At 49.4% G+C, this 144,179-nt stretch overlaps 2 protein-coding genes across 5 annotated transcripts in view; one reads left to right on the top strand and one right to left on the bottom strand.

The window, feature by feature from the left end:
* Window positions 1–32,657: 32,657 nt before the first annotated feature.
* Window positions 32,658–119,693, top strand: lonp1 (lon peptidase 1, mitochondrial). Its single transcript, XM_072482666.1, has 18 exons — window positions 32,658–33,154; window positions 37,521–37,609; window positions 38,849–38,968; window positions 40,044–40,281; window positions 40,885–40,946; window positions 42,241–42,370; window positions 45,643–45,726; window positions 46,165–46,385; window positions 50,160–50,298; window positions 51,242–51,420; window positions 67,473–67,560; window positions 67,827–67,949; window positions 70,320–70,436; window positions 71,012–71,152; window positions 90,335–90,500; window positions 106,774–106,982; window positions 117,616–117,780; window positions 118,452–119,693. Exons 1-18 carry the CDS (start codon window positions 32,675–32,677, stop codon window positions 118,599–118,601), a joined length of 2,901 nt encoding a protein of 966 aa, XP_072338767.1. The 5' UTR covers window positions 32,658–32,674; the 3' UTR covers window positions 118,602–119,693.
* A 15,647-nt stretch (window positions 119,694–135,340) lies between these two features.
* The window catches only part of rpl36 (ribosomal protein L36), a 65,648-nt gene continuing 56,809 nt past the window's right edge, over window positions 135,341–144,179 (bottom strand). For 3 of the 4 annotated variants that reach the window (XM_072482662.1, XM_072482664.1, XM_072482663.1), the window contains exons 2-4: window positions 142,872–142,966; window positions 136,857–136,991; window positions 135,341–135,470 (exon numbers count right to left, since the gene is read on the bottom strand). In XM_072482662.1, coding sequence (XP_072338763.1) covers window positions 135,381–135,470; window positions 136,857–136,991; window positions 142,872–142,966 — 320 coding nt within the window. In that variant the 3' untranslated portion in view covers window positions 135,341–135,380. Of the gene's footprint in view, window positions 135,471–136,856; window positions 136,992–142,871; window positions 142,967–143,534; window positions 143,650–144,179 lie in introns of those variants that run through there. The other variant, XM_072482665.1, reaches the window with a different exon arrangement.

The raw sequence follows: 144,179 nt of genomic DNA, 5'->3' as shown, positions 1-144,179 counted from the left end.
CTCCCACAGGGACCTCGCCGTCGTCATTGACCTCCAGATATCTCTCAATACACCCCTGCACTCTTGCACACACTCCCTCATCCGCCATCAGTCCCACATCTAATCGCCAGAGTGTTCTCTGCTCCCTTTCCTCTCCTAATTCCAGGTCCACCCAATGTGGGGCATGATCCGAAACCGCTATGGCTGAGTACTCAGCTTCTTCCACCCTAGAGATCAACGACCTTCCCAAAACAAAAAAATCTATCCGGGAGTACACTTTATGGACATGGGAGAAGAAGGAAAACTCCCTAGCCCTAGGTCTAAGAAATCGCCATGGATCCACTCCCCCCATTTGGTCCATAAACCCCTTAAGTACCTTGGCCGCTGCCGGCCTTCTTCCGGTCCTTGAGCTGGATCTATCTAGCCCCGGGTCCAGCACCGTATTAAAGTCCCCTCCTAAAATCAAGTTTCCTACCTCCAGGTCCGGTATACGCCCCAGCATCCGTCTCATAAATCCCGCATCGTCCCAGTTTGGGGCATACACGTTAACCAACACGACCTCCATTCCCTCCAGCCTGCCACTCACCATTACATATCTACCTCCGCTATCTGCTACGATGTTCTTTGCTTCAAATGCGACCTGTTTCCCCACCAAAATGGCCACCCCTCTATTCTTTGCGTCCAGTCCTGAGTGGAACACCTGTCCCACCCATCCTTTCCTTAGCCTAACTTGGTCTGCCACCTTTAGATGCGTCTCTTGGAGCATAACCACGTCTGCCCTTAGTCCTTTCAAATGCGCGAGCACTCTGGCCCTTTTTATCGGTCCGTTCAGGCCTCTCACGTTCCACGTGATCAGCCTCACTAGGGGGCTACCTGCCCCCCTCCCGTGTCGACTAGCCATTACCTTCTCTAGGCCAGTCCCATATCCCGCCTCCGCGCTCCCGCTCGCTCCCCCAGCGTCGCACACCATCCCCGCCCACCCACTCTTTAGCCATTTCCTTTTGGATTTCCGCAGCAGCAACCCAGTTGTCCCCCACCCGCCCCCCCTCCCTCCCCCCTCCCCGCTAGATCTCTTTCTAGCATGATTGCTCCCCCCATATTACTTCCGTAAGTCAGCTGACTTCAACTGACCCCGGCTACTCCTGCTCACTCCTCGACCCCCCCCATGTGGGGAACTCCCATCCGCCTTGCGCCTGTCTTCCCGCCTTATTCTTTCTGGTGCGGGAACATCCCTTTACCTGACCCGCCTCTTATGGCGCAGCTCCCTTCCCCTCCCCCTCCCCTTCCCCATTCTCCAACTATGTCCCGTCTTTCCCCCCTCACCGGCGCCCACATTTCCCCAATGTCTCCCCCTTCCCTGTTTACTTCTCAATTAACTTCCACCGTAACATTAACAATAACATTTCCTGCAGCATCAGTCCCTCAGTTCCGATCCAATTTCTCTTCTTTGATGAAGGTCCATGCTTCCTCCGCCGTCTCGAAATAATGGTGTCTCTCCTGATACGTGACCCATAGTCTTGCCGGCTGCAGCATCCCGAACTTCACCTTCCTTTTATGCAACACCTCTTTGGCTCGGTTGAAGCTCGCCCTCCTTCTCGCCACCTCCGCACTCCAATCCTGGTATACCCGTACCACTGCATTCTCCCATCTGCTACTCCGCACCTTTTTAGCCCATCTCAGGACCTCGTCTCTATCCTTAAGGCGATAAAATCGCACGATTGTCGCCCTGGGTGGTTCTCCCGCTTTTGGTCTTCTCGCCGGAATCCGATTTGCCCACTCCACCTCCAAGGGGCCCGTAGGGGCCTCAGCACCCATCAGTGAGCTCAGCATCGTACTTGCGTACGCTCCACAGTCCACTCCTTCCACACCCTCAGGGAGACCCAGTATCCGAAGGTTCTTCCTTCGCGCTCCATTTTCTAGGGCTTCGATCCTTTCAGTACACTTTTTATGAAGTGCCTCGTGCGTCTGTGTCTTAACCGCCAGGCCCAGGATCTCGTCCTCAATATCTGTCACCTTCTGCTCCACCACGCGGAGCTCTGTCTCCTGGGTCTTTAATGTCTCCTTGAGCCCCTCAATTGCCTGTAGCAACGGGGTCAGCACCTCCCTCTTCAGCAGCTCCACGCACCGTCTCACAATTTCATGCTCAGGCCCCCATGTCGCCTGCGCTTTCTCCGCCGCCATCTTGTACTTCTCTCTTTCTGACCCTTTGGTCGACGATTCCTCGCGCTGCAGCCGCCGCCGCCGGTTTTTTCCTCCTTCGTTTGGGGGGGGACTCCCTTCTCACACGCCCCACACCGGGTTGCGTCGTCGAAAAATTCCCCGTTGGGGCTCTTAAAAGAGCCCGAAGGTCCGTCGGAGCTGGAGCCGCCGAAGCGTGCGGCTAGCTAGGCATCACCGCAACCGGAAGTCCCTTCAGTGGCCTTGATGAGGTCTTTTCACAGTTGTTCCCTCTGCTGCTAGAATTCACTTTTGATACAGGCCCTCAAGTCAGCTTGCAGCTTTAAGCTTGCCCTTCCCCCGCCTGCATGCTGGAAGAGGCCCTGTTTATCCTGCAGTTGCAGCCAAATCTTTTACTGTTTCTGCGTGTGTCTGGCAACCAAGAGACATACCCTTCCTGGGGGACACTGTCGGGGGAATATTGCAGCCTTCTTTCCACACCGGGAAATGTCAAACAAATGCCGTGGGGGCCCTGTAAAAGAGCCCAAAAGTCTGTTCCAAGCAGGAGCTGCCGAATATGCGACCTAGCTCTGCATAGCCGCACCCGGAAGTACTCAGGACACATTCATAACCACGTAGGCACATAATCTTGTAAAAAAAGGGGGGATGTCATGATATTCAAACATACACATCATGATAGACAGACCAACAGACAAATCAGCACACATAACACGACAGCCAATCACAGACAAGGACAGAGACAGTATAAGAGAAGAAACACGACACCTGGTGGCCAGTAGATCTGGAGACCAGGACAAGGACAAGACCTGATTACCATCACACAGAGGGAGTCAACACGTGCAGAGTATCAAGACAGAACTGTAAATAGCAAGTTGAAATAAAACAGCATTGTACCAAATACAACCATGTTGGTTCATCTGCACCTCAGAACACCCAATACCACAAGCAGCAGCAGTCATACGAGGACCTGCCGGACCAGACATGCTATTGAAGACTCCAGCTGAGCAGGGAGGCAGTGCAACTTTTCTGCCAGATGATGGCGCACCTGGCACGGCGGGGGAATGGGGAGGGACACCCAATCCCGATGGCCTTCTGGGTGACGGTCACCCTGAACATTTATGCCACGGGGTCCTTTCAGGTGCCAAGTGGGGACCTGTCCGGATTCTCATAGATCTCGGTGCATTGGTGCATTTACGCCGTCACGGAGGCCCTGTATGCCCAGTCGGCACAATACATCCATTTCAATGTGGACCGGGTTCGCTGCCATCAACGGGATGCCCTGGGTCCAGGGGTGACCGATGGGATGCATGTCCGCCAACAAGCACCTGCAGATGACAGGCCACTCTACACAAACCGAAAGGGGTTCCACAGGATGAACGTTGCAGCTGATATGTGACCATCAGATGCATCTTGCACGTCTGCGTCCAATACCCAGGCAGTGTGCACAATCCCTTCATCCTGGCATACTCGACAATTCCGGACATGTTTGAGATGCCCCCCCCCCCCCCACTCCCTTAGCTGGGGCATGGCCCCCCCCCCACTCCCTTAGCTGGGGCATGGCTCCCGGGTGACAGGGGTTTCTCACTACACTGTGGTCGTGGCTGATGACCCCTATCCGGAACCCACAGACCAAAGGCGTGACCCGTTACAACATCACCCATGCAGCAACCAGGAGCATGATAGAGCGGTGCTTCAGCCTCCTGAAGATGTGGTTCAGGTGCCTGGACCACTCTGGAGGGGCCTCCAGTATGACACTGAGAGGGTCACCCACATTGTGGCAGCCTGCTGCATCCTCCACAACATCAATGAAGCGGAGGGATGACATGCTGGAGGAGGAGGATGAACGCCAGTCCGCGTCCGACAAGTGGATGCAGGGGAGGGGGAGGATGGGCAGGACATGGGGTTCAGTCAGGCATGGAGGCCACACAAGGTGTGCTCCAAGAACAACGAGCACGGGACCCTCTGATCATCTCCAGATTCACCGATTAGGGGGACGGGGAAACTGGCCAGGGGCCCGGACACGGCCTCTCACCCCCACACACCCCCATTCCAGCCACCCTCCTGCCTGCAACCCCCTCCGTGATAGTTACCTGCCACACTACAGGGAGCAAGCCCTGGGTTGGCCTTAACAGTGGGTCTGGTCCATGGATGGAGGATGGTGACAACCCGCTCGTCTGACTCCTGCCCACAGTAGCACTTTCCACCATCCACCTGGGTGATCCCTACATGCAAGCTGGCCATTCCATCACACAGTCCCATCGGATCCCTGGGGTGACAATGGTGGGGATGATCGGTGGGGGCCAGGCCACCCACAACGTCTGCCTATTCCCCCCTCCCCCCCACCCATCCTCCGCAGCCCCTCTCTGGCCATCCCAGACAAGGCCACCCTCACACGCATCAGACAGAGCATCAAGGCAGGTTGTAAGAGTTTTTTGGGTTTTTTTTTCAGAAAATATTTTATTGAAGCATTTGTAATTTTCAGTTTTAACATTTCTTAAACAACCAAGCGGGCCGGCATACGCAAAAAACATTTTTAAAATAACATCCCCTACTACCCCGCCCTATTTCCTAATTACCCGTACACAAAGTTCCCTCTCCTCGTCTTACACTACCATGCCTCCCATTTTCCAACCCCCCCCCCTCGCTGCGGACGTTCAATTTTCTTTGAAGTAGTCGATGAACAGCTGCCACCTCTGGGCGAACCCCTGAATTGAACCTCTCAAGGCGAACTTAATCTTTACCAGCCTGAGAAACCCTACCATGTCGCTTTCCCACACTCCTGACTTTGGAGGCTCTGAGTCCCTCCATCCCAGCAAAATCTCCGGGCCACAAGGGAGGAGAGGACCAGAACATCGGTCTCCCTCCCCTCCCAGATCTTCCGATGCCCCAAATATTGCCAATTCTGGACTCGGAGTCACCCTCCCTTCCAGGACCTTTGACATGACGTCCGCAAATCCCTGACAGAATCCCCTCAACTTCGGACACGCCCAAAACATATGTACATGATTTGCCGGGCTTCCCCCACAGCGTCTGCACCTATCCTCCTCTTCCTCAAAAAACCTACTCATCCAGGCTACAGTCATATGAGCCCTATGAACTGGTTCAGGCTAAGCCTGGCACAGTGTCTGCATCACGTCAGCCAATGCCTGGGCATGTCGCCAATGTTCTTGGCCATGACCCACTGTGACTGGGCCACACAGAGGAGCATCACTGTAATTTCTAGGAATTGACGCATGTGTCATGGGGAAATGCAACTCAGTGGGGTCTCACATCCTGACACGCGGCCGATATCCACCTCGATGACCTCCCTTCCCTCCAGGCCGCCAACCGCCTCCAGGGCCCTCTGCTCAGCCACATTCACCCGTTTAAAAAAGAGTCCGGCGGGGGTGGTGGCTTGATACTACAAAAATGGCAACGTGGTAGAATTAGTTATGGAGGTACCGTAATACTTCAGTACAGTGTTTTGTAACTATTTACAATTCTAGTAACTATTTACAATTTATGATTTAAATTTACAATTTAAAATGAAGCAATCAGTCGATCGGGGGCCCTGGCCGTCCTCTTGTGATCGTCGGAACTTCGGTGGTGACTCTGGTGGAGGCTCGGGCGTCTGTGACTCCGGGAGCGTGGCCTCGATTTCTGTGGCAGCTTCGACACCACTAGACAGCGCTGGTGGGGAAAATGGTTAACCTGGGAAGGGAGCACCTGCGGGGTGCATCGGTGGGTGGGGGGGGCCTAGACGGGGCCGGCGGAAGGACCGATCCCCCTGTAAGGTTCCCTGGTGGAGGGGAGGGTGGGACTGGTGGCTGGGGTGTGCATGGGGCTCCAGCGGGCGCCAGGTCTCGTAGGGAGACCGTATCTTGTCGGCCATCGGGGTACGCCACGTAGCCATACTGGGGGTTAGCGTGGAGAAGATGGACCCTCTCGACCAACGGGTCCGACTTGTGCGCCCGCTCATGTTTTTGGAGTAGGATGGGTCCGGGAGCTGCCAGCCAGGTCGGGAGCGAGGTCCCAGCGGAGGACTTCTTGGGGAAGACAAGGAGACGTTCGTGAGGTGTCTGGTTGGTTGTGGTACAAAGAAGTGACCGGGTGGAGTGGAGGGCATCCGGGAGGATCTCCTGCCAGCGGGAGACTGGGAGATTCCTGGACCATAAAGCCAGTAGGACGGTCTTCCAGACCTTTCCTTTCTCCCTCTCTACCTGTCCATTACCCCGGGGGTTGTAACTGGTCGTCCTGCTCGAGGCGATGCCCTTGCTGAGCAGGAATTGACGCAGTTCGTCGCTCATAAAGGAGGACCCCCTATCACTATGTATGTAGGCGGGGAACCCAAACAGTGCAAGATGCTATGGAGGGCCTTGATGACGGTGGTTGCGGTCATGTCGGGGCAGGGGATGGCGAATGGGAACCGGGAGTACTCGTCAATCAGGTTCAGGAAGTACGTGTTGCGGTCGGTGGAGGGGAGGGGGCCTTTGAAGTCCATGCTGAGGCGTTCAAAGGGACGGTGCGCCTTTATCAGGTGCGCTTTCTCTGGCCGGTAGAAGTGCGGTTTGCACTCCGCGCAGATTTGGCAGACCCTGGTGGCTGTCCTGACCTCCTCGATGGAGTAGGGCAGGTTGCGGGTCTTGATAAAGTGGAAAAAGCGAGTGACCCCCGGGTGGCAGAGGTCCTCGTGGAGGGCTCGGAGGTAGCCCACTTGTGCGGTGGCACTTGTGCCACGGGACAGGGCATCAGGAGGCTCGTTTAGCTTCCCGGGACGATACAAGATCTCGTAGTTGTAGGTGGAGAGTTTGATCCTCCACCGCAAGACCTTATCGTTTTTTATCTTGCCCCGCTGTGCATTATCGAACATGAAAGCAACCGACCGTTGGTCAGTGAGGAGAGTGAATCTCCTGCCGTCCAGGTAATGCCTCCAATGTCGCACAGCTTCTACTATGGCCTGGGCCTCCTTTCCGACTGAGGAGTTGCGGATTTCGGAAGCATGGAGGGTACGTGAGAAGAAGGCCACGGGCCTGCCCACTTGGTTGAGGGTGGCCGCCAGAGCTACGTCAGGCGCGTCGCTCTCGACCTGGAAGGGGAGGGACTCGTCGATGGCGTGCATCGTGGCCTTTGCAATGTCCGTTTTGAAGCAGCTGAAGACCGGTCGAGCCTCGACCGACAGGAGAAAAGCTGTGGATTGGATCAGGGGACAGGCCTTGTCCGCATAGTTGGGGACCCACTGGGCATAGTAACTGAAAAACCCTAGGCAGCGCTTCAGGGCCTTGGAGCAGTGAGGGAGGGGGAACTCCATAAGGGGGTGCATGCGCTCAGGGTCGGGGCCTATAACTCCATTTCGCACTACGTAGCCGAAGATGGCTAGGCAGTCGGTGCTAAACACGCATTTGAATGTAAGGTTAAGGATCTTTGCGGTCTGGAGGAATTTTCGGAGGTTGGTGTCGTGGTCTTGCTGGTCATGGCCGCAGATGGTGACATTATCGAGATACGGGAATGTTGCCCGTAAACCGTAACGGTCAACCATTCGGACAATCTCGCGCTGGAAGACCGAGACCCCGTTGGTGACACCGAAGGGAACCCTTAAGAAGTGATAGAGCCGCCCATCTACCTCGAAGGCAGTGTATTTGCGGTCACTAGTGCGGATGGGAAGCTGGTGGTAGGCGGACTTAAGATCCACCGTGGAGAAGACTTTGTAATGCGCGATCCTGTTTACCAGGTCGGATATGCGGGGGAGAGCGTACGCGTTCAGCTGCGTAAACCTGTTGATGGTCTGACTGTAGTCGATGACCATCCTATGCTTCTCCCCGGTTTTTACCACTACTTGAGCTCTCCAGGGACTGTTGCTAGCTTCAATGACTCCTTCCCTCAGTAGCCTTTGGACCTCTGACCTAATAAAGATCCGATCCTGGGCACTGTACCGTCTGCTCCTGGTGGCGACGGTTTTGCAATCCGGGGTGAGGTTCGCAAACAGGGAAGGCGGGTCGACCTTAAGGGTCGCGAGGCCGCAGACAGTGAGGGGGGGGGTATAGGGCCGACGAATTTGAAAGTTAGACTTTGGAGATTACACTGGAAGTCTAAACCTAGGAATGTGGCCGCGCAGAGGTGGGGAAGGACGTAGAGCCGGTAATTTTTAAACTCCCTTCGCTGGACTGTGAGGTTTGCTACACAAAACCCCTTTATCTCTACTGAGTGGGAACCGGAGGCCAGGGAGATTTTTTGATTAACGGGGTCGACGAGGAGAGAACAGCGCCTTACCGTGTCAGGGTGTATGAAGCTCTCCGTGCTCTCAGAGTCGATTAGGCAGCACGTCTCATGCCCGTTGATAAATACAATCGTTGTAGCAGTTGAGAGTGTTCGAGGCCGGGACTGATCCAGAGTCACCGAGGCAAATCGCAGCAGTTGAGTGTTCTCTTCGGGCAGTGTGTGGTCAGCCGAGCTGGGGTCCTGTGGGTCCATCCAAGATGGCGGCTCCCATTGGTCGCACATGGCTGGGGGTGCACAAAATGGCGGCGCCCATCCATCTAACGTGGCATCCGCGGGAAAAGATGGCGGCGCCCGGGGGCCGCCGGTGGCCCTGGAGTAGGAAGATGGCGGCACCCGCTGGCCGCACGGGGACCGTGGAGAGGTTTGTGGTGGCGGTCCGCATTCGCCGCCGGAGACCGCGGCAACCGCACGGGCCTGGCATACCACCACGAAGTGGCCCTTTTTACCGCATCCCTTGCAGGTGGATGCACAGGACGGGCAGCGCTGGTGGGGGTGCTTGGCCTGCCCGCAGAAGTAGCGGCAGGGCCCCCCGGAGTTGCCAGGCCGCCTTGCAGCACAAGCTTGTGGGGAGATGGGGGATGTCTCGGGGTCGGCTGTGGAGGGGTTCCACGCTGCCCAGGGGTCTGCCGCGCGGTCAGGAACGTAAGCGCGGGCGTTTCTGGAGGCCACATCCAGGGAGCCTGCCAGGGGCCTTGCCTCCTTGAGACCTAGAGTGTCTCTTTCCAGCAATCGCTGGCGGATTTGGGAAGACAGCATACCAGCCACGAAAGCGTCCCGGACCAAGAGTTCAGTGTGTTCGCTCGCCGAAACTTGCGGGCAGCTGCAGTTTCTCCCCACCACCAGGAGTGCACGGTAGAATTCTTCCAGCGATTCCCCAGGAATTTGTCGCCTCGTTGCTAGCAGATGTTGGGCGTAGACCTGGTTTACCGGGCGAATATAATGTCCTTTTAGCAGCTCTATTGCTGCATTGAAGTCTTCCGCTTCCTCGATGAGGGTGTAAATCTCTGGGCTGACCATAGAGTGCAGAACTTGCATTTTCTGTTCTCCCGTGGGTGTGTTTTCGGCCGTGCCGAGATATCCTTTAAAACACGCCAGCCAGTGCTTGAAGATTTCCACTGAGTTCGCCGCGTGGGGGCTGAGTTGCAGACACTCCGGCTTGATTCCGAGCTCCATCCTTTTAAATCTAGCTTATTAAATTGAAGCACGATCAATGACCACTAAAGCGAGGTTGTAGTCCAACTGAAGGCTTTAATAAGCTAGATGTTTACCCCAGCAGCTTAGGTACAGAATGAAGGATGCTGGGGCTGCACGGGCTCTTATACCCCACCTAGCAGGGCGGAGCTACCATACAGCTTGGCCAATAGGAAGCATACAATTTCTACCAATGGTGTTCCAGCATTACCAGGTACCGTAATACCTCTACTACCACAAGGGGCTGCAAGTCCGTCGGTCCCCCTCCAGTTTTCTCCCGCATCCGGCGCTTATGCGTTTCCTTCTCGTGGGAGGGGTGAGAGAAACAGAAAATGACAGCATTAGGCAGTCCGACACATGCAGCCCAGAGGGTCGGTAACTGGTGGCCTCAGTGGCCAGAGCATCTGACCATGGTGACCGGTATGATTGTCGACATGTGGCGCAGGGTGGGGATTCGGCCGCCCTCCTGGTGGAGGGGGTGGGGTTACAGGTATGTGGGATGAGGGTTAGTGCCAAGGGCACAGTGCTGCCTACTTACCCTGACCTTTCTGAGGAGGTTGTGCAGTTTATCCTGCACTGCCAGCCAGTCCAAACGATGTTGCTGGTGGCACACACCGCCTCTGTCACCTGTGTCCAGGCAAGGCGGGCAGCAGATGGCAGCCTCCTTCCTGAGCCGGGGTACCCATCTCTCCTCCACCGTGTCCAGGAGGGTCTCCAGCTCGGTGTCTGTAAATCGTGGTGCTGTTCTCCTCACTACCATCTTGTTGGCTGGGACAGAGTGTGTGTGAAGTGCAGCGTGTGTATGCGGCTGCAGCTTCTCAGCTTCCCGAGTGTCAATCGAGAATCCAGCGAATCCCGCACCGCTTGTCATCGGAATTGATTGTGTTCCACGTGGCACCAATACAAGACCCTCAATAGTCACGGAATTAGTCCAGGTGCAATGCCAGTTTTGCTGTCGTGGAATTCCAAGAATCCTATGCCCACGTCAACACTTAAGTCTCAGGAATGGAGAATCCAGATATTTTTCCATCTTGGTAAATTTCACAATTGTGCTCCCTCCATCCATGTACAGAGAGAACGTAAGTAGTCCAGCACTGACCCTTGGGAGGCATAATTTGTTGACTTTTCTAATATGATGGAATACTTCTATCCTAATACCTGAAAGCAAGTGTCAATTATTAAAAGGAAAACAAGTGTCAATTATTAAAAGGAAAACAGCCATCCGTGCAATAAAAAGTGCGCATGTTAGTGACCAGCCATTATCGTCCTTCATAGTATGGGGCCGGTATGATCGTCTTCTGGTGAGAAATAACGTGATAAAATAGGGAGATCTGAGGATCTAACGTCGGGGTGCTTTCCCAGTAACATTTCAAAAATATATCGCAGCATTTACCTGCAGTCATCCGCTAAAGTGAAATAAATAAAACACATCTCGGAAAAAAACACAAGAGTTGTTGAGGCCATCCGCCCTCCGTTCAATAATTTCCACACAAACTTGCGTGCGCTTTTATTCGAATCGCCTTCCCCAGGTCCACTGGGAACCTCCTCTGTCCGAAGCCCCGATTGGTCGCCCCGTTACAACCCTCCTGTTGTCATTGGACAGAGCAGCCACCGTCCGAAAGTAGCGTACCCGCTGGACGGACTGCTCTCGAGCTGAACCGCTTCTTCCAACTGCCTGCGCTCGCGCTGACCGGGGTCGGGGGCGTGGGGGGTCGGGGGGAAACCGTCAAGCGAATAAAGAATCGAATCATATAATCCCTACAATGCAGAATGAGGCCATTCGACCCGTCGAGCTTGCAGAGTACCTTACCCCCATAACCCCTTTCAGTCACTATGGGGCAATTTAGTCTGGCCAGTCCATCCAACCACGCATTTTCCTTGTGACTATGGGAGGAAACCGAAGCGGATACGGGTAGACTGTGCAAACTCCACGCAGGCAGTGAGCCAAGGTCGAAATTGAACCCTGGTCTCTGGCGCTGTGAGGTACCAGTGCTAACTACTGCACCACCATAGTGACTCTGTCATGGTTTTGAAAATTCCGATCAAATCTCCTCTCAGCCTTTTCTCCAAGGAAATGAGTCCCAACTTCTCCAATCTATCTTCATAACAGAAGTTTCCCATCCCTGGAACAATTCTAATAAACTTCTTTTGCGCTCTCCAATTCTTCACATTCTTCTTAAAATGTGGTTGCTCACAACTGTGCACAATACTCCAGCTGAGATCTCACTGGTAGTGTCTTATACAAGTTCAATATAACCTCCTTGTTCTTCTGCGCTATGCCTCTATTAAAGATGTGGCGATACCAGCGTTGGACTGGGGTGAGCACAGTAAGAAGTCTTACAACACCAGGTTAAAGTCCAACAGGTTTGTTTTGAATCACTAGCTTTCGGAGCACTGCTCCTTCCTCAGGTGAGTCATAATTCTTCAGTGCCTCGATAGTGGTGACAGCATGTGACAGACAGTGTTCCCCCATGTGACCGGGCCGTCCAAACACGGACCGCCATTGCCACGGCCTACAAGGCAGCCATATTGCTGCGCACCCCACAGATCATCTATAGTGGTCTGTGGTTCTGCAGAGTGCCACCAGCCATATTGCCCACCACCCCTCACACCCCAGCCACCACCCTCCGTCATACCACCCCCCTCAACTGGCCACCAGCCAACGGCGGGGCATCACATGGCCCACCCAAGGGCAACGTCCACAGTAGCCCCTACAGGGGGGGTGCCAGATGGGGAGCGTACCGCTGGCATGGGTAGAGCCAGGTAGTACCCCTAGCAGCAGGGACAGGTGCCAGGGCCAGAGGCCCTCAGTGTCGGGCACCGACAAAGCCAGGGTTGCGGAGAAGAGGGAGGAGGGGGTGGGACATGCGGATCTACAGTGCAAACATGGCCAACCATGCAGCCCGTTGTACCTGGTTGGGCACGAGGGCATGCACCATGCGAACATGTCGGTCTTTCACCCCCTGCAGACAATGGATATTGGAATTCAACCAGCAATGGTGGCTTTCCTCCTAGTCACGGCAGCCCTGAAGGATGCACTGCAGTTGTACGAGCTGGAGCTGCCCGAGGAAGAGGATCATGCAACAGCGGAACAGGAGGCAGCCGGTGAGGACGGATGGCCAACTGCCCAACAGGCCGTGGAGGACATGGGAAAGAAGCACCCATGAGGCCTCCTATGTACCTACCAGATCAGGCATGCCTTCTGTGGTCATATGCCTGTGAATACTATTGTACATAGTTAGCAATGCGACCTCCAACCAGCTGGTCATGTCAAACCTTGGTCACATGACATGGGAGACTCATCAGTTAGTAATAAGGCATACAACAGGACAATCGCACATCGGGTAGTTCCAGAGCAACCTAGTCTTTATAGTATTCTGTATGTTATCCTTCCACGGCTGCGTACTTGGCCCCCTACTCTACTCCCTATACACACACGACTGCGTGGCAAAATCTGGTTCCAACTCCATCTACAAGTTTGCTGACGATACGACCATAGCGGGCCGGATCTCGAATAACGATGAGTCAGAATACAAGAGGGAGATAGAGAACCGAGTGGAGTGGTGCAGCGACAACAATCTCTCCCTCAATGCCAGCAAAACTAAAGAGCTGGTCATTGACTACAGGAAGCTAAGTACTGTTCACACCCCTGTCAGCATCAACGTGGCCAAGGTGGAGATGGTTAGCAGTTTCAAATTCCTAGGGGTGCACATCTCCAAAAATCTGTCCTGGTCCACCCACGTCGACGCTACCACCAAGAAAGTACACCAGCGCCTATACTTCCTCAGGAAACTAGGGAAATTCGGCATGTCCACAATAACTCTCACCAACATTTACAGATTCACCATAGAAAGCATCCTTTCTGGCTGCATCACAGCCTGGGATGGCAACTGCTCGGCCCAGGACCGCAAGAAACTTCAGAGAGGCGTGAACACAGCCCAGTCCATCACACGAACCTGCCTCCCATCCATTGACTCCATCTACACCGCCCGCTGCCTGGGGAAAGCGGGCAGCATAATCAAAGACCCCTCCCACCCGGCTGACTGACTCTTCCAACTTCTTCCATCGGGCAGGAGATACAGATATCTGAAAATACGCACAAACAGATTCAAAAACAGCTTCTTCCCCACTGCTACCAGACTCCTAAATGACCCTCTTATGGACTGACCTCATTAACACTACACCCCTGTATGCTTCATCCGATGCCAATGCTTATGTAGTTATATTCTATATCTTGTGTTGCCCTATGATGTATTTTCTTTTATTCCCTTTTCTTTCCATGTACTTAATGATCTGTTGAGCTGCTCGCAGAAAAATACTTTTCACTGTACCTCGGTACACGTGACTATCAACAAATCCAACCCAACGTGTTCATCAATAAATCCTCATTCCAGTTAAGTCACCAGCAGTTCTGTGTGCATCATTGCAACAGCAAGACAACAGAACACAACACCGTCAAAGACTCTGATTGAGCAGGGGGACAGTGCAACATATCTGCCAGATCATGGCACACTTGGCACTGCGGGGGAATGGGGGAGGACACCCGCACCCGGTGGCCATTGTTATGGGTCAGGGTTTAGATAATCCCAAAGTGTATCATGGAGTTCACCTGACCCACAACTTTTAATAGATTGTGGTATGGGGAGCACACGGCTCCCTCTACAGGTATGGTATAGCAGAAAATGGACAAGTGGTTTTTAAAACAAAACAATGTTTATTCTATGAACTCAAGTTAACCTTTTTAAAACAAACAGTGAACATCTTAGCAACCAGTAAATCAAATACACCCCCCAAAGAATACAACACTAAGTAATCTGTATGCTGTTCTTTTAACATCCAAAAGATTTAACAAACCTCCAAACAGGAGCACATCAGAGTTTACATTCAAGACTGAAAACATTTATACTACTTCTGAATTCACCAAATGATCCATAGATAGTTTTTGGATGGCAGAGATCAACAGCAGTGCAGCTCACAGACACACCCAAGCTTTTCTCAAAATGAAACTAAAAAAACAGAAGTAGAGCTCAGCTCCACCCACACTCTGACATCACTCCAGTAACATGAGCAGCTCCATTTCTTAAAGATACATTTCTTAAACACCCATTTCTTAAAGGGTACTCTCACATGACACCTCCTCCCCAAGAAAAAAAAATAAACCATCAACTTCAAGATGGTTTCATTTTTCACCTTTTCACCATCCTTTAAGAAATGCACACAGTAAATATACTTTTTGTTTCAAAAAACAACACACGCAAACAGGTATAATAATATAGTCCATTTTTTCCTTCTTCTTCCTCCAACGGAAATTGCTTCCGTTCATCACATTCGTGACAAAGCATCAGATATCACGTTTTCTCGTCCTGCCACATGTACTATTTTTAAATGAAATGGCTGTAACAGTAAACTCCAGCGAAACAGCCTTGCATTGTTATTCCGGAACCGCTCCATAAATGTCAACGGATTATGATCAGTATAGATTATCATAGATTATCATAGAATTCACAGTGCAGAAGGAGGCCATTCGGCCCATCGAGTCTGCACCGGCTCTTGGAAAGAGCACCCTACCCAAGGTCAACACCGCCACCCTATCCCCATAACCCCACCCAATACTAAGGGTAATTTTGGACACTAAGGGCAATTTATCATGGTCAATCCACCTAACCTGCACATCTTTGGACTGTGGGAGGAAACCGGAGCACCCGGAGGAAACCCACGCACACACGGGGAGGATGTGCAGACTCCGCACAGACAGTGACCCAAGCCGGAATCGAACCTGGGACCCTGGAGCTGTGAAGCAATTGTGCTATCCACAAGGCTACCGTGCTGCCCCTGTTATATATAACGGTGTGAGACGGATTGCTGGTTACATAAGTGTGAAAATGTTGCAAAGCCAGCACCAAACTCAAAGTCTCCTTCTCAATCGTGGAATACTTTTTCTGGTGAGAATTCAATTTCTTTGAAAAATAACCAATAGGCTGCTCTAGCCCTTCATCGTTGTCCTGTAGAAGCACCGCACCTCCACCCACATCACTCGCATCGACCGCCACTTTGAATGGTTTGGTGTAATTTGGGATGGCTAACACAGGAGCAGTGGTTAACACAGCCTTCAGGCCATCAAATGCCTGTTGACACTCCGCTGTCCAATGGAATTTGTTACGCTTCTTGAGCAAGTTCGTCAGTGGAGCGACCACACTACCAAAATTGGGTACAAACTTTCTGTAAAATCCACTCATACCAAGAAATCGCATTATTTCCCGTCATGTCGAGGGTATTGGAAACTCCCCAATAACTTTAGTTTTCACATCCCATGGGACCATTCGACCCTGTCCGATTGTATGGCCAAGGAAAGTGACTTGGGCTTTTCCAAATTCACTTTTGGCTAGGTTTATCACCAAACCCGCCTCCTGAAGTCGATCGAATAACTCCATCAGATGTTTCAAATGTTCTGTCCATGTCTGGCTGAAAATTAACAGATCGTCGATGTATATCGCACAATTGGGTGATCCTGAAACGACTTTGTTAGTTAACCGTTGAAATGTAGCTAGTGCGTTTTTCATGTCAAATGGCTTAACTTTGAATTGGTATATTTCATCTGGAGTCACAAAAGCTGAAATCTCCTTCGCCCTTTCTGATAAAGGTACCTGCCAGTAACCTTTAAGTAAATCCAGTTTGGAAATAAAAACTGATTGACCCACTTTCTCAATGCAGTCCTCCAAACGTGGGATAGAATAAGAGTCCGTTCTTGTAACTGCATTAACCTTTCTATAGTCCACACACAACCGTTGGGTACTGTCTGGTTTTGGTACCATCACTATAGGTGAGCTCCATTGGCTGCAACCCACTTCAATTATGCCATTTTTAAGCATACTCTCAATCTCTTTGTTAAGCTGTGCCAATTTTAAAGGGTTAAGTCTATTTGGATGTTGTTTGATTGGAACAGCATTTCCCACATCTACATCATGTATAGCCATTTTAGTACTTCCCAATTTATCGCCCCAAACTTGCCCATGTGATATCAATAACCCTTTCAGGTCAGTTTGTTTTTCCTCTGGAAGATAACTCAACAATTTAGCCCAATTTTTAAGAACATACTCATTTTCCAATTTAATTTGAGGTATGTGAAATTCACAGTCATCTGGATTTGGTTCATCACTTTGAGTTAGAATCATTAAAACCTCCTCCTTTTTCTCTCCTTCCCTTTCAAAGCCTTTTAAGCATATTCACATGACACACTCGGTGAGTCTTCCTTCTTGATGCCACACTCGAAGACGCGTGGAGAAGTAAACCGTGGTTTTAATCAGCTTCGAACTGTGCCTGCCTGCGACCGGTACAATACTGAAGGCGGCCACGCAGGTCAGCTGCTCTTATACTTCCTTTAAAGGGGTGGAGCCATGGGCGGAGCCTGTACATGCCCCAACATATCCCCCTGTGGGTGAAGCCACTCAATGGCCCATAGGTGGAGCCCACGGGGTTAATAACATAACATAACATAATACAGTGCACTGGTGAATTATCAGTAATTATACATTCACCACATTCACCCCCTGTTTAAAAAATGAAGTCCGGCGGGGGTGACGGGCTCATAGATTCAGTTGATCCGGTGCCCGGATCATACGTTGCGACCGCCGAAGCACTGGTGTTGCAGCCGCTTCGGGTGGCTGTGGAAGTGGGTCCGGAGTGGGCAGAGGCGTGGACTCCGGGAGCGGCTCTTCCGGAGCTTCATTCCTGTGGACCGGTGCAGCGGGTGGGGGGAAGCACGGGAACCATATAGGGGTGGGGCCGCTGAACATGGGAGGTTGGACGGGACATAGTGTGGGGGATTCAGTAGTGATAGTGGTGGTGGAGCCTGCATGCGCCAGGTCCTGGATGGAGACGTGATCTTGCCGGCCATCGGGGTGTTTGACGTACGCATAGTGTGGGTTGGAGTGCAGGAGCTGGACCCTCTCTACCAGGGGGTCGGTCTTATGGCTCCGAACGTGTTTTCAGAGGAGGACTAGACCCGGTGTCATCAGCCAGGGTGGAAGCGAGGCCCCTGAGGTAGCTGCCCTAGAGAAGACAAACAAGCGGTCATGAGGAGTCTGGTTTATGGCCGTGCAAAGGAGGGACCTAATAGCGCGGGGCGCATCGGGGAGGACCACCTGCCAGTGAGAAACTGGGAGATTCCTGGACCGTAGGGTCAGTAGGACGGTCTTCCAGATCGTCGTGTTCTCCCTCTCCACCTGCCCGTTTCCCCTGGAGTTATAACTGGTAGTCCTGCTCGAGGCGATGCCCTTACTGAGCAGGTACTGGCGTAGTTTGTCGCTCATGAACGACGAGCCCCTGTCGCTGTGGACATAACTGGAGAAACCAAACAGGGTGAAGACACTATGCAGGGCTTTAATGACAGTGGGGGTGGTCATATCGGGGCAGGGGTTGGCAAACGGGAAGCGGGAGAACTCATCTATGATGTTAAGGAAGTATGTGTTGCGGTTATTGAAGGGGAGGGGCCCTTTGAAATCGATACTGAGGCGTTCAAAGGGCCGTGATGCCTTTACCAGGTGGGCCTTATCTGGTCGATAGAAGTGCGGTTTACACTCCGCACAGATTTGGCAGTCTCTGGTTATAGCTCTGACCTCCTCGGTGGAGTTGGACAAGTTGCGGGCCTTGATGTAATGGGCGAGCCGGGTGACCCCCGGGTGGCAGAGGTCATCGTGGATAGCCCGTAGTCGGTCATCTTGCGCGCTGGCGCATGTGCCGTGGGACAGGGCATCTGGGGGCTCGTTGAGCTTCCCAGGACAATATACTATATCGTAGTTATAGGTGGAGAGTTCGATCCTCCACCCCAAGACCTTATCATTCTTGATCTTGCCCCGCTGAATATTGTCAAACATGAAGGCAACCGATCGTTGGTCGGTGATGAGGGTACACCTCCTACCAGCGAGGTAGTGCCTCCAGTGCCGCACGGCTTCCACAATGGCTTGGGCTTCTTTTTCGACCGAGGAGTGTCGAATTTCAGAGGTGGTGAAGGTGCGTGAAAAGAACGCTACCGGTCTGCCTGCTTGGTTGAGGTGGCGGCGAGAGCAACCTCTGAGGCGTCGCTCTCCACCTGGAAGGGGACGGACTCATCCACCGCGTGCATCGCGGCTTTGGCGATGTCTGCCTTGATGCAGTTGAAGGCCTGGCGGGCCTCGGCTGCCAGTGGAAATAGGGTGACCTTAAATAGTGGGAGGGCTTTGTCCGCATACTGGGGGACCCACTGGGCGTAATAGGAGAAAAATCCAAGGCACCTCTTCAGGGCCTTGGGACAGTGAGGGAGAGGGAGTTGCAGGAGGGGGCGCATACAGTCAGGGTTGGGCCCTAGGACCCCGTTTTCCACGACGTAGCCGAGGATGGCTAGCCTGGTTGTGCGGAAAACGCATTTCTCCTTGTTGTAGGTGAGGTTGAGTTTTTGGGCGGTTTGGAGAAATCGGTGGAGGTTGGCGTCGTGGTCTGCTGATCATGGCCGCAGATGGTGACATTGTCCAAGTACGGAAACATGGCCCGCAGCCCATACTGGTCCCCCATCCGGTCCATCGCTCGTTGGAACACCGAAACCCCGTTTGTGACGCCAAAGGGGACCCGGAGGAAATAGAAAAGGCAGCGGTCTGCCTCAAACGCCGTGTGGTGGCGGCCCTCCGGGCAGATTGGGAGCTGGTGGTATGCAGACTTCAGATCCACCGTGGAGAACACGCGGTAGTGCGCGATCTGATTTACCATGTCTGCAATCCGGGGAAGGGGGTACGCATCGAGTTGCGTAAACCAGTTAATGGTCTGGCTGTAATCAACCACCATCCGGAACTTTTCCCCGGTCTTGACGACCACCATCTGAGCTCTCCAGGGGCTATTGCTGGCCTATATGACCCCCTCCTGCAAGAGACGCTGGACCTCGGACCTAATGAACGTCCTGTCCTGCATGCTATACCACCTGCTTCTGGTGGCTACTGGCTTGAAATCGGCGGTGAGGTTTGCGAAGAGGGGGAGGGGGTCGATTTTTAGGGTCGCGAGGCTGCATGTGGTGAGCGGGGGCAGGGGCCCCCCGAATTTAAGAGTTAGGCTCCTGAGGTTGCACTGGAAGTCGAGTCCCAAAAGGAGAGGAGCGCAGAGATCTGGGAGCACATATAGTTGAAAATTAGCGTACTCAGCGCCCTGTATCGCTAGGGTTGCCGTAGTGCACCCTTGGTGCACCCTTGGATTTGCACCGAGTGCGACCCAGAGGCGAGGGAGATGATTTGTTGCGTCGGGAATATTGGGAGCGAGCAGCGTCTTACCATGTCCGGGTGAATGAAGCTCTCTGTGCTCCCAGAGTCGAAGAGGCAAGGTGTCTCGTACCCGTTAACCCGGACGGCCATCATGGATCTCCGGAGGTGCTTAGGTCGTGACTGGTCCAGGGTGACTGCGCTGAGTTGTGGGTAGCCGGCGGCGTGATCGGAGGTGCTGGGGCGGCCCTGCGATGGCTGTCCGTGTAGGTCGTACGCGTCGAGCGACATAGCAGATGGCGGCCAAGATGGCGGCCCCAGTTGGTCGAGCGTGGCGGGCAGTGAGGAAGATGGCATCCAAGATGGCTGCCCCCATGAGTCGCACATGTTATGCGGAGGCGGAGTCGGCCAACACGCTGCCACCTTGCGGGGTCTGCGGGCCTGTGAGTCTGTGGGTCGAGTCTGTGAGTTCGAGTTCTTAGACCTGGCCGGGCAGACCTTGGCGAAGTGTCCTTTTCGCCCACAGCTGCTGCAGTTCGCGTTGCAGGCCGGGCAGTGCAGTCGGGGGTGTTGGGACTGGCCGCAAAAATAGCAGGGTAGCCCCCCACGATGGGCAGGTGGCCGCGCGGCACAGGCCTGGGGTAGTCTCTGGTCGGGGGCCCACAAGGGGGTCGCGTGGTCGGCCGGGAACGCAGTAAGGCTCTGAAAAGCGGCCTCCAGAGAGGTAGCCAGTTTTACCGTGTCGTCCAGGTCTTGGGCCCCTTTTTCGAGCAGGCGCTGTCTCACATAGTTTGATCGGACCCCGACCACGTAAACGTCTCGGTCGGCGAGCTCCATGTGCTGAGTGGCCGTAACGGCCTGGTAGTTACAGTTGCGCACGAGGGCTTTGAGGTTGCGTAGGCAATCATCTAGCGACTCCCCGGGGCGCTGGTGACGAGTGGTGAAGACGTGTCACGCGTAGACCTCGTTCACAGGCCGCACGTAGAGGCGTTCGAGTAGTGTGAGGGCCTCAGTATAGGAAGCGGCTTCGTCGAGCTGGACAGAAATGTGATGGCTCACCCGTGCGTGGAGGATGCTCAGCTTCTGTTCATCAGTGACGGATGGCATAGATATGATGGCGAGATAGGCCTTGAAGCATCAAAGCCAATGCAAAAAAATTTATTTCACCTCCGCGGCCTGTGGATCGAGTTCCAGTCTGTCAGGTTTGAGGGCTGATTCCATAGTAGTATTTTAAGCTGATTAAATTGATGCAACCATCAATTCACTCGAAGACACGTGGAGAAGTAAACCGTGGTTTTAATCAGCTTAGAACTGTGCCTGTCCGCGACAGGTACAATACTGAAGGCGGCCCCGCAGGTCAGCTGCTCTTATACTTCCTCTAAAGGGGTGGAGCCATGGGCGGAGCCCGTACATGCCCCAACATATCCCCCTGTGGGTGAAGCGACACAATGGCCCATAGGTGGAGCCCACAGAGTTAATAACATAACATAACATAATACAGTGCACGGGTGAATTATCAGTAATTATATATTCACCACACTTCTATCTGGTGTTTTTACCACATAATTCACATCACTTAATTTCGTTTCAATCTGATAAGGTCCACAAAACCTAGCTTTTAAAGGCTTACCTACCACTGGTAACAACACTAAAACTTTATCTCCACTGGCAAAACTACGAGCTTTGGATTTCTTGTCCGCTACCCGTTTCATCACATTTTGTGCAACTTTCAAATGTTGTTTAGCCAATTCACCTGCTCTATTTAATCGTTCCCTAAAATTTGACACGTAATCCAATAATGTAATTTCCGATTTCTCACCCACCAATTTTTCCTTATCAATTTAAGTGGTCCTCTTACCTCATGACCAAAAATTAGTTCAACAGGACTAAATTTGGTTGACTCATTAGGAGCATCCCTAATTACAAACAGAACAAATGGAATTCCTTTATCCCAATCCTCTGGATAATCTTGACAATAAGCCCTCTATATTGTCTTTAATATCTGATGCCACCTTTCTAATGCTCCCTGCGATTCTGGATGGTACACAGTTGACTTAAATTGTTTTATTCCTAAGCTATCCATAACTTCTTTGAATAACCTTGAGGTAAAATTTGATCCTTGAACCAATTGTATTTCTGTGGGTAGTCCATATCCAGTAAAGAATTGAAGTAATCCTCCACAATCTTTTTAGCTGTAATATTATGTACTGGAATGGATGGATGTAGGGTGGATGTAGGGAAGTTGTTTCCATTAGCAGGGGAGACTAGGACCCGGGGGCACAGCCTTAGAATAAAAGGGAGTCGCTTTAGAACAGAGATGAGGAGAAATTTCTTCAACCAGAGAGTGGTGGGTCTGTGGAATTCATTGCCACAGAGGGCGGTGGAGGCAGGGACATTGGGTGTCTTTAAGACAGAAGTTGATAAATTCTTGATTTCTCGAGGAATTAAGGGCTATGGAGAGAGAGCGGGTAAATGGAGTTGAAATCAGCCATGATTGAATGGTGGAGTGGACTTGATGGGCCGAATGGCCTTACTTCCGCTCCTATGTCTTATGGTCTTATGGAATAGCCTCTGGAAACCTAGTTGACACATCCATTATAGTCAAAAGATATTGATTCCCACTTTTCGTTTTAGGAAGCGGTCCTACGCAATCAATTAGGACCCTTGTAAAAGGTTCCTCAAATACTGGAATGGGTATTAAGCGGGCGCTGGTTTTATCACTGCTTGAGGTTTCCCTATCACTTGACACACGTGTGACATGATTAACAAAATTTAACTACATCTTTATGTAGTCCAGGCCAATAAAATGTTTCTGGATTTTAGCTTGAGTTTCCCTTATCCCCAAATGACCTCCCACTGGTACCTCATGTGCAACTCGCAACACCTGCTTTCTATACCCTATCGGCAATACTACTTCATGAACTTCTCCCCACTTTTCATCCGCTTGCATATGTAAAGGTCTCCATTTTCTCATCAAGACATCACTTTTACGGTAATATCACTCTGGTATACACTCAGATTCCTCTTCCGTATATGCTTTCTGATACATCCGTTTTATTTCTATATCTTCCTGTTGTAACACCGCCAATTTTCCTGAACGAAAAATATCCGTCACATCCTCCATCTGTTCTTGTTCTTTTTCAACCATCTAATCAAAAATCGTTTCTGACAATTGCACTTCAACGTCATCTTCACTCTTTGATTTCTCCTCTTGTCTTAACCTGTGACTTTGCGACCTTGTTACCACACAATCCGGAAAAATCCCAGGATATTCGTCCTTCAAAACGTCAGTTGTCTGATTTTTCACTGGCTTATCAACCACGGTCGGCATCACTCCCACCTGCGATCCAGCTATATCATTACCCAAGATAAACTGTATTCCTGGACAAGATAGTTTCTCTATTACTCCTACTACCACTTCACGACTCTTCACTGGACTTTCCAACCTTACCATATAGAATTGAGCACACCTCCTCTCACCCTGAATTCCACATATTACCACCTTTTCTGGCAACATTCCTCCCAAACTACATAACTCCTCATCTCTTACCATTGTTATGGGTCAGGGTTTAGAGAACCCCAAAGTATATCATGAAGTTCACCTGACCCAGAGAGTAGTGGGGGCATGGAATGCACTGCCTGTGGAAGTAGTTGAATCGGAAACATTAGGGACCTTCAAGCAGCTATTGGATAGGTACATGGATTACGGTAAAATGATATAGTGTAGATTTATTTGTTTTTAAGGGCAGCACGGTAGCATTGTGGATAGCACAATTGCTTCACAGCTCCAGGGTCCCAGGTTCGATTCCGGCTTGGGTCACTGTCTGTGTGGAGTCTGCACGTCCTCCCCGTGTCTGCGTGGGTTTCCTCCGGGTGCTCCGGTTTCCTCCCACAGTCCAAAGATGTGCAGGGTAGGTGGATTGGCCATGATAAATTGCCCTTAGTGTCCAAAATTGCCCTTGGTGTTGGGTGGAGGTGTTGAGTTTGGGTGGGGTGCTCTTTCCAAGAGCCGGTGCAGACTCAGGGGGCCGAATGGCCTCCTTCTGCACTGTAAATTCAATGATAATCTATGATTAATCTAGGACAAAGGTTTGGCACAACATCGTGGGCCGAAGGGCCTGTTCTGTGCTGTATTTTCTATGTTTTCTATGATATATTCGCCACCCAGTAATAATTGATAATGTTCTAGGGGCAGCACGGTGGCGCAGTGGTAGCACTGCATTCTCACGGTGCCGAGGTCCCAGGTTCGATCCCGGCTCTGGGTCACTGTCCGTGTGAAGTTTGCACATTCTCCCCGTGTTTACGTGGGTTTCGCCCCCACGACCCAAAGATGTGCAAGGTAGGTGGATTGAACATGCTAAATTGCCCCTTAATTGGAAAAAATGAATTGGGTATTCTAAAAAAAAATTTTTTAAGAATTAATAATGTTCGGAAGAGCCAGCCCACCTTCCACACGCCCCCGCTCCAGCAGCACCTTCCTGGCTCGCGGGATTTTGCTGGCCCAAATAAATCCCAAAATTACCACATTTATCTTCCTAAAAATCACCTTGGGGATAGAAATTGAGAGACACTGAAAAACAAACAACAACCTCGGGAGTACTGTCATTTTCACAGTCTCTCCGCCAGAGACAGCGGGAGCGGGAGTCCCCCTTCATCTGCTCTACAAGTCTCCCCGCCAGAGACAGCGGGAGCAGGAATCCCCCTTCATCTGCTCTATAAGTCTCCCCGCCATAGACAGCGGGAGCGGGAGTCCCCCTTCATCTGCTCTACAAGTCTCCCCGCCAGAGACAGCGGGAGCGGGAGTCCCCCTTCATCTGCTCTGCAAGTCTCCTCAGATTCAATTTGTGGAGCTGTCTTCATTCCCGTGCCACCTGGATACCCAGGTACCTAAAGCTCCCTCTCACCACCTTGAATAGCATCTCCCCCAATCTCCTCTCCTGCCCGCTTGCCTGGATCACAAAACCTCACTTTTGCCGATATTCAATTTATACCCTGAGAACCGGCCGAATTCCTCTCGCATCCCCATAATCCCTCCAATCACCCCCAAAGGGTCTGATATATATATATGAGCAAACCGTCTGCTTGGAGCGAGACCCTACCCTTCCAAAAATCACCTCATCCCCTCTTCTCCAGCTGGGGTTCCGATTTATACAGCTTGGTGTAGAAATCACGAAACACTCCATTCACCCCCGCTGGATCCAAGAACACGTTCCCTCACTTTCCCAATCTCTCTCGCCGCTTCCTGCTTCCTCAGCTGATGCACCAGCATCCTGCTCGCTTTTCCCCGTACTCATACAGCGCCCCTCTCACTCTCCTCAGCTGTCCCACTGCCTTGCCCGTGGATAGGAGACCAAATTCCATTTGTAGCCTCTGGCGTTCCTTCAAAAGCCCTTCATCTGAGGTCTCTGCGTATCTCCTGTCCACCTGTAGGATTTCTCCCACCAGCCTCTCAATCTCCACCCACTTCACATTCTCCTTGTATGCCCAAATAGAAATACATTCCCCTCTGATAACTGCCTTCAGTGCCTCCCAGACCGTACCCGCCAACACCTCCCCAATATTGTTAACCTTTATATACCCCGGATGACTTCCCTCACCCGCTCACACACCTCCTCCTCCGCTAACAGCCCTACATACAACCTCCATTGCGGGTACTGGGCCCTTCCTTTGCTCACTCACAGGTCCAGCCAATGCTGGGCATGGTCCGACGCCACTATTGTTGAATATTCAGAATCTATCACCTCTGCCGGCAGCGTTTTATCCAGCACAAAGAAATCTATTCGGGAGTACACATTGTGCTCATGGGAGTAGAACGAAAATTATTTCTCCCTCAACCTCGCCAAATCTCCACGGATCGACCCCCCCCCCACCCCCCCCCCCCCCCCCCACCCATGTGTTCCATAAACGTATTATAGTAACCATTCACCACTGTACTACATTGTATCACGCTGTTGCCCATGTGGGCTCCACCTATGGACCATTGTACTGTACTACACTGATTGTATCATGTTGGTGCCCTTGTGGGCTCCGCCCCCTTGAGGGGAGGTATAAAGAGCAGCTGCCCTGTAGGCGGCTCTCATAGCAGAGCAGTCGCAGGCAGGCACTGTTCTAGTTGATTAAAGCCTCTGTTCATTTCTATTCTCTGTCTCGAGTGAATTGATGGTCACATCACCCCCAAAGCTCCTTAGCCGTAGCTGATACCTTCCCCGACCTACGGCTCAACCGGTCCAGTCTTGGATCCAGGACCGTGTTGAAGTCTCCCCCCATAATCAGCCGATGAGAATCTAGGTCCTGAATCCTTCGCAGCACCCGCCTTATGAATTCCACATCATCGCAGTTCGGAGCATAAATATTCACCAGTACTACCGGCATTCCCTCCAGTTTACCACTAACCATGACATATCTCCACCCCCCCACCCCCCCGGGTCTGCTTCTATATTCCCCACCTTGAACGCCACACGCTTATTGACCAAAATCGACAACCCCTTCATTTTAAAGTCCAACCCCAAATGAAATACTTGCCCAACCCATCCCTTCCTCAACCTCATCTGGTCCCCCACCTTCAGGTGTGTCTCTTGCAGCATGGCTACATCCGCCTCAAGTGTGCAAACACACGAGCCCTCTTGACTGGCTCATTCAAATCTCAAATGTTCCACGTGACCATCCCCCCCCGCCGATTAGCCATAGCCCCTCTTGAGCCAGCCTCCGACCCGTGTCCCGCACCTCCCCTTGGCTCGCCCTTGGGTGCCAACATCATCAACCCTCCTCCTCCTCCATTTAAAAGGCCCCACCCCTGTCAGCAGTCATCACAGTATTAATGTAAGCCTATTTGTGACACTAAGAAAGATTATAAAACACATCTCTGATGACTTTCAGTGACACCTTGTTATATTTCCTATGATTCAGTGTTGTTTTTTAAAAGATCAGACTTTGTGTGAACTTCCTAGAGCTAAGTAACTACAGTAAAGGTGCAATATAATGCAAATTATGATTGTTATTCCTGGTGATTATCCGGTGGCTCCTGTTCCAATGTCACGTGAGGGCAACATCAGGAGTGGTTATGATCCTACTGCTAGTAATAATAACCCACAGACATTCACTGTGCATGCTTAAGCACAAAGAATTACCACTTGGATAAAGTGCTGCAGGGCATTTGATGACCAGAGACTGGAGAGTGCACTGAACACGGTTAGAATCATTATAATTTTTATTTTATTTGTACGATTTAGATTTTTCACTTGTGCTGCTGAAAAAAGGGGGCACTTTGGTTGTTTTGTGATGCTGTGTTTCTTTGTTTCAATTAAAAGGATAGAACTGTATAGCCAAGGTGGGTGTAATATCCATTGGCACCTCTGGGGTTTTCTGTGACCTGTGCGCACTACAGAGACTGGAGTACATTGAAGGCAATGTAAGAATATTCTTATTTTACAAGTTGTCTTGATTTTATAATGATATGTTTATTATTTGCATCCTTTAAAAATGGGGACTTTTGTTGAGATTAATTAATTTTATGCTAACACGGGGTGCAATCATCCATAACTGATTAACTTGTCTCTGAGCAAGCATGCGTACAACTGCCTGAAAGTTGTAGTGTGGATTTGAAAAGAGAATTACATAGTCTAAACAGGAAAAAAAATGTATGACGACAAGGGGACCGGTGGAAGGAATGAGGACGCGCTGATATAAAAGCAAATTAATGCGAAGGTGGAATCTGAAATAAAAACAGAAAATATTGGGCAACCTCAACAATGATGTGGAGGTGCCGGTGTTGGACTGGGGTGAGCACAGTAAGAAGTCTTACACCACCAGGTTAAAGTCCAACAGGTTTGTTTCAAACACTAGCTTTTGGAGCAGTGCTCCTTCACCTGAGGAAGGAGCAGTGCTCCGAAAGCTAGTGTTTAAAACAAACTGTTGGACTTTAACCTGGTGTTGTAAGACTTCTTACTCAACAATGCTGACAGCATCTGTGGAAAGAGAACGGAGCTGGCATTTGGAGTCTGGCTGACTCTTCATCAAAGCTAGAGATAACTGGAAATAGATTTATATTGTTGTGGGGAGTGGGGCGATGAGCAGTCTGGCTAGATGGCAGGCCAGCTACAGGTGGAGATTGTCAAAGATGTCACGCACAGAAAGACAAAGTGAATTGTGGTATTATCAGGTATTGTAGAACCCGAGAGGCTGAAGACCATTGGTTAAACCTAGGAGTTTACCATTGGCTGTTTGGTATGTAGCTCCGTCCCAGCAGCCCTCATTTCCGAAGCTGCTGGGGAACAGTTCTAGTCTATTAAAGCCTTCAGTTATGTTACTACCTCGTCTTTGACTGTAATTGATCGTGCATCAATTTAATAGACTACACTTAAGCTGAAAGGATGGATCTCCGAATCAAGCCGGAGTGTTTACAACTCAGCCCCCACGCGGAGAACTCAGCGGCGATATTTAAGCACTGACTGGCTACCTCGAGACGGCCGGAGGCACCCCCTCAGGAGAACAGAAACTGCATCTCCTGCACTCAAGGGTAAGCCCTGGGATCTACACCCTCATCGAGGAGGTGGAGGACTTCGATGCTGGGATCGAACTGTTAAAAGGACATTATATCCGCCCTGTAAACCAGGTCTACGCACGTCACCTGCTTGCAACTAGACGGCAAAGCCCCGGGGAATCGTTGGAGGAGTTCTACCGTGTGCTACTGGTGCTGGGCAGAAACTGTGGCTGCCTGCAAGTTTCGGGGAGCGAGCACACAGAACTCGTAATCCGGGATGCCTTCGTAACAGGTATGAGCTCCTCAGAGATCCGCCTAAGACTCTTAGAAAAAGACACCCTGGGACTTAGAGGCACGGGCCCTGGCAGAGTCCATGGATGTTGCCTCCAGAAACGCGCAGTCCTATGCGCCCGACGGCCCCCTGGGCTGCGTGGCATCCCGCAGCGGCAACCCCACAGACCTTCCCGTGTCCCCGCAGGCCTGCACTGTAAGACGGCCCACTAACTCCGTCGGGCCCCGCTGTTTCTTCTGCGGGCAGGCGAAGCACCCCCGCCAGCGCTGCCCGGCCCGCACCTCCACCTGCAAAGGGTGTGGCAAGAAGGGCCATTTTGTGGGGGTCTGCCAGGCACGAGCCGTGGCCGCGGTCTCCAGCAACTCCAGACTGGTGTGGCAACCTTCCCTTCGGGCCCCAGGCGGCCAGCACTCACCGCCACCCCCCTATCCTAGGGCCACGTGCGACCCATGGGCGCGGCCATCTTGTCCCTCGGACACCACTCTGGACTGATGGGCGGCGGCATTTTGTCCATCCCCACCGCCATTTTGTCCATCCCCGACCACCATGTGCGACCCATGGGAGACGCCATCTTGGATGGGGCCCCAGGCCCCCAGCACGGCCGACTACACGCTGCCCGATCAAAACCCGCAACTACTTCATCTGGCCTCGGTGACTCTGGACCAAAGTCGACCTCGGACACTCGCAACAGCAACGACGACGGTCTTCATCAACGGCCACGAATCGTCTTGCCTGATCGACTCTGGGAGCACGGAAAGCTTTATACACCCCGACACGGTAAGGCGCTGTTCACTTGTTACCCACCCTGTAAACCAAAGAATCTCCCTGGCCTCATTGATAAAGGGGTTCTGCCTAGGAAACCTCACTGTCCAAGGCAGGAAATTCAACAAGTTCCGCCTTTATGTCCTGCCGCACCTCTGCGCGGCTATACTCCTGGGGTTGGACTTCCAATGTAACTTGCAAAGCCTGACCTTCAAATTCGGCGGCCCTATACCCCCCTTACTGTCTGCGGCCTCGCAAACCTTAAGGTCAACTCGCCTTCCCTGTTTGCGAACCTCACCCCGGATTGCAAACCCATCGCCACGAGGAGCAGACAGTACAGTGCCCAGGACCGGACCTTCATCAGGTCAGAGGTCCAAAGGCTACTGAGGGAAGGGGTCACTGAAGCTAGCAACAGTCCCTGGAGAGCTCAAGTAGTGGTGGTAAAGACCGGGGAGAAACATAGGATGGTCATTGACTACAGTCAGACCATCAACAGGTTTACGCAGCCGGATGCGTACCCTCTCCCCCGCATATCCGACCTGGAAAACAGGATAGCGCAATACAAGGTCTTCTCCACAGTGGATCTCAAGTCCGCCTACCATCAGCTACCCCTCTGTACTAGTGACCGCAAATACACCGCCTTCGAAGCAGATGGGCGGCTCTATCAATTTTTAAGGATTCCCTTTGGTGTCACTAATAGGGTCTCGGTCTTCCAACGCAAGATGGACCGAAAGGTTGACCGGTACGGCTTATGCGCAACGTTCCCATATCTTGATAACGTCACCATCTGCGGCCATGACCAGCAGGACCACGACACCAACATCCGAAAATTTCTCCAGACCGCGAAAATCCTTAACTTAACATATAATAAGGATAAATGCATATTTAGCACCGACCGCCTAGCCATCCTCGGCTACGTGGTGCGAAATGGAGTTATAGGCCCTGACCCTGAACGCATGCGCCCCCTTATGGAATTCCCCCTCCCTCACTGCCCCAAGGCCCTGAAGCGCTGCCTCGGGCTTTTCAGTTATTACGCCCAGTGGGTCCCTAACTACGCAGACAAAGCCATACCCCTAATCCAGTCCACAACCTTCCCCCTGTTGACGGAGGCCCGCCAGGCCTTCAGCCACATAAAAGCAGACATTGTAAAGGCCACGATGCGCGCCATCAACGAGTCCCTCCCCTTCCAGGTCGAGAGCGATGCGTCCGACGTAGCTCTGGCCGCCACCCTCAACCAAGCGGGCAAACCCGTGGCCTTCTTCTCCCGGACCCTCCATGTTTCCGAAATTCGCCATTCCTCGGTCGAAAAAGAGGCACAAGCCATAGTAGAAGCTCTGCGACATTGGAGGCATTACCTGGCCGGCAGGAGATTCACTCTCCTCACTGACCAATGGTCGGTGGCGTTCATGTTCGATAATGCACAGCGGGGCAAGATAAAAAACGACAAGATCTTGCGGTGGAGGATAGAACTCTCCACCTACAACTAGGAGACCTTGTACCGTCCTGGGAAGCTAAACGAGCCTCCTGATGCCCTGGCCCGCAGGACATGTGCCACTGCACAAGTGAACCACCTCCGAACCCTCCACGAGGACCTCTGCCACCCGGGGGTCACTCGTTTTTTCACTTCATTAAGACCCGCAACCTGCTCTCCTCCATCGAGGAGGTCAGGACAGTCACCAGGGACTGCCAAATCTGCACGGAGTGCAAACCGCACTTCTACCGGCCAGAGAGGGCGCACCTGATAAAGGCTTCCCGTCCCTTTGAACACCTCAGCATGGACTTCAAAGGCCCCCTCCCCTCCACCGACCGCAACACGTATTTCCTGAACGTGATTGATGAGTACTCCTGGTTCCCATTCGCCATCCCCTGCCCAGGCATGACCGCAACCACCGTCATCAAGGCCCTCCAGGGTATCTTTACACTGTTTGGCTTCCCCGCGTACATACACAGTGATAGGGGGTCCTCCTTTATGAGCGACGAACTTCGTCAATTCTTGCTCAACAGGGGCATTGCCTCAAGCAGGACGACCAGTTACAATCCCTGGGGAAATGGGCAGGTAGAGAGGGAGAACGGAACGGTTTGGAAGACCGTTCTACTGGCCCTACGATCCAGGAAACTCCCAGTCTCCCGCTGGCAAGAAGTCCTCCCAGAGGCCCTCCACACCACCTGGTCTCTGCTCTGTACAACTACCAACCAGACACCTCATGAACGTCTCCTTGTCTTCCCCAGGAAGTCCTCCTCTGGGACCTCGCTCCCAACCTGGCTAGCAACACCCGGACCCATCCTGCTTCAGAAGCACGTGCGGGCGCACAAGTCTGACCCGTTGGTCGAGAGGGTCCACCTGCTGCACGCTAACCCCCAGTATGCCTACGTGGCTTTCCCTGACGGTTGGCAAGATACAGTCTCCCTTCGGGACCTGCCGCCCGCCGGAACCCCACGTGCACCCAAACTATTACCCCCCCCCCTCCACAGCACCTCACAGGAGGGTCAGTCCTCCCACCGCTCCTGCCTAGGCCCTCCCACCCACCGACGCCCCCTACAGGCGCCCCCCTCTCATGTCAACCGTTTGCCCCACCAGCACTGTCTGGGGTGACAAAGCTGCCATGGAGGCCGAAGCCACGCTCCCGGAGTCGCAGACGCCCGGACCCCCACCAGAATCACCACCGATGCCCAGACGATCCGGGAGGACGACCAGGCCACCCGACCGACTGATTGCTTCACTGTAACTGTAAATGAACACTGAATGTATATATCTTCCACGCTTGTAAATATTCTCAACAACTCTGTAAGGAGGTATCACGGTACTTCCATATCTGATCATACCATGTTAGATGCAATTGTAACCACTGGTCACCACCCCTGCGGACTCTTTTTTAACAGGGGGTGAATGTGGCATTATCAGGTATTGCAGTACCCGAGAGGCTGAAGACCATTGGTTAAACCTAGGAATTTACCATTGGCTGTTTGGTATGTAGCTCCGCCCTGACAGGTGGGGTATAAGAACCGGTGCCATCCCAGCAGCCTTCATTTCTGTACCGAAGCTGCTGGGGAACAGTTCTAGTCTATTAAAGCCTTCAGTTATGTTACCACCTCATCTTTGATTGTAATTGATCGTGCATCATGAATGTAAATGGCGGTGATCAAGCTGGGTGGTCCTGGCGGAGCACCAGCACATTGAAGAGATGCCCCCCCCCCCCGCCATTGAAGAGATGCCCCCCAGGGTCAGCAGCCTATCAGAATCTAGCCAATCAGCACTCTCTCCGGAAGTAACTCTGCGAAGGCACCGTAATGCATTGTGGGAATGTAGTATTTGTAATCAAGATGTCAGCCTACATGCGGCTGGGCTCCGTATGTCGCACACCGGTGTTCCGATGTCTCGCCACGGTCACCAGCTCTGGCCCAGTCGGCCGGAACAACCTCGCTCGCTCAACGAAACGGTTCCATTCGGTGGCGCCTGAGAGCTTGCAGGCCAGTGGTCGGCGCGGGACGGTAACTAGGGTGACAAGGACGGCCTGCGCCAACGGCCAAAGAGGCAGCCCGCGACTGCAACCCAACCCTCGGTTCCAGCAGACCCGCGGCTTCCAGGACTTCGGTGAGAAGAGCAGTGGCGGCTCGGTCCACTCTGGCGACGATGGTGTAGAGGACGGGGCCGGGGATGGTGGAGGGGGGGAAGGGGCTGCAGGTATGGCCCCTGCCGTGACCGCCCTCTCTCCCATGATCGTGCCGGATGTTTTCCCCAATGTTCCCCTGATCGCAGTCACCAGGAACCCCGTGTTCCCCAGATTTATTAAAATAATTGAGGTAGGAATCCTGCGGCGTGCTATTTCGACTGTAACGTCGATAAGTAGAAGGAAATGTCAATTTAGAGCTAAATCTATGTCTCTGGTGTGATTCATTTGGCTTTACTAAATTTTAGAGAGCGGCTTTGATACATGTGACCTGCTCATTTTAGAATTTCTATCCGTCGTTGGCATAATTATTCGTGTGTGCACAGCACAAGGGTACCCCTAATAAACATTAGATGCAAAATATTTCCGTGAGTGGATTAAAGGGGGAAAGATGACATACCTGACTACTTTGAAGCATTTAATAGATTCCAATGATGTTTTCATTTTCAAATTTAAGACTTAAAGGCCAATTCTTTTTGATTATTTTTAGTATGTGATTCAATATCGAATATTTTAAAATACATTTCTACTCGCTTTCTTGTCATCTGCAGGGAGGGATTGTATCCACTGCCTTTCATTGAATAAACAAGTTGTCTTGTGTGACGCAATACTGTACAAAGTAAACCTTGTGATATGCCATCACTTAAGACAGAGAACGCAGAGTGAATTAACTATGGCTTTAATTGACTTACAACAGAGCTGGCAGTGTGCCCCAGAATGAGGCAGTGTGAGAGGTCGCAGCTTATATACCCAGGCCCTAGGGGGAGGAGCCATGGGCAGAGCCAAAACCGTACAACATGTAATATAGTAGCAATACTGTACAACACGTACTACTGTGGCAGGACAATTCAACACAGTAGTTTCACCACACCTTGCATGGAGTTGCATCAGATGTGCAGTTGACAAGAACAATTGCGAGTTGATGAGAATTAAATCCGATTGCTGATGCTATTTGTCAGCAGAGAGGCTAGAAGAGGACAGCCACTCTGGTTGAACAGTGGAATGTTCCTGTTTGTCGATGAGCTGATCATTACCCTTGGCTAGAGCCTTGAGACAGCAAGTGAGTTATGGCCAGTATTGTGAATAATAATTTCTCTGGTCATGAAATCTATCTTGTGCAATGTCTTCAACTAAAATGAACAGTCCCACACTCTCCCTCCCTCCCATTCTCTCTCTAAACTTAGCATCCCAACTGATAAGAAAACAAAAAACAAAATTGGAGACAAGCGATGGCATGTAAATATTTTTTTTAAATATTTTATTAAGGCATTTGTGATTCTTTTTAACAATTTTGAACGCAAAAATAGCACTGAATAACACTTCCCAACCACAACCATACTCAGCCAACATGGCTTACACACACAGTTCCCCAGTCCCCCCTCCTCCTCGCTGATACAGCCTCAACTATCGCGCCCCTGCCCCCACCCTATCGTATTTGTTAACAGCTCAATTTTCCCCAAAGAAGTCAATAAACGGCTGCTACCTCTGGGCGAACCCAAAGTCGATCATCTCAAACCTGAGAAGCCTGGCCATGTCACTAACTCATACCTCCAATTTCGGGGTTTCCGAGTCCCTCCACGCCAATAAGATCCGTCTCTGGGCTACCAGGGAGGCAAAGGCCAAAACGCCAGCCTCTCTCGCCCCCGGGTCTTCCGATGCTCCAAAAATCGCCACCACTGGACTCGGTGCCACCCTTGTCTTTAGTACTGTACTCATGACATCTGCAAATCCTTGCCAGAATCCCCTAAGCTTCCGACATGCCCAAAACTTGTGGACATGATTTGCGGGCCCTCCTGCACATCGCCCACACTTGTCCTACATTCCTTCAAAAAACCTGCTCATCCGGGCCACAGTCATGCGTGCCCAGTGGACCACCTTCAATTGTATCAGGCTGAGTCTGGCACACGATGAGGATGTGTTGACTCTACTCGGAGCATTCTCCCACAGTCCTCCCTCTAGTTCCTAGCCTAACTCCTCCTCCTATTTACGCTTTACCTCCCCTATCTGGACTCCCTCCCACTTCATGAACTCTTTATATATTTCCAAAACCTTCCCCTCCCCCACTCCCACTTTCAAAACTACCTTGTCCTGTATCCCCTGAGGCGGAAGAAGCGGAAAGGTTGAGACCTGCCTCTGCAAAGTCCCTCACCTGCAGATAACGGAACCCATTCCCTCCTGGCAGTTCAAACTCCTCCTCCAAGCACGGAAAGCTGCCGTCAAAGAACAGGTCCCCTAACCGCTCAATCCCAGCTCACTGCCATCTCCGAAACCCCCCATCCGGCACAAACCGATGGTTGCCACAAATTGGAGTCCATACCAACGCTCCCTCCACTCCTATATGCTTCTGCCACTATCCCCACACCCTCAAAGCCGCCACCACCACCGGGCTTGTGGATAACCGAGCCGGCAAGAACGGCAGAGACCAGTGCCCCAAGCTTGTGCCCTTACATGATGCCACCTCCACCTGCTCCCACACCGACCCCTCCCCCACTACCCACTTCCTCATCATAGCTATATTTGACACCCAATAATGGTTCCTATATTTTGGTAGGGCCAAACCCCCTCCCCTCGGCTCCGCTCCAACAGCACCTTCTTAACTCTGGGGTTTTACCCACCCATACGAACCCAGAGATCACCGCATTGACCCTCTTAAAAAAGGCTTTTGGAATAAAAATAGAGACACTGGAATATGAACAAAAATCTCGGGAGAACTGTCATCTTTACGGTCTGTACCCTCCCCGCCGGTGACAACAGGAACATGTCCCAACTTCGAAAGTCCTCCTTCATTTGCTCAACTAATCGGGTCAAATTTAATTTATGTAGCTGCTCCCACCCCGCGCCACCTGGATTCTCAAATATCGAAAACTCCCTCCCACCACTTTGAACGGCATTCCCCCCCCCGCCCCCCCCATCCCCTCTCCTGCCCCCTTGTCTGAATCAGAAAGACCTCACTCTTACCCATATTCAATTTATATCCCGAAAACCGGCCAAATTCTCCTAGAATCCGCATAATCTCTCCAATCCCCCCTAACAGGTCAGAAATATACAGGAGTAGGTCATCCACATATGACGAGCCACTGTCCTTTGATGCTCTCAGCCCCATCGCCAACGGCTCTATAGCCAACGCAAATCAGTGGGGAGAGTGGACATCCCTGCCTCGTCCTCCAGTGCAGCCTAAAATATTCTGAGCTGGCATGTTAATAATTTGACAATATTGATTTAAATTTAGGCAGCACGGTGGCGCAGTGGGTTAGCCCTGCTGCTTCGCGGCGCCGAGGTCCCAGGTTCTGGGTCATTGTCCGTGTGGAGTTTGCACGTTCTTCCCGTGTTTGCATGGGTTTCGCCCCCACAACCCAAAAATGTGCAGGCTAGGTGGATTGGCCACACTAACTTGCCCCTTAATTGGAAAAAATGAATTGGGTACTCTAAATTTATACAAAAAAAATATTGATTTAAATTTGACAATGAAACTGTCTTATCAAATATACCTTAGTTTAGAATATATTACATTATGTTCAAGATAGTTATGCAGGTAAATACATTACGCTTTGTACTTCTGAATTATGCAGAAGGTACCAGGTGTGATCTTTGATTTCTGCTGAATTTACTGTACTATTCCCAATATTAGAGAGTGATCTGGGTCATTATCCTTGTGTGAGGAGGATTGTGAAGCCTCTTGTGGGCAAATAGCCAGATAAAGCATTTGACTCACACATGAAGAATAGCTGTTAGGTTCCATAGAATTCCTACAGTGCAGAAGGAGGCCATAAAGCCCATCAAGTCAACACCGACCCTCCGAAAGAGCACTCTACTTTTTTTAAAATTTAGAGTACCCAATTATTTTTTCCAATTAAGGTACAATTTAGTGTGGCCAATCCACCAAACCTGCACATATTATGGGTTGTGGGGAGAAACACATGCATACAAGGAGAGAATGAGCCAACTCCATACAGACAGTCACCCGGGATTGAACCCGGGTCCTCAGCGCAGTAGACAGCAGTGCAAACACTGCACCACCGTGCCTCCCAAGAGCACTCTATTTAGGCTCGACAGCTGCCTTTTGATAATTAAAGTGTGATATATGATAATTGAAGTGTGAGAGGGTCAGATTCCATCTTACCTTTAAGGTAAGCCCATCCCCTGCACCCGCTTCTCGGCTCCTTTCCCCGTCAATTGGCTGCTCCCTCATCCCTGCCAGCAGCCAGCCTGCCCGACAGCTCCCCTGCAGGTAGTTGCCCTTGTGCCACATGTTGGACAAACGTAATCTAACATCTAGTAAAGCCATACTGCTGCAAGTGCTACGATGAACACCCCATGTGTGCTTGCTAACCTGTACATGTGCAAATATATCTTATGAGAATAAGTGGTTGACAATCTTTAGAATTAAATGAATGGAATGGAATGTTGCTGCTCCTTTGAGATTAAACTGCATGTCTTTAATACTTGAAGTTTAAAGAAAAACGTGTGACTACAGTAAGATGAATATTCACTCTTTTTAGGTCAAGAATAAAAAATTAATGGAACTCCTTAGAAGAAAAGTACGTTTGGCTCAGCCATACGCAGGCGTATTTCTTAAAAAAGATGACAAGTAAGTGATGTTTGCGCCCTTGATAGTTTGCACTAACATCAATGTGTTTAGACACTACACCGGTTTCTGGAATATTTAATGGAGAAAACAGCATTGCTAGACATAAGTTCTGTTGAAATTACAGTTCAGGTATCTTGACTCTGAAACTTGCTGGAGTAATGGGAAGAGAACCATGGTGTGGGAATAATTGGATTTCAAAGATTTGGCACAAATATGGTGGGTCAAATGGCCTCTTCCTGTGCTGTATGATTCTAAGATTCTGATGGGGGCTGTAAAAATAGAAAATGGATCATTGTCAGCAATGCAGGAGAATAAACATGTGCACTTAGAAGGTCAGTGTAGTAACTTCTGAGCAGTCATATTACAAGTTGGTCAGCCTTTTGAACAGATAGTTTATCTGATCATAGATTCATAGATATGAAACCTATCTTGAACAAAACACTTTAATGTCTTCAACTAAATTCTATAGACCGTCACTCTTCCTGTTCTATTATTTTCTATTTAACTTAACTTACTGGCTCCTCCTTGAACACAGAATTAATATTAACAGACGTAAGAGTGGCACAGTAATTAGCTCTATATTCTGATTTCAACTGTGTTGGCTCCTCTAAAGGCTCAGTAAGCTAATCCGGTGAATTGAGTAGCCTGGCAGACCAAAATAAACTCATGTTTGTTCCTTGGTCTGTGTTAAATGACTGATCGTAATTGGTGCCGAGTTGCAATAAATGTGTTCAATGCCTTAGATGAGATGGGAGGAAATCAATTAAAGTTTTTCATTCCTGACCCTCATCCAGTGATTCTTGCTGGAAAGTTCTCTATTTATACGATGAGGACAATTGGTTGTGTTGCCGCCTGTAAACCCTCCCCTCACTCTGGCCCTTAGCAATATAGTTGAAAAATTGTTAACACACCATCCAGCTCGCATGAAAATTGGCCCATGGGAATTAATGTGTGACTATCAACGACTTCAGGAAAGGAAGGAAGAAAATAGTAGAAGTAAAAGTTAAGGAAAAATGCTGTTGGCTCAATTGCACTTAATGCCGACTCTGACCCTTGGATTAAATTGACTTGCAAACAGTATTAAAATGAAGAAGTAGCTTTTTAAACGGTGCAGCCAATGGTTTATTTTCAAATTGTCCTGACATTTCTACTATGGCTTTCTTTTGGTCTGAAAGAATAATTTGAAACTGAGAAACCTGTAGCATTACTAAGTGTTGTTTTGATTATTTAAACCCACAGCAATGAATCTGATGCAGTTGCAAGCTTGGGTGAGATTTACCAGATCGGAACATTCGTCCAGATCCATGAGATGCAGGATTTGGGAGACAGATTGCGGATGATTGTAATGGGACACAGGAGGTAAGTTGGACGTCAGATTGAGTTCCTTGATTTCTAACCATATAAAGAATTGAACATGAATTTTTACAATTCTCTTTTACTAACTGAGGTACCATAAACTGTTCTTCCATCCAAGTCAAGTAGTGTGGATTATATTTTGATATATCATTTTCCCCAGTTGAACAATTAAATAAAATTTATATGGAATTGGTCATCATTAATGATAATTACATTCCTGGTTAAATCCAATCTGCGATCGGGCTTACTCAGTAGTTCTGGCGGACTGTAGAATAAGTACAAGGGGTATTAATATGAATTGCATTAGGATCTCTTCAAATACAAAAACATAATGAATTAAAATTTGGGGTAAAAAAAACTAATGGTTGAACTAGATTACCTTTCCTTACCAATCAGTTCCCTTAGCATGATGTCCCTTTTCTGAATGACCTCTTCTGTTCCAAAACCACTTTTGGGTTTATTCCACAATTATTAGAAAAAAGCATTGTTTAAATTTCCTCATTTATTTTGGTCTCTTTAACTTTACAGCTGTGTCCCATAGTCTTGAATTCTCCTGATTCAACCTTCTGATTCAGAGGAAAGTGTATTACCACTGAGCCAAGGTTGTTGCTTTTTAATTGATTGGTTTTAAATTATTGGTTTCATTTTTTCTTGGCTGTATTGAGCCATGGGGGGGGGGGGGGGGGGGGGGGGGGCGCAGCAGTGTTATTGTCAGGGGGGGGCGCGCAGCAGTGTTATTGTCACTGGACTGGTAATCCAGAGACCCAGGGCACGATCTGGGAACCCAGGTTCAAATCCCGCATGGCAGATTATAAAATTTGAATTCAATAAAAATCTGGAATTAAAGGTCTAATGATGACCATGAAACCATTCTCGATTGTCATAAAAACCCTTCTGGTTCACTAATGCCCTTTAGGGAAGAAGATCTGCTGTCCTTATCTGATCTGACCTACTCCAGGTCCACAGCAATGTGATTGACTCTCAAAGGCCTTCTGAAATGCTGGCCCAGCCAGCGATGCTTGCGTCCCATAAAAATGAATTTAAAGAAACACAAGAGTTTTTTGATTTTGTTTCCTAGAATCCAATTAAACAGACAGCTGGAAGTAAATGCAGATGAAACAGTTCCTGCAGAATTTGATCAAAATCAACACAAAGCTCAGAGTAAACAAAAACATGAAAGGATTGATGAAGCAGATGGCCAACTCTCAGAGATGGATATGACAGTCCAGTCACTTGTACCTCCAATGGGTGAACTGCTGATGGTAGAGGTGGAAAATGTCATCCATGAGGACTTTCAGGTCACCGAAGAGGTCAAAGTAAGTTGTAAAAGGGAAACTCAAATCTTCTCAAAATAATTTTAGTATGTTGCATTGTCTTAATACAGGATTCCCATGTTAGTGCTTTCCTTCAGTTAATGATTTATTTAGCAAATAAAGATTTTGGTACAAGGAAATCAACTCTTTCTTACTGCTTCTGAAGTGATAGTGTTTTGCTGTATGTGAATTCGTGATGACAAGCAGCCTCCAGAATTGTGGAAATGCCAGTGAAATCATAACAAGTGTGTTTGGCCATTGAAGGTATTAGAACCAAGCTTTATGTTGTGCTCACCTGACATCTGCAAACATTATTTCTCCAAAAGCACTAATTACAGGAACTCTGATTTTACTTATCTTTCCATTACTAGCCCAGAGAGAATGAGACCTATAATTGCTTCCATGGCTGAGGTCTTCTGCAGAAATATTCTTGCTCTCTGGTTCAATAGTATATTCTTCTATAATCTACATAGAAGCATTTAAATTGTAAAGTGCAACATCTTGTTTAAGTGTATAAATCACATTTTAGTTGTTTAATTCTTTTACAATATGAAATAACAAATCTCAACGAACAAACATTACATAATGTGTGACTTACCTTAACAGGCACTTACAGCTGAAATTGTGAAAACAATACGTGACATCATTGCTCTGAATCCACTTTATAGGTAAGTGTTTGAACATTTGTGCTCAATCAGATAATGGCATAATTTTCAATTTCCTGTCCATGCCTTTACAAGAATTTTTTTAAAGTTTAACCTAGATGAAATAGGGAGATAAAGTCTCCACAGTCCCAGATAACCAAAGGCTGCTTTCCCATTTTGAGGGGGAGAGCTGACTGGTGGTGATTTAACCTGAGGATCACCACACCTCAAATGAGGAGCAAGCTTGAGAAGATGGGCCTTCATGAATAGCCTCAGCCAGTATGGCAATTGAACCCATGCTGCTGGCCTTGCTCTGCATCATGAACCAGCTGTCAAAACTAAACTGGCCCTGGTTTACGTGAAATATGCGTTCCAGGACTCCACTATCATTTCAAAAAGAGGAGTTAAGTTGAAAAGTCGTGATTAGGTGAAGCCATGTTTGGGATTTAAAATCCGATAGTTTGTAGGGAGAAAGAAAGACTGGGAGGTGAGGACTTCAGCAATTTTAAGATCCTATGAGAGAATGAGTTAAAGTTGTAGAGTCCAACAAAAAAAGTGTAGAACAATGTATATGGAGCATAAAAGAACCAAGGAGAAATGTCAACCTCTGCAAAAATTGTGTATTTTATATATCATAGATTTTTAAAATTTAATTTTGACAGTGAAGTCCTTTTAATTATTTCAATCCATGCCATTGATAAATATACCAAGCCAGGCTTTGCGGTAATAATGACAGCAAAACTGCCAGCATCCGCTGTGATTACTTCTCTGAAACAGACAGCAACCGAGCAAATGCTCGGTTAAACGTGGAAATCCAGAAGTTGCGGTCAGTGATTCTACACTTGTGTGTTGTTGAAGTACCCCCTGACTATAATCAAGGTAATTGCTGCTTACTCTGCTTGATGATGGCACTGTGCTCCTGGAAATCCCCTCAACTTGGTGCCAGATTCAAACTAAGATCGGGAAAGGAAAAATCTATTACACAGAGATCACCCAACCTTTGTAGCTGGCTTTTGAGGTCAGCGGTGAGTGCTGTTGTTTGCCACTAACTGAAATCCTGGCTATTTTGATGAGTGAGATGAGGTCAATAGAACTGTTGGCTCCTATGCTGCTAATAGTGGAAATGATTCTCCAGTGAGACATTGTATGTGTTATGAGCTACTGTCACTGTTATTGTTGTGAATAGTCATGATCAGTTGCTTCATTGCAAACATTGGTGCGCCTTCTCCAGAATTTGTTAGAACATTCATGCTTTTTAATTTGCAGTCACCTTTTGAATGAAAATAAATGTTGATTTCTATACCTTTTTTATCCCCAGAGAGTCGGTGCTTCAGATGATGCAGGCTGGACAGAGGGTGGTGGACAACCCAATTTATTTGAGTGACATGGGAGCAGCGCTCACAGGTGCAGAATCACATGAGCTGCAGGAAGTGCTGGAGGAGACCAACGTAAGATGTCAATTCAGGTTCAGATAGAAATATTATCTCCAGGTTTCCCATTTTCCTCGTTATTTTATCGTTGTATGTAAGGAATTGATCAAACTTAAACAGGAGCACTCTGCCTGCTCCTATATCAATGCTCTTAATAGTGGCAAACGGAGCAGCAAAGGTGATTTCAGGTATCGGGAATTTCAATTATTTGAAGAAGTCACATTGTACGTTCATTCTCGGAATGTGGATGTTGCTGGCAAGATCTGCATTTATTACCTGTTCCTCATTGACCAGAGAAGATGATGATGGGCCTCTGCCTTGAACCACCATAATGATTTGATGCAAAGGCACAGCTTGTCATTCCATTTCTGGCAGCTGTTAAGATAAGATGATTACATGCAGGGTACGGGGAAAAGGCAGGGGAATGGCACCAAGTCATGATGCTTGTTTGGAGAGCCGGTGCAGACACGATGGGCCAAATGGCGGCCTCCTGCACTGTAACAGTTCTGTGATTCTATACGATTCAACTGCATTGTTCAAGCGGGGCCTTCGCATACATCTTCTCCTCCTACCCAAAATGAGCTTGAAAAGTCACATTCGGCGTCATGTGACTATGGCACTAAGGACCTGGGTTTGAATCCCGGCCCTGCATCATTGTCTGTGTGGAGTTTGCACATTCTCCCCATGTCTGCGTGGGTTTCACCCCCACAACCCAAAGATATGCAGGTTGGGTGGATTGGCCATGCTAAATTGCCCTTTTAATTGGAAAAAAAAATCATTGGGTACTCTAAATTTATATTTTTTTAAAAGCCACATTCGTTTTAACTCCCAAAACAAATTTCACTTGCATCACTTTATGGGCCAGGGCTTGGAAACAACGTGCATTATGAAGCTCACCTGACCTATAACTTTTATGTTGAATTTGGCTAGGATGAGCACAAGAGCCTTCGCTTCAGGTGTGATTCATCAGACTTCCTAGGTGCTTTTATCAAAACAAAGTTTATTATAAGAATGTAGTTAACATATATAAAACACTTAGCAAAAATTTGTTATCAATTACAAACATGAAAAAACACAACAGCCACAGTAATCTATGTATGTAACTCTTAATGCATCCCCCTTAGCTGTTCCAATCCAATACAAAATCCAATAAAATCAAAACCACTTTCAAGGACATGGCCCAGCACACTGTAACCTCACTTGAATGGGACTGGTTCTTTCCCTGAGATTCTGGTCCAGTTTCCAACCTGCAGATTCAAAGCTCCTTCCGGAAAGCAACTCCAGCTTTAAGGTTATCAAGGCAGTTTCCACACCCAATGTGCTTTCAGTTCACGGGAACAGTTTTAAAAGAAAACAGGGAAACTTCCTGCCGCTTAACACAGTGCTTCTTCTTCTGCAGTCCAAACGAACAAAACAAAAAATGAAACCAAAACACTGAACCCACTCTCACCTGAAAGCCACAGCCCAGCCCACCGGTAAATAACATCACTGAAGCTATGCTACAAGACATGTGGTAAAACAAAGCCTTTCTTAAAGGGACACTCACATGACATCACTTAATCTTGTTTCTTCAAGGTAGGAAAAAAACTGCACAACTTCTACATTTAAAACCTGATCTACTGCATCTTACTTTCTGATTCAGTCCAAGAACTCTAGTTTAGTCTCTCGTTTTAACATCCTCCCTGACTGCCCATGTATCCTTTTGCCCCTTTTGCGGACTGCAATGCTGACCAGTTCCTTGATACTAATTGCCCTATGGGCTTGAACTGACTAGTTTTCTTCTTCCACTCCAAAACTCTCTTTTCCTCCTGTCCTCTTTGTGGTTTAAGCTTAAAGGCCTCTTGATTTCAAGATGAATGTGGGCCTCCCTGGCTAATAGTCCTAGGAGGAGACTGTTACCCTCATTGTAATCAGTTGTGAATTTCACACATTAGCTCATCTGGCTTCAATGCATGTATTCAGATTTTGCAGCCTGTAGCTGTTTCCTTATCCCTGTGTTTAGAAATGTAGCACCTCAAAATAACTCAGCCGTAAAATAAAATAAATCAAAATTACTGGAAGTATAGAATACGAGAGAGATTATTCAGCACATCAAGTTTGCACTGACTCTTTTGAAGAACAGTCTAGTTAGTCCAACTCCCCTGTCCTTTACCCATATTCCTGCAATATTTAATTCCTTGATATCTATTTGCTTCCTCTTTGAACGCTACTGTGAATTTTTATCAAGCAGTGCATTCCAAATCCTATCCATGCATAAAAAAAGCTTTTTCTCATGGCACCTCTCGTTCTTTAGCAACGTCTCTTTATTTAGTTTTATCTGAACCCTGTATGATTTTATACACCTCTATCAAATCTCTTTCACTGCTCAAAGGAGCACGACCCAAGCTTCACTAGTCTACCCATATAATGGTGATCCCTCGTCCTTGAGGCAGTTCAAAATTTGACAACTTCCTTTGTGGGCTTCCTATCATTTACATTTCATAAATTTTCAATTTATTCAAAACTGCTCAACTATCCTGGTTTTTCATTGATTCGCTTTCTTCCTTCTCCACAATTCCCTGACACCCTCCTCATGTCCTTCTCTACAAATCATAGAATCAACAGTGCAGAAGGAGGCCTTTCGGCCCATCGAGTCTGCACCGGCCATTGGAAAGAGCACCCCACCTAAGCCCACACCTCCGCCCCATCCCTTCATGTTCTTGCATCACCAATGAAATCCTCTCCACCTTGTGTTCATTCTTGCACTCTTCAGTCATTCACATCTTCCTCCTCCATCCTCGCCCCAATCCCCAACATTGGATGGCAGAGTCTTTGTCTTAGCTGTCTTAGCTCTGCTTTCTGGACTTCCCTCCTAAACCTCTGCTCCTCTCCATTTGTCTTTTCATCTTTTAAAACTGTCTCAAAATAAATTTTCTGAAGCAAGCTTTCAATAATTGTCTTGACATTCTTACCATGTTTGTCCATTTTTCAAAATTCAACACCTTCTTCTTACACGGTATAAAATTGTTGTTTCCCCCAACATTGGTATTTTTGTAATTGTCCTGATGAGTGGAATATGAAAAGCTTTGACAAAATGTATTTTTTCAGCAATACTCAAGTTCTGTACTACCAAGCAGCTATTTTTAATTTTTTTTCCTTTGCCTGCCCCACACACGAGTAAAGCCTTGTTTAAAGGCAAGTTATGGAATAATTAAATGATCTGCAGATACAGACCTAATAGTTTGATTGGAGATGTGTTACAGAAAACTTGCAAACGAATAACCTGGTCGGGTATGTTTTTGTTTTTTTAGATTCCAAATCGACTTTACAAGGCACTCTCTCTGTTAAAAAAAGAGTTTGAATTGAGCAAACTGCAACAACGTCTTGGACGAGAGGTAACTGGACATTTCATTTATTTTATTTATTTGTGCTTTTGTTGCCTTGTTCCCCTGCTTTCTAATCTTCTGAAGATCCTGCCTTTTATCGGGTTACTATTAGAGTTGATCCTTACCTTTTTGAGTGTAGAGAAAAGGGACCCTGGCTTCACTTGTACGATTTTTTGAGCTTCAAGCCAAATGTAGCATCTACTATGGTTCAAATTAACTAATCCAGAATGGACCTGGAACATGTGACCCTCCTGGTATTTACACACATGTCTGCCAGGGACTTTTGATGTGATTCTTCAACAAAACTTAGTAATATTTTAGATTGGGTTTTCATTTAAAATACAAGTTCTGACTAAAAGTGTCCCCTTAATATCTGCTATTATTGTATTGGTGAATTACAAAGTTGAACCTTGTGTGAAGCTCAGTGACTGTGTTCATAATTCTTAGGTAGAAGAGAAAATCAAGCAGACCCATCGTAAGTACTTGCTCCAGGAGCAGCTAAAGATTATTAAGAAAGAGCTGGGGCTGGAGAAGGAAGATAAAGATGCCATTGAGGAGAAGTTTCGGGAGCGACTGAAGGAATTGATTGTTCCAAAGCATGTCATGGAGGTCATTGATGAAGAGCTGAACAAACTCAACTTGCTCGATAATCATTCTTCTGAGTTCAAGTGAGAATACTGGAGTTTTACAAAATAGCTTTTCCAGGATCAAATATCTCATGGTGTTTTTAAGAGTGAAACAAAGTTTCTTGAGTTCTAAATTACTTGTAGGCATGAAAAATGCATAGCTTGAAGTTTAAATTGCTTGTGTATGAACTGGGTTACGGGCTGTTAAAGGGTTGAAGTGTAGCTGGGGGGAAAAGTCACATTGGTTTGAAATATTGAGCATGTGCCCATGAGAGTAAACTTTGAAACTGGCGGGCAAGTTGGTACAAAGAGCACTTTTAAAAGAATGCATATGATGAGTGCAGTGAAAAGATCATAAACGTTTCAAAGTATCATAAGAATTGAGGAGGGATATTCGGTGATGTATTAATTCAATATGATTCATGAGAGTTTGTCATGATTTGGGATTTAGATCTATTTTTCCCATAGAAGTACCTGGGTATAATTTAACTTAAGAGCTATATTTATATTAAAATGGTACTATTAAATTACTCCAAATGCTGAGGAGAGGTATATTGAAGTCAGATGAACCAATTTGTAAAATGAGACTTCTTGCATATAACTTCAACTTGGGTCAAAAGAGGACATTTATACCTTCCAATAAATTATCCAGACCCAAAGTCAGCATAATATATTCATTAGAGAAAGGTGGTGTAGTGCCAGAAAACTAACAGCTAGCTAATCTCCCAAGAAGGGAGATATTTCCATGTTGTTGTTTTTACTTTTGTTTATTTGTGCCTTTAAAAATATTTTACTTTTTTTTTGTTTTATGTCCCTTGATAATTTAGTTTCACAATTCCTCTTGCCCCTTTTTACTTCTCTTTATCTGTTTGTATTCTCCCTTGTCAAGTCCTCACCTTCTAGGCATTTTACCCTCACTTATTTTCCGTATTCATCCATGATAACTGTGTTCAGTTCGTTCTTGTTTTTTTTTAGTGACATATAATTTTCTTGGACTTTGAACACCAGCCTTAAATGTCTTCCTTTGCTGTACCACAGTATTGTTTTGCTAATATTGTTAATTTTATTTTGCTATTTTATATTCTCATCCCCATTAAAATTGTTTTTTTCTTTAGTCTATTCCTCTGGTATTTGACATACTAGTCTTTCTCAATTATTATCTTGAAGTGTATAATATGTTGGTTGTCATTTGCTCATTCCCCTATTCCTTTTATCTTCTCTGGCTCATTCAACTTTACGAAAACCATCCCTCTCTTATTAAGCTTCTTCCATTTTGATTTGGAAAGGAGTTTTGTACTAATTGTTGGAACTCCATTCCCTTATCCCTTTTACCTACCTATTCTGGCAAATTAATATCAGGGTAGTTGAAATTTCCAATGCTTATTCGATGTTTCTTACTGATTTCCTTAAATTATTTGTTTCTTTCTCCCAGTGGCTTTGATCTGTGCACTATCCCTATTGGTGTAGCTAATCCTTTAATTTTTACCTCTATCCCTAATAATTAATATTCCTGTGTTGCTGGTAGCAACATCACTATTTTTCTACTGCCGTTGTTATCCCTAATAAATGCAAATATTTCCCCTCCCTTTTTCCCTATCTATCTTTCCGAAATACTTTGTATGCTGCAATGTTTCATTCCCAACTCTTGAGTTTACTGTAGCCAGGCCTCAATAATCCCTACTTTTAAAAAAATGTATTTTTATTCCACGAATTTTTACAATTTGCAACAATCCCCTAATCCACCAAGCCCCCCCCCCCCCCCCACCCAAGGCAATCAACGGTAACCAACGCCCCAAAGTGCAAAATAAACAAACCCCAACAATTGTAGAACCTTAGAGCAAATTTCACTTTTTCCAGGGTCAGAATCTCCCAACAGGTCCCCACCCCGTCCCCCCTCATTCCGAGGCACAGGATGGAGAAGCTAGCCTCCGCGCCAACAAGACCCACCTGCGACCAATCAGCAAGGCAAAAGCTAAAACATCTGCCCCCACACCCGCCTGCAGCTCTGGCCGGTCCGACACCCCAAATATGGTTTCATGGGGACCATCACATGTAGAACCCTTGAATGGTGCTGAATACTGTAGTCTAAAACCTTTCCAGCTTTGGGCAGAACCAAAACACATTCTGCTCTCCTACCACCCCTCTCCCCAATCCTTGGGTAGTGGTCTAAGCCAGCTGCATTACCCTTGGTGCAGTTTTTCTATTTGTCCACCAGGTAACCAGTACATATAACCTGTTGGACTGGACTAGTGTCTCTGGGAGCTCCTCCTCAACCTCTCCCTAAGACTGCTGTACTGCTTTACTATACTGCTTCTTAACAGCCATACACTCCTTTTCCTGGACCTGTGCTTTTCCCTGGGCTGTGACTGTTCTGGATAAAACAATGCAGAAGTCCCTTAGCTTTTGGAATTTCTCTAACTCGCAATCTAGCTCAGTGACTCTAAGCCGGAGTGACTGAAGGGTCGGGTGTAGGAATCTGAGGCAGTCTTACTGTCCACAAATTCCCACATACTACCGTCTGGGCACGTAACCTTCCCTTCCATCTCTACTCTTTTATAATCTATTTGTCTAATGATGGCCTGAATTACATTCATTAAATAAATATTTATTCATTTTTTAAATGAATGTTCATATGTTAATTAGTTTATCTATGTTTTAATCTAACAATTTACCATTTCATAAAATCCTAGAATCCCTACAGTGCAGAAGGAGGCCATTCGACCCATCAAGTCTGCACTGACCCTTCGAAGGAGCACCCCACCCACCCTACCCGTTATCTATTAATCTAATAATGGCCTTAATTACGTTAATTAAATAAATATTCATTTTTAAACTATATATTAGTTTATCTATGTTTTAATCTAACAACTTCCCATTTCATAGAATCCCTACAGTGCAGAAGGAGGCCAATCAGCCCATAAAGTCTGCACTGACCCTCCGAAGGAGCACCCCACCCACCATATTCCTGTGACCCCCACCTAACTTTTGGACACTAGGAGCAATTTACTGTGCCAATCCACGTAACCTGCACATCTTTGGACTGTGGGAGGAAACCGGAGCACTGAGGGAACCCACGCAGACACTGGGAGAAAGTACAAACTCCACACAGACAGTAACCCAAAGCTGGAATCAAGCGTAGATCTCTGAAGCTGTGAGGCAGCAGTGCGAACCACTTTTGTGGTTTAAACAACTACCGTGGCTTAAAGAGTCAAATGTAATGTTGTGATACTCACCAACCAATCTCCTACTTACTGTCTTCTAACATCTGATTTTTTTTTCTTGTTGGTTTTCCTCTGTCACTACTTTTTATCCTGCCTCTCATCTTGGGTCTGTCTGGCCACTATCTTTTCAGTTTTACATTTCAGATTGTCAGTTTTTTGCAGTTTCTGCTGAGGAACAAAATTGATAATAAATTACTACCTGTTGTGGAAAAGTTGTCCTGGAATTTACATGTACATGCCTGTTCAAATCAAAAATCAAATCAGCTACCATAATCTAAGCCTAATTAACTCTGGGCTTCTTATTTACAGCAGGTAAAGAAACAGGGCAACCTGTGCAGAATGTGAATGTTCTAATTTCTCGCTGGTGGGGATCTTAATTCCAGTGAAGTGACCCTTTAATGAGCATGCATGGTGTGCTACTGCATGCAAAAGGACATTGATAGTTGGGAAACAAATTTTTAGCCACATGCCAAAGTACGTTTCCCACTCAACAAACTTTCTGCTGCTGACGGGCTTGGAAGAACCTGCCCATTGGGTTGCTAGACTAGTTTTCTTCTGCTCTTGGTGACTTTTGTTTTTGCTTCACCTACTTTAGCGTGACTCGAAATTACTTGGACTGGCTGACAACAATGCCTTGGGGAAAATGCAGTGAAGAAAACATGGATCTGAAACGAGCCAATGAGGTGCTGGAGGAGGATCATTATGGCATGGAGGAGGTCAAAAAACGCATCCTGGTATGAGTTGACTAATCGTCAGCACTATACATATTTAATGGTTAATGATCTGTACCCTTCTAGCGTACAGTTTGAACCCCATGCTCACTTCATCTAGAAACAGTGTGGAGTAGACAACCTACTCCCCTGGAGAGGGATAATTGGATAAATTGCCCCAGATTTTTCTTCCTATTTGGAAGATACTGAGGCCTATTACAGACCCAGGCTTGGCTGCGATTGGACTTGAGCTCTGGATGTTCTGAACATGTTGACTCAGGGGTTAGGTGCAACAAGATTACATCTTCTGCTGGAGTGAGAGTTCCATTCAGGTACCACCGTACTCTTGCTGCCTGCTTTAAACTGGTGAGGAGAAAATCTGCCTGTGTGTCAGAGCTCTTCCACCTACATTACAGTGCATTTAGAACATTGTCCAGCACTTAAATTAACTCGATGGGTTCAAAAGATGTTCCTGATGCTTTGCTTTGTTATTGGAACGGTGTAGTACCACATCTAAAATGGTTTGAGTGCCTTCTCCAGGGTATCTCGCCACTTCTGTCCTGAGACAGGTCTGGGTTTTGATGCCCGATTTATAGTGCAGTTCATATTAATGCTAAACTTACTTAGGATATACAACACAGAAATAGGCCATTTGGCACCATCAGTTCATGCCTGTGTTTATGCTCCACTTAAAACCCCCTTCCATCCTTCATGGTTAAACTCTATCTGTATAATTTGCTATTCTCTTTGCCCTCTCGCTTATCTAGTTTTCCCTAATTGTATCCCTGTTCCTATGATTGTTAGTCTCAAATAATCTCCATTCTTTAGGTAAAGAATTTTTTTCTGAATTCTCTTATTTGATTTCTTTTTAAGAAAAGCTTTTATTGGAGTATCATCATGGAACCCCTGTTAGGTGGGGTAAATCTGTAAACCTGCATTTGTGATGTACACCGTTCTGTGTTTCCAGGAATTTATTGCAGTTAGCCAACTGCGTGGTACAACTCAAGGGAAGATTCTATGCTTCTATGGCCCACCTGGAGTTGGCAAGACTAGCATTGCTCGATCTATAGCAAGAGCATTAAACCGAGAATATTTCCGGTTCAGTGTTGGAGGAATGACTGATGTAGCAGAAATCAAGGGTCACAGGTATTGTAATCATCTGATTGCATTTAAACATGTCACTACTGTACTGCGAGTACTTGCAGCTGATGGTAACTATAGAAATAGCTTGTGATGTACAGGTGTTGAATTAATATTGAAATAAATATAATCCGCCAGGTCATTGTCTGTGTGGAGTTTGCACATTCTCCCTGTCTCTGCATGAGTCTCATCCCCTCAACCCAAAGATGTGCAGATTAAGTGGATTGGCCATGCTAAATTGCTCCTTAATTGGAAAAAAAATAATTGGGTGCTCTAAATTTATATTTAAAAAATGAAATAAATATAATTCTAGTTGAAGCTTTTTATTAAATGTACAAATTAATAATCATCCAGCCAAAAAATATGGATTTTGTGACTCCTCTTTTCTGTCAGTTTTTTACCAGCTGCATTTAATTGTCCACACTTACTGATCAGAATTTCGAATCCCGGTTGATTTTTTTTCTTCTCTGCTTCCATCCCACCTTTGGCTGTGCACTGATTGCAATAGTACAGCTGGTTGCTGTTTCACTGGCGCTCATCATATGTAAAATATTTCTTCAGAATGTTTCACCCGTGATATTGATCTTTTTAAAAAGATTTCCTGCAGATGGCGCTACTTGTTGATTGTTGTCAACCATGATCCACTAGGGACTTGGTGACACTAATGATATATTACAATAATCACCATTATGATGCTGTGAAGGGACTATCTTAAGAGGAATGAAGTCTATGTAAATAGTGCTGTATGCTAGAAGTGCTAAATTAATGCTGTCTCGAAGCCCTCTGCTGGACCCCTCAATTCAAACTTAATCTTTTCCAGCTGGAGAAAACTGTGAATGTCCCTCAGCCAGGCCACCACCCCGGTGGCGTTGTTGACCACCATTCCAACACAATCCTTCACCAGGCAACTAGAGAGGCGAAGGCCGCAATGTCTACCTTCCTCCCCTCCCATCAAGTCTGGCATTTCTGATATCCCAAAAATCGTTACCATTGGATCCGACCTGGCCTCTACCCCCACTATCTTTGATAATGTCTCAAACACCCCTTCCCAGTACACCTCTAACTTCTCACAGCCCCAGAACATATGCGTGTGATTTGCTGGTCCTTGCCTACACTTCTCCCACACGTCGTCCACCCGCTGGAAGAACCCACTCATCCTCACCCGAGTCACATGCACCCTTAGCACCACCTTAACTTGAATCAAACTCATCCTCGCAAACGAGGTTGAATTCACCCTACGCATCGCCTAACTCCACACTCCCCACCATCCACCCATCCCATTTCTCTTTAATCCTCACCACGTGCGCTTCCCCCATGCCCCCAGCCATCCGTATATATCCTAATCCGACCTTCCACTTCCACATCCAGGAAAAGCAATCGCTCCAATAAGATATACTCTGGCAGCTTGGGAAACCCTCTCCATTCCTTCCGCGCAGAGTCCCTCACTTGCATGTACCTGAATTCACTTCCCCTCGGAGGCTCCACACTCTCCCACAGCTCTTCCAGACTTGCAAACCTTGCCTCCAGATATAAATCCCTCAGGAACTCCACCTCTTATACATACCATCCGTCTGCCCCACCTTGAACCCATGGACCCCACACAGCAGTGTTAGCACCGACATCCCTTCCACCCTTCCATCCTAAAGTGTATCCTCAACTGGTTCCACACCCTAATCGTGCACTGTACCACTGGGCTCTCTGTGTACCTCCTCGTTGCCAGCGGAAGTGCCGCTGTCACAATGGCCCTCAGGCTAGACCCCCTATAGGACTCCGCTGCCATTCTAGCCCCTCTCCTTCCCACCACCACCTCACCTTCTCTGCATTTGCTGCCCAATAGTAGTGCAACAGATTTGGTAACACGAACCACACTTTCTGCCTCTGTAGCAGGGCCCTCTTCATACTAGGTACCTTCCCTTCCCATATTAACTCCAAAATCGTTGCATCCCGTTTCTGGGAAAAGGCCTTCAGAATGAAGATCAGGAGGGTCAGGAATACAAACAGGAACCTTTGGCAGAACATTCGATTTTACCATCTGGACCCTCCCGGTGTCAGGTGTAATGTATCCCATCTCCTAAAGTCCTCCCTAACCTCCTGTGCCAACTTTGTTAGGTTCCATTTGTGCATTGTCGCCCACTTCCCTGTCACCTGAGCACCCCAAATACCTAAACGTGTCCCTGGTGATCCTAAATGGCAACGCCCCCAGACTGGCTCCACAACCTGCCGCATTCAGTGGAAACACCTCACTCTTTCCTTCATTCAGCTTATAGCCTGAGAAGGCCCCATACCTCTCCAGAAAGTCCATAATTCTCCCTATACTCTCCAATGGGTCCGATACAAAGGCAGCAGGTCATTTGCATACAGCGACACCAGGTGTTCCCTACTCCCCCTGCTACTCTACTGACGCCCTAAGGGCCATCGCCAAGGGCTCTTATCACCAACACGAACAACAGAGGTGATGGCGGCACTCCTGCCTCGTTCCCCTGTGCAACCCAAAGTTCCGTGAACTCATCACGTCTGTCCATACACTCGCCACTGGAGCCACCTGCAGCAGACCTCATGCCACAAACCTCGGCCCAAATCCAAACCTGCCCAAAACCTCAAATAGGTACACCACCGGCCTTCCCCGACTTCATCCCTTTTATGCTATCCATCACCTCTCTGAGCCCTAGCGTCTCCTCCGGTGCCTGCCTCTTCTCCTCATCCAGCCTTGGGAATTCCAGCTCATACAAAAACTGCCTCATATCCCCTGCCTCATCACCCGGAATGGCCCTATATAACTTCTCATAGTACTCCCTGAACGCATCGTTAATCTTCCCCGGCTCCGACACTACCGCCCCCTTCCCTGTCCATACCCTCCGAATTTCTCTAGACGGCCTGCCTCTGTAGCTGATGGGCTAGCATATGGCCATATTCATACTGCGCCCCTTCTCCCTCCGTAGCTGCCCCACTATCTTCCCCATCGTCAACCTATTGAACTACCCGTGTAACTTCTTTCTCTTCGCCAACCCCTCCTTGATGGGGGCACTTGAATATTTCCAGTCCATCTTGACTATCTCGCCCAACATACTCCACCCTCCTTCTCCTATTTCTGTGCACCTTGAATGAGATAACCTCCCCACAAATCAACGCCTCACAAAATATTACCGACACCTCCCCATTCTGATTCAACTCCACAGAACCTCTTGATCACCGACTGCACCTTCTCACAGAACACCTTGTCTACCAAAAGCCCCGAGTCTAACCTCCATCCCGGCCTTTGCTCCTGTCTCAAGCTAAGTCTAAACTCCAGCCATTGTGGGGCATAGTCTGAAATCACGATTACCACATACACAGCCCCTACCATCCCCGCCAACACAACACCGTTTGGCTCACTACAGAAAAAGTCAATTCAGGAGTATACCTTGTACACGTGCGAGAAGGAGGAGTACTCTCTCTCCCCCGGATTGCTAAACCTCTGTGGATCCACCATTCCCATCCTTTCCATAAACCCTCCCAGCTCCTTTGCCATCCTCAACCTTCCCATTGACCTAGGGCTCGATCTGTAACCCTTGGTTCCAGCAAGTAATTAAAATCACCTCCCATAATCAACTGATGCATTTCCAGGTCTGAAATCGCTCCCTGCAACCCCTTCAGAAACCCCACATAGTCCTAATTTAGCCCATAGACATTCATTAACACCACCAGTGTCCCCTTCAACACCCTGCTCACTATCACGTGACTCCTCCCCCCGGTCCCACACTTCCTTGGCATCCTCAAACCCCATCCTTTTGCTCAGCAGGATGGCCAACCTGCTGCGACTTTGAATCAAACCCTGAGTGAAATACCTGACCCATCCATCCCTTTAATGCATTTATTTTATGTGTCTGTTCAAGCTACCTTGCTTTGAGTAAAGTATTCCAGAAAAGCTTTTCTGAACACTTGTATCATTGAGCAATGCCACAGGTTAAGAATGTGTACAGTATATAAAATGAAAGAGAATGCTGGAAAGTTCTGATGGTAAGTAATCTCAGAAAAATTAATAATGCTGGAAAGAACCTTGTCTGGTTAAAAAGTGTCTATAAGACCATAAGACATAGGAGTGGAAGTAAGGCCATTCGGCCCATCGAGTCCACTCCACCATTCAATCATGGCTGATTTCAACTCCATTTACCCGCTCTCTCTCCATAGCCCTTAATTCCTTGAGAAATCAAAAATCTAAATGTTGTCTTGCCAAGGGCTGCTGAGGCGATATTACTTGTTTGCGATAAGTAGCTTCTGAAGTAAACAATTACAGCTGTTTAGGTGAAAAGACTGTTTGCAAAGATTCAGGATCATACGTCATGAGGTGGTGAATACCTTTTTTGGTATGGGCAAAATATGATGTATAAAGGAACAGGGGCTTTCAACAAGTCTTTAAAGGACTTGCAAGATTGAACCTGAAACTGAAAGTTATTCTTTATATACATTAATCACCTACACAGGATACCAAATAGCCTGTTCAGTATACTCCAAAACAAATGTTTTGTTTTACTTTCTGTTGTGAGCTATGGAAGGAAGGAGGATTAAAATTGGAATGTTTACATTTGAGGACAGACTAACTAATGTTGCTGGATCTCCCAGAATCCAGTTGTAGAGGTTAAGATGACAACCCAAGAGTAATGCATGTGTATTGTCTCTCTTGGTGTTCCTGCTTCATCGTGTTTTGGAAGATTTGCCTCATAGTGAAATGAAGATGAGGACATGTCAATGTAGGTGGCATTGTAAAGCCTTTAATACTGATGGAATTTTTTTTTTTTAAATTGTCAAATTAAGTGTACCAGTTTGCCTACATCAATATACAATTAAGTATTTTGTATTAATGTGCAGAGAATGGACTTTTTTTTTGTTGAAGTATTGACCTTTTGTTAACGGGTCTTGTTTTAATTTACGATTTATCTATAGCAATAGCTCAAAGAATTTGGGCTGGTTTAGCACAGGGCTAAATCGCTGGCTTTGAAAGCAGGCCAGCAGCACGGTTCAATTCCCATACCAGCCTCCCCGAACAGGCGCCGGAATGTGGCGACTAGGGGCTTTTCACAATAACTTCATTTGAAGCTTACTTGTGACAAGCGATTTTTCATTTCAAGTATAGTCCTAACAATTTTAGTAGATTAACAGATTAGTACTGTGGATTTTGAAATGGTCCTGTTGCGAAGATTAGCATCATAAAGAACAAAGGGAAAATCAGAGATGGGAAAAGACTGTCTCATTGAATCTGACCTTGTCAGTATGTGAACTCACCCATTTGTCAATACCTATCACTGCAAACGAATATAAGAAAGACCATTATCTTAGCCCACCATTCTTTTTGTGAGACCTGGGGCGAAATTCTCCATTATCGGCGGAAAGTCCGCCGATCGGCGCAAAAAACGGCGCAAATCCCACTTGCGTCACGTCATAAAAATGGGCCGATATTCTGCGGCCCGAAATGGGCTAGCAGCGACGTAACGGGATCCGCGCTTGCGCAGTGGTTCACGCCGTGCAGCGTCATACGCGCTGCACGGCGTGACGGCTCATAAGGCAGCTCCCCCCCACCCGACCGGAACAGCCGACCGCAACACCCGACTTGATGGCTGGCCGTCGCTCAGCCCCGAGGGTCGAGTCACGCGATGTGGAGGCGCTCCTGGACGCGGTGGAGCAGAGGAGGGACGCCCTGTATCCCGGGCACAGCCGCAGAGTTGCCCCACGCCACAGCCGGCGTCTGTGGAGGGAGGTGGCAGAGGCCGTCACCGCTGTGGCCCTAACACCACGGACAGGCACCCAGTGCCACAAGAAGGTGAACGACCTCGTCAGAGCAGGCAGGGTGAGCCTCCCCCATATCCCCCCTCCCCCAAATCCCCCCCTCCCCCATATCCCCCCTCCCCCATATCCCCCCTCCCCCATATCCCCCCTCCCCCATATTCCCCCCTCCCCCATATCCCCCCCTCCCCCATATCCCCCCCTCCCCCATATCCCCCCCCTCCCCCATATCCCCCCTCCCCCATATCCCCCCCTCCCCCATATCCCCCCTCCCCCATATCCCCCATATTCCCCCATCCCCCATATCCCCCCTCCCCCATATCCCCCCCTCCCCCATATCCCCCCTCCCCCATATCCCCCCCTCCCCCATATCCCCCCTCCCCCATATCCCCCCTCCCCCATATCCCCCCTCCCCCATATCCCCCCTCCCCCATATCCCCCCTCCCCATATCCCCCCTCCCCATATCCCCCCTCCCCCATATCCCCCCCTCCCCCATATCCCCCCCTCCCCCATATTCCCCCCTCCCCCATATTCCCCCCTCCCCCATATTCCCCCCTCCCCCATATCCCCCCTCCCCCATATCCCCCCTCCCCCATATCCCCCATATTCCCCCCTCCCCCATATCCCCCATATTCCCCCATATCCCCCCTCCCCCATATCCCCCCTCCCCCATATCCCCAAGTGAATCCAGCCCTAACCTTAACCTCTGCAATGCACGCGCAACCGATGGCGTGCATTCATATACCTGCCTAACACTGTTGCCTTTTACCCCCCCCCCCCCAGGAGAAGCGCGCACACAACAATAGGGAGCATGTGAGGACTGGAGGAGGGCCCGCTGATGAGAGGCCACTGACCGTACACGAGGAAAGGGCCCTGGAACTGGCTGGCGGACCTGAGGACCGGGAGGTTGCTGATGCAGAGGTCGGGGCCCCACGAGCAAGTGAGCCACCAACAGCCCGTCCCCATATCCCCCCTCCCCTATATCCCCCTCCCCCGTATCACCTGATCACTGCCTGATGTCTAACCATGCATCCCCGCAGATGCAGACCGCCCGCAGGATGCCCCTCGGAGACCACAGGAGACGGAGAGACCCGCACCCTCCAGCATGCGACGCCCGCAGGATGCCCCTCGGAGACCACAGGAGACGGAGAGACCCGCACCCTCCAGCATGCGACGCCCGCAGAATGCCCCTCGGAGACCACAGGAGATGGAGAGACCCGCACCCTCCAGCATGCGACGCCCGCAGGATGCCCCTCGGAGACCACGGGAGACGGAGAGACCCGCACCCTCCAGCATGCGACGCCCGCAGGATGCCCCTCGGAGACCACGGGAGACGGAGAGACCCGCACCCTCCAGCATGCGACGCCCGCAGGATGCCCCTCGGAGACCACGGGAGACGGAGAGACCCGAACCCTCCAGCATGCGACGCCCGCAGGATGCCCCTCGGAGACCACGGGAGACGGAGAGACCCGGACCCTCCAGCATGCGACGCCCGCAGGATGCCCCTCGCACACCACGGGAGACGGAGAGACCTGGAGCAACAGGGAGACGACACCCCCGTCACGTGCGGGAGCGACCACCCAGCGATGAGAGGGGCAGCCACAGGCCCCCGTCACATCCGAGCCAGGACACCACTACCCAGGACACCACTACCCGGGACACCACTACCCGGGACACCCCTATCCGGGACACCCCTACCCGGGACACCCCTACCCGGGACACCCCTACCCGGGACACCCCTACCCGGGACACCCCTACCCGGGACACCCCTACCCGGGACACCCCTACCCGGGACACCCCTACCCGGGACACCCCTACCCGGGACACCCCTACCCGGGACACCCCTACCCGGGACACCCCTACCCGGGACACCCCTACCCGGGACACCCCTACCCGGGACACCCCTACCCGGGACACCCCTACCCGGGACACCCCTACCCGGGACACCCCTACCCGGGACACCCCTACCCGGGACACCCCTACCCGGGACACCCCTACCCGGGACACCCCTACCCGGGACACCCCTACCCGGGACACCCCTACCCGGGACACCCCTACCCGGGACACCCCTACCCGGGACACCCCTACCCGGGACACCCCTACCCGGGAAGACGAAATACCGGACAGTGACTCAGAGTGGATGGGTGGAGACGAACCCCCACCCCAAAGTGCCATGGACTCAGAGTGGGACGAAGAGCACGACACAACGCCACTGCTGTCACCAACACCCTCCACCATCGCAGAAACACTCACCACGGTTGGGCACTTTAGTGATGAGGCGTCTGGTACACTCACTGGTGCGCACAACACAGCCGTCCCGGTACAGCAGGTGGAGGTAGGAGCAGCAGAGGGACCGGGCGGTCGGAGGGCAGCCCAGGCCAAGCGAACATCTGCCGCCCAGATGGATCCCGGGTTCCTGCAGTTACCACACCCACACATAGATCCGATGCAACCACTGACACGGAGACGAGCGAATAGGGTGACGGGTGGCTTGCGGCGGCTGCGGTCGCAGGTGGAGGAGTCCACCCGCGTCCAGGAGCTGGGAGTGGTCCCGGTCATGCGTGCCACCCAGGCTGACACCGCACGGGTGGCGTCCGCGGTGGAGGCAATGGGTGCGACGGTGTCAGACATGGGGAACGGTTTGCGAGGCCTGGGGCCTTCCGTGCAGGCGGCGTCTGTGGCCCAGGAAATGGCTGCCCTCTCGCAGGAGGCCATGAGCCAGTGCCAGCGCCAGATGGCAGAGGCGCTCAACGCCATAGCCCAGTCTCAGCACGCCATAGCCCAGTCTCAGCAGGCCATGGCCCAGTCTCAGCAGGCCATGGCCCAGTCTCAGCAGGCCATGGCCCAGTCTCAGCAGGCCATGGCCCAGTCTCAGCAGGCCATGGCCCAGTCTCAGCAGGCCATGGCCCAGTCTCAGCAGGCCATGGCCCAGTCTCAGCAGGCCATGGCCCAGTCTCAGCAGGCCATGGCCCAGTCTCAGCAGGCCATGGCCCAGTCTCAGCAGGCCATGGCCCAGTCTCAGCAGGCCATGGCCCAGTCTCAGCAGGCCATGGCCCAGTCTCAGCAGGCCATGGCCCAGTCTCAGCAGGCCATGGCCCAGTCTCAGCAGGCCATGGCCCAGTCTCAGCAGGCCATGGCCCAGTCTCAGCAGGCCATGGCCCAGTCTCAGCAGGCCATGGCCCAGTCTCAGCAGGCCATGGCCCAGTCTCAGCAGGCCATGGCCCAGTCTCAGCAGGCCATGGCCCAGTCTCAGCAGGCCATGGCCCAGTCTCAGCAGGCCATGGCCCAGTCTCAGCAGGCCATGGCCCAGTCTCAGCAGGCCATGGCCCAGTCTCAGCAGGCCATGGCCCAGTCTCAGCAGGCCATGGCCCAGTCTCAGCAGGCCATGGCCCAGTCTCAGCAGGCCATGGCCCAGTCTCAGCAGGCCATGGCCCAGTCTCAGCAGGCCATGGCCCAGTCTCAGCAGGCCATGGCCCAGTCTCAGCAGGCCATGGCCCAGTCTCAGCAGGCCATGGCCCAGTCTCAGCAGGCCATGGCCCAGTCTCAGCAGGCCATGGCCCAGTCTCAGCAGGCCATGGCCCAGTCTCAGCAGGCCATGGCCCAGTCTCAGCAGGCCATGGCCCAGTCTCAGCAGGCCATGGCCCAGTCTCAGCAGGCCATGGCCCAGTCTCAGCAGGCCATGGCCCAGTCTCAGCAGGCCATGGCCCAGTCTCAGCAGGCCATGGCCCAGTCTCAGCAGGCCATGGCCCAGTCTCAGCAGGCCATGGCCCAGTCTCAGCAGGCCATGGCCCAGTCTCAGCAGGCCATGGCCCAGTCTCAGCAGGCCATGGCCCAGTCTCAGCAGGCCATGGCCCAGTCTCAGCAGGCCATGGCCCAGTCTCAGCAGGCCATGGCCCAGTCTCAGCAGGCCATGGCCCAGTCTCTGCAGGCCATGGCCCAGTCTCTGCAGGCCATGGCCCAGTCTCTGCAGGCCATGGCCCAGTCTCTGCAGGCCATGGCCCAGTCTCTGCAGGCCATGGCCCAGTCTCTGCAGGCCATGGCCCAGTCTCTGCAGGCCATGGCCCAGTCTCTGCAGGCCATGGCCCAGTCTCTGCAGGCCATGGCCCAGTCTCTGCAGGCCATGGCCCAGTCTCTGCAGGCCATGGCCCAGTCTCTGCAGGCCATGGCCCAGTCTCTGCAGGCCATGGCCCAGTCTCTGCAGGCCATGGCCCAGTCTCTGCAGGCCATGGCCCAGTCTCTGCAGGCCATGGCCCAGTCTCTGCAGGCCATGGCCCAGTCTCTGCAGGCCATGGCCCAGTCTCTGCAGGCCATGGCCCAGTCTCTGCAGGCCATGGCCCAGTCTCTGCAGGCCATGGCCCAGTCTCTGCAGGCCATGGCCCAGTCTCTGCAGGCCATGGCCCAGTCTCTGCAGGCCATGGCCCAGTCTCTGCAGGCCATGGCCCAGTCTCTGCAGGCCATGGCCCAGTCTCTGCAGGCCATGGCCCAGTCTCTGCAGGCCATGGCCCAGTCTCTGCAGGCCATGGCCCAGTCTCTGCAGGCCATGGCCCAGTCTCTGCAGGCCATGGCCCAGTCTCTGCAGGCCATGGCCCAGTCTCTGCAGGCCATGGCCCAGTCTCAGCAGGCCATCGCTGAGGGCATCGGCGCCAGTGGCCATGTGCGAGCTGGCGTCGCACTGTCGCAGACAGGGTTCGACAACCCCCTGGGCTCCATGGCTGCAAACCTGCAGACCCCTGTCGATACCAGCACGGGCCTCCAGGACTGGCAGCGCCAGATGTCGGGGGCGCGTCGGATGGCCAGTCCGTTCGCATCCCCCACCCATGTAGAGGCCTGGGGGCCATCGGGTACCCCGAGGGAGGAGGAGGTGGTGTGGTCCGTCCTGGCTCCCTCTGTAGGGGAGGTCCCGGTACACCGCGACACCTCGGACTCCCCCCCCCCCCCCCCCCCCCTCCGTCCCAGGTGCATCGGGTGGGCAACGGGCAGGACAGGCTGGCAGCTCGCCATCCCAGTCGCCTGGGCCGCAGCCTGGCCCATCTAGGCCAGGACGCCCCAGGAAACGGCCGCCAAAGGGATCCAGTGTCAGAGGGCAGGAATCACAGGAGTCCACCTCCAGTTCTGCTGTACCGTCTGGGGAACCACGTAGACGTAGTCAAAGGGCCCGTAAGGCCAAACAAATAGACACTGAGTAAGTTGGCACGGGTGCAGGGCACAGATGAGTTTTAGGCGCTAGGGCACGTGCATGAACTCCTTTGGTTATTAAAGTCAATGTTACACCTACCGAAGCTGCCTTTGTGCTCTGTCCAAAGTGTGCGGGGGTGTCATGTACGTTGAGCGCAAGTGTGTGTGTGAGGGGTGGTCTTACCTCAGCCCCAGGTGAGTCTGCCCCCTTCCCCCTGGGCCGCCATCAACATCCCCCGGGCAGAGGACGGGACCGTGCGCTGCAGTGTCACAGCCGCATACAGGGATGGTCCGGGTGGATGGTGGTACTGTGGCCATGGGTCAGACATAGTCCAACGATGTAGAGCCAGGAGCTCATCGGAGGCGGGTTGTCATCATTCTCCATGGCCTGCGATAGACACGCGTCCACCCGCAACTGGGTGAGCCCGGCCCGTTGTGCCGCCGGTGGATTGGCAATTGGGGGTGGGGGGGTGGTGTGCATGCGGGTGGGGTGTGTGGGGTTGGGGAGGGGGGTGAGGGTGCTGGGTGGGTGGATGGGTGGGGGGTGTGGGTGGTCGGCTGTTGTCATGGTGTGCGGTCTGTGGCCATACTACCCGATTCCCACGCCCATCTAGTCAGTGAAGCGGGCGTCTATCAGTCTGTCCCGTGCCCGCTGGGCCAGCCGGTAACGGTGGACAGCCACCCGTCTGTGTCTACCCCGTCTGCCCTGACCATTGCCCCCATCCCCCTCATCTGGGGAGGACTGGGCCTCTTCCTGCTGCTCCTCCACTCCGCCCTCCTCTGCCTGCGGCACATCGCCCCTCTGCTGGGCTATGTTGTGCAGGACGCAGCACACCACAATGATGCGGCCGACCCTATCTGACCGATACTGGAGGGCGCCCCCAGAGAGGTCCAGGCACCTGAAACGCATCTTCAGCACGCCAAAGCACCTCTCGATCACTCCCCTTGTCGCTACATGGGCATCATTGTAGCGGTTCTCCGCCTCATTGCGTGGCCTCCGTATAGGCGTCATCAGCCACGATCGCAATGGGTAGCCCCTGTCGCCCAGCAACCAGCCCCTCAGCCGGGGATGGCGTCCCTCGTACATGCCGGGGATGGATGACCGCGACAACACGAATGAGTCGTGTACACTGCCTGGGTGACGGGCGCAGACGTGCAGGATCATCATGCGGTGTTCGCAGACCACCTGTACGTTCATCGAATAGGTCCCCTTCCTATTAGTGAACACGGCCCTGTTATCTGCAGGTGGCCGCACGGCGACGTGCATCCCATCGATCGCGCCCTGGACCATGGGGAACCCGGCAATGGCAGAGAAGCCCACGGCCCGGGCATCTTGGCTGGCCCGGTCCACGGGGAAGCGGATGTAGCGGTGCGCCATGGCATAAAGGGCATCTGTCACTGCCCGGATGCACCGATGTCTGCGATATGCCGGACAGGTCCCCACTCGGTGCCTGGAATGACCCCGTTGCATAAAAGTTCAGGGCCACCGTAACCTTGACGGACACGGGGAGAGGGTGTCCTCCGCCAGTGCCACGCGGTGACAGGTGTGCCAGCAGGTGGCAGATGTGTGCCACGGTTTCCCGGCTCATCCGGAGTCTCCTCCTGCATTCCCGGTCCGTGAGGTCCTGGTATGACTGCCGGGGCCGATACACAGGGGGCGCCCTCGGGTGCCTCCGTTGCCGTGGGGCCGCGACGTCCTCCTCCCTCTCCTCGTCCTGTCGGTCAGGTGTCCCTCCAGCCTGGGCGGCTGCCGCCTGCCCCTCTGCGGCAGCCTGCGCCGCCTCTCTGGCACGCTCCTCCTCCTCCTCCTCCTCATCCAGGGCAACATAGACATGAGCGGCTGCCACCACGGCGGCCAACATCGCTGGATGGTCTGAAAACATGACGGCCTGGTGGGGGGGAGGGGAACGACGACATGTCATCATTGCCCATATCCCCTCCTCCCCCCAGCCAGGTGGCATGGACCGCATGGGTCCAACTGTTGGAGGCTGGCACCTGGCCAGGTGGACCAACTCATTTGCCCTCCCATCACCCACCCCAGCACGGACCCCCCCCCCCCCCCCCCCCCCAACCTCCATCCCGGCACGGACCCCCTCCCCAACCTCCACCCCGGCACGGACCCCCCCCCCCCAACCTCCACCCCGGCACGGACCCCCTCCCCAACCTCCACCCCAGCACGGACCCCCCCCCCCCAACCCCCAACCTCCATCCCGGCACGGACCCCCTCCCCAACCTCCACCCCAGCACGGACCCCCCCTCAACCCCCAACCTCCACCCCGGCACGGACCCCCTCCCCAACCTCCACCCCGGCACGGACCCCCTCCCCAACCTCCACCCCGGCACGGACCCCCTCCCCAACCTCCACCCCGGCACGGACCCCCCCCCAACCTCCACCCCGCCACGGACCCCCCCCAACCTCCACCCAGGCACGGACCCCCTCCCCAACCTCCACCCCGGCACGGCCCCCCCCCCCCCAACCTCCACCCCGGCACGGAACCCCTCCCCAACCTCCACCCCGGCACGGACCCCCTCCCCAACCTCCACCCCAGCACGGACCCCCTCCACCCCGGCACGGACCCCCTCCCCAACCTCCACCCCGGCACGGCCCCCCTCCCCAACCTCCACCCCGGCACGGACCCCCTTCCCAACCTCCACCCCGGCACGGACCCCCTCCCCAACCTCCACCCCGGCACGGACCCCCTTCCCAACCTCCACCCCGGCACGGACCCCCTCCCCAACCTCCACCCCGGCACGGACCCGCTCCCCAACCTCCACCCCAGCACGGACCCCCCCCCCCCCCAACCTCCATCCCGGCACGGACCCCCTCCCCAACCTCCATCCCGGCACGGACCCCCTCCCCAACCTCCACCCCGGCACGGACCCCCTCCCCAACCTCCACCCCAGCACGGACCCCCCCCCCCCAACCTCCATCCCGGCACGGACCCCCTCCCCAACCTCCATCCCGGCACGGACCCCCTCCCCAACCTCCACCCCGGCACGGACCCCCTCCCCAACCTCCACCCCAGCACGGACCCCCCCCCCCCCAACCTCCATCCCGGCACGGACCCCCTCCCCAACCTCCACCCCAGCACGGACCCCCTCCCGGCACTCCCCCGGAGCCCAACCTACTCTAACCACCCCCCCCACGGCCGCACACACAAACACACACACAAGCCGAGACACACCTCTCCTCAGGCAATCAGTCTGCGGCCACGCCATTTCTTGCCCAGAGCCAACCCCCCAGGCCGTCACTCACCTCCTCGCTGGTCGGCGTGAGCCTGGAGCACCGGGTCACGCCGATGAAAAGAAGGTTTGATTCACGTCGACGTGAACGGTCATCACGTCGACGGGACTTCGGCCCACCCGGAAGGGAGAATATCGGCAGGCCGAAAATCGGCTGCCTTGCGCAGACCCGTGACATTCTCCGCGGCAGCGGCGCCATTAACGCCCCGCCGACTTTTCTCCCTTCGGAGACTTCGGCGGGGGCGGGGGCGGGATTCACGGCGGCCAACGGCCATTCTCCGACCCGGCGGGGGGTCGGAGAATGACGCCCCAAGTTTCTGCTGCATGATCAGAGGCAATTATATTAAAGTACAATTTACAGAATAAAATTAAATAGGTAGGAGACCAATGTTACGGTTAGTGCATGCAAGTGGGTGGAATTACATCTGGGTATATGCTGCCAAATTCAGGATTAAGAAGCTAAACTCAACCTCCTGTTTTATACTGAATGCTGAATCTCGCTATTGTAGCTTTAACTGGGAAGATTTGGATTCTGAAACCTTTTGTGTTTTATCACCATTAATGACCCATAGTGCATTACAGCAGGTAATGCAGTGACCTGCCTCTTGCAGCTATCTGTATTGTAACTGCCTTTATTGTTTATGTTGACATAGCGTTTAGAGTCATAGTCATTTACGGCACAGCAAGAGTCCATCCAGCTCGATAAAGTTCATGTTGGCTTGCTGTGACACACCCAACCAACCAGTCCCACCCCTTTGCTCTGTTCCCATAGCCTTACACATTTATTTCATTCAAGTGCCCATCCAGTTTCCTTTTGAAATCATTGATTGTTTCGTCATCCACCACCCTTGTAAGCAATAAGTTCGAGATTTAATGATTTTGCTGCATACAAAAAACGTCCTCCTATTCTCTCTGCATATTTTGACCAAACTTTTAATTCTGTGTCTTCTAGCCCTTGTACCATTAGCTAATGGGAACAGCTTTTCTTTGACTACCTTGCCTAAACTCATCATATTATTGTACACTTGCAGCAGATTTCCCCTTAACCACCTTGCTCCAAGAAGAACAACCTTCGGGCAGCACGGTGGCACAGTGGTTAGCATTGCTGCCTCACGGCGCCGAGGTCCCAGGTTCGATCCCGGCTCTGGGTCACTGTCCGTGTGGAGTTTGCACATTCTCCCTGTGTTTGCGTGGGTTTCGCTCCCACAACCCAAAGCTGTGCAGGGTAGGCGGATTGGCCACGCTTAATTGCCCATTTAATTGGAAAAAAATTAATTGGGTACTCTAAATCTATTTTTTTTTTAAAAAGAACAATCTTGGCTTCTCCAACCTATCTTGTAGCCAAAGTTCCTTCTATCTGTAACCACTCTGCTAAATATCCTCCGCAGCCTGTCAAGCACCCTTATATTCTTTCTAAAACACAGTGACCAGGACTGAATGAAATACTGTGGGCCAAACGAGGACTTTGTACAGGTTCAGCATAACTATCCTGTAATGTCTCTAGTTATGGAGCCCAAGATCCCATATACCTTGCTAACCACTCTTTCAGTATGTCCTGCTGCCTTCAAAGATTGATGCACATGCACTCCCAGGTTCCTATGTTCCTTCACACTCTTTAGAATTGTGCCATTAAATTTGCATTGCCTCTCCCTATCCCCTCTGCCAAAATTCATCACTCCACACTTCTCTGCATGAAATTCCATCTATCATTTGTCTGCCCATTCTGCTAGTCCATGTCCTGTCGCGCTGTATGCCACTTCTCCTTATTGATATATTTATTTTCAGTCTTCATCCATTCTTGCTGTCAGCTGGGTGTACATTCACAGTCAATACAAGTGTTGACAGATGTGTTAAGCTGCATGTTATATTCCTTTTTTTATAGGAGGACGTATGTTGGAGCTATGCCTGGAAAAGTCATTCAGTGCTTGAAAAAAACCAAGACTGAAAATCCATTGGTTCTTATTGATGAGGTAAGATTCTTTAAAATAGTTGTAATTAGTACCAGAGGTCTGACTTCTGAGGGCTTTTGCAAAATCAGTGGTGATCAATAATTCACTAATTTGAGACCGTGATTGCCATTTCACTATATTCACATTTTATATTGCACTGCATTTGATTGAATTATGCTGATCTGGAATGATGAATGAACTAGCTGTTTCTTGTCCATTGCTGGTTGCGTAGCTCACAAAGACTTCTTTCATGTCTGATCCTGTACAATTGCTTATGTCTGTTGCAGATTGATAAAATTGGTCGTGGTTACCAGGGCGATCCATCTTCAGCACTCCTGGAACTACTTGACCCGGAACAGAATTTTAACTTTTTGGACCATTACCTCGATGTGCCAGTTGATTTGTCAAAGGTATATTTTTTTGGTTGCCTTGTCTTGACCTATTCTCGGCTCTCCTGCACGATTACTGCAAGATCAGTTACTTTTTCTTGTGTTGTAAATTCTAATCTTCAGTTACAAGTGCTGCATGTCGGTGTAAATTCTCAACACAATCAATTCTGTTTTGGAATTTACTACAAATGATTATGTGAAATACTTCCGTTTATTTTTTCAGCCATATTTTATTCGATGCGGAGATCTCAAAATTCTGGCTAACATTTTGGGAACAAAAATACTGCTCCCTTGTTCCGACATATTAATACAATAAAGTATTACACTGTAATGCTTAATTTAAAGTCACTTGATTCAAATGATCAATTTTTTAAGCACTATGTTCCCACTTTGTGCTATTGGTTACATTGAGTTGGCCTATAATTTGAAGTAAATAAGCATTTGTTACAAGAGATTAATAGAATTATCAATTGTATACTGAAAGAATTTATTTTGACTATTAATCCCCTGCTCCGATATAGTTCATACCGTTTAGCAGCTTTCCATGACCTTGTTCTGGTGACTATTCTAAGTCTAAACAATAATTGTTGGCTGCTGTGCACAGAAGATATTGCAACCATAGAGGATAACACAGCCGAACACAATCCTGTTCTCTCATGGACCTTCCAACTGGACCATCAATCTTGCCACCTCCTGCAGCAAATCTTGGTGAAAACAGCTTATGATTGAAGATTAAATGTGGGACTTCCATATGTGATTTCACATGTAACCATTAAAAAATATATCTTTAGAACTAACCATAAAATATGTTTGTATAGTCAATGCTAGTGTGTTTAAAAGGTAACTTTTGTAATCAGGGCTGGTTCTTATGGTGTCAGTTAAATGTGTGGGAAGTGAGGTCAGTGAGTTGCATCATCCCCCTACTGTTTTATTTTCAATGCTATGACATCTCAAGAGTAGAAGTTTTGTGTTGTACATGCAATTAGGAGACCATGATATAATGGTAATGTCATTGGACTAGTAATCCAAGAGGCCCAGGCTAACGCTAACTAATTAAAGTTCAATTAAAAAGAAATCTCTAATTGAGAGTTAATGACCAGGTCTGTCATTATCACCTGACTGTAGGACATCACAGTAGCATAGTGGTTAGCACTGCCACCTCATGGTGCCAAGGTCCCAGGTTCGATCCCGACTCTGGGTCATTGTCCGTGTGGAGTTTGCACATTCTCCCCGTGTTTGCAAGGGTCTCACCCCCACAACTCAAAGATGTGCTGGGTAGGTGAATTGGCCACGCTAAATTGCCCCTTAATTGGAAAAAATGAATTGGGTACTCTAAATTTATTTTTTTTAATTATCACCTGACTGTCGCAAAAATAGAATCCCAACTGATTCAGAGAAGGACATATGTATGGCCTTCCATCACGATAATGTGGTTGAATCTCAACTGCCTTTGAAATGGCCTAGCAAGCCACTCAAGGGGAATTGGTGATGGGCAACAAACGCTGACTTTACAATGACATCTGTATCCCATAAAATAATTGTTTTAAATGTAGGCCACCAAAATCCTGTATCTCAGTGCATTATAAAGTATAATATGCAGCGCTGAGGACCCAGGTTCGTCCCCGGCCCTGGGTCACTGTCCATGTGGAGGCACATTCTCCCCGTGTCTGTGTGGGTTTCACCCCCACAAACCAAAGATGTGCAGGTTAGGTGGATTGGCCACACTAAGTTGCCCTTAATTGGGGGGGAAAAAATAATTGAGTACTCTAAATTTATTTATTTAACTACTTGGCCAACAGTTTGACTGTTACATGGAGTTATCTCATGGCTGAAGAGTTAAACCCTCTGAACCATACAATATTAATAATTTAAGCCCTGGTCTTTAGTGATTTAGCCAGTATATAGTAGAAATACCACCCAAAGGATGGTAAAAATAAGCTGAAATCCCCACTTGTAAGTAATGCCTTAGTGAAGGAGAAGTGTGGGGTCAGCTGTTTGGCCTTGAAAGGAACATGGATGTGCCACTGAGTGTGAGATACCCTAGGGCAGGGTGTATAAGCTAATATCTATTTTGTCGACAAAATTGTAGCATGTAGTCTCATTGGAAACCGCACTAAAGCAGCCTTTCCTGAGCCTCCTGTGCCACCAAATTTGAACATGATTCATCAAATAAATATTGGCACAAAAGAATGCTCAGGGTTTTGTTGATTTCATGGGCCAGATTACCAGGGATCAGGGGTCACATTGGGATTAGTGTTGTAGGTAAAAGTACCCCTGTCTCAGAGCAACCATGTAAAACCATGCCCAGTGAGAATCAGGACTTTTGATAGGGGAGAAAAAGGCTACATTGTTGAATGATCTGCTCTAAACCTGTGTCTTTTTCTTTGATAGGTACTTTTTATCTGCACTGCTAATGTGACTGAAACAATTCCAGAACCTCTTCGGGATCGAATGGAGATGATTAACATTTCTGGCTATGTAGCACAGGAGAAGCTTGCGATTGCTGAGGTACACCATTTAGAAACCAGTATAATAGATCCAAAGAAAAAAACTGAACTACCAGATCTTTTTGAACGTGAAGTTATTTTCCATTATTCTGAAATGGACTTTGAATTGTAAAAGTCATAAAAATAATTGTGCCCTGGTGACTTAAATGCACGCAAAGAGTTTAGTCTGTGTTCAAAGCTTCCCTTTAATTATGTTCCAATGCTGAGTTAGGTCATGAGGTCTTACTTCATACTGCAACGCACAATAGTGCCATGTTGTTGCAGATGCTGTCTTTTGCTTGAGACATTAAATCAATTAAACAAAATCTGCTTGTTCAAATAGATATAAAACATCCTATGGCACTATTCATAAAAAGCAGGGGAGTTCTGTTAGTGCATTGGACAACATTTATCATTTGACCAACTATCAAAAACAGATACTTTTGTTCATCTCCTGTGCTGTTTATGGACCTTGTGCACAGATTGGCTGCTGTGTTTGCCTACAAAAAAGTAGATGGTGCACTTCAAAAGCAGCTATTCGGTAATGAATTTTACTTTTCTTATGGGTTGCAAACTTTAATTCTCATTTTATTTCAGCGTTATCTGGTTCCTCAAGCAATGAATTCCTGCGGTCTAAACAAAGAGAGTGCGCAGATCACATCTGAAGCACTTACTGTTCTGATTAAACAGTACTGCAGAGAAAGTGGGGTTCGCAACCTGCAAAAACAGGTGGAGAAGGTGAGTGCGCCATGGTTACTTATGTTAATGTTCCAACCAGGAAAAGGCTGATCGCTTCCTCAGCTGCTATAAACTGCTTGGCGATGCTCAATTTGAATTCTGCCAGAATGGCTCGGTTCCTGATCTAAGGCTTGATCTAAGCATGAACAAATGATCTGAATGCTAGAAGGGAGGTGAAAATGATTTCCCTTGATCCCAACATTTACTGTGTGGCATCATTGAGCCATAATAAAATTGAATTCAGTGGGAATTGGGGGAAACTCTTTCCTGGCTGAAGTCACACTTGACATTGTGCATCACAATCTGCTGCCACAGTTTTTGTTGAGAATCATGGTGTAGACCACCAAGGGTTCTGACTCTATGCTAAGTAAGTATTGAGACTGACAAGACTGTTCTAGTTGAACAGAAGTATCTGAAGTTTATTTGTAACAACCATATGCAGCTTTGCACAGGCCTTGATCTGGCTTGGTTGTGAACAATTACTTGTCTGTATTCCTGCCTCATAAAATGCACATTTTTCTGATACAGGGTCACAGGCAATAGTGAACATCTGCAATAGAGAGCACAGGCAATACTGAGTATCTAACATGGAGGCTGCACTTTTATACTCCATCTCTCTCTCACAGTGATGTCACTATGGTGCTTCTTAAAGGTACATGTCATTGTCTTTATTGGCACACATACAATATCACAACACCCTCCTTTTCCCTTTTTGATTAAGGAAAAACTATGTGAGAACAAACAGAACAGTGAATGTGATGCATAATAAGAGTGAGTTACGGAGGAGTCTTTTATACATAACATTTTTGTGGTTTGTGGGCGTACGATGTGACAGTATCTAGTTTTCAGGGTGTTCTGTGGTTATGCATTCTCGGCTTGTTTCTTGCTGGGAATTGGTCACTGCAGGATCATCCTGTCTTATAGTGTTGGTACTTGTGTCGTCCTCTGCAACTGAAATAACACCGTATCTGAGTTATCGTCATTCTGATTCGCCTGTGGTTCAGAATACGTGAATATGCCGATGGTTCCTTCTCTGAACCTGTATATTTTGCATCTCTTGTATGACCATGTCTGAGCGCACTTTTGCAGTTCTCTTCCTTGTACCCACATCTTTGTGTGGTGATCCTGTATGCACACACTTGGACCTACATTTAACTATGCTGGCTGTTTTGCTGTCTTGTCATGCTGCCCGGGACACTTCTCTCTGCATTCTAATAAGGCGCCATGAGCTTCTGTCTGGACTGGGAGTAGATGGGATGGGCGGGTGGTAGGACTTGCCTCCCAAAGATCAAATTGGCGGGTGAGGGTAGTCTCCCTGTACTGTGGCACGAAGATTGAGCATAGCAATTCTGAAAACCTGCTCGATTACCTTACACTTTGTAAGTGTTGCTTTGATTATCTTGATGGTCAGTTCTGCTAATCTGGAGATGGCATCAATGGGGTCTTCAGGGACTTCTACGAGGAATTGTACTGATCCGAGCCCCCACTGGAGGAGGGAGGGATGGGCCGCTTCCTGGACCAATTGAAGTTTCCAAAGGTGGAAGAGGGACTGGTGGCGGGATTGGGGGCCCCGATTGGGCTGGAGGAGCTGATCAAAGGGATAGGAAGCATGCAGGCGGGGAAGGCACCGGGGCCGGATGGTTTCCCGGTCGAATTCTTTAAAAAATATATGGACCTGTTGGGCCCGCTGTTAGTTAGGACCTTCAATGAGGCAAGGGTGGGGGGGGGCTTTGCCCCCGACGATGTCCCAGGCACTGATCTCCTTGATTCTGAAGTGGGACAAGGATCCCCTGCAGTGTGGGTCTTACAGGCCGATTTCATTGCTGAACGTAGATGCCAAGGTGCTGGCGAAGGTCTTGGCCACGAGAATTATGGATTGTGTGCCGCAGATCATCCACGAAGACCAGACGGGGTTTGTGAAAGGGAGGCAGTTGAACGCGAATGTGCGGAGGCTTTTGAACGTTATCATGATGCCGGCGAGGGAGGGGGAGGCGGAGATAGTGGTGGCAATGGACGCTGAGAAAGCCTTCGATAGGGTAGAGTGGGGGTACCTGTGGGAGGTGCTGAAGAGGTTCGGGTTTGGGGAGGGGTTTGTCAGGTGGGTTAGGCTGTTGTATGAGGTCCCGATGGCGAGTGTGGCCACAAACAGGAGGAGGTCCGAGTACTTTCGGTTGCACCGAGGGACGAGACAGGGGTGTCCCTTATCCCCCCCTGCTCTTCGCACTGACGATTGAACCCCTGGCACTGAGGGAGTCAAGGAACTGAAGGGGGTTGGTGCATGGTGGGGAGGAGCACAGGGTGTCACTCTATGTGGACGACCTGCTGCTGTATGTGGCGGACCCGGTGGGAGGAATGCCGGAGGTAATGAGGATTCTTTTTTTTAAAAATATGTTTATTCAAAGTTTTTCCAACAAATTTTCAACCAATTAAACCCCCCCACTTCCCGTAAAAGAAAAGAAAAAGAGAACAGAACAGAACATAAACATATCAATCAAACGTAATACAGAACTTATACAATGGGTTTCTCCCGCACATATTAACCCTCCCATATGCTTTTTTACAAGTAGCCCCAGGGAAACCCCCTCACCTGCCCGCCCAAATACCCCCCTCCCTGGGTTGCAGCCGCTGCTGACCGACCTCATTCTAAAGCTCCGTGAGATAGTCTAGGAACGGTTGCCACCGCCTAAAGAACCCCTGTGCAGACCCTCTCAAGGCAAACTTTATCCTCTCCAGCTTAATGAACCCTGCCATGTCATTTATCCAGGCTTCCACACGGGGGGCTTCACGTCCTTCCACATGAGCAAGATCCTCCGCCGGGCTACCAGGGAGGCAAAGGCCAGAATACCGGCCTCTTTTGCCTCCTGCACTCCCGGCTCGTCCGCCACCCCAAATAATGCCAGCCCCCAACTTGGCTTGACCTGGACTTTCACCACCTTGGACATAGTCTTCGCGAAACCCCTCCAGAACCCATCCAGTGCCGGGCACGACCAGAACACGTGGGCGTGATTCGCCGGGCTTCCCGAGCACCTCCCGCATCTGTCCTCCATCCCAAAGAACCTACTCAGCCTCGCCCCTGTCATATGCGCTCTGTGAATAACCTTAAACTGTATCAGGCTGAGCCTGGCACATGAGGAAGAGGAATTAACCCTACTCAGGGCATCAGCCCACATACCCTCTTCAATCTCCTCCCCCAACTCCTCCTCCCACTTGTCCTTCTGCTCCTCTACCGAAGCCGCCTCCTCTTCTTTCATCTCCTGATATATCGCCGAAACCTCGCCTTCTCCGACCCATACACCCGAAATCACCCTGTCCTGAATCCCCTGTGCCGGGAGCAACGGGAATCCCCTCCCCTACCGCCTCACAAACGCCCTCACTTGCGTATACCTGAACCCAAACTTCTCCTCCAGGGCCCCGAGGGTCGCAAACGTCCCGTCTATAAACAGGTCCCCCATCCTTCTGATCCCTGCCTGATGCCAGCTCCGAAACCCCCCGTCCATCCTTCCTGGGACGAACTGATGGTTCTCCCGGATCGGGGACCACACCGAGGCTCCCATCTCACCTCTGTCGTCTCCACTGCCCCCAGATCTTTAGCGTTGCCGCCGCCACCACCGGACTCGTGGTGTACCTTGTTGGCGAGAGCGGCAGCGGTGTCGTCACCTGCGCCCTCAGGCTCGTTCCTTTGCAGGACGCCATCTCCAACCTCTTCCATGCCGCCCCCTCCCTCTATTACCCACTTACGCATCATCGCCACGTTGGCTGCCCAATAATAGCCACCCAGATTCGGCAACGCCAGCCCTCCCTGTCCCTGCTCTTTACCCTCGGGGTCTTGTTTGCCCACACAAAACCCATGATGCTCCTACCTACCCGCTCAAAAAAGGCCTTGGTAATCATAATAGGAAGGCACTGGAACACAAAAAGAAACCTCGGGGGGACCATCATTTTAATCGACTGTACACTGCCCGCTAGCGAGAGTGGCAACACATCCCATCTTTTGAAGTCCTCCTCCATCTGCTCCAGCAGCCGCGTCAAATTAAGTTTGTGCAGGACCGCCCAGCTCCTAGCTACCTGGATCCCCAAGTACCGAAAGCTCCTTTCCGCCCTCCTCAACGGTAGGTCGTCTATCCCTCTTCCCTGGTCCCCTGGATGCACCACAAAGAGCTCACTTTTCCCTACATTGAGCTTATAGCCCGAGAAGTCCCCAAACTCCCTTAGGATCCGCATGACCTCCACCATCCCCTCCACTGGATCTGCCACATACAGCAACAGGTCGTCCGCATACAGCGACACCCGATGCTCCTCTCCCCCTCGGACCACCCCACTCCATTTCCTGGACTCCCTTAATGCCATGGCCAAAGGTTCAATTGCTAATGCAAACAACAGGGGGGACAGGGGGCACCCCTGCCTCGTCCCTCGATACAGCCGAAAATACACCGACCTCCGCCGATTCGTAGTCACACTCTCCACCGGGGCTCTATATAGGAGCTTAACCCAACTGATAAACCCCTCCCCAAACCCAAACCTCCGCAACACTTCCCAGAGATACTCCCACTCCACCCGGTCAATGGCCTTCTCCGCGTCCATAGCTGCCACTATCTCCGCGTCTCCCTCCACCAATGGCATAATCACGTTTAGGAGCCTCCGCACATTGGTGTTTAGCTGCCTGCCCTTTACAAATCCCGTCTGGTTCTCATGAATCACCCCCGGGACACAGTCCTCAATTCTCGTAGCCAGCACTTTTGCCAGCAATTTAGCATCCACATTGAGGAGCGAAATCGGCCTATAAGACCCACATTGCAGTGGGTCCTCGTCCCGCTTCAGGATCAGAGAGATCAGTGCCCCGGACATTGTCGTGGGCAGGGTCCCCCCCTCCCTTGCCTCCTTGAAAGTCCTCACCAGCAACGGGGCTAACAGGTCCGCATACTTCCTGTAAAACCAAAACCGGGAACCCATCTGGCCCCGGGGCCTTCCCCGTCTGCATGCTCCCCAGTCCTTTAACCAGCTCCTCCAACCCAATTGGCGCCCCCAAACCAGCCACCTCCTGCTCCTCCACCCTCGGGAACCTCAGTTGATCTAGAAATCATCGCATCCCCTCTTCCCCCGCTGGGGGCTGAGATCTGTACAGCTCCTCATAAAAGTCCTTAAATGCCTCATTTACTTCCACCGCACTCCGCACCGTAGTTCCCCTGGTATCCTTGACTCCACCTATCTCCCTTGCTGCCATCCTCTTACGGAGCTGATGTGCCAGCATCCGGCTCGCCTTCTCCCCATACTTGTACGTCACCCCCTGTGCTTTCCTCCACTGTGCCTCTGCCTTCCCTGTGGTCAACAGGTCGAATTCCATCTGGAGACTTCGCCGCTCCCTAAGTAGTCCCTCCTCTGGGGCCTCTGCATATCTCCTGTCTACCCTTAGGATCTCCCCCACTAACCTCTCCCTTTCCCTGCCCTCTCTCTTATCCCTGTAAGCCCTGGTGGAGATTAACTCTCCCCTGACCACCGCCTTCAGCACCTCCCATACTACCCCCACCTGCACCTCCCCGTTGTCGTTGGCCTCCAAATACCTTTCAGTGCACCCCCTACCGCACACCACCTCATCCGCCAGTAATCCCACATCCAGACGCCACAGCGGGCGTTGGTCCCTCTCCTCCTAACTCCAGCTCCACCCAGTGCGGAGCGTGGTCTGAGATAGCTATGGCCGAGTACTCCGTTCCCTCCACTTTCGGGATCAGTTTTGAGTAGGGCAAACTGCCCTACTCAAAACAAAAAAATCTATCCGGGAGTAGGCTCTGTGTACGGGAGAAAAGAAAGAAAATTCCCTGGCCAGGGGCCTAGCAAATCTCCACGGATCTACTCCCCCCATCTGGTCCATAAACCCCCTAAGCACCTTGGCCGCAGCCGGCCTCTTCCCCGTCCTAGATCTGGAGCGATCTAATGCTGGGTCCAACACCGTGTTGAAACCCCCTCCCCATTATCAAGCTTCCTGCCTCCAGATCCGGAATCCGCCCCAACATGCGCTTCATAAATCCAGCATCATCCCAGTTCGGGGCGTATATGTTTACCAATGTCACCCACGCCCCCTGCAACCTACCGCTCACCATCACGTATCGACCTCCATTGTCCACTACAATATTTTTGGCCTCCAACGACACCCACTTCCCCACCCCTCTGTTCCCCTCTGAGAGGAGCTGGTTTAGCACACTGGGCTAAATCGCTGGCTTTGAAAGCAGAACAAGGCAGGCCAGCAGCACGGTTCAATTCCCGTACCAGCCTCCCCGAACAGGCGCCGGAATGTGGCGACTAGGGGCTTTTCACAGTAACTTCATTTGAAGCCTACTTGTGACAATACTCGATTTTCATTTTCATTTAATTTCTTCGCATCCAGCCCCGAATGGAATACCTGTCCTACCCATCCCTTTCTTAACCTGACCTGGTCTGCCACCTTCAAATGTGTCTCCTGAAGCATGACCACGCCTGCCTTCAGTCCCTTTAAGTGCGCGAACACACATGACCGGGACAAGGATGAGTCGGTTTTTTGGGGGTGAGGACAGGTGTGTTAGGTGCTCAGGGAGCCCAGCAAATCACACCCATATGTTCTGGGCATACCCAGCGCTGGAGGAATTTTGGAAGGGCGGTGTCGAGGGTGGTAGGATCCAAGGTCAAGCCGGGCTGGGGGCTCGCAACATTTGGGGTGGCAGAGTAGCCGGGAGTGCAGGAGGCGAAAGAGGCCGGAATTCTGGCCTTTGCATCCCTGGTAGCCCGGCGAAGGATTCTTCTTCAGTGGAAGGATGCGAGGCCCCCAAGCGTGGAATCCTGGATCAACGATATGGCGGGGTTTATTAAGTTGGAGAGGGTGAAATTCGCCTTGAGAGGGTCGGTACAAGGGTTCTTTAGGCGGTGGCAACTGTTCTTCGACTTCCTGGCAGAGCGGTAGACATTGGTCAATGGCAGCAGCAACTCCGGGGGGGAGGGGGGGTCACTTTATTATTTTTTGTTTTTGTTATTTACACTGGAGGGTCTGAGGGGGTGTATATACTTGTTATATTAAGTCGGGATGTTAATTTATTATTTATGTACAGGGGAGGAGGAGGTTATGGAGGGTTGTTTTTATGGACTGTGTTTTGTACTTAACCCTGTTGGGTTCCTTTTTCATTTTGTTATTGATATTTTATGAAAATCTTTAATAAAAACTATTTTTTTTAAAAAAGTTCTGCCAATCTGTTGGTCTGTGGATAGTGCAAGGAAGATCTGATATATTTTATCCTAACATTTCCTGGAAGAGTTGCTCTGTATATTGAAACAGTCAACTCAGCCTATGGGTTCAGGTACACCTACACACTGAAAATAGCAGAATGTGTCATCAACCGTAAAGCTGGTTGCGTCCCTGAACTGGTGAACAAAAGGGAATTTGGTAAAATAGTCCGTTGCCAAGGTGTAATCTCCATTGTCTAGATGGAATAAATCATTAGCTATTTTCAAACATGGGACAGAGTGGATTTTGTATGATGGCAATGGTGCTCTGCACCTGATTGTTTGGTGCACCTGACAGGCATGGCATGTTTGTGTCAGTCTTGTCAGTGTCCGTTAACTACCTGGCCAATGGACCGATTCTTTGGCAAGGAGTTTTGTTCATTTTGTGCTCATGTTCGATGTGTAGTTTACTTAACATGGTTTTACTCATTGCCTGAGATATGAGGACTTGCTTGCCTTTGAATATGATGCTTCTGGAGGTGCCTAGTTCAACTCTGTAGTGCCAGAATGACCAGATACTTTTTTTTTAAATTTCCCATTAAGGGGCAATTTAGCGTGGCCAATCCACCTACCTTGCACATCTTTGGGTTGTGACAGGGTGAGACCCACACAGACACGGGGAGAATGTGCAAACTGCACACAGATAATGACCTGGGCCAGGATCGAACCCGGATCCTCAGCACCGTGAGGCAGCAGTCCTAACCATTGCGCCGCCTGCTGTTTGAACATACTTTTAAAAAAAATAAATTTAGAGTAGCCAATTATTTTCTTTTCCAACTAAGGGCAATTTTCTCCAACACAAAATGAGTGTTTGTACCGTTTGGCCTTGTATATATTCTTTACTGTTTTAATAAAAAGATATGGCCAATTCACCTACCCTGCGCATCTTTGGGTTGTGGGGGTGAGACCCATGCAAACACTGGGAGAATGTGCAAATCCCACATGGACAATGACCCGGGGCTGAAATCGAACCCAGGTCCTCGGTGCCATGAGGCAGCAGTGCTAATCACTGTGTCTCCATTCCGCCCTCGCTTCTTGCACATCCTTGATGTGCTCGGGCCAACCAGCGATAATAACTTGCTTCATCTGTTGTAGATGTGGGTCTTGTCGCATAATTTTGACTTGTCTTTACCTGAAGTGGATCAAGTCAACATGGAGGTTGTCTTTAATATTGCTCATGGGGACGTCTACAGGCACATCTCTGTTGTTGGTTAAACTGGATAAACGACTCCGGGTGTTACAGGCTACCATTTTAGAGCCTGAGTTATATTGAACATCGAGGTCATAGCACTGAATCTTCATAAGCAGACGTTGGAGCTGTGGTGGTGCACTGGTGAGGGGTTTCTGCCACAGCCAGCGGCTTGTGGTCTGTTTGGATCATGAAATGTTTTCCAAACATATGTGTGAAAATGTTGGATGTCAAATACTAACACAAGAGGTTTGCATTCAATATTAGAGTATTCGCTGGTGAAGTGGCTGAGCCTTTGAGCCAAAAGCAACATGTCCTGCAGTAAGCTCACATCAAGGCCCTTTTGAGGTGCAACTAACATGTAGCTTCTTAAAAGTACATGTCATTGACTGCATTTGCATGCATACAATATCACAACAATATCGAGCACAAATGAAGATGATTATGATTATTGAAAACCTATCACTGCAGGAGTTCTTCAGGGCAGTGTACTTGCTCTACCGTCTTTAGCTGCTTCATCAATTAACATCCTGTATGATCAGGTCTGAAGTAGGGGTGTTCGCTGAAGATTGTAGTTACATCTGCAATTCTTGAGATAATGAAGCAGAACACACCGATGTACAAGACCAGGCCAACATTATTATTATTTTTTTTTTAAATAATATTTTATTGAAAATTTTTGGTCAACCAACACAGTACATTGTGCATCCTTTACACAACATTGTAACAATACAGATAATAATGACCTTTTTTAAATTTAAACAAAAACAACAACAAATAAATAAATATTAAATAACAAAAAATAAAAACTAGCCCTAATTGGCAACTGCCTTGTCTCAGGCCACACCCCCTCCCCCCCATCCCCCCCCCCCCCCCCCCCCCCCAAGTCCTGGGCCGCTGCTGCTGCCTTCTTTGTTCTCCCCTATCTATCCGCAAGATATTCGACGAACGGTTGCCACCGCCTAGTAAACCCTTGAGCCGACCCCCTTAGGACGAACTTAATCCGCTCTAACTTTATGAACCCCGCCATATCATTTATCCAGGTCCCCACCCCCGGGGGCTTGGCTTCTTTCCACATTAGCAATATTCTGCGCCGGGCTACTAGGGACGCAAAGGCCAAAACATCGGCCTCTTTCGCCTCCTGCACTCCCGGCTCTTGTGCAACCCCAAATATAGCCAACCCCCAGCTTGGTTCGACCCGGACTCCTACTACTTTCGAAAGCACCTTTGTCACCCCCATCCAAAACCCCTGTAGTGCCGGGCATGACCAAAACATATGGGTATGATTCGCTGGGCTTCTCGAGCACCTCGCACACCTATCCTCCACCCCAAAAAATTTACTGAGCCGTGTTCCAGTCATATGTGCCCTGTGTAATACCTTAAACTGAATCAGGCTTAGCCTGGCGCACGAGGACGACGAGTTTACCCTGTTTAGGGCATCTGCCCACATCCCCTCCTCAATCTCCTCCCCTAGCTCTTCTTCCCATTTCCCTTTTAGTTCGTCCATCATAGTCTCCCCTTCGTCTCTCATTTCCCTATATATATCCGACACCTTACCGTCCCCCACCCATTTCTTTGAGATGACTCTGTCCTGCACCTCTTGTGTCGGGAGCTGCGGGAATTCCCTCACCTGCTGCCTCGCAAAAGCCCTCAATTGCATGTACCTGAATGCATTCCCTTGGGGCAACCCATATTTCTCGGTCAGCGCTCCCAGACTCGCAAACTTCCCATCCACAAATAGATCTTTCAATTGCGTTATACCTGCTCTTTGCCACATTCCATATCCCCCATCCATTCCCCCCGGGGCAAACCTATGGTTGTTTCTTATCGGGGACCCCCCCAGTGCTCCGGTCTTTCCCCTATGTCGTCTCCACTGTCCCCAAATCTTCAGTGTAGCTACCACCACCGGACTCGTGGTATAGTTCCTTGGTGAGAACGGCAATGGGGCTGTCACCATAGCCTGCAGGCTGGTCCCCCTACAGGACGCCCTCTATAATCTCTTCCACGCCGCTCCTTCCTCCTCTCCCATCCACTTACTCACCATTGAAATATTAGCGGCCCAATAATACTCACTTAGGCTCGGTAGTGCCAGCCCCCCCCCTATCCCTACTACGCTGTAAGAATCCCTTCCTCACTCTCGGAGTCTTACCGGCCCAAACAAAACCCATGATACTCTTTTCTATCCTTTTGAAAAAAGCCTTCGTGATCACCACCGGGAGACACTGAAACACAAAAAGGAATCTCGGGAGGACCACCATCTTAACTGCCTGCACCCTCCCTGCCATTGACAATGCTACCATGTCCCATCTCTTGAAATCTTCCTCCATCTGTTCCACCAACCGCGTCAAATTTAGCCTGTGCAATGTGCCCCAATTCTTAGCTATCTGGATCCCCAGGTAACGAAAGTCTCTTGTTACTTTCCTCAACGGTAGGTCTTCTATTTCTCTACTCTGCTCCCCTGGATGCACCACAAACAGCTCACTCTTTCCCATGTTCAATTTATACCCTGAAAAATCCCCAAACTCCCCAAGTATCCGCATTATTTCTGGCATCCCCTCCGCTGGATCCGCCACATATAGTAGCAGATCATCCGCATATAAAGATACCCGGTGTTCTTCTCCTCCCCTAAGTATTCCCCTCCATCCCTTGGAACCTCTCAGCGCTATCGCCAGGGGCTCAATCGCCAGTGCAAACAGTAATGGAGACAGAGGACATCCCTGCCTTGTCCCTCTATGGAGCCGAAAATATGCCGATCCCCGTCCATTCGTGACCACACTCGCCACTGGGGCCCTATACAACAGCTGCACCCATCTAACATACCCCTCTCCGAACCCAAATCTCCTCAACACCTCCCACAGATAATCCCACTCCACTCTATCAAATGCTTTCTCGGCATCCATCGCCACTACTATCTCCGTTTCACCCTCTGGTGGGGCCATCATCATTACCCCTAACAACCTCCGTATGTTCGTGTTCAGCTGTCTCCCCTTCACAAACCCAGTTTGGTCCTCATGAACCACCCCCGGGACACATTCCTCTATTCTCATTGCCATTACCTTGGCCAAGACCTTGGCATCTACATTGAGGAGGGAGATTGGTCTGTAGGACCCGCATTGTAGCGGATCCTTTTCCTTCTTTAAAAGAAGCGATATCGTTGCTTCTGACATAGTCGGGGGCAGTTGTCCCCTTTCCTTTGCCTCGTTGAAGGTCCTCGTCAGTAGCGGGGCGAGCAAGTCCAAATATTTTCTGTAAAATTCAACTGGGAATCCGTCCGGTCCCGGGGCCTTTCCCGTCTGCATGTTCCTAATTCCTTTCACCACTTCTTCTACCGTGATCTGTGCTCCCAATCCCATCCTTTCCTGCTCTTCCACCTTGGGAATTTCCAGCCGATCCAAAAACTCCATCATTCTCTCCCTCCCATCCGGGGGTTGAGCTTCATACAATTTTTTATAAAATGTCTTAAACACTTCATTCACTCTCTCCGCTCCCCGCTCCGTCTCTCCATCTTCGTCTCTCACCCCCCCTATTTCCCTCGCTGCTCCCCTTTTCCTCAATTGGTGTGCCAGCAATCTGCTCGCCTTCTCTCCATATTCATACTGTACACCCTGCGCCTTCCTCCATTGTGCCTCTGCAGTGCCTGTGATCAGCAAGTCAAATTCCACATGCAGCCTTTGCCTTTCCCTATACAGTCCCTCCTCCGGTGCTTCCGCATACTGTCTGTCCACCCTCAAAAGTTCTTGCAACAACCGCTCCCGTTCCTTACTCTCCTGCTTCCCTTTATGTGTCCTTATTGATATCAGCTCCCCCCTAACCACCGCCTTCAACGCCTCCCAGACCACTCCCACCTGAACCTCCCCATTGTCATTGAGTTCCAAGTACTTTTCAATGCATCCCCTCACCCTTAAGCACACCCCCTCATCCGCCATTAGTCCCATATCCATTCTCCAGGGTGGACGCCCTCTTGTTTCCTCCCCTATCTCCAAGTCTACCCAGTGTGGGGCATGATCCGAAATGGCTATAGCCGTATATTCCGTTCCCCTCACCCTCGGGATCAATGCCCTACCCAACACAAAAAAGTCTATGCGTGAATAGACTTTATGGACATAGGAGAAAAACGAGAACTCCTTACTCCTAGGTCTACTGAATCTCCACGGGTCCACCCCTCCCATCTGCTCCATAAAATCCTTAAGCACCTTGGCTGCTGCCGGCCTCCTACCAGTCCTGGACTTCGACCTATCCAGCCTTGGTTCCAACACCGTGTTAAAGTCTCCCCCCATTATCAGCTTTCCGGTCTCTAGGTCTGGGATGCGTCCTAGCATTCGCCTCATAAAATTGGCATCGTCCCAATTCGGGGCATACACGTTTACCAACACCACCATCTCTCCCTGTAATTTGCCACTCACCATCACGTATCTGCCCCCGTTATCCGCCACTATAGTCTTTGCCTCGAACATTACCCGCTTCCCCACTAATATAGCCACCCCCCTGTTTTTCGCATCCAGCCCCGAATGGAACACCTGCCCTACCCATCCTTTGCGCAACCTAACCTGATCTATCAGTTTCAGGTGCGTTTCCTGTAACATGACCACATCTGCTTTAAGTTTCTTAAGGTGTGCGAGTACTCGTGCCCTCTTTATCGGCCCGTTAAGCCCCCTCACGTTCCACGTGATCAGCCGAGTTGGGGGGCTTCCCCCACCCCCGCCCCCCCCCCCCTTGCCGGTTAGCCATCATCTTTTTCCAGCTTCTCGCCCAGTTCCCACGCGGCTGTATTTCTCCCAGACGGTGCCCCCCCGCCCATCCTTTCCCGCACCCACTCCCCCCTTTCCCCAGCAGCAGCAACCCAGTAATTCCCCCCCCCCCCCCGCTAGCGTAATTACTCCCCCCATGTTGCTCCCAGAAGTCAGCAAACTCTGGCTGACCTCGGCTTCCCCCCCGTGATCACGGCTCGCCCCGTGCGGCGCCCCCTCCTTCCTGCTTCTCTATTCCCGCCATAATTATCATAGCGCGGGAACCAAGCCCGCGCCTCTCCCTCGGCCCCGCCTCCCATGGCCAACGCCCCATCTCCTCTCCCTCCCCACCTCCCCCCATCACCACCTGTGGGAGAAAGAAAAGTTACCATACCGCAGGATTAATCATACAATCCCTCTTCGCGCCCCCCCCCCCCCCCCCCCCCCCCCACTCGTCCCACCACTTTGTCCAAATGTTCATTTTCGTAGTCCAATCATTCCAATTTTTCTTCTACAATAAAAGTCCACGCTTCATCCGCCGTCTCAAAGTAGTGGTGCCTCCCTTGATATGTGACCCACAGTCTTGCCGGTTGCAGCATTCCAAACTTTATCTTTTTTTTGTGAAGTACCGCTTTGGCCCGATTAAAGCTCGCCCTCCTTCTCGCCACCTCCGCACTCCAATCTTGATAGACGCGGATCACCGCGTTCTCCCATTTACTACACCGAGTTTTCTTCGCCCATCTAAGGACCATTTCTCTATCCTTAAAACGGAGAAATCTCACCACTATGGCTCTGGGAGCTTCTCCTGCTCTCGGTCCTCGCACCATAACTCGGTATGCTCCCTCCACCTCCAACGGACCCGTCGGGGCCTCCACTCCCATTAACGAGTGCAGCATCGTGCTCACATATGCCCCGACGTCCGCCCCCTCCACACCTTCAGGAAGGCCAAGAATCTCAAGTTGTTCCTCCTTGCGTTATTTTCCAGTGCCTCCAACCTCTCCACAGATCGTTTCTGGTGTGCCTCCTGTATCTCCGACTTCACCACCAGGCCCTGTATGTCGTTTTCATTCTCTGCTGCTTTCGCCTTCACGACCCGAAGCTCCTGCTCCTGGGTCTTTTGTTCCTCTTTCAGCCCTTCAATCGCCTGTAATTTCGGGGCCAACAACTCTTTCTTCATTTCCTTTTTTATCTCCTCCACGCAGCGTTTCAAAAACTCTTGTTGTTCAGGGCCCCATATGAAACTGCCACCTTCCGACGCCATCTTGGTTTCTGCTTGCCTTCCTTGCCGTTGTTCCAAAGGATCCGCTGCAATCCGGCCACTTTCCTCTCCTTTTTCCATCCGTGTCCAGGGGGAACACCCTTCTGGTTTACCGCACGGTGTTTTCAGCCGTTAAAATTGCCGTTGGGGCTCCTATCAAGAGCCCAAAAGTCCGTTTCACAGGGAGCTGCCGAAACGTGCGACTCAGCTGGTCATCGCCGCACCCGGAAGTTTTCAACATTATTATTATTAGTAGTACATTCATACATGGGCTGATAAGTAGCAAGTAACATTTATGCTATACAAATGCCAGGCAATGTTTCTCTCTCCAACAAGAGAGAGTCTAATCTCTTTCCCATGACATTCAGTGACATTGAATTCCCCACCATCAATATCCAGGTGGCCACCATTAGCCAAATTCTTAACTGAACCAGCACTGTAGCTACAAAAGCAAGCCGGAACCTGTATTCTGCAAGCAGTGACTCACCACCTAACCAGGAGTGTGATTGAACCCTGTCCACTTGCTTGGATGAGCACAGCTGCAATAACATTTAAGCTCAATGTCATCCAGGACAAGGCAGCCTGTTTATTAGCAGTACCTTCATTCCCTCCACCACCAGCACACTGAAACTACACTGTGTGCCATCTACAAGAAGCATGTCACCAAGACTTCTTTAACAGCATCCAAATCCGTGACCTGCCCTGGAAGCACAAGAGCAACAGGCATACGGAAACACTACCACTTGCAAGTTCTTCCCTTAGTTACGCACAATCCTGATTTAGAACTATATTAATTGTTGCTGAAAGAACGCCTAACTGCCCAACAATTCAGAAGGCAGCTTGCTATCATCTTCAGGGCAATTAGGGATTGGTAATAAATGCTGACCTTGCCATGTGCATCAAAAAACAATGAATCTAACTTTAAAAAAAAAAATTTAATATAAAGTCTCTGCAGTGTAATTTTTTAGCACATGGTGTAGGACTGGACATGGTACAAGGTTTGGTCCCCATTTATTGTGCCCACAGAGGGAGTCTACACGAGAGGCTTAAAGAAACTGGTTATTTATTGAACAAGAAAGTATTTACACATTGTACACTGGCCCCAGTCAGGACTTCTCTGCTTGGCTCACACTTGGGACGATTTTTATACATAATTTTAAAATAATCTTTGGGGCAGCACGGTGGTGTAGTTGTTAGCACTGCTACCTCACAATGCCGAGGTCCCAGGTTCAATCCCGGCTCTGGGTCACTCTCCGTGTAGAGTTTGCACATTCTCCCCGTGTTTGCGTGGGTTTCGTCCCCACAACCCAAAGATGTGCAGGCTAGGTGGATTGGCCATGCTAAATTGCCCCTTGATTGGAAAAAATAAATTGGATACACTTTTTTTTTTTTAAATAAAAATTTTAAATTTGTAGTAATCGTTCTTGTCACAAGTAGGCTGACATTAACGCTGCAATGAAGTTACTGTGAAAATCCCCTAGACTCTACATTCCAGCGCCTGTTCAGGTACACTGAGGGAGAATTCAGAATTTCCAAATTACCTAACAGCACATCTATTTTGGACTTGTGGGCGGAAACCGGAGCACGTGGAGGAAACCCACGCAGACACGGGGAGAACGTGCAGACTCCGCACAGACAATGACCCAAGCTGGGAATCGAACCTGGAACCCTGGCACTGTGAAACAACAGTGCTACCCACTGTGCTACCGTGCCGCCCATCCTCTCTCCCCTCTCCTCCAAATGAAATGTAACAATCCCTTTTTATTTTATTTTATTTTTTTAATTTAGAGTACTCCATTCTTTTTTTTTCCAATTTAAGGGGAAATTTAGTGACGCCAATTCACCTACCCTGCACATCTTTTTGGGAGTGAGACCCGCCCCAAAACTGGGAGAATGTGCAAACTGTACACGGACAGTGACCCGGGGCCGGGATCTAACGCAGGTCCTCGGTGCCGGGAGGCAGCAATGCTAACCACTGTGCCACCATGCCGCTCTGGGCTGAGTCTGGGCCCCCGCCCCATCTTGCTCAATGAGACCCGGGGATACTGATTGGTCCGACCCCCGAAGGTCTTGTGCGGGTTATAACACCATTGCATTTTCCTTCTTTCTGTCCCACTTTGTTAAATATATGGAGAGGGAGTTTCCATCTTGGGAATTGTTTAAAAGCTGTATTGAAATTTTATTGGTCCAGATTTTTTTTAAATTAAATGTTTTATTAAAGTTTTTCCAATCAGCGTTTTTACATAAAACTAGAAATACAGATGGTAATTAAAAAAAGCATAGCCCAAAGCTTACAATAAAACTAATTACAAAACAGAAAAACAAAATTTTTAAACAGAACAAGGTGGGTTTTGTCTCCATGCCCAACTCACATTATATAAGCCGAGCCGGGCACATGATAGCCCCCCCCACCACCACGGCTACGCGCCAAGAATACCCTTTTGACTTGCGGGTTTTATTCGCCCCCACAAATCCCGTAACAATCCTATTCACCCGCTTAAAGAAGGACTTGGGGATGAAAATGGGGAGGCACTGAAATACGAAGTGGAACCTGGGGAGAACCGTCATCTTCACAGTCTGCACCTGTCCCGCCAAGGAAAGCGGGAGCATATCCCACCTTTTAAAGTCTCCCTTCATCCTCTCCACTAGCTGGGTTAAGTTGAGCCTGTGCAGGGCATCCCAGGTCCTGGCCACTTGTATCCCCAAGTACCGAAAGCTCCTCTCCACTATCCTGAGCGGGGGCTCCCTCAGTCTCTCCTCCTGGCCCCTACCGTAGACCACAAACAGCTCACTCTTCCCCACGTTCATTGGTCCAGACTTTGATGTAACAGGGCACTTAACATTGTCTGCCATTAGCTAAACTTGAGCTTGCACATTTTTTAATTGGATGGCAACACGGTAAGGTAGCACAGTGGGTAGCACTGTTGCTTCACAGCTCCAGGGTCCCAGGTTCGATTCCCGGCTTGGGTCAGTGTCTTGTGTGGAGTCTCCCTATGTCTACGTGGGTTTCCTCCGGGTGCTCCGGTTTTCTCCCACAAGTCCCGAAAGACGTGCTGTCAGGTGAATTGGACATTCTGAATTCTCCCTCTGTGTACTGGAACAGAGTGTACCCAAACAGGCGCCGGAATGTGGCGACTAGGGGCTTTTCACAGTAACTTCATTGCAGTGTAAATGTCAGCCTACTTGTGACAATAAGATTATTATTTTTAAAAGTGGCTGAATTTGGGAGCTGATAATGTCATAACATGGGAAATTAGGGACGCGATTCTCCGATGCCGCGCGTTTGGGAGAATCGCCTGGGACGCCATTTATTCACGCGGTGCCCTCCCACGATGCACCCAAGCGGCGAGATCGGCACTATATAGTTCTGCGCGGCACAGTCCGGTGAATCGCCCGAGACACCCAAAATGGCGATTCTCCGCCATCCCCGCTATTCTCAGGCCTGGATGGGCCGAGCGGCCTGCCCAAAACGGCGGCTTCCTGCCGACACCATCCACACCTGGTTGCTGCCGGCGGGAACAGCGCTGGAACGCAGGGGGGTGTGGTCTGTGGGGGCGAGGAGGGTTCTTTCACCGGGGTAGGACTCAAAATGGGTCTGGCCCGCGATCGGTGCCCACCGATCGGCGGGACGGCCTCTCTGAAGGAGGACCTCCTTTCCTCTGCGCCCCGCAAGATCCATCCGACATCTTCTTACGGGGCGGCCTTGGGGAGGACAGCCACCACGCATGCGTGGGTTGGCGCCGGCTGGCCCTGGTCAACCCGCGCATGCGCGGGTGACGCCAGTTAGGCGGTGGATGACGCGGCGCCAATGCCCGGCGCGCGCTGACAACGCTGCTTTAGCGACCCACCCCCCGAGTTTCTCGCAGCCCCGATCCTAGCCCATTTTCGGGCCCTGAATCGGTCGAGATCGGGGCCGTTTCGCGCCATCGTGAACCTCGACGGCGTTCACGACGGTGTGGGCACTTAGTCGCGGGAGCGGAGAATCGCGCCCAGGGCCTCTGGGACTCGGGTAGACAAGGCAAGCGACTATGTTTCCTTAAGACTGAAGAGTTGTGAAATTAACACTGCAAGAACTGAGAAGAGTGTAAATTAAATGATTGAATTTGATATCAAATCTGGCACAGAAAGAGAAATGAAGAAAAAGATTCATTGAATTAAGAGAGAGAAAAGACAGAAACTCTGTGGGGAGAAATAAAATTATAAATTCCCTAGCGATTAATACCTGAAGAAATGAGAAGTCACATTTCTAAATGGTTAATTTCCAGTACCGGAACGGTTGCTTGGCAGTAATCAACTACGGCCATGTTCCTTCCACTTGAAATGTCGAGACTATGTATGGTATGTTTAGTTTGTATCTACTGTGCAGACAGCGACTTCACACCCTTCAATGCAGTTCATTGGTGAGGAAGCTGAGATGGTTTGTTTGGGGCAAATCCAACGACCCCTATTGGAAAGAACAACTATGTGTTTGCATGCACATATCGGCACAGAATGAGAGCCAGTTTCATCATCTTATAGTAACCCGTTTGAAGTTGTTTATTTTATCCCTGTCCCCAGATTCAGAAAGTAGGATATTTATGATTGGGGAACTGCAGATTGTTCTGGTGAGCTGGTCATCTTGCATAATATTCCTCTGTACTGCTTTTAAAGCCTGGATGCATCATGCAGTTGGGATTGCATTTTAATCTCCATTCTATGTTTTGTGCATGTTTTTCCATTTCATTGAATTTCTGCAAGTGCAAGTGTCAATTTTTCCTCTGCAGGTGCTTCGCAAGGCTGCTTATAAAATTGTACATAAGGAGGCTGATTCAGTGATGGCAACCCCTGAGAACCTCCAAGATTTTGTCGGAAAACCTATTTTCACAGTGGACAGGATGTATGATGTCACTCCTCCAGGAGTCGTAATGGGTTTAGCCTGGACAGCAATGGGTAAGTGGATGAGCTTTGTATTGATTGAACCAGAGCAACATAATAGTATATTTCCACCTACTTCCATCTCGTCATCCTGCCTCTGCCTTAACTTATGTGCTGCAGATGGTAGCATGGTGGCGCAGTGGTTAGCACTGCTGCCTCACAGCACCGAGGTCCCAGGTTCGATCCCAGCTCTATGTTACTGTCCATGTAGAGTTTGCACATTCTCCCCGTGTTTGCTTGGATTTTGCCCCCACAATCCAAAGATGTGCAGGGTCGGTGGATTGGCTACACTAAATTGCCCCTTAATTAGAAAAATGAATTGGGTACTCTAAATTTATTTTTTAAAAACCTATGTGCTACAGAAACCCTTGCCTATGCTTGTTGTCTCTAGACCTGACTATTCCAATATTCTATGGATGACCTCCTGTTTTTCACCCCCTATAGACCTTGGGACTGTCCAAACATTTGCTGTCCTCATCCTAACTTGCATTAAATCTCATTTAGCCATCACCCTTGTACTTGCTGACCTACATTAGCTTCTAGTTCAGAAGCAATTCTTCTACTTTAAAATTCTCTCCCTCCAAGTTAATGTCCACCTGTGGCTGTGCCCATTCCTACCAATCCGCTATTGTCACATTTAAAAGCTTGGTTTAGCAATCTTACAAATAATAGCAATTGCCAATGTGGCTCACAAGTTTCACTTGCTAAGTAATCACAAACACTTCCCTGAAATGACCATCCTGTTTTGACAGCAAGGTCTTATCAAACATGTTCTTATAAGAACTAGGAGCAGGAGTAGGCCATTTGGCCCTTCGAGCCTGCTCCGCCATTCAGTGAGATCATGGCTGATCTTTTGTGGACTCAGCTCCACTCTCCCGCCCGAACACCATAACCCTTTATTCCTTTATTCTTCAAGAAACTATCTATCTTTATCTTGAAAACATTTAATGAAGGAGCCTCAACTGCTTCCACTGGGCAGGGAATTCCATAGATTCACAACCCTTTGGGTGAAGTTCCTCCTAAATTCATCGTAAATCTACTTCCCCTTATTTTGAGGCTGTGCTCCCTAGTTCTGCTTTCACCCCCGAGTGGAAACAACCTCCCTGCATCTATCCTATCCCCTTCATAATTTTCTATAAAATGCCCCTCCCGCAGCCTTCTAAATTCCAACGAGTACAGTCCCAGTCTACTCAACCTCTCCTCGTAATCCAACCCCCTCAACTCTGAATTAACCTAATGAAACTCCTCGGCACACCTTCCAGCGCCAGTGCGTCCTTTCCCAGGTAAGGAGACCAAATCTGAACACAATACTCCAGCTGTGGCCTCACTAACACCTTATACAGTTGTAGCATAAACTCCATCCTTCGAACAATGAAGGACAAAACTCCATTCGGCGCCTTAATCACCTGTTGCACCTGTAAACCAACTTTTTGCGACTCATGCACTAGGACAACCAGGTCTCTCTGCACAGCAGCATGTTTTAATATTTTATCATTTAAATAATAATCCCTTTTGCTGTTATTCCTACCAAAATGGATAACCTCACATTTGTCAACATTGTATTTGGAAAAGAAATTAAAATAATTGGGTACTCTAAATTTAAAAAAAATTAATAATGAATAAAATAAAAAAGCAAAGTAAATTGTAAACAATTGTGGGCCCAACACTGATCCCTGAGGGACACCACTAGCTACTGATTGCCAACCAGGGAAACCCCCATTAATTCCCACTCTTTGCTTTCTATTAATTAACCAAACCTCGATCCATGCTGCTAATTTACTTTTTTTTTTAATATATATTTTTATTCTCCTTTTTCACATTTTCTCCCAAATTAACACCCAACAATAAACAAAAGTCAGTAACGAATGTAATGTCAATCCCCATATCAATAATAACGATCCCATCCTCCCACCAAACACCAGACATTGGCCCGCATGTTAACATAAACAAATGACAAAAAGGAATCAGGAATCACCCATAGTCACCATTAACACATATAGTCCCCCAATCCCCCTAATGTTCGATGTGATCCAATTCTCGAAAGAGCATAATAAATAACGCCCATGAATTGTAGAACCCCTTCATCCTTCCCCTCAGTTCAAATTTAACCTTCTCAAGAGTTAAGAATTCCAGCCGGGCACAGGGTGGAGAGGTTGATCTTCACCCTAACAGGATCCGCCTTCGGGCGATCAACGAGGCGAAGGTGACAACATCTGCCTCCGCACCCGTTTCCAACCCCGGCTGGTGCACCACTTTAGAGATTACCCTAAACACCTCCTTCCAGTAATCCTCCAGCTTTGGACAGGACCAAAACATATGAACGTGGTTTGCGGGGCCCCCCCACAACGTTCACACACATCTTCTACCCCCTCAAAGAGTCGGCTCATCCTCGCCCTTGTAAGATGCGCTCTATGCACCACCTTCAGCTGTATCAGCCCCAACCTCGCACACGAGGTGGAGGCGTTCACCCGCCGGAGCACCTCACATCAGAACCCCTCCTCCATACCCTCTCCCAACTCTTCCTCCCACTTTGCCTTGATCCCTTCTAGTGGCGCCTTCTCCTCCTCCAAAATAGCCCTGTAAACTGCTGATATTACTACCCTCTTCTCCAGTCCCCCTGTCGTCAGCACCTCCTCCAACAATGTGGAAGCCGGCTCTACTGGGGAGCTCTGTATCTCCTTTCTGGCAAAGTCTCGAACCTGCATGTATCTAAATATTTCCCCCTGCTCCAGCCCATACTTCGCCCCCAGCTCCTTCAATCCCGCAAAACGACCCCCAAGAAATCTTTTAGTGTCCTAATTCCTTTCTCCTCCCATCTCCGAAAATTTCCATCCCACTTCCCTGGCTCAAATCTATGGTTCCCCCGAATCGGCATTTCCCTTGACCCCGCCCCCAACCCGTAGTGCTGCCGAAACTGCCTCCAAATTTTGAAAGAAGCTATTACTACTGGACTCACTGAGTATCGCCCTGGGATCCCGACCCCCTACGCAAACTCTCCTCCCTTCTGACCCATTGGGAGTCAGCCCCTCTGACCCAGCTCCGTACCTTCTCCACATTCACCACCCAGTAATAATACATCAGGTTCGGGAGACCCAAACCCCCTGCCTGCCTTCCTCTCTGTAGTAGCACCTTTTTAATTCTGGCCACCTTCCCTCCCCATACGAACGAGGTAATTATCCCTTCAATCTCCCTAAAAAAATTCTTGTGGCAGGAAAATTGGCAGGCATTGAAAAATAAACCGGAATCGCGGTAGCACATTCATTTTAACCGCCTGTACCCGACCCGCCAATGACAGAGGGAGACCATCCTACCTTGCCAGACCAGCTTTCACTCTCCCCACCAAACTAGAAATGTTGTACCTGTGGCACTGTGAAGCAATTGTGCTAACCACTATGCTACCGTGCTGCCCAATCTCGGGCAACCTGCACCCCCAGGTATCTAAAGTGAGTCCCTGCCTTACGGAATGGCAGCCTCCCCACCGCTGGCCGAGACACCACAAAATATTCACTCTTGTCTAATTTGTATCCTGAGAAAGACCCCAACACCCGAAGAAGCTCCAGTATTCCCCCTATTGACACACTTGGTTCCGACACGTATAATAGCAAGTCACCGGCATATAAGGACACCCTATGTTACTAATTTACTCTTAATGCCATGCATCATTATCTTATGCAGCAACCTTTTGTATGAGAGGGCCATGCCCACTTTCCGGAACCATGACTCTTGTTACTCACAGGATAATGCCGCCCTCGACGCTCAGCTCTGGGATTTTGGTTGAATAGGCCCTCGGGTCATCTGGCAAAGTGCGATGTTGGGTCCCACATAAGATAATGTGCCTGACACGGGACAGCTGCAGGTCCGTCTGGGTCCAAACCCAAACGCATGATGCTGTTATGGGCAGTGGATCCATAAAATGCAAGGTGGCGATGACTTTTGACAGCAGAGGAAGGCGTCGGCAACCTGTTGGGGAGCGGGAGGTGGCTTAATGCATCTGTGGGGAGTATGCGGCCAGCAGCAGGGCCCAGCGTTGGGTTTGTGTGGTCGCTATGCGGGGGGAAATCGCTCTGTCCTCCTTAAACAGACAACAAAGGAGTGTGGTCCGCGAACACCGTGAATGCATGTCCATAAACGTACTGGTGAAATTTCTTCACCCTGAGAACAATGGCCAGACGATGACCCCCCCCCCCCCCCCCTCCTCCTCCTCCTCCTCCTCCTCCTCCTCAATGTGCATCGGCGAGTGTCCTGGCGGCTAAAGCAATAGGGAGCTCCGACCGTTGTCCATGCAGTGGGCGATGACGGCCCCTGCCCCATAAGGAGACGTGCCACACATCAGCAGGAGTGGCTTGGCTGGGTCGAAATGGGCCAACAACTGGGATGATGAGAGCTGCTTTTTACCTCTGAGAAAGCCGCTCGCTGTGGCTGAGCCCATTCCCATGGCTGACCCTTTTCAACAATCGATGGAGGGGGGTCCAGCAGTGTTGCCAGGTTGGGAGTGAACCTCTCACAGTAGTTTATGAGCCCCAGGAAAGAACAAAACTCCAGCGGCCCTTCTGGCAGGGGGGTCTGCCTGATGGCACGCACCTTGTCCTCAACGGGTTGAAGGCCTTGGCGGTCCATGCGGTATCCTAAATTAGTCACCTCCGCTGCGTGGAATACACATTTCTCCTGTCGTAGGCAAACGCCCGCCTCCTTGAAATGCCAGAGAACTTCGGACAGGTTTCGCAGATGCCCCCAGTCAGAGGACCCCTCAATCAGTACATTGTCTGGATAGACTGCCACACGGGGCAACCCCGGTAGGATATTCTCCATTACCCACTGGAAAATCGCACAAGCCGAGAAGACCCCGAAGGCCAATCCGGTATATTCGTCCAGTCCCCGGTGCGTATTATGTTGCTCTTTTTAGCCTTAGTTTTATTACCTCTGATTATGTCACCTTTGCTCACGAGTCGCCAGGTATCTTTCTGATACTGCCACATGGTTCAAGCTCGAGTTATGATTAATAAGTCAGCACACCGCTTAGTAAGATTGAAATCAACGATCATTTATTATATACAACAATTAATGCTTACATAATAATCCTACTATCTATATCGAAACCTACCACTACTGGCCAATACTTAACTTTAGGAAGGGCCCACCAGGTCAGGGAAACAAATGGCTTATCGAATCGGTTCTGGACCGCCCACTGGACCAGTGGGCCGTCATCGCCCACTGCATGGATTCAAAAGGCTGATACGGGTCGATGGCTAGGAGTCTTTATCGGGTAGCGATCGCTGGAGTCAAATTTACAGTTTCTGGTCGATGTTCTTGCGAAGGTCGCGAGCAGGAGAAGAAGGGAGAGAGAGAGAGAGATCTGAACTTGGCCCCTCACTTTATAGGGCCCAGGGGCTTCCCGCCTCTCGGGGCGGCCCTTGACCCTGAGTCCCAAGTGATTGGACTTGTTCCCAATCACTGGGTTCGATATGCTCCAATAATGGGGCGATTTCTCGATCGGGGGGTGGTCGTTCACCTGTCTTTGTTTCGGCCACTGCAGGCGCCGACAGGTCTGGCCCGGCATTCAATTGCTAATATGTTGCAATTGTTCCTGGGGATAGCCGATTAAACTGCAGATGTCTGGGTTGATGTGCTGCTAATAGTCTTGAGTATCGATCTGGGCCGACTTCCCCAGAGCCGAATACGCTATTCTGTCTGCAGCTGTCCGTTTGTGTCCTGTTGGTTGCTTTTCCCATCTGCCTTTTCGGTTAGCCATTTTAAATCGGGTTTTGGCCAAATTAATAGGGAATCAGCCATTTTAGGTGGCTACAATTAATTGTTGCAAATCATTGGGAGCCAGGGTCCAAAACCAGCTGGAGACATGCAAGCTCATGTCTAGAAACATAGAAAATAGGTGCAGGAGTAGGCCATTCGGCCCTTCAAGCCTGCATCACCATTCAATATGATCAAGGCTGATAATGCAAATTTAGTATCTCACTCCCGCTTTCTCTCCATACCCCTTGATCCCTTTAGCCGCAAGGGCCACATACAGCTCCTTCTTGAATATATCCAACGAACTGGCCCTAACAGCTTTCTGTAGTAGAGAATTCCACAACTTCAGAATTCTCTGCGAGAAGATGTTCTTCCTCATCTCAGTCCTGAATGGCTTACCCCTTATTCTTAGGCTGTGACACCTAGTTCTCGACGTCCCCAACATCGGTGCCCAATTATTTTTTTTTGCCAATTAAGGGGCAATTTAGTGTGGTCAATCCACCTACCCTGCACATCTTTGGGTTGTGGGGTGAAACCATCGCAGATGCGGGAGAATGTGCAAACTCCACACAGACTGTGACCCAGGGCCGGGATTTGAACCTGGATCTTCATCGGGAACATTCTTCCTGCATCTAGCCTGTCCAGTCCCATCAGGATTTTCTACGTTTCTATGAGATCCCCTCTCATTCTTCTAAACTCCAGTGAGTACAAGCCAAGTTGATCCAGTCTTTCTTCATCTGTCAGTCCTGCCATCCCGGGAATTAGTCTGGAAAACCTTCGCTGGGCACCCTCAATAGCAAGAATGTCCTTCCTCAAACTAGGAGACCAAAACTGCACAATACTCAAGGTGTGGCCTCACCAAGGGCATGTCTAATTTCAGTACAAAATGCCTACTCCTATACTCAAATCCTTTCGCTTTGAAGGTTAGCATGCCATTAGCTTTCCTCACTGCCTGCTGTATTTTCATGCCAACCTTCAGCAACTGTTCCACCATGACACCCAGGTCTCATTGCACTTCCCCTTTTCCTAAACTGCCACCATTCAGATAATCCGCCTTCCTGTTTTGCCACCAAAGTGGATAACCTCATATTTACCCACATTATATTGCATTTGCCAAGTATTTGCCCATTCAGCCAGCAAATCACCCAACAACCTTTTTGCATCCTCCTTGAGCACACACTGTCACCCAGCTTAGTGTGGTCTGCAAATTTGGAGATATTACATGCAATTCCTGCGTCAAAATCATTGATGTATATTGTGAACAGCTGTGGTCACAGCACTGAATCCTGTGGTACCCCACTATCACTGCCTGACACTCTGAAAAGGACCCATTTAACTTCGTAAAGGTGCGACTGTCCATGAGCTTTGCGCATAATGCGGGGAACAGGGTAACGAGCCAAACAAGAGACACGGTTTGCCAACATCTTATAGTCGGATCAAAGGCATACGGAGCCAGCAGGCTTCATCACGGGTACGACTGGGGCTGCCCAGTCAGAGAACTGCACAGGTTGCATTATGCTCAAGCACTCCAAACAATCCAGCTCTGTAGCCACTTTAGGCGTAATGAACTGGCCGGGCACGAAAATAGTGAGACTGCCCCGATGGGTCAACACTAATCTTGGCCACTGCCCTTTTATAGCACCCAGGCCCTCCTGGAAAACATCAGGGAATTTAGCCAAGAGCCCATCCGGTACATGTGGGTACATGCAGCAGACTCGTTGCCAGTCAAGGCGGAGGTGCTTCAACCAGTCGCAGCCCAGCACGCTTAGTCCACCCCCACATGCCACTGCTAACAGCAGTTTAGCCGATTGTTGCCCATATGTGACTGGGACCACTGAAGTACCTGCAATGGCCAATGGCTCCCCCATTTATGTTGCCAGCCGGGTATCGGTGTCCCATAGAGCCAATGTTTGGAAACCCAATCGGATTTGGTCTCCTATTTAGCAGCTGACTACAGATACTGCTGTTCCGGTATCCAACTCCATTCTTATGGGGTGCCCAATCACCTGATTTGTGACATGGATCGGCGCTACTAGTCATGCTATGCAGTGCAACTGCTGGTATAAGTGGTCTACCCCATCCAGATAGTATGCCTGGTCACTGGGAGGCGGTCAGGGATGGCGGGCCCTCTCTGGGCCATCTGTCACCTCAATCTCGGCGCCTGTCGCTGGCTCATCCATGGTCCAGGTCTTGATTGGGTTAGGCCGCTTGACAGTCTTCTGGGCCTCTGTGGCAGTGGTCCGCATCCCTGTGGTAACGATCCCAAGGTCAGGGACCTGTCTCTTCGAACCCTAAAGGTCTCATGGTGCTTGTTCGGGCTGCTTAAGTTCAGGATCGCCATGCCTTGGAGCTCTTGGACTCCTTGGTCAATGTTTTCATAGAACATACAGTGCAGAAGGAGGCCATTCAGCCCATCGAGTCTGCACCGACCCACTTAAGCCCTCACTTCCACCCTATCCCCGTAACCCAATAACCCCTCCTAACCTTTTTGGTCACTAAGGGCAATTTATCATGGCCAGTCCACCTAACCTGCACATCTTTGGACTGTGGGAGGAAACCGGAGCACCCGGAGGAAACCCACACAGACACTGGGAGAACGTGCAGACTCCGCACAGACAGTGACCCAGTGGGGAATTGAACCTAGTGCTGTGAACCCTAGTGCTGTGAAGCCACAGTGCTATCCACTTGTGCTACGGTGCTGCCCTGGGAGATGGCTATCTCAACCGCCTGCTTCAAATCCAAGTAAGTTTCCACTCAGATCTTCTGTTGCATTGTTCTGTTGAGGATCTCACAAACTAAACAGTCTCTCAGGTTTAATTCTACACCATTCCAAACTCCCAGAACTCACCGAATCTTTGTAGGCGGGCAAAAAAGTCGGTAACGGATTCTCCCTGACTCTGGGTGGCTGTGTGAAATTGAAAGCGGTGGACAATTATCGGTAGTTTGGGTGTTAAAATGATCCCCAACCAAGGCCACTAAGGTGGTGAAAGACCCGTATCTGGTGCATTGGGGTGGGTGAGACTTTTAAAAATATATATATTTATTCAAATTTCTCAACAAATTTTCAACAAACCCACCCCCCCACCCCCAACAAAAAGAAAGAAACAAGAACACAACAATCAGAAATTATACATTGGATTTCCCCCATATACAATAACCCCCCATATAACATTTAAAAACATAAATAGGGAAAATTCCCCCACCTTCACCCAAACGCCACACCAAAAGACCCCCCCCCCCCCCCCCCCCACCCCTTGGGCTGCTGCTGCTGACCTCCTAACGCTCCACGAGATAGTCTAGGAACGGTTGCCACCCCCTGAGGAACCCTTGCACATATCCTCGCAAGGCAAACTTTATCCTCTCCAGCTTGATGAACCCTGCCATGTCATTGATCCAAGCTTCCACACTAGGGGGCTTCGCATCTTTCCAAAGTAGCAAAATCCTCCGCCGGGCTACCAGGGATGCAAAGGCCAGAATACCGGCCTCTTTCACCTCCTGCACTCCCGGCTCGTCCGATACCCCAAATAATGCAAATCCCCAGCTCGGCTTGACCCGGGCGTTCACCACCTTGGACATAGTCCTCGCAAAACCCCTCCAAAACCCATCCAGCGCCGGGCACGACCAGAACATATGGACGTGATTTGCCGGGCTCCCCGAGCACCTCCCACATCTGTCCTCCACCCCGAGGAACCGACTCAACCTCGCCCCTGTCATATGCGCTCTGTGAGTAACTTTGAACTGTATTAGGCTGAGCCTGGCACAAGAGGAGGAAGAGTTAACCCTACTCAGGGCATCAGCCCACAGACCCTCATCTATCTCCTCCCCAAGCTCCTCCTCCCACTTGCCCTTTACCTCCTCCACCGAGGCCTCCTCCTCTTCCTTTAGCTCCTGATAAATCACTGAAACCTTGCCTTCTCCAACTCATACACCCAAAATCACCCTGTCCTGAATCCCACGTGCCGGAAGAAGCGGGAATTCCCTCACCTGCCGCCTCACAGACACCCTCACTTGCATGTTCCTGAAAGCATTTCCCGGGGGTAGCCCAAACTTCTCCTCCAGCGCCCCTACGCTCGCAAACGTCCCATCGATGAACAGGTCCACCATTCTTCTAATCCCTGCCCGATGCCAGCTCCGAAACCCTCCATCCATCCTTCCTGGGACGAACCGATGGTTCTCCCGAATCGGGGACCAAACCGAGGCTCCCACCTCGCCCCTATGTCGCCTCCACTGCCCCCAGATCTTTAGCGTCGCCGCCACCACCGGACTCGTGGTGTACTTTGTCGGCGAGAGTAGCAGCGGTACCGTCACCAGCGCTCTCAGGCTCGTGCCCACACAGGACGCCATCTCTAGCCTCTTCCACGCTGCCCCCTCTCCCTCCATTACCCACTTACGGATCATCGCCACATTGGCTGCCCAATAATAGCCACACCCATTCGGCAGCGCCAGCCCCCCCTGTCCCTACTACGCTCCAGAAACACACTCTTCATCCTCGGCGTCTTATTCGCCCACACAAATCCCATGGTGCTCCTGCTTACCCGTTTGAAAAAGGCCTTGGGGATCATAATGGGAAGGCACTGGAACACAAAGAGAAATCTCGGGAGGATTGTCATTTTGACCGACTGCACCCTACCCGCTAGTGAGAGTGGCAGCATATCCCATCTTTTAAAATCCTCCTCCATCTGCTCCACCAACCGCGTCAAATTGAGCTTGTGCAGGGCCCCCCAACTCCTAGCTACTTGGATCCCTAGGTACCGAAAGCTCTTTCCGCCCTCTTCAGCGGTAGCTCGTCTATCCCCCTTCCCTAGTCCCCTGAATGCACCACAAAGAGCTCACTCTTCCCTTCGTTGAGTTTATACCCCGAAAAGTCCCCAAACTCCCTAAGGATCCGCATGACCTCCGCCATCCCCTCCACTGGATCAGCCATATTCAACAACAGGTCGTCGGCATACAACGGCACCCGGTGTTCTCTTCTCTCTCTCTCTCTCTCTCTCTCTCTCTCTCTCTCTCTCTCTCTCTCTCTCTCTCTCTCTCTCTCTCTCTCTCTCTCTCTCTCTCTCTCTCTCTCTCTCTCTCTCTCTCTCCTCTCCCCCCCCCCCCCCCCCCCCCCCCCCCGGGCCAGTCCCCTCCATTTCCTGGACTCCCTCAGTGCCATGGCCAGCAGCTCAATTGCCAGTGCAAACAACAAGGGGGATAAGGGGCACCCCTGCCTCGTCCCCTGGTACAGCCGAAAGTACTCCGACCTCCGCCGGTTCGTAGCCACACTCGCCACTAGGGCTCTATATAGCAGCCTGACCCAACTGATGAACCCCGCCCCGAACCCAAACCTCCGCAACACTTCCCAAAGATACTCCCACTCCACCCGATCAAAGGCCTTCTCCGCGTCCATAGCTGCCACTACCTCCACTTCCCCCTCCACCGAGGGCATCATAATCACATTGAGGAGCCTCCGCACATTTATATTTAGCTGCCTACCCTTCACAAATCCTGTCTGGTCCTCATTAATCACCCCCGGGACACAGTCCTCAATTCTCGTAGCCAGCACCTTCGCCAGCAACTTAGCGTCAACATTGAGGAGCGAGATCGGTCTATACGACCCACATTGCAATGGATCCTTGTCCCGCTTCAAGATCAAAGAAATCAGAGCCCTGGACATTGTCGGGGGCAAGGTCCCCCCCTCCCTCGCCTTATTAAAAGTCCCCACTAGCAATGGGCCCAGCAGGTCCACATATTTCCTGTAGAATTCAACCGGGAACGCATCCGACCCCGGGGCCAACCCCGCCTGCATGCTCCCCATTCCTTTAACCTGATCCTCCAGCCCAATCGGCGCCCCCAAACGAGCCACCTCCTCCTCCACCCTCGGGAACCTAGCTGATCTAGGAATCGTCGCATCCCCTCCTCCACCGCTGGGGGCTCAGACCTGTACAGATCCCCATAGAAGTCCCTAAATACCTCATTTATTCTCACCGCACTCCGCACCGTATTCCCCCCTCTATCCTTAACTCCACCAATCTTCCTCACTGCCTCCCTCTTACGAAGCTGATGTGCCAGCATCCGCCTTGCCTTCTCCCCATACTCTTACGTCGCCCCCTGCGCTTTCCTCCACGGTGGGCGAGACTTTTAATGATGCTCTAGGTGGCATTGCCGCAAGCTATGAGCAGGATTACTGTTTGCCGTTCATCACCATTATAACATTTGTTCTGAAGAAGTATTGCATTCTCTCGGTGTACTGCCCCAATCATCAGTACCTGCATCAAATTGCTCCAGTTTTCCAATGTTGGGCATCTCTGCTACCCTGAGGCCTATGAAAAGTGGCCCAATGATGGTGCAGTGGTTAGCACTGCTGCCTCATGGCGCCGAGGACCCGGGTACAATCCTGGCCCCGGGTCTCTGTCCATGTGGAGTTTGCACATTCTCTCATACCTGCGTGGGTCTCACTCCCACAACCCAATGGATGTGCGGCTTTTTTTTAAAAAGTGGTCTGAGTTCGCAGCACTTGGCGCCGACAGTAGCTCCACTTGATTCTTGTTGCCAGAGTGATCACATGGAACGAGAGGAAGGATGGAAAAATAAAGTTTTAATGAGATGTACATTAACTGCTTCACTCCCCGAAGGGTCTTCCTCCCTGACCTACACTCAGGCTGGGGATTTTATTCTCTGTGGGCTCTCCTCGTTAAAGGGGAATCCCTGCCCCGTTACCAGAGAAGTTTGTAGTAGAGGTCACGGGGACCCGGATGGCCCACACCCCGTAACCTCCAGAGGGGGGTAGTAACGCAATGGAAGATATGATTAAATACATGAGGGCATGTGATACCTGAAATCCTAAAAATAAAGGCTGTCAGATCAGGTTCTGATCCTTTGTTGGGCAACCCAGTAAGATCAGCACTTAAAAACAACATTTAAAACAGGTGTGAGTGGGAACACATTGTTCTTTGAAAATGGATATTTTTATTATGCCCAATTTCTGAGCAAGGATAAACTCTATTGTTTCATCTACTCTGGGATGAACATGAACTGTACCAGCAAGGGGAGAGAACCAATGGTGGAGAACCTGCTCCTAGCTAATTAGTGATCCTAAACTGGCCACTGGGAACAGTGCAAATAGTATCCTCATGGTGACACTTTTTATCATAACGATAAACTCCAGTTGGGAGCTTACTTGGTTGAACCAAGCTTTGATTTACTTAAATTTGCAGAACAAATTTGCAGCCTATATAAAAACCATGAAATCAACAGTGTGAATGTGTTTTTTTTATAAATGTCTTTTATTGGGTTTTTGAACAAAGTATGTTTGCCATTATGTACACAGAATAAGATATATATATATATATATATATATATATATAGATAGATATATAAAAGAAGGGCACACGCAAACATACCAAAATAAAAGTAATAATAAAAAAGAAATAAAAATAAAATTAAGTAACTGGTAAGGTATTATGCACCAGCTCGACAGCAGCAACTCTGTACAATTGGCAATATTATTTACAGTACGAAGTCTTACAACACCAGGTTAAAGTCCAACAGGTTTGTTTCGATGTCACTAGCTTTCGGAGCGCTGCTCCCTCCTCAGGTGAATGAAGAGGTCTGTTCCAGAAACACATATATAGACAAATTCAAAGATGCCAAACAATGCTTGGAATGCGAGCATTAGCAGGTGATTAAATCTTTACAGATCCAGAGATTTAATCACCTGCTAATGCTCGCATTCCAAGCATTGTTTGGCATCTTTGAATTTGTCTATATATGTGTTTCTGGAACAGACCTCTTCATTCACCTGAGGAAGGAGCAGCGCTCCGAAAGCTAGTGATATCGAAACAAACCTGTTGGACTTTAACCTGGTGTTGTAAGACTTCGTACTGTACTCACCCCAGTCCAACGCCGGCATCTCCACATCAATATTATTTACAACACCTAAGTAGGGGAAGAGAGAGACTGGGGAGATAGATATACATTTGGGTGCCGGAGAAACAATTACAGAGGGCAATACACGAATGGGTCTGGTGTTGGTGTTGTCACTTGCTTCTCCCGGATGGGTTTCGCTGCTGTTGTCGTCTCGCGCTCACCTCCCCTTCAGCCGTTCGTCCCGTCTTTTGCCTGGATTCTCCTTGCCCTCTGTTCCTGTCGATGCCAAGTTTGCTATCGTTTCCCGTGCCCTCCTTCCAGCTATCATTTCCCTGCCTCCCCCCCCCACCTCCCTGGTTCTCCTCCATTGTTCTGTCTCTTCACTCTTTCCCGCCCCCCTGTGGTTCACCTTTCTTTCCTCTTGGATTTAGGTCCGTCCCTGTCCCCCCCCCCCCCCTGGTCTATCTCTCCCTCTCCTGCCTTGGCTACTTTCTTGGCTTGATTCTTGGCTACCTGGCTATTCTTCTGCTTGTTCGTTTGCCACAAACAGGTCCCGGAACAATTGGGTGAATGGCTCCCACGTTCTGTGGAAACCGTTCTCTGACCCTCGGATGGCTAATTTGATTTTCTCCATTTGGAGAGATTCTGAGAGGTTGGACAGCCAGTTGGCAGCTTTGGGTGGTGCTGCTGACCGCCAGCCGAACAGGATTCTACAGCGGGCGATCAGGAGGCAAAGGCAAGAGCGTCCGCCCTCCTCCCCAGGAATAGATCTGGCTGGTCTGAAATCCCGAAGACCGCCACTTTCGGGCATGGCTCCACCCTCATCCCCACCACTTTGGACATTGCCTTGAAGAAGGCTTTCCAGTACCCCGCAAGTCTGGGGCAAGACCAGAACATGTGGGCTTGGTTGGCCTCCTTGGCACCGTTCACATCTATCCTCCACCTCCGGGAAGAACCTACTCATACGGGTTCTTGCTAAGTGGGCTCTATTTACAACTTTTAGTTGAGTCAGGCTGAGCCTTTAGCACGTTGAGTTGACCCTATGCAGTGCTTTGCTCCAGAGTCCCCAGCCTATTTCAATCCCCAGGTCCTCCTCTCATTTCTTTCTTGTTGCGTCCAGTACGGTGTCTGCCCTTTCTACCAGTCGGTCGTACATGTCGCTACAGTTTCCTTTATCTAGTATGCTTGTGTCCCGTAACTCCTCCAGTAATGTCTGCCGTGGCGGTTGTGGGCACGTCCTTGCCTCCTTTCAGAGGAGGTTTTTGAGTTACAGGTACCTTAGCTCGTTCCCCCTGGCTAACTGGAATTTCTCTGTCAGTTCGTCCAGTGTTGCGATCCTGCCGTCCGTGTATAGGTCCCTGACTGTCAGTGTCCCTCTGTCCTGTCCCCACTTTTTGAAGATGGCGTCAGTCAGCGCTGGTGTGAACCTATGGTTGTTGCAGATGGGAGCTTTGTCCGACATTTTGGTCAGGCCAAATTGCTGCCATAGTTGATTAGTTTGTCTCGTGCTTTGAAAAATGCCTTGGGGATGTAGATCGGAATGGATCTAAGTAGGAAGAGGTACCTGGGCAGTACGTTCGTTTTGATCGTCTGGACTCTCCACGAGGGAGAGTGGGAAGTCCGTTTGTTCTTTTTTACTTCCTCTGTCAAACTGGTGAGGTTCCATTTGTGGATTCCTTTCCAGCCATGGGCTATTTGGATCTCCAGGTAGCGGAATTTGTGTCGGGCTTGTTTAAATGGTAGTCCCATTTGTGCTGCCCCCGCTACTTGTGGGTGTACCGGGAAGATCTCGCTTTTGCTCATGTTGGCTTTGTAGCCCGAGAAGGCGCCAAACTCTTTCAGGAGAGCAATGATTCCGTCCATGCTGCTTTGTGGGACCGAAATGTAGAGGAGCGGGTCATCTGCATAGAGTGAGACTCTGTGCTCTCTGCCGCCCCTTCGGATCCCCCTCCAGCTTTTTGCTGCTCTTGAGTGCAATTGCTAGTGGCTCGATCGCTAGAGCGAACAGCAGCGGGGACCGTGGGCATCCTTGTCTGGTGCCCCTGTGCAGCTGGAAGTATCGGGAGTTGGTGTTGTTGGTCCGTACATGGTCTCGCCATGGGAGTGTTGTAGAGGGGCTTTACCCAGGAGGTGAACCCTGTTCCAAACCCGAACCGCACCAGTACCTCTGAGGTATTTCTATTTGACGCTGGCGAAGGTCTTTCCTGCGTCTAGGGAGAGGCTCATCTCTGGTATTCTCTCCCCGGAGGGGGTCATTATCACGTTCAGCAGGCGCCTGATGTTCATGGTAAGCTGTCTACCGTTGACAAAGCCCGTCTGATCCTCTGTGACCACCTCTGGACCACAATCTTCTAGCCTTTTGGCTAGGATTTTGGCATCTGCGTTCAGCAGTGAGATGGGTCTGTATGACCCACATTTCGTTGGGTCTTTATCTTTCTTAGGTATCAGCGGGATTGAGGCCTGTGCTAGCGTGGGTGGCAGTGTGCCCCTAGCTAGCGAGTCTGTGAACATCTCCCGCAGGTGCGGGGCCAGTGCTGTAGCGTGAATATGTTTTAATATTTTTGTATATAATCTGAGATTTATTTTTTTTCCCCCCTGCCCATCAAGAGGAGTTGGGGAGGAAATAAAAAGGATTTTGTACCCTTGCATAAAAAGAAAACCACCTAAATTAATTGTTCTTTGTAATCTTCACATTCAGGCGGGTCAACCCTCTTTGTTGAAACTTCTCTTCGTCGACCTAGGGACAGGGAAAGTAAAGACGGCTCTCTTGAAATGACTGGTCAACTGGGAGATGTGATGAAGGAAAGTGCAAAAATTGCCTATACATATGCAAGAGCCTTTCTCATGCAGAAAGATGCTGCCAATGACTTCTTGACTCAATCCCACATTCACCTCCACGTGCCGGAGGTAATTTTTGCGTACATTGTTTGAGAGCTTTAGTAAACTGGTTTTTTGTGTAGTTTATTTTTATTTTTATTTTTTTAAAATATTTTTTTATTAAGGTTTCTTAACAACATAATTTTTTCCCCTTACAAACAATAGCCCCCCCCCCCCCGTAACAAAATAACGCAAAATCTCCCTGAGCAAGATATATACATGGCAAGATGGTATATTTACATAGCTTTATATACTGGCTCTTGGCCGCACGTACCGTTTCTCCCCACCCTCCATGCCATCTCCCGCTCGTCCATCCCCTCAAACAATCTCTCGTTCCCCCGCCCCCCCAGGGTTGCTGCTGCTGCTGACCGACCTTCTTCTAACGCTTCGAGATATTCTAGGAATGGTTGCCACCGCCTGTAAAACCCCTGTGCAGACCCACTCAAAGCAAACTTAATTCTCTCCAATTTTATGAACCCCGCCATGTCGTTAATCCAGGCCTCCAGGCTAGGGGGCTTCGCCTCCTTCCACAATAGCAAGACCCTTCGCCGGGCTACTAGGGACGCAAAGGCCAGAATTCCGGCCTCTTTCGCCTCCTGCACTCCCGGCTCATCCACTACTCCAAATATTGCTAGTCCCCAGCTTGGCTTGACCCAGACTTTCACCACCTGGGTTATTACTCCCGCCACACCTCTCCACAACCCCTCCAATGCCGGGCATGACCAAAACATATGGACATGGTTCGCCGGGCTCCCTGAACATCTTTCACATCTATCCTCTACCCCAAAGAACCTACTCAGCCTCGCCCTCGTCAAATGCGCTCTGTGAACCACCTTAAATTGTATCAGACTGAGCCTGGCACACGAGGAGGAGGTATTAACCCTACCCAGGGCATCAACCCATAGCCCTTCCTCAACCTCCTCCCCCAGCTCCTCCTCCCATTTACCTTTCAATTCTTCTACTAGTGCTTCCCCCTCTTCTTTCATCTCTTGGTATATTTCCGACACCTTGCCCTCCCTGACCCATACCCCCGAGATCACCCTATCTTGAACTTCTTGCAACGGAAATTCCCTCACCTGTCGCCTCACAAAAGCCCTCACCTGCATATATCTAAATGCATTTCCCGGGGGTAACTCAAATTTCTCCTCCAGTGCCCCTAGGCTCGCAAATGTCCCGTCAATGAACAGGTCCCCCATTCTTCTTATCCCCGCCCGATGCCAGCCTTGGAACCCCCCGTCCATCTTCCCCGGGACAAACCGGTGGTTACCCCTGATCGGGGACCACGCCTATGCACCCCTGTGCCTTCTCCACTGGCCCCAGATCCTTCGTGTTGCCGCCACCACCGGGCTTGTGGTGTATTTTGTCGGCGAGAGCGGCAGCGGTGCCGTTACCAACGTCCCCAGGCTTGTTCCTTTACAGGACGCCATCTCCATCCTCTTCCATGCCGCCCCCTCTCCCTCCATGACCCACTTGCGGATCATCGCCACGTTTGCTGCCCAGTAGTAACTCCCTAGGTTTGGCAAAGCCAACCCTCCTCGGTCCCTATTGCGTTCCAAGAACCCTCTCCTAACCCTCGGGGTCTTATTTGCCCACACATACCCCATAATACTCCTACCTACTCTCTTGAAAAAGCCCTTGGTGATCACGATGGGGAGGCACTGAAACACGAACAAAAACCTCGGAAGGACCACCATTTTGACCGACTGCACCCTACCCGCCAACGAGAGCGGGAGCATGTCCCATCTTTTAAAATCCTCTTCCATTTGCTCCACCACCCTCGTCAAATTCAGTTTATGTAGGGCCCCCCAACTTCTGGCTATCTGGATCCCAAGATACCGAAAACTCCTCTCCGCCCTCCTCAGCGGCAGGTCCCCTATCCCTCTTTCTTGGTCCCCTGCCTGTAATACAAAAAGCTCACTCTTCTCTACATTAAGCTTGTAGCCCGAGAACTCTCCAAACTCCTTCAGAGTCTGCATGACCTCCACCATCCCCTCCATTGGGTCCGCCACGTATAGCAGCAGGTCATCCGCATATAGCGATACCCGATGCTCCTCTCCCCCGCGGACTATCCCCCTCCATTTCTTAGACTCCCTAAGTGATATGGCCACGGGTTCGATCGCCAATGCAAACAACGGGGGACAGGGGGCACCCCTGCCTCGTCCCTCGGTACAGCCGAAAGTACTCCGACCTCCACCGGTTCGTCACTACACTCGCCACCGGGGCGCTGTAAAGGAGCTTAACCCATGTAATAAACCCTCCCCCGAACCCAAACCTGCGCAATACCTCCCAGAGGTACTCCCACTCTACTCGGTCAAAGGCTTTTTCCGCGTCCATAGCTGCCACTATCTCCGCCTCGCCCTCCTCCGATGTCATCATTATCACGTTTAAGAGCCGCCGCACATTGGTATTTAACTGCCTGCCCTTTACGAATCCCGTTTGGTCCTCGTGAATCACCCCCGGGACACAGTCTTCAATCCTAGTGGCCAGTACCTTCGCCAATAGTTTAGCATCCACATTGAGGAGCGAAATCGGCCTGTACGATCCACATTGCAGTGGATCCTTGTCTCGCTTTAGAATCAAGGAGATTGTCGCCTCCGACATTGTCTGGGGCAGGTTCCCTCCTCTCTTGCCTCGTTGAAGGTCCTCACTAATAGCGGGGCCAGCAGGTCCACATATTTTCCATAGAACTCCACCGGGAACCCGCCCGGCCCCGGGGCCTTCCCCGCCTGCATGCTCCCCAAACCCTTACTCAACTCCTCCAACCCAATTGGTGCCCCCAAACCAACCGGTTCCTGCTCCTCCACCCTCCAGAACCCCAGCTGGTCCAGGAATCGCCTCATCCCCCCCCTTCCCCCCCCACCCCCCTGGGGGCTGGGATCTGTACAGCTCTTCATAGAAGTCCTTGAATACCTTATTTATTTTCGTTGCACTTCGAACCGTGGCTCCCCTTCCATCTTTGATTTCCCCCTATTTCCCTCGCTGCCGCCCTCTTACGGAGCTGGTGCGCCAGCATCCGACTAGCCTTTTCCCCGTACTCGTAAGTCACCCCTTGCGCCTTCCTCCACTGTGCCTCCGCCTTGCCCGTGGTCAGCAGGTCAAACTCCGTCTGGAGCTGTCGCCTTTCCCCAAGTAATCTTTCCTCCGGGGCCTCTGCGTGTCTCCTGTCCACTCGCAAGATCTCCCCCACTAACCTCTCCCTTTCCATTACCTCTGTCTTCTCCCTATGAGCCCTGATGGAGATCAGCTCGCCCCTGATCACCGCCTTCAACGCCTCCCATACCACCCCCACTCGCACCTCCCTGTTGTCGTTGGCCTCCAAGTACCTTTCAATACACCCCCTCACCTTCCCACACACCACTTCATCAGCCAGCAGTCCCACATCCAGCCGCTACAGTGGGCGTTGGTCCCTCCTCTCCCAGCTCCAGTTCCACCCAGTGCGGGGCATAGTCCGAAACGGCTATGGCCGAATACTCCGTCCCCTCCACTCTCGGGATGAGCGCCCTGCCCAGAACAAAGAAATCTATCCGGGAGTAAGCCTTATGCACGTGGGAGAAAAAAGAAAATTCCCTGGCCTGTGGTCTTGCAAACCTCCATGGGTCCACGCCCCCCATCTGATCCATAAAACCCCTGAGCACCTTGGCTGCCGCCGGCCTCCTTCCTGTCCTTGATCTGGAGCGGTCCAGTGCTGGGTCCAGCACCGTATTGAAGTCCCCTCCCATTATCAGTCCTCCTACCTCCAGGTCCGGAATGCGCCCTAACATGCGCTTCATAAATCTAGCATCATCCCAGTTCGGGGCGTATACATTTACCAACACCACCCACGTCCCTTGCAACCTACCACTCACCATCACGTATCTCCCTCCATTATCCGCTACGATAGTCTTGGCCTCAAATGACACATGCTTTCCCACCAGAATTGCCACCCCTCTATTTTTTACGTCCAATCCCGAGTGAAATACCTGTCCTACCCATCCCTTTCTTAACCTGACCTGGTCTGCCACCTTCAGGTGTGTCTCTTGGAGCATTGCCACGTCTGCCTTCAGTCCCTTCAAGTGCGCGAACACTCGAGCCCGCTTCACCGGCCCATTCAGGCCCCTCACGTTCCACGTTATCAGCCGGATTGGAGGGACTCTCACTCACTCACCCCCCCCCCGGCCGACTAGCCATCTCCTTTTCTGGGCCAGTCCCTTGTCCGCATCTCCCTCACTCTCCAGTCCCCCAACCGGGGGACCCCCGTCCCAGCCACCTCTTCTGTGTCCTGCTCTCTTTCGGCCAGTGCAGCAGCAACCCCCCCCCCCCCCCCCCCCCCCCCCCCCCGCTAGATCCCCGTCTAGCTTTTTTGCTCCCCTCCCCCCATATCCCTCCCGTAAGTCAGCTGACCCCGGCTTCCCCCACCATCCCTTTGACCTTCTTCTCCCCCCCCCCCCCCCGTGGGAATCTCCCAATCAATGTACATTCCTTTGTTCCCCTTCCCGCCTTTCTTGCCGCACATGGGAAAGGCAACCCTGCACTTTCCAAAGCCTGCCCCGCCCCCCATGGCGCAGCTCCTGTCGTGGCCTTGTCCCTCTCCCCCAGCCCATATAGCATTTCCTGCGCGTGGTTGACCCCCTATGTACAACAACCATCATACTTCAACCCTCAAACACCCCCCTCTCACACAAACCCTCAATTAGAGTCCAATTTTTCAGCTAGTATTAAGGTCCACGCCTCTTTGGGCGTTTCTAAGTAGTCGTGTTGGCCATTATGTGTAACCCACAGTCGCGCTGGCTGCAATATTCCAAATTTCACTCCTTTCCGATGCAGCACCGCTTTGGCCCGGTTGAACCCGCTCTCCGCTTAGCGACCTCCGCGCTCCAGTCCGGGTATGTTCTGATCTCCGCATTGTCCCACTTGCTGCTCCGTTCCTTCTTGGCCCATTTCAGGACCCTCTCTCTGTCCGTAAACTGGTGAAATCTCACCACCATCGCCCTTGGCGGCTCTTTTGCCTTGGGCTTCCTCGCTAGCACTCTGTGCGCCCCATCCAGCTCCAACAATCCCGGGGGGGCCTCCTCACCCATCAGCGTCCCGATCATTGTGCCCACATATGCCGCGGCATCGGCCCCCTCCACTCCTTCTGGGAGATCCAGGATCCTCAAGTTGTTTCTCCTTGATCTGTTCTCCAGGTCTTCGAGTCTTCCCGCCCACGTCCTGTGCAGCACCTCGTGCCGCTCCACTCTCTCCGCCAGGCCCACGAGCTCGTCGTCGTTCTCGCTCGCTTTTTCCTGGATCTTCACCTCTTGGGCTTTCTGGGTTGCTCCAAGTTTTTCCACCATTGCCAGTATAGGCGCCACCATCTCCTTACGCAGCTCCTCGAAGCAGCACTTGATGAACTCTTTCATCTCCTCTCTGTCCGTGGGCGCCGCCACTTTGCTTTTTTCTTCTTTCTTCTCCCGCTGCTCCAGGGCCGCTTTTTTCGCCGTTTCACTGTGGGTCCGATCCATGCAGGTTAGTAGGGGGCCTTTCTCCTTCCTTCCCCACGGGTTGGTTTTTTAAAAAAGTGCCGTTGGGGCTCCGTTAGCGGGCCCAAAAGTCCGTTTTCGCGGGAGCTGCCGAATCGCGCGGCTTAGCTTCGCATCGCCGCAACCCGGCAGTCATTTTTATTTTTTTTAATGTATTTTATTACAAACATGTATCAAAACAGGTTACAGCGAATAAACACCACGGGAAACATACTTCCCAACAATCAACTATACAGTCTGTACAGACTTTTCCCATTTTCCACCTCCGGCAATGAACAGCCCCTCAAACACGATCACAAACACACCCACCTTTTCTCAAACCCCCCTGAAGAGCCCCTCAACTCATACTTTATTTTGCAGTGGTTAGCACAGTTGCCACACAGCGCCGAGGTCCCAGGTTCGATCCCGGCTCTGGGTCACTGTCCGTGTGGAGTTTGCACATCCTCCCCGTGTTTGCAGGGGTTTCACCCCCACAACCCAAAGATGTGCAGGCTAGGTGGAATGGCCACGCTAAATCGCTACTTAATTGGAAAAAATGAATTGGGTACTCAAAATTTATAATTTAAAAAACCTCATACTTTATCTTCTCTAATCGCAGGAAATCGTACAGGTCACCCAACCAAGCCGCTATCCCCGGTGGCGATGTCGACCGCCACTCCAGCACAATTCGCCGCCGTGCAATCACCACGACATTGGCCTTCCTCCTCTCCATGAGCTCCGGCTTCTCTGAAACCCCAAATATCGCCACCAAAGGGTCCGGGTCCACCTCCACCTCCACTATCCTGGCTAAGACCGCGAACACTCCCGTCCAGAATCTTCCCAATTCTTCGCAGCCCCAAATATGTGCACGTGATTCGCTGGCCCCCGCCCACACCTCTCACACTCATCTGCTACCCCCTGAAAGAACCCACTCATTCTCACCCAAGTCATATACACCCTGTGCACCAGCTTAAACTGTATCAAGCTCATCCTTGCACAAGAGGAGATCCCGTTTACCCTGCGCAGTGCCTCACTCCATACTCCCCAATTGACCTCCTCCCAACTCCGCTTCCCACTTCTCCTTGATCTTCATCACCCGCTCGCCTCCTTGCTCCCCCAGCCACGTATATATCCCCAATTCTTCCCTCCCCTTCCACATCCGGAAGCAACAATCGCTCCAGCAAGGCGTATCCTGGCAACCTAGGGAATCCCCTCCAGACCTTTCGCGCAAAGTCCCTAACCTGCAGATACCTGAACTCACTCCCCATCGGCAGCTCTACCTTCTTCCTTAGCTCCCCCAGACTGGCGAACCCTTACTCCAAATACAAATCCCTCACCTTGACCAGCCCCACTTCCCTCCACCTCCTGTATACACTATCCATCTTCTCTCTTCTCTCCCCCCCCCCCCCCCCCCCCGGGCTCAAACCCATGATTCTCGCACAGCGGCATTCGCACTGACATCCCTTCCACCCTAAAATGCCTCCTCAACTGATTCCATACCTTCACCAGACTCCCTGAATACCTACTCTGAGCCATTGGCAACGCTGCCGTCACCATAGCCCTCAAACTAGATCACTTTCAAGATTCCTCCTCCATCCTCCTAACCCACTCTACTCCTTCCCACCACCACCGCACCTTGTCTACATTCTCTGCCCAATAATACTGAAGCAGGTTCGGCAACGCCAACCCCCCTGCTGCCTCTGCCTCTGTAGCAAAGTCCTCCCCACCCTTGGCACCTTCCCCGCCCATACAAAGTCAGAAATGATCGTGTCCACTTTCCGAAAAAAGGCCTTTGGTATAAAGATTGGGAGAGCTTGAAAGATAAACAAGAACCTCGGCAGAATATTAATTTTCAACACTTGGGACCCTCACTGCCAGTGTTAAGTGCAGTGTATCCCACCTTTTAAGATCCTCCCTAGCCTCCTTTACCAGCTTCGTCAAGTTCCACTTATGGAGCCCGTCCATTTCCTCGCTACCTGAATCCCCAAATACCTAAACCTATCTCTCACTACCTTAAATTACATCCCCCCCAAATTACCTTGTTTTTCCCTACATTCAGCTTGTACCCCGAGAACCCTCCAAACCTTCCCAACAGGCCCATAATCCTTCCCATACCCTCCAACCCATCCAAAACATACAGCAAGAGGTCATCGGCATAGAGTAACACCTGATGCTCCCTCTATCTCCTCATAATCTCCCGCCACTCTGCTGACCCCCTGAGAGCCATCGCCAACGGCTCTATGGCCAGCGCAAACAGCAGAGGCGACAGCGGGCACCCCTGCCTCGTACCCCTGTGGAAGTCAAAGCTTTGTGAGCTCATATCATTTGTCCTCACCCTCGCTCTTGGCGCCACATACAGCAATCGTACCCGTACCACACATCTCAGCCCAAACCCAAAACCTCTAACAAGTACCGCCACTCCACCCGATCAAATGCCTTCTCCGCATCCATGGACACCACCACCTCCAGGACCAGAGTCCCCAACGGATTCATCACCATATTCAACAGCCGTCCTATATTACTCGCGAGCTGCCTGCCCTTCACGAAGCCTGTTTGAGCCAGAAAAATGGATAGGTGGGGTTAAGGGGATAGGGTGAGGTGAGGGGATAGGGTGAAAATATGGGCTTAGATAGGGTGCTCTTTCCAAGGGCCGGTGCAGACTCAATGGGCTGAATGGCCTCCTTCTGCACTCTAAATTCTATGATTCATACCCCTGATACCATCCAGCACCTCCCTCAGCCCCAGGGGTTCCTCCAACGCCTATCTCTTTGTTTCCTCCACCTGGAAAAATTCCAGCTCGTCCAGAAACCGCCCCATGCCCCCTCCTCGTCCCCCGGGTCTGCCTCATAACATAGCCAATACTTTCACATCTGTGTTCAATAATGGTATGGGCCTATACGACCCACATTCCACTGGGTCCTTCACCTTTTTGGGGATTAGTGTGATTACTGCCTGCGTCATCGTCTCCGGCAACTTCCCCTTCTCCAATGCTTCATTAAACGCCCCCAACAGATGTGGTGCCTGGTCCGTCGTAAATTCCTTATAAAATTCCGCCGGGTACCCATCCAGCCCAGGGGCCTTCCCCGACTTCAGGGCAGCACGGTAGCACAGTGGTTAGCACAGTTGCTTCACAGCTCGAGGGTCCCAGGTTCGATTCCCAGCTTGGGTCACTGACTGTGCTGAATCTGCACGTTCTCCCCGTGTCTGCGTGGGTTTCCTCTGGGTACTCCAGTTTCCTTCCACAGTCCAAAGATGTGCAGGTTAGGTTGATTGGCCATGATAAATTGCCCTTGGTGTCCAAAGAAATGGATAGGTGGGGTTACGGGGATAGGGTGAGGTGAGGGGATAGGGTGGAGGTATGGGCTTACGTAGGGTGCTCTTTCCAAGGGCCGGTGCAGACTCGATGGACCGAATGGCCTCCTCCTGCACTGTAAATTCTATGATTCATACCCCTGATACTATCCAGCGCCTCCCTCAGCCTCAGGGGCTCCTCCAACGCCTGCCTCTTTGTTTCCTCCACCTGGGGAAATTCCAGCTCGTCCAGAAACCGCCCCATGTCCCCCTCCTCTCCCCCCTGGGTCTGCCTCATAAAATGTTATTGTGTAGTTTATGTTGCATTGGGATTATGATGTGGAAAAAAAAAATTACATCGAGGCATCACTTCCTCTTCCCCTCTTTTTAAAAATAAAAATATCAATTGAAATGTCTTGTGGTTCTATATTCACAACCACTGCAGTGTAACTATTGTTTTTATTCCTCTGCCCCTTCAACAACTGCTGCCACCCAATCCAACTCTTCCCCGCTAGTCTAGCTTTTATGTTTGTCATGTTTTGAATTAGAAATGGGAAAATATTCCCACCCTATATCTCCTAGCTACCTGCATTGTGAATTTCTTCATAAACCTTTGCAGCAATTGTCTATAGGTATGGTTTTAACCATTTAATGTTTTAAATGAAAAACTGAATTGGCAACATCAGCTTGATTTCAAAACAAATTAACCTTTGCTTGTGCTAAATATACTTAATTATATACTCAGCGCTGTATTCAGTTTCTGCTTCATTGTACAGTTTTGCGAAGTATATATGTGTATCATTAATATGTACAAAGTACTGCATTAACCATGCACACCATTCAGTGGTTCTGTGGTAAATGTATACGCCACTGCATAGCTGCAGCACTCTTGAGTATAAACAACCAGTGTGGTTAAATATTTGTCATTCCTCTATTAATGCAGAGCTATGTAAACCAGGTGCCATTTCCAAGTTACATTAGTTAGTCGTAGGCACTGACTCCAGCAACATTCCTCTTTTGCGCTTGTGTGGCTAATCTCACACATCTCGTGTGAGTCCGCAAAAGATCAGCCATGATCTCATTGAATGACGGAGCAGGCTCGAAGGGCCAGATGGCCTACTCCTGCTCCTAGTTCTTAGGTTTTTGTGTAACAGTATGTTCATGGTTTACTCCTATGAATTGAATATAGCAGAGCTTTCTGTGCTGTTGAATAAATGTATTGTTTTTTTTAAAAAGGTAGGAATCTGCCCTGCTGTTTGTTTTCCTGACCCTTTTGTGTTAAATGTTTTAGGACTGAGGGAGGAGACCGTAAATACTTATTACAGATATTGTGGGAGGAGAATATTGAAATGCTCATAATTTCCTAGTGTGATCCTGTAAACTGGGTGCACAATCTTAAGCTGAACGATATTATCCAAGTGATCCATAATTTTTGATCCACGTACAAACAAAATTAATAAACAGAAAATGCTGCAAATACTCAGGAGCATCTGTGGGGAAAGAAAAGGCATTTATGTTTCACATCAGTGACTTTTCATCAAACGTAATAGATTTTGAGCAAATAAAAGGAGGGGTGGGGAAAAAACAAGGCGAAGGTCTGTGATGGGGTGGAAAACAGGAGAGATTAACTGACAAAAGTTGATGGTGCAGGCCAAAGGAACTGGTAAAGAAACAAAAAATATATCTAGAGGAGATGTGAATGTTACAATTGTTTTTACCCAAACGATGCTAGGCAAGATGCACAATTTGTGATGTGAGTAGCAATGTGCATTGCCCCACTGTGTTCTGTATCATAGATGAAAATTAAGATTAACAAATGCAAGAACTCATTCTCAGTGAGTCAGTGGCATTGGGGGCTATTTAAATGTTCTGCTTCATTGAATTGCTTTCTCTAGGGAGCTACACCTAAGGACGGTCCGAGCGCAGGCTGTACAATTGTAACTGCACTCCTTTCTCTCGCAATGGATCGACCTGCACGGCAAAATTTAGCTATGACTGGAGAGGTATCACTTACTGGAAAAATCTTACCTGTTGGTGGAATTAAGGAGAAGACCATAGCAGTAAGTTATTATGAAGCTTCTGAAAGTAGAATTAATAAGAGATGCAACTGCATGCAGAAAGCCAAAGATCTGTTTTTGACAGGCTCTTTCCTTTTAAAACTTGGGCTTGCTGTACACAATGAAATAATACAACGGCCACAAAAATAGGAATTATTCAATTCTTAGTCCATTTTAATACTCCTTACAAACTAGAAAGTTCTCTACTGCAGTGAAGTTAAACTTTATTCATAATCGGTCTTTACATGATATGAAACCCACTTCAGTTTATGTTTCTTACTCTTTACGATTAAACCATTTTATTCTCCCCAACATCCTGATGGGTATTTTCTTAACAATAGACTAGTGTCTGCAATCTGAAAGCTTAATATAATTTTAAAAAGTAATAAATTTAGAGTACCCAATTCTATTTTTTCAATTAAGGGGCAATTTAGCGTGGCCAATCCACCTACCCTGCACATCTTCTTGGGTTGTGGGGGTGAGACCCACGCAGACATGGGGAGAATGTGCAAACTCCACACGGACAGTGACCCAGGTCTGGGATCGGATCAGGTCCTCGGGGTGGTGATGCAGCAGTGCTAACCACTGTGCCACCGTGCCGTCCTAAGCTTAATATAATTATGTCAATGCAATTTCACTTAAGAGATTTAAATGCAACCATTATTTTTTCACAGGCAAAGCGAGCTGGTGTTGACTGTATGGTTTTACCAATGGAAAACAAAAAGGACTTTTGTGATCTACCAAATTTTATTTCGGAGGGTCTTGAAGTGCATTTTGTTGAACATTACCAAGATGTGTATGGTACAGTGTTTCCAGATAAATGAGATTGAGCAGCGGACAGAAATAGAACTGACCACAACACATTTCTGAGAAGTGCTTTCTGTAAAAGCAGAATCAGATACAATGTGCCAGCCCTGGAGGAGCTGCATCAGTGTTGCAGAATCGTCGCAACCGCAAAGCCAATGGAGAACATATGATTTGGTCATTTTACTGAAGTAGTATTGTAACCAATCCTGGCACCATATTGTCAGTCAAATATGATTTAAATAAACTTTATTAAGTAATGCTGGAATCTATTGAAATCATAGAAGCTTGATCCAATTGTCATCCGTGGATTACTTAAAATAAATCAACTGCCAGATGGGGTAGTCGCATTGACCTGGAAAGCTCTACAAGTAAAATGGTTTGATTTATTTTCCCACTTGGATAGATTCGAGCAATTTTGTGGCTCGTCCTACCAGACTCAAACAGGGTTTCCACCGAAGCTACAGCAGCCACATGTGAACCCTTAGAAATTCCAGGTATAAGAAAATAGACATGAGAACAAGGATGTAAGCTTTCTTTACACTTTTCGATCATGCCTTCCCATTAATTAACTTGCTTTGGCAGAAACAATGTTTCCTGTATTAGGAAGTGGGTAGCTATTGGTTTTGACTATCCATCCTTCAGATAGGTACAATTTTGTATGTATTGGTTTTGTCATACACTACCTAGTACCCCCACAGATGAAATTGCAGGTCCAATCTTGCCAAGTTTCCATACAGACATCATGTTTCTGCCTTCCAAATGCTTCTCTTTTAAAAGGAAGTTGGGAGGAGAAGAGCAAGTACATATTTGTAAAATTATTGCAGTTGAAGGTCAAGACTAGGTTTTTAGTACCACTGCACCACTTGTGGGAAACTGGTAACTTTCAGTTAAATTTTAAAGTTTAATTATTTCCTTGGAAAGTTTTGAATCCAGTTTCGATATATTTCTAACTATATGGTTCAAAGTATGAATGCTACTTTGTGCTTCCCACCAGCTATTCACTTTACAAATTCACATAATCGGTTAAGTTTGTTACAGGGTTCTCCCACCTATTAACAATAAACCTGTGACACTGTTGAAGCATCCATTAAAAGAATTTAAAAAAATAAGCTTAAACTTGTCTGTTGACATCGTGTAGTTTTGCTCTATGGCAGCCAGTTTCCTTCATTTCATTTGGTTCCTTCCAAGTTAGGGGCTGGTTTAGCACACTGGGCTAAATCGCTGGCTTTGAAAGCAGACCAAGGCAGGCCAGCAGCACGGTTCAATTCCCGTACCAGCCTCCCCGAACAGGCGCTGGAATGTGGTGACTAGGGGCTTTTCACAGTAACTTCATTTGAAGCCTACTTGTGACAATAAGCGATTTTCATTCATTTCATTTCAAGTTTGCAGTCACAATTCCAGGACAAGGTTGAGGAAATTGGTTACTGAGGTGCATTAATTTTTATCAATTCTCAAGTCAGGATTTTACTAACTTTTTTTTAATGAATTAATTAGAGATTTTGGTTAAACATATTTTTGACAACTATATAGTTTGGTTTGCAACGGGTGAAGTAATAATTAAGACCATTCCATAGGATCATGGCTGATCTTTCTTAACTTTCATTAGAGAATTCCAACGGTGCAGTGAAGACATTTCTCATCTCAGTCCTAAACGATCAGCCACTTGTTTTGAATCTGTGCCCCCATGTTCCAGTTATTCTGATAGGGAGAAAACCACATATATACCCTCGTCAAACTCTTTGGGATCCTGTACCTTTCAATTAGGTCATTTCATTCTTCTAAACTCCAAAGGACATCAACCAAATTTACTCAGCCTTTCGTCCTAAGGACCAATCTGGTGAACCTTTGTTGTGCTGCACTGCCTCTAATACGTATAGCTTTTCTTTGAGTTGGAGATCAATACTGTAAGAAGTCTTACAACACCAGGTTAAAGTCCAACAGGTTTGTTTGAAATCACTAGCTTTCGGAGCACTGCGCCTTCCTCCTTCCATTCACCTGAGGAAGGAGCAGTGCTCTGAAAGCTAGTGATTTGAAACAAACCTGTTGGACTTTAACCTGATGTTGTAAGACTTCTTACTGTACTCACCCCAGTCCAACGCCGGCATCTCCACATTGGAGATCAAAACTGCACAGTATTCCAGGTCTGGTCTCCCCAAAGCCCTGTACAATTGTAGCTAGTCTTCCTTATTCTTGAAGGCCAACGTGCAATTTGCCTTACCAATTTTTTGCTGTAATAAAGAAATGTTGCCACAGTCCCAGAGGACCATTGGCGAATCTCCTGTTTTGAGAGCTGACTGGTGGTGATTTAACCAGAGGATCACCACACCTCAGGCGAGGGGCAAAGTTGAGAAGGCAGGGCCTTCATGAATAACCTCAGCCAGTATGGGAATTGAACCTGCAATTGGCATTGCTCCATATCACCGTCCAGCTAACTGATCGAACCCGTTGTTGTACTTGCATGCTGTATTCCTTGTACAAGTACACACACGTCCCTCTGAAAATCAACATTTACAAGTTAATTTCTTTTTAAAATATTTTGTTTTTACAACCAGTGAATAACCTGACTTCCCTACATTATACTCCATCTACCACCTTGTTGTCCACTCGTGCAATCTGGCTATAGCTTTACAGTCTGTGACAGATTGTTAGAAATTATAAATAGTTGGGGTCCGAAGCATTGATCCTTACTGCACTGTACTAGTTATTTTTTTAAAAATATTTTTATTCACCATACGAAAGAAAAACAAGAAGGACCCCAACAATATATTAAAAAGAAACAAACCAAAGGACCCCCCACCCCCGCCGTCAATTCCTGAAAGTGCATAATGAACAAACCCCAACAATTGAAGAACCCCTCCTTCACCCCCTCAGCTCAAATTTCACCTTCTCCAGGGTCAAAAACTCTGCAGGTCTCTCCCCTCTTTCCTCTTCCCCCCCCCCCCCCCCCCCCGCCCTGATGAGGCACAGGGTGGAGAGGCTGACCTTCACCCCAACAGGACAGTCCACGAGTGATCAGTGAGGCGAAGGCTTAAAAATTCAACAACAAAGAGTCCAGAGCTATCAGGAAGGTTGGGGAAACCTTTCTTGCGAAATCACAAACCTGCAGGTACCTAATCACCCTCCACCCCCATGTCACCCCATACCTCTCTCCCAATTCTCCTCTGGGCTTGCGATTCGCCCCCCAAGGAACAAATCCTTAATTTTGATCCCTCTCTCATCCCATCTCCAAAACTTCGCATCCACCCTCCCAACCCTAACCCATGATTTCTCTTAATCGGCATCCCCCGGACCCAGCCCCCAGCTTAAAATGTTGCCTGAACTGCCTTGAAATTGTCAATATGGCCTCCACCATTGGACGCACCGACTACGTTCCTGGAGCCATTGGAAGCGGCCTGTCGTCCTCTCTGCGGGACCACCCTCCTAATCCTGACGCCCTTCCACCTTTTGAATCAACTTGTCCACACCCTGAAGAAGGACTTTGATAAAAAGACCAGCAGGCACTGAAATAAAAACAAGAATTGCGGCAACACATTCATTTTAACCCCCTGCACCCAGCCTGCCAACGAAAAAGGGAGGTTGTCCCACCTTGATAGGTCGGCCTTCACCCTCCCCATCAAACTAGTAAAATTATATTTTCGGAGCCCTCCCCAATTCCAGCCCATCTGCACCCCCAAGTACCTAAAGTGGGTTGCCACCAAACGGAATGGCAGCCACACCAACCCTCCCATCCGGGAGACCATAAAATACTCGTTCTTGCCTCAATTCAATTTATACCCGAGAACGACCCGAATCTCTGGAGCAGCTCCATTATATTCCCCACTGATACTCTCGGTTCTGAGATACTTCCCCGCCCCCATCCCCTTCCACAGTCCCATGCCACTGAGCGCAATATCCAAGGGCTCTATAGCCAATGGGAACATGGGGCACCCCTACCTCATACCCCAGTGCAGTGCAAAGTACCTGAGTTCATGCTGTTAGTGCGAATACTCGCTATTGGTTATACAACAGCCGCACCTATGCCACAAACCTGCGCCCAATTCCAAATCTCTCCAATGCCACCATCAAGTAACCCCATTCGACCAATCAAATGCCTTCTCTGCGTCCAGCACCACCACAACTGTCTCCTTTCCCTCTGCCAGAGGCAGGATCATATTCAGCAACCTCCTCGCATTCGAGAACAGCTGCCTTCCCTTCACAAACCCTATCTGCTCCTACCCAATCACCTTTGGAAGATATCCCTCCAACCTTATCGCCAGCACCATGCCAATATCATGGCACCTACAGTCAGTAGGGATATGGGCCTCTGACCTCCACTCAACTGGATCCTTATCCTTCTTTAGCAGCAATGAAAACGAAGCCTGCCCCATCGTTTGCGGCAAGATAGCCCTGCCTATCGCATCCTCAAACATTCCCACCGTCAGCAGTGCCACGTAACCTTAAATTTTGTATAGAATTCAACGAACGGGCAGCACGGTGGCACAGTGGTTAGCATTGCTGCCTCACGGCACCAAGGTCCCAGGTTTGATCCCAGCTCTGGGTCACTGTCCGTGTAGAGTTTTCACATTCTCCCCATGTTTGCGTGGGTTTCACCCCCACAACCCAAAGATATGCAAGATAGGTGAATTGGCCACGTTAAATTGCCCATTAATTGGAAAAAAATAATTGGGTACTCTAAAAAAAATTTTTTTTAAATTCAACTGGAAACCCGTCAGGCTCCGCCGCCTTCCCTGCCTGCATCCTCCCAATCGCCTCCTTCACCTCCTGCTCCCCCACCTGCTCTACCTTTCTCACCCAGCCTCGGATACTCCAACCCTTCCAGGAACTCCCTCACCTTCCGCTTCTCCCCCAGTGGCTCCGACCTATGTAAGAACATAGAACAGTACAGCACAGAACAGGCCCTTCGGCCCTTGATGTTGTGCCGAGCTTTGTCCAAAACCAAGATCAAGCTATCCCACTCCCTGTCATTCTGGTTTGCTCCATGTGCCTATCCAATAACCACTTGAAAGTTCCGAAAGTGTCCGACTCCACTATCACTGCAGGCAGTCCATTCCACACTCTAACCACTCGCTGAGTAAAGAACCTACCTCGGACATCCCTCCTATATCTCCCACCCTGAACCTTTTAGTTATGCCCCCTTGTAACAGCTACATCCACCCGAGGAAATAGTCTCTGAACGTCCACTCTATCTATCCCCCTCATCATCTTATAAACCTCTATTAAGTCGCCTCTCATCCTCCTCCGCTCCAATGAGAAAAGCCCTAGCTCCCTCAACCTTTCCTCATAAGACTTACCCTCCAATCCAGGCAGCATCCTGGTAAATCTCCTTTGCACCCTTTCCAATGCTTCCACATCCTTCCTATAATGAGGTGACCAGAACTGCACACAATACTCCAAATGTGGTCTCACCGGGGTCCTGTACAGTTGCAGCATAACCCCACGGCTCTTAAACTCAAGCCCCTTGTTAATAAACACTAACACACTATAGGCCTTCTTCACAGCTCTATCCACTTGAGTGGCAATCTTCAGAGATCTGTGGACATGAACCCCAAGATCTCTCTGTTCCTCCACATTCCTCAGAAGCCTGCCGTTGACCCTGTAATCCGCATTCAAATTTGTCCTACCAAAATGAATCACCTCGCACTTATCAGGGTTAAACTCCATCTGCCATTTTTCGGCCCAGCTCTGCATCCTATCAATGTCTCTTTGCAGCCTTCAACAGCCCTCCACCTCATCCACTACTCCACCAATCTTGGTGTCATCAGCAAATTTACTGACCCAACCTTCAGCCCCCTCCTCCAAGTCATTTATAAAAACCACAAATAGCAGAGGACCCAGCACTGATCCCTGTGGTACACCGCTGGTAACTGGTCTCCAGTCTGAAAATTTTCCATCCACCACCACCCTCTGCCTTCTATGTGATAGCCAGTTACTTATCCAACTGGCCAAATTTCCCTCTATCCCACACCTCCTTACTTTCTTCATGAGCCGACCATGGGGAACCTTATCAAACGCCTTACTGAAATCATGTATACGACATCAACTGCTCTACCTTCATCTACACACTTAGTTACCTCCTCAAAGAATTCAATCAAATTTGTGAGGAAAGACTTACCCTTCACAAATCCGTGTATACTGTCCCTGATTAAGATGCATCTTTCCAAATGGTCATTAATCCTATCCCTCCAGACCCTTTCCATTAACTTACCAACCACCAAGGTAAGACGAATCGGCCTATAATTACCAGGGTCATTTCTATTCCCTTTCTTGAACAGAGGAACAACATTCGCCACTCTCTAGTCCTCTGGCACTATCCCCGTGGACATTGAGGACCCAAAGATCAAAGCCAAAGGCTCTGCAATCTCATCCCTTGCCTCCCAAAGAATCCTAGGATATATCCCATCTGGCCCAGGGGACTTGTCGACCCTCAGGTTTTTCAAAATTGCTAATACATTTTCCCTCAGAACATCTACCTCCTCCAGCCTACCCGCCTGTATCACACTCTCATCCTCAAAAACATAGCCCCTCTCCTTGGTGAACACTGAAGAAAAGTATTCATTCACCGCCTCTCCTATCTCTTCTGACTCTATGCACAAGTTTCCACTACTGTTCTTGACCGGCCCGAACCTCACCCTGCTCATTCTTTTATTTCTTACATAAGAGTAAAAAGCCTTGATCCGATCCGCCAAGGACTTCTCATGCCCCCTCCTAGCTCTCCGAAGCCCTTTTTTTTAGCTCATTCCTTGCTACCTTGTAATCCTCAAGCGACCCAACTGAACCTTGTTTTCTCATCCTTACATACGCTTCCTTTTTCCTCTTGACAAGTCTTTCAACCTCTTTTGTGAACCATGGTTCCCTCACACGGCCATTTCCTCCCTGCTTGACAGGGACATACCTATCAAGGATACGCAGTATTTGTTCCTTGAACAAGCTCCATTTTTCATTTGTGCCTTTCCCTGACAGTTTCTGTTCCCATCTTATTAATTCTTTTTTTAAATTTATTTTTTTAATTTTTTATTTAAAACAAATTTGTAACATTTACAGAGAAAAAAAGGCCATATGCAAAGAGCCTTAACATAGTGAAAACGAACAGTGGGAAAGAATAAACATGTTAATAAGGCACTTCCCCTATCAGCTCTGTTTGCTCATGCCCCACGTGTTCAACTAAAGTAATGTGGCTCTAACCCCCCCCCCCCCCCCCCCCCCCCGGGTGCTGCTGCTGTCGGTTTCCTGCGCTGCTCCCTGCAAGCAACTTTCTCCCCCGGGGGATCCCTGGTCACCAAACCCCCTTGCCCACTTAAGACTTCTCTGCTCTCCTTCCTGGCTGCCCCCCCCCCCCGACCCCCCGACCCCCCCCCCCCCCCCCCCGACCCCCCCTCCCCCCCCGACTGTCTCGAAGAAGTGATGGAGTTCCTCAAACGTAACCCAAAGCTTCGCAGGATACAACATTCCGAACCGAACCTCCTTTTTGTAGAGGGCTGCCTTTACCTTGATGAATCCTGCACGCCTCTTGGCCAGCTCCGTTCCCAAGTCCTGGTAAATGTGCACCTCACAGTTCTCCCATCTGCTGCTCCTCTCCGCCTTGGCCCATCGCAGCACACGTTCCCTGTCAACAAGCCAGTGAAAGCGGACCACCAAGGCCCTCAGTCGGTCGCCCGTCCTGTGCTTCCTTGCGGGGGCTCTATGCGCCCTATCCAACTCCAGGGGTCGAGGGAAGGCCTCCAGTCCCATCAGCGCCTCGAGCGTACCCATCACGTATGCACCCGCATCCGATCCCTCACAGCCCTCGGGGAGGCCAACGATCCTCAAATTCTACCTCCTGGCTCTATTCCCCAGCTCTTCAAGCTGCTCCTGCATCCTCCACGGGCGGGAGTTCAACTCCTCCACCTCGTGCTCCAGCTCCGTTACCGTGTCCGCCTGGCTGGAGAGCTTCACCTCGACCTCCCTGAGCGCCTTCTCTTGGACCGCCTGCGCCTCGACCATTCGGTCCATTACCGCCCTCATCGGGTCCAACGTGTCCCTCTTCAGTTCGGTGAAGCAATTCTTGAAGAACTCCATCTGTTGCTCCCTTGGCCAGTGAGCCTCCGCTCCCTGGTCCCTGCCGTCCGCCATGCTTCGCCGCCAGGTCTGGGGTCCCCGCTGCTCCTGCTTCGATCCTTGCCGCTCCACTCGACCATTTCTGGTCCAGCTGTCCATACCCAGGGGGGGAAAGCTTCTTCCCTATCGTCTCCTCCACCGATTCAGGTCGCCAGGTCCCGAAAAAATCCTTTGGAACAGATCCGTTTGCCCATCACGGGCGGGAACGATCCGACCTGCGACCTGCTTCCTCGAGGGCGCCACCGGAAGTCATGCTCCCTAATTCTTGCCTAATCGCATCATAATTACCCCATCCCAATTATAAACCTTGCCCTGCCGTATGGCCCTATCCCTCTCCATTGCAATAGTGAAAGACACCGAATTGTGGTCACTATCTCCAAAGTGCTCTCCCACAAACAAATCTAACACTTGGCCCGGTTCATTACCCAGTACCAAATCCAATGTGGACCCACCTCTTGTCAGCCTATCCACATATTGTGACAGGAAACCCTCCTGCACACACTGTACAAAAACTGCCCCATCCGAACTGTTCGACCTATAGAGGTTCCAATCAATGTTTGGAAAGTTAAAGTCACCCATGACAACTACCCTGGGACCTCCACACCTATCCATAATCTGCTTTGCAATTTCTTCCTCCACATCTCTATTACTATTTGGGGGCCTATAGAAAACTCCTAACTACGTGACCGCTCCTTTCCTATTTCTAACTTCAGCCCATATTACCTCAGTAGGCAGATCCCCCTCGAACTGCCTTTCTGCAGCCGTTAAACTATCCTTGATTAACAATGCTACTCCTCCACCTCTTTTACCACCTTCCCTACTCTTACTGAAACATCTATACCCCGGAACTTCCAACAACCATTCCTGTCCCTGTTCTAACCATGTCTCCGCAATGGCCACAACATCGTAGTCCCAAGTACCAATCCACGCTCCAAGTTCACCTACCTTATTCCGGATGCTCCTTGCATTAAAGTAGACACACTTCAACCCACCTTCCTGTCTGTCGGTACACTCCTGCGACCTTGATACCCTCCTCAGTACCTCACTACTCTCAACACTAGCTTTTGGACTACAGCTTGTTTTCCCAGCCCCCTGACAAATTAGTTTAAACCCCGCCCCCCCCACAGAGCCGTAGCAAATTTCCCTCCCAGGATATTGGTGCCCCTCTGGTTCAGGTGCATACCGTCCTGTTTGTACAGGTCCCACCTTCCTCAGAATGTGCTCCAATTATCAACGTAACTGAAACGCTCCCTCCTACACCATCCCTGCAGCCACGTGTTTATCTGCACTCTCTTCCTGTTCCTCAACTCGTTAGCACGTGGCACCGGCAACAAACCAGAGATGACAACATGGTTTGTCCTGGCTCACAGCTTCCACCCTAGCTCCCTAAATTCCTGTTTTAAATCCCTGTCCCGACTCTTACCTATGTCATTGGTACCGATGTGTACCACAACTTGTGACTGTCCCCACTCCCCCTTAAGGATTCTGAAAACACGGTCCGAGTCGTCACGGACCCTGGCACCCGGGAGGCAACATACCATCAGTGAGTCTCTTACAGAACCGTCTATCTGTCCCTCTATCGAATCCCCGGACTTCCGGTGGCAGCCATGGAGGAGTAGGTCACATATTCGATAGCTCCCGCATGACACGGACTTTTGGACCTTTTTTCCAGGATTTCTGTGGACTTTATGAAATAAATCGGTGGAGTGAGCAATAGTAAGGAGGACCGCAGCCCCCCCCCCTCCCCCGATATATGGATAGCTGGACCAGAAGTGGCCGTATGAAACGAATTAGTCCCGACAGAGGGAAGCGAGGGGAGCTGGCAGTGCGGCGGAGCATGGCAGAGGCAAGGACCAGGGAGCGGCGGCTCACTGGCCGAAGGAGCAGCAGATGGAGTTCGTCAAGAGTTGCTTTGCCGAGCTAAAAAGGAATACGCTTGACCCGATGAAAGTATCGATGGACCAAATGGTCGTGACTAAGGCGGCTCAGGGGAAAGCGATTCAGGAGATCGAATTAAAACTCTCCAACCAAGAGGACGAGATAACCAGACTGGAGCACAAGCTGGAGGTGCTAGATGACCGCCACAAGAAGATGCTGGAGGAGCTGGTGAGCAGAACCAGGAGGCAGAATTTAAGAATCGTTGGCCTTCCTGAAGGTATTGAGGGACCAGATGCGGGAGCATATGTGGCGGGTATGCTGGAGTCGTTGATGGGAGCGGGGGCTTTTCCTCGACCCCTCGAGCTCCAGTTCCCTAACGTGGTTTCTGAGGTGCTGGAGATGGGTGCACTTCCCACAAGTGCAATCAGCAGGGACACTGATGGCGTCCCTCACCTCAAACATTCTGCAGGCCTTCCGTGCCATCCCCCCTAGATAACTTGCGGTAAAAACAAGAAAAAGAAAGAGGTAAAAACAAGAAAAAGAAAGAGCTTACCTGATATTCCCTCACCCCCTTAGGTTAGAGGAGGAGGAAGGGTGGGGGGACACTACAAGTGTAGTGTCTCCGGTTTAGCAACCGCTCAACTTAAATACAGGTAAAAATAAAACACTTAACCAGCAACCACTGCGCCCCACACTATAACTGCAATCAGCTGTTCTGGGCCCGCGCAAACAATTTAAATCTGTACTACTTACTCAGCAGTCACTCAGTCCTCACTCCGACAGGATTCAGTTGGAAACCCTCAACGGTAAGTTTTTTTTAAATTCACTCACCTTCCCAGTAAGCACTCAGCAACCACTGCATCCCGCACTATAACAGCAATCAGATCTTTATAAAACTGAATACTTTATTGATATGCTCCGGGGCCACCACCAGCTTCCTTATCTTGTCCCGTACCCGAGCTGTCTCCCTCGCAGCCGCCTCCCTCTGCTGGTAGACCAGCAAACCCCCTCACCCTTCTTTTTTAAAAAAATACATTTTAGAGTACCTAATTCATTTTTTTCCAATTAAGGGTCAATTTTTTCGTGGTCAATCCACCTACCCTGCACATCTTTGGGTTGTGGGGACGAAACCCACACAAACACTGAGAGAATGTGCAAACTCCAAATGGTTAGTTACTCAGAGCCTAGATCGAACTGGAGACCTCGGCGCCGAGAGGCAGCAATGCTAACCACTGCGCCACCGTGCTGACCCCCCCCCCCCCCCCCCCTCATTTCTCAACTGGCGCACCGCTTTCTCGGTGGACAACTGGTCGAAGCTTGACTGAAACTCCTTCCTCTTGGCCAAGAGGCTTAGGTCACCCGTGTACTTCCCATCCACCTCCAGAATCTCCTCCGTTTCCACCTTCGCTTTGAACAAGATCACCTCCCCCCTCATCACTGCCTTCAGAGCCTCCCAAACCGTCGACTGCAAAACCTCCCCCATGCAATTAAACCGCACATATGCCTCAATCACCTTCCCAATCTTATCACAAAAGCTCTGGTCCACTAACAACCCACGTCCATTCTCCATCCCGGCCTCTGGGCCATTCCATTCTCCAAAGCCATATTCAACCAATACGGAGCATGATTTGAATCATTATTGCTGAGTCTTCCGACCTCCTAACCCCAGCCAATTAATCCAGCCAATTGCGCCTATCTACCATGAAAAAGTCTACCCTCTACACCTTGTGTACTGGGGATAAAAATGAATACTCCCGTTCCTTGGGTGCAAGAACCTCCACAGGTCCACTCCTCTCATCTCTCTCATGAGCCCAGCCATCGATTTTGCCCCCCCCCCCGCCCCCGACTGGGCCAGCAAGAACCATATTCCAATCCCCCCCCCATCTCTATTAACTCATGGGTATCCAAATCTGGGATGGCACCAGAACCCTCTTTCCGAACTCCACATCATCCCAGTTGGAGCCATATAAACTCGCCAGTATCAACCTTCCCTCTAGCGCCACCATCACGTATCTGCCCCACTGGTCCATCCCCAACTGAAACCTCACCCTCTTGCCCATCAATACAGGTACCCCCAACCCAACTCTTCCTAAGCCTCACATGGGTCTCCTGCAACATCACCACGTCAGTCTTTAAGTGTGTAAAAAACCCTTGATCTCTTCACCAGACCTCCGTAATGTTCCACATCACTCTTTTTAAAAAAATGTATTTTATTACAAACATGTATCAAAGCAGGTTACAGCCAATCAACACAGCAGGAAACATACGTCCCAACAATCACCTATACAGTCTGTAGGGATATTTCCCCTTTTTCACCCCTCCCCCCACCACCTACCCCCCTGCGACGAACAGCTACTCAAACACGGTCACAAACATCCCCCGCCTTTTCACAAACTCCCCTGCTGGGTCCCTTAACTCATACTTGATCTTCTCCAACCACAGGACATCGTACAGGCCACCCAACCAAGCCGCATGCCCCTGGTTGTGATGCCGACTGTCACTCCAGCAAAATTCGTCGCCGTGCAATCAGAGAGGCGAAGGCCATGACATCGGCCTTCCCCCTCTCCATGAGCTCCGGCGTCTCTGAAATCCCAAATATCGCCACCAAAAGGTTCGGGTCCACCTCCACTACCCTGGCTAAGACCGCGAACACTCCCGCCCAGAATCTTCCCAATTTTTCGTAACCCCAAAATATGCATGCGTGATTCGCTGGCCCTTGCTCACACCTCACACTCATCTGCTACCCCCTGAAAGAACCCATTTATTCTCGTCCAAGGCATATGCACCCTGTGCACCACCTTAAACTGTATCAGGCTCATCCTTGCACAAGAGGAGGTCCCGTTTACCCTTCGCAGTGCCTCACTCCATACTCCCCAATTGATCTCCCCTCCCAACTCCGCTTCCCATTTCTCCTTGATCCACATCACTCTTCTGACCGGGGCTCTCACATCCTCGCCCCTCATATCCGCCACCATCATAGCCTTGGGCCCTGCCCTTCGAGCCTGTCCAGGCCCTTCCCTTTGTTACCGTTGAACCCCCCGATCGACTTCCTCTTGAAAACACCTCGCCCAGGACCGATCCCATCCCCCCACTTTTCCACCTCCCAGGACCATTGAAATTGTTCGAACAGGTTTCAACAACCATGGCCCCTTCCCCTCCACATTCCTGTTCACTAGCCAACCTTTGTTTGCTAGTGTGGAGGCCCCTGCTCAGGCCCCCTCCTCCCAATCCCCTCCCCCTTGACCCAGTCACTAAAAACAAAGACAACAAAGCCAGTGCAAAACCATGCCCCAGAAAACCGCCATAACTCCAGAAACCAATATAATTGTGACCAATTGTAGAATACAACAAAGGTAAACTACCCTTCGCCATTTAACCAACCGAAAAACCCCAGCTCTTCCACCCACAAATACAGATATGGGGGTGGCACAGTGGATAGCACTGTTGCTTCACGGCTCCAGGGTCCCAGGTTCGATTCCAGGCTTGGGTCACTATCTGTGTGGAGTCTGCATGTTCTCGCTGTGACTGTGTGGGTTTCCTCCCACAAGTCCCGAAAGACGTGCTGTTAAGTGAATTGGACATTCCGAATTCTTCCTCAGCATACCCGAACAGGTGGCGGAATGTGGCGACTAGGGGCTTTTCACAGTAACTTCATTGCAGTGTTAATGTAAGCCTACTTGTGACAATAAAGATTATTGTTACTATTATTAAACAAAAAACCCAAAACGAGATTTAAAGGCTAAGCACACCTCATCCCGAGTCCTAGTCCCAATCCCATCCCTCATTTCAGTCCCAATCCTTCGGCCTTCACAAAAGCCTCCACCGCCTCGAAGTAGAAGTCTCTTGAATTGTAGGTCACCCTCAGCTTCACCGGGATACCATGCCAAACCTGTTACTGTAGAGTGCCACCTTCACCCTTCTGAAGGCCATCTGCCTTCTTGCCAGCTCCGCCATCAAGTCTTGGTATATTCAAATACCAACTCCTTCCCACTTCACCTCCGCCTTCGCTTCTGAAAGTAAATTATAACTGTCTTCAGTGGCTTGTTTGCTTTCGACTTTGGCTTGAGCGACCGATGAATCCTGACCAGCTCATATCGGGAGTGTTCTCTCTTCCCGCCCCCCTCCCCCCCCCCCCCCCCCCCCCCCAAACAACTCTGCCAGCATCTTACGAAGTAGTCGGCCTCAGGCCCTCCACCCCTTCAGGCAGACCCCAATTCATAAATTCTGCCACCCCAACCTATTCTCCAGGTCCTCAACCTAAGTTCTGAGGCCTTAAGCCTCTGCCATCCTCCCCACGTGGACCCATCTAGCGATCCAGCCTCCGCAAACTTTTACTCACCCTCTTTCCCAGTAGCTTTCTTCTGGGTCCTAAGACATTCCCCACCTTCCTGATGCTTTCCAGAACCAACTTATTCAAAAATTTGCCCCCCAAACTGGGCATTAAAATCCGAAAACCAGTGCCTCGAGCATGAGCCACCCAACGTGCAACGTCCACCTACATGCCGCCACCAGAAGCTTGAGCACTCCATTAGTCATAGCCTACCAACTTGAAATGCCTGGTTTATCCCGACACTTTGTTACGTGCCCATAAAACAATTCTCCACCAATAAAAACATAATAGGATTGACCATACAGCTCATCAAACCAGCTCTGCCATTCAATATGATCACTGATCTTTTATTTCACTTTCTCACCTGCTCCCGATTTTTCTTGATTCCGAGATCAAGAGTCTATCTCGGCCTTGAATACGATGGATTGTTCACAACCCTCTGTGGTAGAGAATTTTAAAGATTCACAACCCTTTTACATTTCTCTTAAATCCCAGTCCTACATGACTTTCTTTTTTATTTATAAATTTAGAGTATCTAATTATTTTTTTTCCAATTAAGGGGCAATTTAGCATGGCCAATCCACCTACCCTGCACATCTTTGGGCTGTGGGATGAAACTCAGACACAGGGAGAACGTGCAAACTCCTCATGGACAGTGACCCGGATCGAACCCAGGTCCTCAGTGCCATAGGCAGCAGTGCTAATCACTGCTCCACTGTGCTACCTCCAGTCCTACATGACGAACCTTACTCTGAGACTGTGGGCGCAATCTAACAGAAACATTTCCAAGTGTCATTTCAGGCACATTTGGCTGGGAGTTTCTCCCTGGCTCTGTTGGTCAGTTCCCCACCGCTATCTCACCGCACTCAAGTCAAATTTGTGGGCCCTGGGCAATTCCTCACTGGCTAGCCCACTTAGAATTATTTTCATCACTGGGGAACAGAACTAACCAGACCAACTCTCGAGAGATCGGGCCACCGTTTTTAAAGGGTGCCCTGATCTCAAAAGTGAGTTTGAGGGTCCCCCACACATGGGCATTGCCCCCCAAACCTTCCAGACCCACCCTTCACAAGTATTACCCCCCCACACCACAGGACCCAGCCCTTGGCAGAGTCAGGGTGTCACCCTGTCCACCCAGAGGTCTCCAATGGCCTGGGAGACATCCCAGGTGCCACAATGCCTGGTCCACATTTGTGTGAACCAGTACTAATCGGCATCTGCGTGACCTCTCACTGGGGAGCAGGTTATATCACAGGAGGCTGTTAGATTGGCCTTCGATAATCACAAATAGATTGCCCTCAATTAGCTTTGCTCTATATCTATGTGGGATCTGGATCCTGCCAACAGGAGTGGGCTGGTGAGATCACAAAACACTCAGCACAAGTTCCAGATTTGGACTTCTCCCACAATCTAACCAGTTCGCATGGATCCTTGCTGGGCACAACTCAGTTAAATCGCGTCCTGTATTTGTTTTAGATGCTCCAACCGGGGAATTAACATGTCAACTCTGTTGAACCTTTTTACAATCTTGTATGCTTCAAATGTCCTACAGATCCCTATTCTGCTTCCTCTCCGCACTAATATAGCACAACTCTATAAGCCCTCATCTTGTTTATGGATAACTGATATTCTCCCTCCTTTTCACTAACTTCTGGGACCTCTAGAACCTGGTAATTTTGGGAAGTTCGTGAAAAGGAGGGAGAATATCAGTTATCCATAGCACTAACTTCCAATACACAGGGACCTCTAGAACCTGGTAATTTGTGGGGAAAAAAATTCATAATCTACACATCCACTGCCCGTGAGCAGCAGAGTGGTTCGCACTGTTTCTTCAGTGTCAGGGTCCCAGGTTCAATTCCCGGCTTGGGTCATTGTATGTGCAGTCTGCACGTTCTCCGTGTCTGCGTGGGGTTCCTCCAGTTTCCTCCCACAAGTCCCGAAAGACCTGCCGTTAAGAGGGAGAATTCAGAATGTCCAATTCACCCGAGTACCTGAACAGTGCCGGAGTGTGGCGACTAGGGGCTTTTCACACTAACTTCATTGCAGTATTAATGTAAGCCGACTTGTGACAATAAAGATTATTATTTTGGCCTCCACTCAAGGTTTCAATCACATCCTACGATGTCAAATTTTAGTCCTTTAAGTTTCTCCTGTCTCTGCTCCCAAGGCTAATTTAGTTCAGCACTTACAATTGCAGTGAACAGAGAAATGCATTTGGCCCAATGGAGACTGGCTAATCATAGCTGGAAAAAAGCTCTACAATCTTTATATTACTGTCTAGTGTAATTTCTTTCTTCCCTTTTTATCTTTTTATTCCTCCTTTTCAGGTTTCTATAGTCATTCCTCAAGCTTGCCACAGTTCTTAATCTATGGTTCCATGAAAAATAAAGTTCAATACTGTTCTTAGTCTATGGTTCAATAAACTGTAAATTAAGTCCATGTCAACACAACAGGTAACTTTGAAATAACTTTAATGGTAGCAACTTTGTACAGATTAATCTTTCTTCGCAGCTGCCTTTCTCATTGCTGCCAGCACATTGCTGAGTTCTTCCCTCTTCCTCTTTGCACGGATGTGAGTGCCAACCTGGAAAAGAATGAACACCAGTTAGTATTTAGCCGCACCAAAAAGCAGAGAAATCGTAATATAAAACTTTGCCAATTATACTAAAAAGTGCACAACAGATGGAATTTCCTATCCCCTACAAGGGCTTCGCCGGCTAGGCCAGCATTTATTACCCATTCCTAATTTCCCTTGTGGGTGTGGGGAGCTGCTTTCTTGAACCACTGGATTCCCTGTGGTGTAGGTAGCTGCAGTGCCGTTAGGGAGGGAGTTCCAGGATTTTGACCCAGCAAGTGAAATGAAATGAAAATCGCTTATTGTCACAAGTAGGCTTCAATGAAGTTACTGTGAAAAGCCCCTAGTCACCACATTCCGGCGCCTGTTCGGGGAGGCTGGTACGGGAATCGAACAGTGCTGCTGGCCTGCTTTAAAAGCCAGTGATTTAGCCCAGTGAGCTAAACCAGCCCCATGTGAAAGAACAGTGGTATATTTCCAAGTCCAGGTGGTAAACTTCCAGGTGGTGGCGTTCCCATGTATGTTGCCCTCGTCTTTCCAGAGATTTGGAAGGGTGCTATTTGAGGAGCCTAAATCATGAATAATTTCATCAACCAATTATTCTAAGTTTTTGTATTGCACTCATTCCTCACATGCAAGTCTAGGTAGTATATCAAGCAGCAAACAACTGAAGCTACAACAGCTAAGCCCATTTGCAACTCTCAGGAGATATCCTTTATAAAGTACTTCCTCACTTTCTGTTGTAAAAATATATTCAGGATACATCACTCAGACATATTCCACAAACCATAGAATCACTACTGTGCAGAAGGAGACCATTCAGCCCATCGAATCTGCACTGATCCTGTGAAAGAGTACTTCACCCAAGTTCACTCCCACCCAATCCCATTAACCTAACCGACACATCTTTTTGGACACTAAGGGGCAATAGCATGGTCAATCCACCTAACCTGCACATCTTTGGACTGTGGGAGGAAACCCACAGACATGGAAGAATGTGCAAACTCCACACAGATTGACCCAAGGTTGGAATTGAACCCTGGTCCCTGGCACTGTGAGGCAGCAGTGCTAACCGCTATGCCACCCCAAATCGCTTGTGTTCTGAGCTGTCAAGCAACATTGATATGCCTTCATCTGAGAAGATTTGACGTGCTTTGCAGAAAATGGTTCTAATTTGAGCTTATTTTGCCATTTTACGGCTACTAACTTCATCATAGAATAATGAGCAACTGCAAAGGAAAGCAGCAACAATCAGAATCTAACTATCGCCATCTCTATTGACAGGCATAAATGCTGTTGCCCACTTTCTAAAAACCTTTGCAACGGTTTGTTTATTTATGCACAAGACCTGAACAAGTGCAACTCGGATGTCTGGCACTACAAGTTGTTACTTACTCGCTTTTTGATGAATTTGAGTGCACGCTTGTCTTTAGAGACCTTCAGCAATTCCATTGCACGCCTTTCATAGGGAGCAAAACCACAGACCTCACGGATCAGATCTCTGACAAACTTGGTGTGCTTGGTTAGGCGCTGAGGAAAAAAACAAAACAAATCAAGAGTTAAAAGAAAACTGAGGATCTCAATTAAAAGAAAACTCAGGATCTCAAGAGCTCCCAATAACAACGTTCAGTTACAATTCCAGGTATCCATTAAACTAGCGGCAGTATTCTTCAGATTGCTCCTGGAGCCATACGCTAGTGAGAACAGAAATAGGAGGATTGTGGGCAGCACGATGGCACAGTGGTTAGCACTGCTGCATCATAGGGCCGAGGTCCCGGGTCACACTCTGTGTGGAGTTTGCAAATTCTCCCCGTTTCTGCGTGGGTGTCACCCCCACAACCCAAAGATGTGCTGGGTAGGTGGATTGGCCATGCTAAATTGCCCTGAATTGGGAGGGAAAAAAATTGGGTACTCTAAATTTATATTTTTAAAAAAGAAATAGGATTGCGCTGCTGAATGGGTGGCTGGAGAGATATCCAGGAGGGAGGGGGTTTAGATTCCTGTGGCATTGGGGGAGATGGGATGTATACAAGCTGGATGGTGTGTATTTCGACAGGCCCAGGACTAATATATTAGTGCTACGGTTTTCCTTATGGTGTGAGCGAAACCAGCTTGGCAGGCGGGTCAGAACCTGAGCTTACATTCAGAAGGAAGAAGGTGCTGTCTAAAGAACCTAAATTCTGAATAACTGCATCAACCAATTATTCTGTAAAACTGTAAACAGAAGGCAGAAAACATCAAAGAAACAAAGGCCAGGAAAAAGACAATGGGGTTGTGATTAAGGGTGTACGTACACACACTTCAGAATGCAAGGAATTTAGAACAAAGAACATACAGTGCAGAAGGAGGCCATTCGGTCATCAAGTCTGCACCAACCCACTTAAGCCCTCACTTCCACCCTATCCCCATAACCCAATAACCCCTCCTAACCTTTTTGGACACTAAGGGCAATTTAGCATGACCAATCCACCTAACCTGCACGTCTTTGGACTGTGGGAGGAAACCGGAGCACCCGGAGGAAACCCACGCAGACACGGGGAGAACGTGCAGGACTCCGCACAGTGACCCAGTGGGGAATCGAACCTGGGACCCTGGCGCTGTGAAGCCATAGTGCTATCCACTTGTGCTACCGTGCTGCCCAGATTTTAAAAAAAGAAATAGGATTGCGCTGCACGGCTGGAGAGATATCCAGGAGGGAGGGGGTTTAGATTCCTGTGGCATTGGGGCTATTTTGGGGAGGCGGGACGTATACAAGCTGGATGGTGTGTATTTCGACAGGACCAGGACTAATAATTTAGTGAATAAGGCAGAGGAGATGGGGGGGGGGAAACCATGTGAGGTGGAATGGTGTGCTAGACGAAACACTGAATAAAGCCACGTGGCTTGAATAGAGGAATAAAAAATGACAATCGCACTTTTGGGAGTGTTCTATAAACCCTCAAACAGTCAGAGGAAGGTAGAAATGCATATAAGTAGACAAATTGCTGAGAAGTGTAAAAAAGGGCTATAACAGGAGGAGATTTCAGCAGTCCTAAAACTGGAATAACTGCAGTGCAAAAGGTACAACGGCCACAGAATCTCTTAAAAAGGCATTTAAGAGAACCTTTTAGCTGATACTTAAGCAAAGTCAACAGAAGAAAGATCAGCCTGGTTTAGTTTTAGATAATTAATCTGGGTAGGTCTAAGAGGCATCAGTGGGAATGCATTTTTGCAATGGTGATAATTCAGTCATATTTCCAAGAGTCATGGAAAAGGATAAAGGTAAACCAGAGGGGAAAGGTTAATTTTACTAAGCTGAGACACAAATTAGAAAAGGTAGACTGGAAACAATGTCAGAGCAGTGGGAGGCACTCACAAATCTACATAGAGTATAGAGGCAAGGATAAAGACAGATGCCAAAAGCTCGATATTGCAGAAAGCCTACCACACAGAGCATTAAAATAAAAATCATTAAAATCAAAGAAAACCTAAAGATGTTTTATAAATACATAAAGAACAAAACAGTAACTAAGTAGGGTCAATTAGAGACCAAAAAGGTAATTGGTGCAAGATGGGGGTGTTTTTTTTAATGAGTTATTTGCACCAGCCTAAACAAAAGAAAGCAACAATGCAAACTGCAGTTAATAATAATTTTTATTTCTGTCACAAGTAGGCTTACACTGCAATGAAGTTACTGTGAAAATCCTAAATCCCCAAGTCGGCACACTCCGCACCTGTTTGGAGGGAGAATTCAGAACGTCCTAATCACCTAACAAGCACATCTTTCAGGACTTGTGGGAGGAATTGCACACAGAACGTGCAGACTCCGCAGACAGTGACCGAAGCCGAGAATCAAACCCGGGTCCCTGGAACTGTGAAAAACAATGCTGCCGTGCTGCTCACATGAAATATTGTATGGGATAAGCACAACGATGGAAGGGTATTAAAGAATTTAGCATCTTTCAAAACAGCTAAGTCACCAGGCTTGGATGAAATGCATCTTAAGCTAAGAGAAGCAAAGGAAGAAATAGTAGAAACTGTGACCATCAGTTTCCAGTCTTTTCTGGCTATAGGTGGGGTGGTCGAAGAACTGGAGGACTGCAACATAGTAATGTCAATTGAAAGGGAAGAAAGGATAGCCCAAGTAATTGCACAACAGTCAGCTTAACCTTTGTTGTGGGAAAATATTTGAAGACGTTGAGACAATATAAATCTGCATTTACAGAAGCACAGGTTAATCACGAACAATCACCATGGATTTTAAAAAGACGGTGCTGCCTTTTTAAATTAAAAACAAGGACCGGTGAGGGTAATGTAGTCCACATAATTTTCAGAAACTTTTTGCCAGAATTCCACACGACAGATTGGTCATAAAATGAAATGCATTTGAGATTCAAGGGAAAGTGGCAAATTGGACCCCAAACTGGAAACAATGAGTTTTGGTCAATAGGTAGTATAAGACTGAAGGCGGGCCTTTCTGGCAGGGTTCTGCAGTGTTCAGTACTGGGATCCTTGTATAAGAAAGAGCATAAGAAATAGCAGGAGTAGGCCATTTTGTCCCTTGAGCACGTACAATTATTCAATAAAATTTTGGTTGATTTGATTATGGCCTCAACGTCACTTTCCTATTACCAACAATTCAACTCTCTTGTCAATCAAAAATCTGTCCAACGCAGTCTTGAATTTTTGATTGGCCACGTTAAATTGCCCCTCAATTGGAAAAAATGAATTGGGAATCTAAATTTGTAAAAAAAAAAAAAAAAGCACTGCTGCCTGATGGCACCGAGGACCCAAGTTCGATCCCGGCCCTGGGTCACTGGCGCGTGTGGAGTTTGCACATTCTCCCCATGCCTGCATGGATCTCATCCCCGCAACCCAAAAAGATGTGCAGGGTAGATGGATTGGCCACACTAAATTGCCCCTTAATTGGAGAATAAAAAGTATTTGGTACTCCAATTTCTTTTTAAAATCTGGACAGGTTGGGCTTGTAGCCATTGGGACTTTAGAAGAATGACAGGTGTTCCTCTGAGAGGATGCTTCCCTTTGTGGGTCAGACTAGAACTAGGGCATAGTTTTAAAATAAGGGGTTGCCCATCCTAGATTGAGGGAGAATTTCTCTCTCTCAGAAGATCATTAGTCTTGAATTATCTTCCCACCTTCAGAGAGCAGCAGAGGTTGGATTGGCTTAGCTTCATAGATTTTTGATTGACAATTAAGGATGGTGGTGGGGGGTGGTGCTAAACAGGGAAGTAGAGTTGAGGTAATAATCAGCTCAGCCATTTTTAAAAATTTAGAGTAAGGGGCAATTTAGCGTGGCCAATCCACCTAACCTGCACATCTTTGGGTTGTGGGGGCAAAACCCACGCAAACACGGGGAGAATGTGCAAATGCCACATGAACAGTGACCCAGAGCCGGGATCAAACCTGGGACCTCGGCGCCGTGAGGCAGCAGGGCTAATCCACTGCGCCACCGTGCTGCCCTCAGCTCAGCCTTGATCTTATCAAATGGTGCAGCAGGCTCGAGGGGTCAAATTAACATTCTCCTGCTCGTCCCAATATGTATAGTTCTAGAGTCACCCATGATAGCAAATTTCTTCTCACTACACACATTGTCAAGCCCCCTCAGAATCTTCTATGTTCCAATAAAGTCACACTACTCTCTTCTAAACTCAAATGAGCATAGGCAAACCTGCTTAACCTTTCCTCATAAGGCAAACCATTCATCTCAGGAATCAGCCGAGAGAACCTTCTCTGAACTGTTTCCAATGCAACTTTGTCCCTCCTTGGGCAAGGGTGAACAAACTGTACTGTACTTTAAGTATTGACTCGCCATCCTGTCCTGAACAGTTAAGTAACATCACCATAGTCCTAGATGATCATGGGCTGCTTTCCCCTTTGAGGGGGAAGAGTTAACTGGTGGTGATTTAACCCGAGGATCCTTACACCTCAGACGAGGGGCAAGGTTGAGAAGTCGGAGCCTTCATGAATAACCTCAACGGTATGGGAATTGAACTTGTGCTATTGGCCTCAGTCCACAATCACAAACCAGCTGTCCAGCCAAATGAGCTAAAACAGCAGTATACTCCCATCTGCCAAACTTTTGCCAGTTCTTTTAACCTAGGTTAGGTGGATTGGCCATGATAAATTGCCCTTAGTGTCCAAAAAGGATAGGTCGGGTTATTGGGTTACAGAGAAAGGGTGGAGGCATGGGCTTAAGTAGGGTGCTCTTTCCAAGAGCCAGTGCAGACTCGATGGGCCGAATGGCCGCCTTCTGCACTGTAGATTTTATCCATATCCCTTTATCGACTACTAATGTCCCCTTCACAACTACCTATCTATTTACCCATCATTGTGTCATCAGAAAATTTAGCAACTGTACATTTGATTCTTTCATTACAGTCATTAATATAAATCATAGGGGCAGCACGGTGGCGCAGTGGGTTAGCCCTGCTGCCTCGCGGCACCGAGGTCCCAAGTTCGATCCCGGCTCTGGATCACTGTCCGTGTGGAGTTTGCACATTCTGTGTTTGCGTCGGTTTCACCCCAGCAAGCCAAAGATGTGCAGGGTAGGTGAATTGGCCATGCTCAATTGCCCGTTAATTGGAAAAAATGAATTGGGTACTCTTATTTTTTAAAAATTTATATAAATCATATAAAACAATTAATGCCCCAGAACTGATCCCTCTCAGTTCACTAGTTACATCCTGAAAATGACCCATTTATCCCGAGTCTAAGATTCCTGTTAGCTAGGCAGTCCTCTATCCATTCTAATATCACCCCGCAACACCATAAGCTCTTAATGTGTGTTGTAACCTTTTATGTGGCACCTTATCAAATAGCTTTTGAAAATCCAAATAAACTCCACCTTTTCTTTATTGTCCAATTCTAATAACTTTGTCAAGTATGATTTCCTTCCACAAAACTATGTTGACCCTGCCTGATAGTATTACGATATTCTAAATGTCCCATTGCTAACCTCTTGCATATTGCACAGCTTTAATAGAATCTATGTGCTACCATTTAAAATAAAGCATACAATTAGATTTAGAGTATCCAATTCTCCCCTTGCCTCCAAATTAAGGGGCAATTTAACAGGGCCAATTCACCTACTGTGCATATCTTTTGAGTGGTGGGGTTGAGACCCATGCAGACAATTTTAGATCTCTGGCTAAACACCCAAACCCTCCCTGAATTTTCAACTTAAAAACTTACTTCAGACCAAGAATGTTACGCTCAAGACAGCTGAGCACTGCTCAATATGTCAGCACTCCTGAATGGAGGATCAAAAAAGTGATTTTCCTCAACCTGACTTTTATGCTCAATGCTCACAATAAGGCCTGCCTTCATGCTAATACTACTGTTTTATCACCCCCCACAAAAGGCTTTTAAACTAATACATTCAGCTCCTTTAACTAGATATATTGTACTCACCCCTCTTCTACGGCACTGCCTTGGGGCGGTCTCATTCTTGGTTACGGGGTGACCTTTGCGCAGGCCAACTGCCATCGGATACCTGATCGCCATTTCTACACAGAAGAACCAGGGCAATGACATTTAGCAGTCAACACATTAAAATTTACATACAACTCAAAAGTTCAATGCAATTTCTATACCGTCAGCAATAACTCTGCTCAGCGTGATGAGCCAGAAGGTTGTAGATACAAGCCCCACTCCTGAGCACACAATGTAGGTGGACACTACATGTGATACTGAAGGATTGCTGCATTGGTAGAGGTGCAGTCTGGTAAATGTTTTATCTGCCTATTCAGGTGAACATGAAAGCTCACAAGAATAGTGAGCTCTGCAATGCACTAACCAACATTCATCCTTCAATCAAAACATTTGATTTTTATAAGACTATGCATTAACTGGCTGCTGAATGTGCCTACAGAGCAAACTGACTTCCACTTCAAAAGTAACTCAATGGGCCATACTGGGTTTGTGAAATGTGCTCTTTAAAAACCGGTTTGATTTTCTAACTATTTTCCTATTTCTGAACCATAGACACAATTTAGGAACATTGTCCAACCATCGATACAAAATTGCACTGCTATTAGAAACTGAAGCCATTTTTCTATTGTGTACACTACTTGCCTGAAGGTCCTTGCACAATCAGTGATGTTACCAGGCAATTATAGCTGGTTTGAAAGGTGTACTTTTAGTCTCCTGCTGGATTTCCCTCCATTTTAGCAGTACACAAAACACCCAAAACTGGACACTAGGCAGGTTAGCCAGCCTCTGTTCAGGGAGAGCGGTAATGTTAGTGCTTTAGATCTTAGGAAACTACAACCGCTGTGTAATGACCACACTATTGCATGCAGGCAAAAATATTACCACATATGTAAACACCACACTTAAGCACACTTCTACAACCAAATGGAGACTTTCGACAATAGTTCAAATCTTTATTCACTTCCCTACATACAGAGGCCAAACCTGAAAAAACAGGAAATACAGCAACCAATTTGCTGGCAGCAAGTTCCCATAAATAGCAATGCAATTTTTTTTAGCAGTGCTGATTGAGGAATATACAATGACTAGAACAGAGAAATCTACTTCAGTATAATGCAACGGCATCATAGAATTTACAGTACAGAAGGAAGCCATTCGGCCCATCGAGTCTGCACTGGCTCTTGGAAAGAGCACGTTACCCAAGGTCAACACCTCCACCCTATCCCCATAACCCAGTAACCCCACTCAACACCAAGGGCAATTTTGGACACTAAGGGCAATTTATCA

The sequence above is a fragment of the Scyliorhinus torazame genome, chromosome 18 (assembly GCF_047496885.1).
Source record: "Scyliorhinus torazame isolate Kashiwa2021f chromosome 18, sScyTor2.1, whole genome shotgun sequence".
In the NCBI taxonomy this organism is placed as follows: Eukaryota; Metazoa; Chordata; class Chondrichthyes; order Carcharhiniformes; family Scyliorhinidae; genus Scyliorhinus; species Scyliorhinus torazame.
Note: the sequence above shows the minus strand (reverse complement) of the source record. Positions and strands in the feature narration are given on the sequence as shown.

Bases quoted from the DNA above. Each gene is read 5' to 3' on its own strand.
- lonp1 (XM_072482666.1), top strand. From the start codon at position 32,675: ATGTCAGCCTACATGCGGCTGGGCTCCGTATGTCGCACACCGGTGTTC. The intron at 33,155-37,520 runs GTAGGAATCCTG...CACTCTTTTTAG, and splicing joins GATTTATTAAAATAATTGAG to GTCAAGAATAAAAAATTAAT. The intron at 71,153-90,334 runs GTGAGTGCGCCA...TTTCCTCTGCAG, and splicing joins TGCAAAAACAGGTGGAGAAG to GTGCTTCGCAAGGCTGCTTA.